The following is a 144,179-nucleotide window of genomic DNA, read 5'->3' as shown; positions in this document are numbered from 1 at the left end:
CAGGCCACATGATCAGAGTGGACCGACCGCTAGGCATCACTCCCCTTAAAGGGACAGACTAGGTAATCCCACACTCACTTGATAGTGGTTCCTGGGTGGCTCTCCACAGTGGGGGCAGGTCCAGGAAAAAAAAACCTCTTCCAGTGGGATCAGGTTCCTCAGTGGTTCTTGTTCCCTCCCTGCATGGTGGTTCCCCTGTATCCAGGATACTCTGTCTGGCAGTTCTGGGTTCAGGGGAGGTGAAGAAAGCAACTAAGCATTTTCAAGCATCCTGACTAGAGCTGCACACAAGGGAGAAAAGCCAGTAGCAGCATGTGGCTGCCCCGCTCTCCTCAGCTCACCAGGAAGGGCTTTCCAGACCACACAGTTTTGGAACGTCTCTTTTAAACTACGGTTCTCTCTGCCAAGAGCTACTTCACCCTCAGCCATGGATACTTTAAAGGCAGGAGACTTATAGCTTGGCCTGATCCTCATGGCTCCAGATCTTATTAATTAGTTTGGCATTGATCTGGACAGCTTGCTATATGGCCACTAATGAGTTCTGACCGGTCCTGACCTGTGAGTCTCGTGTTCTTTTGTTACCAATTCGGGTGGCTCCTTACCCCTTAATAGACAGTGTTATCAAAGGGCTTCTGAATTCTGAGTCTGGATACAACTGAAACTGCCAGTGATGTCATTCCCAAAGTCCATAATGGTGCCCATTGTTGAGCATTTCTTAGTTTTCTGAATTTCATTGTGTAGTATTGATAAGATATGACACTGAGTGCACTTGAAGGTGACGACTGTGCTTCTCACATGGTTAAAAATCCTTCTGCCCCAGGCATGTTATAATCGCTGAGAAATGCACTGGCTGTCATGTGTTATTGCTTAATTCAAACCGATTAAAAGCAATAAAACAAGCATCCATTTAGAGCACATAATGCTTGTTTTGTATTAAAGATAACTGTGTATATGTGAGCTGACAGTTTTTAAAGCTCAGGCATCAAGGATTATAAGTTAATAAAACAGGCCATGAATAAACACAACAATAATTTTTTATCTAAATGAAGGAGGGAGAAAAAGAATAAAGCCTGAAATAATACCTTCAAGCCTCATTAGGTTTGGTATGTGTGTTACTGTCAAGTTAACAATCTCCTAGCAGGGTTGATGTGTCCATCAAAGAATTCTTCCTGAAAACCCAAGGAAAAATTATGTATCAGTAAACTAAAATCCATTTTCCCCTATGATACACAGGACCCAATTCTGACCTCTTTACACTGCCGTAAATGTAGAGTAACTGCTATAATATCAGAATCTGGCTGGTAATATTGATTGATTATATATATATGTGTGTATCAGAGGAAGAAATGGCTTTCTATTTAATTTTTCCCTTGGTTTTTGGACAGAATTTTGTTGATGGACACATCAAAATGCTTAGTGATCTCTTTAATCAGGCCAGTGTGTGATTCAGCAGTGGCTGACTCTTTCTCCCACACAAATACAAGCAGTTTTAGAAACCCTGCTGATGAGCTGAGCACAGGGGGGAAAAAAGTCTTGTTTTGTTAATGTAATACTTTGCAATCAGGTCAGCAACACTTCTGAGGCTGTTCTACCTGCAGCTCCCTGATGGGATCATGGCTTTACAAAGCCTGTCTGGAAGCATGCATAATTTCTAGCAGGTAATGGAGGGATTGGTTTTTTGGGGTTTTTTTTTACATGTATAAATCAGGTACCTACCAATTCAGCACCCACCCACGTTGTATGGCCCCAAGAGATAAGTGGTACCTTAATACTTTGGAACCTGCAGTTCTCAGTGAAGGGGCGGAGAACTAAGCGGGTGAATTCATGCTGCAGTGCAGCTCAGAGCAGTGCACTAGGGATTTATTAGTGAGTGCTGCAGAATGGATCTAGTACGTATAATTGTTCTCTTTCCATCCTTCTTTCATTTACCTCTTTTCAAATTTCACATTTTACTTCTTTTAACCTTTTCATTTCGAATTAAAAAAGAACAACCTCAGTCACCGTTTTTGTCACACTGAATCAACCCTGAGACGAAACCAAGCCAAGAAGTTCAGAGCCAGATCTACTTCCATAACCTCCCATAACGTACGCAGCTGGGATACCTTCACTGTGCATACTGCAACTTTAAATTCTAAGAATTCTGGTGTCAGGCAGTGGGCACTTTGTTCTCAATGATGCTGCACCCAACACAGGGAAGATTGAGCTCAGTGTGTTTGTGTGTCTCATGGCACAGATGCCAAGTTTTTCAGGCGTTTCATATGAACTCTTTCTCCAGTTTCGTTGTACCCTTCAGTTCAGTTTAGTATGGTTGCAGGACTAATTAAAGCCAATACATCATCACAGCTTTGCTCAAACTGAAGGTTCACCTTGGCAACCTTTACGCCATTTTCCAGTTTGTACCCGGACCTGAAAACAGGCAAATTTTTCCTGGGATAGGGTTTCATTGTGACATTGTGACATTTTTGCACATCTGTATTAAGGTACCACTGAGCTCTCTGACCTACCAGCCTGGGCTCCCTATCTCACTGTGCTGCTGTATCAAGCTGCAGACACGCTCCCAGTCCTACACCTTCACCAGCATTCACACAGGTAGGGACACACCCAGCTGCGGTTACATGCAGGCTCTATGACTAGCCACTGCACGAACCAACAGTAGAAAGGCTAAAGCCAAGGTAACTATCAGCTCCCCAGGCATGCTCTGGAGCATAAACCTAAAATTATACCATCTTGTGCTGCACAGGGAACTGTACAGCGTTCGTTCATAGAGTTCGCCCTCCCGTCAATGTGGAGAGGACTATGCAACAGCCTTTGATCTTTGAGCTTCAATGTCCCATGAACTTCACTCCAACTTGCTGGTTTAGATAAAGAAAAAACAAGTTTATTAACTACAAAAGATACATTTTAAGTGATAGCAAACAGATCCCACAGGAAGGTTAAGCTATTCCACAATGTATTGTCTTTGCTTATGGGCCATCAGGCCAATCTGGCTTCTTCGTTGTTCTTCCTGAATGGCTGGCTGTGGGTGTTTTCCAGAGTAAGCCCATTTGAAATACAGATCCCTAGTCAATATTCATAACTTAAGATACAAAAATGATACATGCATATAAATAGGATAATCATATTCAGCAAATCATAACTTTTCCAATGACACCTTACATGCCCCATCTTGTACAAAATTCATCATAATTATGTCCTAATTATATTATAATCATACAGCTGTGACATTGCACTCCATATGATTTTATGAAAATATGCTAATGAGTGTGAATATAATATAATTGGATTATGCTTCAAGCAAATGGTTTCTTGTAAGGTATTATTACAAAGCTTATAATCTACTGAGTGGGTCATTCTACTTGAATAAATGTATCATTCTTGTATCTGAAACTAGAAATATGAAATATAACTCTGAGGTCCTATTGTAATTATGCAAAGTGTGGGCCATTAATAGTGGTTTGGAACCTTGATGGCTCCCAGCTAGGACAATTGGTTGTAAAATAGCTCTGTTTACTTGCAAGCCTTCCCCCAGGAATAATGAAGGCTTGGGTCTCAGAGGATATGTGACAATGTCACCTGGTACTGGAATCCATCTTAAAACTGGTGCTTTTCCATTTAGAAGGCAGGGTGGGAACCCAGAGAGACAAAAGATTTCCGCCTTGTGCCAAAGCTATATAAGGGGGTGGAAGTAAACAAAGGAGGTTACAGTCATGAGAAATCCCCTAGTTACCACCTGAGCTGGAGCTAACAAGGTCCAGGGGAAAGGATTGGGCCCAAACTAGGGAGGAGTCCAGTCTGTGAAAGAAGCTTATTGTAACATTTCTGAGGGTGAGATTTTATCTGTAATCAGTTTCTTAATGTATTAGGCTTAGACTTTTGTTTTGTTTGATTTTGCTTGGTAACTTACTTTGTTCTGTCTGTTATCACTTGGAACCACTTAAATCCTACTTTTTATATTTAATAAAATCACTTTTGCTTATTAATTAACCCAGAGTAAGTAATTAATACCTGGGGGAGCAAACAGCTGTGCATCTCTCTCTATCAGTGTTATAGAGGGTGAACAATTTATGTTTTTACCCTGTATAAGCTTTATGTAGAGTAAAACAGATTTATTTGGGGTTTGGATCCCATTGGGAACTGGGCATCTGGGTGCTAGAGACAGGAGCACTTTCTAAGCTGTTTTCAGTTAGTCTGCAGTTTTGGGTGGATGTGGTTCAGACCTGGGTCTGTGTTTGCAGCAGGCTAGCATGTCTGGCTCAACAAGACAGGGTTCTGAAGTCCCAAGTTGTCAGGGAAAATGGGCTCAGAGGTAGTCTCAGCACATCAGGTGACAGTCCCAAGGGGGTCTCTGTGACTGAACCCATCACAACAACTATGAAAAATATGGGTTGCAATGTCACAGAGAGTGTTGGGAGCCTGTGGGATGAGGAGTTGTGGGTAAGAGGGAAATGTTGGGGGTGAGTTGTGGGGCTGTGAAGGGAATGGAGGAAGTTGGGATCCAGTGGGGTAGGTTGGGGACCAGGATGTTAAGGGCGAGAGGAGGATGTTGGGGGCTGTGGTAGGTGGGCTTGAGGCATTAGAGGCTGCCATGAACAGGACACATGTGGGGGCTGTCAACAGAAGTGGCAGCTGGTGGATGGTTGTTGGGGTATATGTGGGGTGCAAGGGCCATTTAGGGGTCTGTTTGTGGGATGGGGTAGGTGTGGAGAGGGATATGTATGGGGTGAGGACATTTGGCTCATTAGCCCCTGGTGAGAATGAATCTCTTTACTCTGTTAAACTGTGTTTCCCCTAACTAGGCTAGATGTACTGGCACACTCTGGTTCCTATGCTATGTTTTGACAATGGAAAGTCATTGTCAACCAGCGCTTATCAGCCAGTTAAACTGGATTTATGAAGTGGCTAAGAAGTAGCTGGAGCATACCAGTCAGTCTTGCCCCATATGGGGTAGCATCAAAACTTATCCAAATAGTTTGTGTATTTTAGAGGTACTTAGAAGATATTACAGATGACGGTGAGGCCTGGCCCTTTATCTGTGTCAGGGTTCCCTCCCCACTCTGAACTCTGGGGTACAGATGTGGGGACCTGCATGAAAGACCCCTAAGCTTATTTCAACCAGCTTAGGTTAAAAACTTCCCCAAGGCACAAATCCTTTCCTTGTCCCTGGATGGTATTGCTGCCACCACCAAGTGATTTAGACAAAAATTCAGGAAAAGGGTCACTTGGAGTCCCTATTTCTCCAAAATATCCCCCCAAGCCGCTTCACCCCCTTTCCTGGGGAGGCTTGAGAATAATATATTAAAGGCAATTGGTTGGTATAAGTATAGACCAGACCCTTTAGGACACTAAAATCAATCAGGTTATTAAAAGAAGAACTTTACAATAAAGAAAAAAGTAAAAGAAGCACCTCTGTAAAATCAGGAAGGAAGGTAACGTTACAGGGTGATAAAAAGATTTAAAACACAGAGGACTCCCCTCTGGATTTAGCTTCACAGTTTTAAAAACAGGAATAAACTACCTCTTAGCATAGGGAAAATTCACAAGCTAAAACAAAAGATAATCTAATGCATTTCCTTGTCTTTACTTACAATTTCTGTAATTTTAGATGCATCATTTCAGGTATGTTTTTAGAAGATGTTTTAACTGCTTGGTTTCTCTCTCCGTCCAGAGAGGGAACAAACCAAGAGAGCACAAACAAAACCTCCCCACCTCCCCAGATTTGAAAGTATCTTCTTTCCCCATTGGTCCTTCTGGTCAGGTGCCAACTAGGTTAATTGAACTGATTAACCCCTTACAGATAAGGCAATTCAGTGCAGCTGCCCTGTGTATATTTATGACAATCTAGATCAGGCAAAAATTCTCTGATATGGAAGCAGACATACCTGACTTAGTAATGTAAAATAGACGAAGTATTGTGATCTTTGAAAAGTGCTGAGAATGTAGTTGCTTTAAAAGGTTTGTTTACTTGTTTCTATTGCATAGCAGTATGGATTTTTTTGACAGCGACCACATTTTCAAGAATGCTCTGTATAATTTTGTCAACACTTGTTTGCATTTGGTGCATGCAGTTTGATTGGTGAATGCAAAACAAATGCTATTTGTGCTCAAATTGCAAGGTGTTCCCATGGGCAAAATTGTGAGTTCAGCTGTAAAGATTTGGGGCTTTGCATTACCCATTACATTACACCCTTTTACAGCAGTGCAACTCCATTCATTTAGTTCCAGTAGAGTTATGCCAACTTGAAACTGGAGTAACCCTTGGGCTTTTTGACTAACTACATGTGTGCTTTGGATGTGCCTTGCTGTTAAGTTTAAAGTTACGCATATAAAAGCCACATTGTGTGTGTTTCAAGTCAATATGATAGGTGTATTTATTACTTCTGTGTGAAGTCTTGTAAATGTTGTTGCACAGATTTTCAGTTAGAAAAAATTTACTGGTAAATTGTTAGTTGATTTTGAGTATGGGTGCTCTGTCTTATGGTGATATCACACACAAGATTGATTTTTTTTTTTAGACTATCAGAATTAACAACTTGTGACAGAATTAGCACTTGATATAATTTCTGCAGGGCTCTTGCACTATAAAATTAAGCACTACATTATTGCTATTGAGAAATGTATTTGTTTGTATTGGTAGAAATGTATGTACTGTTTTAAAACATTGAAGCCAGAGCTGCTAAACATGGAAACAAAAGGAGACTAGTGAGAAAATTGCCAAGTTGCCAAAAATTGATTAAAAAAAAACACCTGTCACAACATTGATGTGCCCACAACACTGTCAGTCACCAATGACAAAATCATCAAATATTTTGGCAGTGTCTGTGTTGAAAATTATTTTAATCCTGATAGCCCCAAGACATTCAAATTCGATAGTGCTCAAAGAGTGATGCATGAAAATATTAATGTTCAGCATGAAAATATTAATAACCCCATAGCAACCAGTGATATATTTAATGACTGATTCCAGTGAAGTTCAAACTGAGTTATTTAGAGAAAATTCCACTGACAAGTCAAAATTTAGTGCAGAAACTTTAAGTTCAGAACAGAAATGTTTTATTGTAAAACACGGCCCATGTCAGGCTAAGGAGCATTCCCTTGTCACTCTAAGACAAATTGATGCTTTTCAGCATCTTTTTATGAAACTATGTCAAAGGCTGAAATCAAACTTCAACTAACCTGGTTATGCTATTCCCCCATGCTAGACAAAAGTAACCGCCAATGCTATTGGCTTTTTGGGGGGTTGGAAAAAAAAAATCATATGACTCAGCATGGGTAAGTGGAACGAGATACTGGCAGCATTTATCTCAAAATAGAGCAATAAACAAAACATCTGATTGTCATGTCAGTGCTTGCTTAGTACTTAATTAGTTGTACTTGCATAGTAGCATTGACAAAGATCTCAAATTAAAAATAAGGAAACAGGCCATTTACTGACGGCAGGTCCTTGATCCTATCGTTAATATCAGCCTTACTTTAGCTATGTCTAATCTTCCATTTGCAGGTTATAGAGAGATTATTGGTGAAGGAAACAGTAGCAGCTTCTTGTCTATTGTAGAACTATTGGCCAAACACAATCCCGTTCTTGAAGAACTCAAAAGGAAGCCAAAGGCTTGCCAATGTATCTCAGCCAGGAAATTCAAAATTAGGTCATATAGTTACTGTCAGACCAAATTATATTGTTAGTGACACCCATGAATGTTCTGTTTTACTCAGGGATAATAGACAGAACCCAGGACTTATCTAAAATTGAGCAGCTAAGTCAGTTTTTCAGTATGTTACTATAGAAAATATGAAAATGCAATCCTGCCAAAATAAATATGAATGAGAGTTTTCTAGGAAGTGAGGTTTTTAACCACGAAAGCTTATGCCCAAATAAATCTGTTAGTCTTTAAGGTGCCACCAGACTCCTTGTTGTTTTTGTAGATACAGACTAACACGGCTACGCCCTGATACATGAAGTAAGTGGTCAATCAGGTGCTAATCTTGAAAGTGATATCATCAAGCATATTGAAGACAACAAGTCTAGATCTATCGAAGCTACAAGGACAGGGATGTGATGGTGCTGCAAATATGAGTGGAATTATTCTGGTGCATAAGAATTGCTGCAAAAGAACCAAATACAAGGTATGTGCACTGTGCTGCACACAATTTGAATCTGGTGTTAAACCATCCAGTATGGACAATCACAGAACTTCAAACTTTTATGATTTAGTTGTGCCATTAGATACATTTTTGATTCTAGTTTTAACCAAGGGGCTTTGCTCTCTTCTTTTGTAAGCAAATCTGACCTAACTCTGAACAGAATTTGGCCTACACGTTGGCCTTCTCATTATGATTTTTGGTTTCTTTGTGATATTGATACAGAGATATACTTAAAGTCCCCGTATCTCAAGTTATTGTTAAGACACTTATCACTGTTTTTCAGACTGAAGTTCTGGAAGCAATAAATGTTGTGTGCAAGATGTTGCAGTTGGAAACTCAGGAACTGGGCAAAGCTGCAGAAATGCTATCAAATGCATATAATGTAATGGAAGGTCTCAGAAATAGTTTTTCTTATATCAGACAATCAGCCATCAAACTTGCACATACATGGGGAGTACAAAGTAAGTTCAAATCTAAGCAAGCACCAAAAGCTAAGCATCATTTTGATGAACTATCAGCTAACTGGAGATTAACAGATCCAGAAAGTCAGTTCAAAGTAAATGTTTTTTTTACTAAAGTATACACATAGTAATAGCACAGCTCAACCATTAGTTCCAAAGCCTGAAATTAATTGTGCAGGTCTTTCCCTCTAGTCAGCCCCAGTTTCTTGTTTCAAATCTTCTGAAGACAATGTCCATGCAGCTGAAGTGGCTTTGGCTTTGAGAGGGCCTGCAGAACTGCCTCCACATTTCACAGATCAGGTTATCACTTAGATTGTCCTTGAAATTAAAAAAAAAAAAAGAAAGAAAAGAAAAAAAAGAAAAGAAAGAAATTGCCAGAAGTGAAAGAGCCAACACCAATGCTGAGAGTCACAAAAACAAACAAACCAAAAACCTTCTGATCCAGTTTTCCTGATGCTTGCACGGCATGCCTGCTGTTTCTAACCATTCCTGTTATTCTCGCCACTAGTGAATGATCTTTTCTGTTTTTAAAGCTAAAATTGATTTAAAACTTTATTCATTCTACGAGGAAACAAGAACAGCTAGAGCTAACGGTTCTCGCAGTAGAAAATAAATGAGCAAGAAAAGTGAAATTTTGTCTAAATGTGTACATAGCTTTTCTGTGTGTAGGTAGCCTGTCTATCGTGTTTGTGTATTTATGGATAAGATGGATATGTTCTGATTTTCCAAGAGGATAAAGCTAAGCAAAAATTTAGATTTCTCTGAAGTGGGACAGGGGCCCTTAGCTTATTCTTGCACCAGGGCCCTCTGGTGACTTGTTATGCCACTGGACTTCAGTTCAAGTACTCATCATGGGGGCTACCTTATAACCCCGTCATGCTAGAGTACTTATGTAATTCATAGTGATGACACAAGAAAAAGGACAATTCTGAAGCATCAGAGATATGACACCACCGCAAGAGCTCAAGAGAAATGAAAGCCATGGAAAAGTACTTTTCTAACAGAGATCCTTGAAGGGGTTGGTGGAACAATGAAAAGTACGTCAAATGCTCGGACAGTCAAGGCATATTATGCTGTTTAAGCAAGTCTGACTGACTTTGCCTACTTTAAGTGATGCCCTAGCCTAGAACTGTCAGGTGTTGTTATTTCCAGCAGTCTGAGTCCCTTGGTTATCCATTTAGGGTTCACACATGTCTTTGCTTCCTTAACAGGCAGATCTATTTGCAGGCAGACCAATTATAGTTAAATATGTAACCTGGAAAGGAAACATATATTCATAGTTTACACATCCCTGAGGAGATAATTGTAAACACTTAAGCATTCAGAGTTAACTTTTGGCTTGACTTTTGTTACATGACGGTAAAATTGTTAGAACAAATTAGACTGAAATTCACCTTTGTTTTGCAATACCTTCTCTGTCTGACAGCATTAAAGAATGTGTTGCCCATGCAGCAGCTCACTGTAGCAAATTGACTTGCTAATGCCTTTAGCAATAAGGGGCTAAAAAGGGACCACTTATGACACACTTAAAGAATATGCACTGTCAAAATGTGGATGCCTATTGCCCACTCAATAGATAACATCTCTCTCTAGTCTGCAATGACTACAGCTACCACAATGAGTTTTTCATACACCAGATAGATGTCAACAAGTGCATTCGCAAACAAGACTTTCTGTTCTGACAGTCAAATAAAGTTGAATGTTCATTATCTGAAGCTCTCTATTACTGAAAACAGGGTCATGTCCCTCAATGTACATCATATTGAAAATTCCCTTGACTCATTCACCTTTGTCCCCCATGCTATTGTGATCATGGTGGCATTGTAGTTTAAAATAAGGAGGAGAGCTCCCAATTCCCCCACAATCACCAAAGTATCCAGGGACACATCCTTCTCCTCCCACATCCTACTTTCCTGTGTCGACTTGGCAACTAAATCACTCTGTTTCTCTGCTGCCCTCCTGCATCATGCTTATTGGAAGCTAATGTTAGACTTACTGTTGCTAAGTCCCTTTGTGGCTCTAGCCCATAGTAATTTTCCCATATGGCTACTCAACTCATGTCCCTTCCTGACAAACCAACAAAGCCTTGCAAATACGCAGTGTGTGAACCTGAATCTTGCCTAAATTTTGCAATGATATCTGACTATGGGATTCATTCAATCTGGAGCCTAATTTGAAACTGAGGGCCTGCACTTCCACTCCAATTGATTCTGATACAGAAAAAAAAATGAATCGAACACAGAATACATTCAACTCTAAGACCTTGTCTAGACAAATAGCTCTGGATTAATTAAACCACTTTTTTTAAACTGGTACAAGTGATTGCATAGACACTCTTGTTTCCATGGTTTATTCCAGTGGATTAAGCATAATTATTTCATTTTTCTTAAAATTTTTCCTAATTGACTTAAATGAAACTGAAATAAGTTTGGGTTAAGCCAAAATAATGGAAGTAAATTGGTTTGACTAAATCAGTTTAAAATTATATCATAATTTAAATCAGTTTAACACCTAGTGTAGACAAGATTAAAGTCTGGGACTACCCTGGGACTCTGCTCCCTTAGAATATTTATAACAGCCGAGAGAAAGTGATTCAATAACCGTAAGGCCCAGATTGTCAAAAGGTATTTAGGCACCTAAATACCTTTTGAGGATCTGGGCCCTACTGACAAGAGTTGAGCTTGTCTACATAGGAAAACTACACTAGTTCAACTAAAGGTGTTATTTTAAATCAATTTAATTAAACCACTGCAAACCCTTGTGTCTCCACTCTTATTTCAGCTTAAGAGTGGCTTCTTTCTGTTTACTTTAAGTTGATTAGAAATTGACTTGAGCTGAAATGAGAGAGTAGTGTACACTGGTTTAACTAACAGGCTTTTAAAGAAGTGAAACCTGTGCAACTTGTGTGTTTAGACAAGGCCTATGATAATGCTGGTGTGTTAGAGATGCGTTCTGGTCCATGACTAGGCCTTCTTGGTGCTAGGGTAATACAAATAATAAATAGAGATCAATCACATTCATTCTGCTGCTGGCACATTAAGAGCACAATGACAAAGGAGTACAAAAAAACAAACAAAAACCTTGGGGCTGGGACTTCCAGGCTAATAAAGACACTTTCCTAAATTGGTTACCTATTCACCACAGCTTTATTAATAAAACACACTTACGTAACAACACGCAACTGTCTAGACACATGCACACAAAGCTTTTGCCAGAATTGATACATTCATATCAAACTGGAAAAGGAATAGAAAAACAAATGGGAAAAGAGAATCTGCTTCCATAGTACAGAAAAACGATCAATAAAAATCGGTGCAAAAGTTATTAAAGAAGAAAACATACATGATGGAGAGATGAATATAATAGTTGCTGATTTGGGGTATTTACACATCTAATTTGGTAGGTGAGGACATTTTGTTTATATTTTTCAGTCTTCTGTGGGTGTAAATCAAATATTTCAAGGAAATATTCCTGGATTGAGAGAATGAAGGATTATGATATCTATCCCTATGAAACCAAGATGAGTCAGTAGAAGGGAATAGCTAATTGGTGTAAGCATCAAGTGTGTAATGCCTAGTAGGCCCAGTTCTGTGGCCTTTTGTTACACACGAGATCAGAATCACAATAGTCCCTTCTGGCCTTATAATCTGTGAAATCCTGGCATTGACACAAATATAAAGTGCGGTGTAAATTTAGAAATTGAATACCTTCCTGAATCAGGGCTTTAAACATGTGAGTTGTCCTAAGGAGTGATTTATGTCCTGATGTTTTGGGAATCATTAGGGGCAGAAGCAGAGAGGTTCATCTCATTTGGCAGCTGTAAGTGTAAGCATTCCAGTGATGATCACCGTTCACTTCCAGCCCTCAATAGACCAGGGGTGGCCAAATTTACCGACCCTCCGAGCCGCATATGACAATCTTCAGAAATTCGAGAGCCGGGGTGCTCCTGCTGGGGCTCGGGGCTTCAGTTGCGCAGGGCGTGCCTGCCGGGGCTCGGGGATGGGGGGTGTCATGTGCCCTCCAAATGTTTGACAGGGTTTGCTGGCTCCGCTCAGTCACATGGTGTGGCCGGGCGCCCTTCCCTGCACAGCAACTGCTGGAGCCGGATGTGGCTGTGGGGAGAGGCAGCAGCAAACATCTGGGAGCTGCAGGGAGGGGCCGCTGAGGGTAATCAGCAGCTCTATCTTACACTGGCATTGGGTGGTGCAGAATCAGGAGGACACAACTAGTTTCTCCCTAATGTATCCCTCTCTAGCGCCTCCCCCCACTCACAAAAAAACCCACCAACTATGTCTGAGCAGATGAGAATTTAGCTCCCAGTCTTTGGGCCTCATTTTAATTTGGACCTCAAGACTTTCAAGTCAGGAAATGTATTTCCTCATTTTCCTATCCAAGTTTTACGGTTTGTGTAACCATTTTATTCATTGTCAGGTTCTCTAATTTGTCAGTACAACAACCTTTTCAGCTTCCATCCCCTCCCTAGGAATTCCACATGGATATTGCTGCTTCCAGTTAGTTAGAAGGGACCCTTTGGAAGTGGAACTCATGTTAGCTATGGTATGTATGGAAGAGAATATCTAGGCACCACAGTCTCCTTGGATGAGCAGTGCAGGTAGCAGTGGAGGAATGTGTATCAAGTTGGTACTGGAGAATTCTCTCTATCTACTGCTGCTTTGGAAATAAATAGAGGTGTGTGACATTACACCCCATATTCTTCATAGAAATATGGTTATGATCTGAATATGGCCTAACTAACATATATTTTATGCAAGATGGGTCTTGTAAGGTATCATTGGAAAGGTTATGATTTACTGAATGTGATTGTCCAATTTGTATGCATGTATCATATCTGTATCTGAAGTTAGGAATATTGACTATGTAACAATTACAATTGTGGTTACACTTGGGGACACCCACCAGACAATAAGCAATCAGCCTTGATGGGTCATTAGAAAAAGACGATGAGTCTTTGAAGATGTGGATCTCCCATCTTCCTGGAGTTCCTTCCTGTGGACATTGCAAATAAACCTGGTTTCATGGTTGCATCAACACTGCAAGGTCAGATGATAATATCACCTGATGCAAAGTGCCATCTTGGACACTGCTGGTACTTTTCCACTGGAAACAAAGGGTTCCCACCTTATGTAAATTCTATTTAAGGCTGGAGAGTAAGGCAAACAGGACTCTTCTCCATTGTCTTCCTGCCCAAGAAGAAAGACTGCTGAATGTACCTGAAGAGACAAAAGAACTGAGCTGTGGGAAAGGCAAGGGCTGAGTCCCAACTAAGACAGAGGTGTCTAGTCTGTAAACAGATATAACTGGAACGCTAAGCCACAGAAACTCTGCAACTTGCCTAAAAATAACGTTTAGGGTGAGAAATTACATTTTGTAACCTGTTTCTTTAGTGAATCAAGCTTAGTTTGCGTGTTTTGTTTCATTTGCTTAGTGATCTGCTTTGTTTTATTTACTATCCCTTATGATCACTTAAAATTTATCTTTATACTTAATAAATTTATTTCTTGTTTATAGCATAACCCAGATTGTTCAATTTATAACTGGAGGGTCAAGAAGCTGTGCATATCTATCTTCACATTGAGGGAGAGGGTGATTTTTTATGAGTTTGTACTGTGCAGGTCTTTCTATACAGCACAAGACAATATTATCTGGGGTTTATCCCTCCACAGTGGGTGTGCACCTGAGTGCTGGGTGAATCCTCTCACACAGATCTGACTGTAGTCTGTGTCTGCACCTGGGTGTGGTCTTGCCTGGTTGCATGCTGGAAAGAGGCTTGAGAGCCTGGCACAGAAACCCAGTATAATGGAAACCCAGGCTGGCTGGGTCAGAGGGCTGAGTGGCACCTCAGCACATCAGATGGCATCCCAGAAGGGGGGTCCAGCCCGTCACAAGGCGATTACAGAGATTAAGGGGGGGGGGAATCCATCAAAACCAAAAGAAATGGAATTGGAACAGCACAGTTTAGGTTATGTTTTCTTTGCTTTTTTCTTTGCTTGTTTACCTCTTGCTTGTCTTGTGTTGCTTCCACTTACATACAGCATTCTTTCCCAAGGTAGCATTTCCCTTAATAACCCAATCTGAACAAACTGCAGCCTCACAAACTGCAGATCCATCAGAGTGGCAGGTGCAGAATACAACTAGGTATATTCCCCTTGTAATCCTTTACCTACAAACAAGTCAGTAAGTAGAAAATCTTCATTTCTATGAGACACCCTATGGCAAGGTAGATCAAGCTGCTCTGTTCTTCAGTTATCACTGTTGTCCCCTCTCTGCAAGATTAATAAGCATTACTGTGACTTGAGATTTCTGTCCAAGTGGGAGATCGCCATGCTCCTACGCTTCTTTCTGTATGGTTAGCAACAGCTGCAAGCAATTATTATTATTATTATTATTATGGTAAAGTTACAGCAATGATCTGTGTTTCTCAATCACCATTAAGAACATCAGTATTTGGTCACGAATGGGATTGTGTCAATGCACATAGCCTGATTTGTGCATGCATTCTTCCCCACTTCCAGGGAACAACTTTTTCCCCTTCAGGGCAGGCAAGATTATGTGCTGAGATAAAAGGAGAGTTTACAAGACAACATTGATTTAATGATGTTAATAAACCATAGTTATTAGTTCAATTATATAAAAGCAGGTTACGCTGCCAAACTTGATAGCAGGGGATGATTAATACAAATGAAACTCATGCTCTTTAACTTATTCAGTTCTCCAGGCAGGGAGCAAAATATCTGAGTTTATCTTCTTGTAAATGGCTCTGAAGGATTGGTTCTGACTTGTAAATGGCCTTCTGGTCAACAATGGAAGTCTCTCTGTCTGCTTGTAAATTGGAAGGCAATTGCCCTGAACCTGTTGTTACTGTATGCCTGGCTGAGGGGTGAGAGCACTTACATTTTTGTATTGAAAAGCTTGACCAGAAGATGAAAAGGGGGAAAAGAGTGCTTAAATTTAGACTGTTTTAAAATATATATATATATATATTGGCAAATCATAATGCTCCAAAATGTAGGGGTGAGCCTGGATACCCCAAGTGGCCTTTTATTGTCATGCCATGTTAGTATGTAAGAATGTCAAGGCAGGCAGATTGCTCAATTGGCAGAAAAATTCCATGTTTCTTTCTAGGAAAAAAAGCAAAAACCCTGCCAATTCAAGGTCCACTTTTTTCTATTATTATTTACTTGTAGTGCTGCAGGGTCAGAGCCCCCCATTGTGCTGAGTGCTATATAAACACACAGTTAATAGCTTCCAACCTACATTAAGATGGGAACAATAGGAGTCACAACATAGCTGAAGTCTGTCTGCTTTCTACTTAGTATTTTATTGAATTTGATTCAGTCGTGCGAGTCTGTCTGAGCAGATCTGAGCTGCTTTTGAATATGGGTCCGACACCTAGATGCTTGCACTGAAGGTTTTTCTTTTTATGTCCACATCTAATTACGGTTGGATCCCACACATGGAATAACTAGCTCTTTTAGTGTACAAATATCCAAACCAGCTTTTAAAAAACTGTTTTAAAAGTCTCACTCCTAGTCCTAGATCTTTCTTACCAAGTTTTACATCAAAGTGAGTTTTTACAGTTGAAAAAAATAGAAATAAACTGTTAATTATCTTGGTAGTAATGGGCACCTCTATAATTAGTCTGATGTGTTTGACAGTACATTTTTCACACAAAAACTGACCACAAAAATACTTCTTGGCTGACCTAACAACCTTTCTGTTTGACAGCCCATATGTGAATGAGCGAAAGAGAGAGACCATCTTTTCTCTAGTGGCTGGATATGATTTGGCAAGACGTAGTTTGAAATTAATTTATTGGTAGTATAGATCAAAGAGCTGATTAAAAGATTTTAGATCCTGAACTGGGGTAAGAAAGTTAGCCCCACAAGTTCTGCTTGTACATCATTTTCAAAACAGGATTCCAGGCTCTTTCTTCCTTCATCTGCCCAGTATCAATCTTCCCATTGTGACTTGCTCTGCTCTGGTATGTCAGATCCAGCGGCGGCTCCACGCACCAGCACTCCAAGCACATGCCTGGGGCAGCAAGCCTTGGGGAGCAGCGTGCCGGTCCCTGTGAGGGCGGCAGTCAGGCAGTCTTTGGTGGCATGCCTGTGGGAGGTCCCCGGTCCTGCGGATTCGGTGGCAATTCGACGGTGGGTACGCCGAAGCCGCGAGACCGGCGGACCTCCCGCAGGCATGCCGCCGAAGGAAGCCTGCCTGCCGTGCTTGGGGTGGCAAAAAAGCTAGAGCCGCCCCTGGTCAGATCTCAGATTCTCTCTCAGCAGCTAGCTCAGTACTCAGCAAACCTCTGATTCTTAACATCCAGAGCACCTGCCATTGCAGCTTTTGGATCTCTTTCAGTTAGCCGTACTTGAGTCTCTCCATTAGAGCACGATCAATTGCAAATACTTTTACCTGTATCTGTGGCATGCTTACTGGGGAAAACAAAGGTCCTGACCCAAAAGGAACTTCTGTTGCCTGCATTGTATAGCAGGTCAGAACAGATGACCACATGTTTTCTTCCCAGCTGTTTGTCCCATTCCCCCCACTCCCACCTCCTTGTTCTCCCTCACAGGATATGTCTACACTATATACTAAGCCCAGGGTCTGACTCGGGTTTTAGCCCAAGCCCCCCATTATCCACACACAAATCAGTCTGACTTAGGTCAGCAAGCCCTCAGGACCCATGACCCTGCTAGAGCAGTGGGTCAAAGCCCAATTCCCACTGAGTCTTTATTTAAATGACGTTGAACCCTGAGATTTAGGGATCAGTTCAACAGTTGAGGAACAGCCCCTACATTAGGTGTGATGCAAAGCTACACTGCCTTAGGTGGAGCTCCAGTAGCCTATGTGACGGGGTCCCCAGGATGTAACATGGACTGTGGGACCACTGAGCCCTGGAAATATACCTATCTCATAGAATTGGAAGGGACCTTGAAAGGTCATCGAGTCCAGTCCCCTGCCTTCACAGCAGGACCAAGTACCATCCCTGACAGATTTTTGCCTCAGATCCCTAAATGGCCCCCTCAAGGATTGAGCTCACAACTGTGGGTTTAGCAAGCTAATGCTCAAATCACTGAGCTATCCCTCCCTAACCTGATCTGCCTCTCACATCATGATGCTGATGTCACACTCCAAGCCTCTGACAGGCACTGCACTCACACAGCCATCCTCAGGCAGCGACACACCTAACTGAGTTACATGAATGATTTCCCAGCCACTCATGAACCCTCAGTAGGGAGGCTCCAGCCAATTCCCCACAGCTCCCCAGTCTTGCATCCCAGAACTGTACCAGTGTAAGCTCATTACCTAGTTTGCCATTTCTTCATAGGAAAGTGGACACGCACCAACCTTTGTCATTTAAACTGAGATTTCCCAAGCATTTTCGCCAAAACATACCATTTTAGGTAAAATATAAAACAGCTATATTAATTACAGAAAGATAGATTTTAAAGTGATTATAAGTGGTAAACATAAAGGTCAGAGCTAGTTATCTTTTCTCCCCATGACAGATGTTACAAGCAGGATACAGTTCCTCAATACATAGACTGGACCTTTTCCAGCCTGGGACCAAGTTCCCCATTTCAAAGTCTTTGTCTTCCACACCTTCTTCCAGGTATTGAGATGGGGAGGGGAGCATGTGGGAGAGGCCAAATGGTGATGTCAGTCTCTCTTTTATACTTACTTCCAGCTTGCTGGAAAGATCTTTGCTGTGATATGGGTTAGTTTGCCCCCATGATGTATGTGCCTTCTCCGAGAAGTCTCTGGGACAGTGGATTGGGCGTTGATGAGCCATTAATGACATCTGGCTATTGATGGATATTCCTTTGTTGTAACTGAAAGGTTGGTTGTGTGGGTTCTCAACCTCACAACATATTTCAGTAACACATAGAAAAACTTTTCATAACTTTCCATACCATGATAACACATACAATCCAACAGGATATTAGCGTTCAGCATATCAAGACTTTTAAAATGATACTTCACAAGGCATACTTTGTACAAAACATACCTTAATTATATGGTAGTGGTGAATATGGGGGTTCCAGGGTGCTGCTTTGAGGTACAGAGCGTCACACGCTACTACACCCTTTTGTGGAGTACAGAATATCCCCCACTGTGCACTGGTCTCATTCTGTGGGACAATGTGGCAGTGTAGCAGAACAGACCATGGTCCCCACCCTTTTGGGGTTTTTTGTATCCCAGCGAGAGCTAGGAGGAAGCAATTGCTTCCCTTTCCTAAGCCCAAAAACTGCAATTGTGGCTGGCATTTATGCAGGCCATACACAGTAGGGGAACAGTACCTGTAATCTCCCCTATATATACTGTCATGTAAGACCAGGAGCAACCTGGCTTTCAATGTGACAATGTTTGTGGAACGTTATTAAGCGCCTTCGATTTCTACTATGCCATTCAGCCAAGTCCTCTCACTCTCCTTTTTAGGAGACTTTGTTGCAGATCCTGTTATGTGACCTCAGGTCCAGAAAAGCACGTAAGCACATGGGTTGCTTTAAACCCCTGAGTAATCCCATGACTTCAAAGGGTCTACCTATGGTTACACTGTGCATATCCTTAAGTACATTGCTGGATTTGGGCTCTAGTCTGGCTAACCTGTTACAGTTGACCAAAGTCCTGAGAGCCATTAAACAAGAATATACAGTTCAGGACTATATAGGAAAGGCAAAGAGAAAACAGAGATATGGGCTAACAAAGGAGAATTATTCCAGCGACTGTTTTAATTTTAATATCATTAGAAAATAGAACAAACTAAAGAAATCTAAGAAATCAAGGAAAACTTGGTGATAAGTCGCAGTTTACTAAATGATGGGTAAAATTGAGACAGCAAGCCTAGGAGCTGGAGAAAGGGAAAACATAAAGGGTGCAGCCTGTTTCATGAACAAGACTTCTTTATATACTCGGGTTGTACCCTACCTATGCTGAAAGAGTAGAGAAGATTCGAACAATAGGAATCAGTTAAAAAAAAAAAAGACAGCCTTTTCTCCCCCTTTACTGAAGACAGAGTGAAGCTCAACTGCTATTCATTAAAGCATTGATTGTTGACAGATTACATAATATTTTCTTTTGGATTTAATTTTCTATTACTCAGATCTTGGTCAATAAGGTTACTGCTTGAAAGACCTCCATGGCAGTGCCTATTATTGTTGAGGCGACCCCTACACCTGAAATATAGTAAATATGAATTCCTTGGCCAGATTCTGAACTGATATAAATTGATGGCTCTCCATTGAAGTCACTAGAACTTTGCTTATTTACACCAGCTGAGGGTCTGGACACTGATGCTCAATGCCTTAGAGGTAAATTTGTTCAATTCCCTTCCCAACTGGCAAACCAAAATACTGTGCCAACACAGAAGGAAGAAAGGGTTGAGTCATTCATTGCAACTGAATGTTCCCATGACCTGGAAGGCTCAGAAGCGTCACCTGCAAACCAGCTGTGGTGTCAGTAGACTGGAAGGACTGTTTCACTGCGTCATCATAAAAAAATGGCTTTCAGAGCTTTCCCGAGTGGCAATATTCTATGTGACCAGTTCAGTCGATGAGTTGTGAATGATTAAAACACTACCTAGACCCAGCTGCTCAACAGCTAACACTCATTTCATTTTTGGAGATTTGTAGGCAGATGGTTACAGGAAGGATTTTGCAACAAAACAGTCTCCCAATTCCCCAAATTAAAAACAAAAAACACCAAACAAACAGTATTTATCTGGAACACTGTTTAGCAAAGAGGTGTCAGATACAATGAGCCTAGTAGGAGCTATAAGACCTTTATTGGCAAGTTGGACTGTTATTGTGTATTTGTTCTAGTGGGGCGAGAGAAAATGTTCAAATGCTACAAATTACAAAAGCAGTATCACCACAAGGACCACCAACCTCAGCCATATACTGGGTTAGAGCATTAGATCGAATATAAACAGATCTGTGCATCCTTGCCCCCACCGAAACTAAACTATAGAAATGCTGTGGGAGGGATATTTTACTATCTGATAATTCTATGTGAAATAGCTTAGCTTAGGAAATAGTAAACAAGAGGCCCAGTCCAATGAGGCACTAGGTACCCCCCCCCCCCCCCGGTGCTGAGCACGCGCAGCTCTCATTGCTTGTAGAGTGCGAGGGGCGCTCGGCACCTCACCAGCTCTCGCCCAGATTATATACACACACACCGACAAAAGCCACTTAACTCAAAACCACATATTTGACAGGTTTTCAGGGAATTAGCATTATTTGCTGAAATGCTCACCAGCTAGGGTTTGCCATCCAATTACAGCCTGAAGTATTTGAAATTAAAATGAACACTGGAGGCCAAGCTTAGACCTGGCATAAAAGCATAACATACCGTTTAAGTCAAAGGAGTTGTACTGTGTTCCACCTGGTCCAAGTTTAGCCCAGAGTAGGCCTCTTCCCTTAGGCCCCAATTCAGCAGAGCACTTAAGCGCAGAAGTAACATTAGACACATGTCTAAATCCATCCCTGCTTTCAGTGCCTGTGTAGTCTCATCAATGTGAAGGACCATTTCATATAGGGATGTTTAAATAGAGGGTATATTTTAGAGTACTACAATATAAAAAGATAGTATATGACATAAGGTATTTTTGTTGGAAAGATCTAATAGCTTTTATTTTCTGCAAGATTATATCCACTCTAACCCTGACATTACACGAGGGGCAGACTAGGTGACCTCTTGAGGTCCCTTGCAGCCCTGTCTTTCTATGATTAGAGTTACTATACATGAAAAATCCTACAAATATTTTAAAAACATGAAAATAAGAATAAACTAAATCATTGACATGCAAAAAATGCTTTAGAATCATGCTCTGACTCCACAAGCCCTTGCGTTCAGAAGTTTGCCATCTGGGCTGAGGTTCCCTAGCCCTGTCTGATGGCAATTTTTTATTTTATTTTTTAAAAATTAGGACAAATTCTGCAATCCTTCCTCAGACTGTAATGTCCTGCCCACAGTAGTTCCACAGTGTCCAGCATGAGTAAGTTTTGCTGAATTATGTGCGGATTCATTTGAAATGCATTAGCTCAAAAAAATGTAATACATTCTAATTCGTATAGCATCTTTCATCTCGGGATCTGAATATGCAACATAAACATTCATGTCTTTGCTTCAGTAGGGAGATAATACTACTCTCCAGTTTACAGACAGGGAAACTAAGCAGAACAATCACTGTAAATGACTTGGCTAAGGAATTAGCACATATTAGAAGATGTGGCAGAGCCAGGAATAGAACCTAGGTCTCCTGACACCCAGTCATGTTTCTTCACACGGGGGAGGAGGGATAGCTTAGTGGTTTGAGCATTGGCCTCTTAAACCCAGGGTTGTGAGCTCAATCCTTGAGGGGGCCATATAGGGATCTGGGCCAAAAATCTGTCTGGGGATTGGTCCTGCTTTGAGCAGGGGGCTGGATTAGATGACCTCCTGAGGTCTCTTCCAACCTTGATATTCTATGATTCACCACATCATCTTTCCCCCATACAAATAACTTACATTCCTTGTGCACTGAAGAGAAATGGGAACTTTTGATAAAGCAGCTCTTATGAAGCGCCAGTGTTCCAGTTAATGATCCAACTCTTAGACATGCCAGTAACGTTTTCAAGAAGTGAATAGGGCAGGGGAGACAGTAGTTCATTTTGGAAACAATGTTGCTTTAGTCTAAATGGTTCTCAGATTGTGGAGTTGAAATGGGTGTCAGTTGTGAATGAATACTCTGACATGGGCATTAAAAGTCTGAATGTGGCAGAGGTCTTCGGCCTCCATATTTGTATGTGCACTTTTTGACCACTAACAGCCCTGTGTACAGCTAACAGTCAGAGGCCAACCTTATTTATCCAAATTGGTTTTGCATATGAAAATCAACTCTCCTGTAGAAGTGACAGAATTCTTGAAAAGTATGCAGGTATTTACATTCACAAAATTGTCTATTTCCCAGGTGAGGCATCTGTTTGAAAATCTGACTTTTTGTTCATTTAGATACATTTCTTTTATAAAATCTTAAAGAAAAAAGTGTGTGAAAGTAACATGCTGGTGTTACTTATCTGTGTATCTCCTATTTTCCTAAAGTTCAGAGGCACATACATACTCACTTGCTCTCCTCCGTCTGATAAGGTCAAGGTAATGAAATCCGAATCTGCTGTACACATCATTGCTATTCACTGTTAACATTGGCATTTGAACTTCCATCTATCTGTTTTATATATTAGGACAGCAGAGCTGAGAGAAGAAAGCTTACAAGCTAGGATGAAAAAAGCATTCTTCACCATTAATAAGTTGATCCAAGTAATTTTTCTTGAGGTGGAAAAACAGAATGGACTGTGCTCCCAGTCCTAGAAAACAGCCCTCATAGAATCAGTCTTTGAGCCCGATGGAGCCAGGGGTTCTGAGCCTTCCTCATTTGGGGGAACTACACACTTGAAGGGCAGTCTCACTTTCCCTGTTTAACACACAAAAGGGCCAGACTCTGGGCTTGTCTTCACTACTGGGGTAAGTCAACCTACACTACGTCGACTCCAACTATGTTATTCATGTAGCTTGAGTCAACATAGGCTAGGTCGACTTACCCCGGTGTCTTCACTGCGCTGTGTAAATGGGAGATCCTCTCCTGTTGACTTACCTTACTCTTCTTGGGGAGCTGGAGTACTGGAGTTGACTGGAGAGCACTCTGCTGTTGATTTAGTGGGTCTTCATTAGACCCGCTAAATCGACACCTGCTGCATTGATTGCAGCAGCGTCAATCTCCCTGGTAGTGAAGACAAGCCCTCTGTCTCCTTCATTCACATTGTGTAGTATCTTACTCCATGTGTAGTGTCACCGAGAGGGATGGAACTTCTCAAGGCATCAGGTACTACTCAGTGTGAGCACAGATGGCAGCATCCAGTCCTAATTTTCTAGCCCTTTACATTGCAAAAATAACCTTGAAATATAAACCAATATAAACTCATATTAACAGGTAACTAGGGCTTAACCAGCTGGGAACCAATTCTGCCACAGGAGGACCTCAAGATTCACCCCCCCACCCACCAATTACACTGGTCTACAATTTTTAAGAAGTCGTCTGCTTCAGAGATAAAATGTGCTATTTATTATGTATTTTGATGTGCTGAATTCAAATATGACAATTAAAACAACTGATTGGCTACTGTTTCTAAGATATTTACGTTTTTACATTTTATGTCTGTGTAGATAGTAGAGTTTTAATCATAAATTGCAAACCTAGGTATTTTCATGTGTTTATGGTTGTTTTACATGATAATATTTCATCTGTCCTGTTTATGTAACACTTTAAAAATCAGCAAAAGGGTTATATAAATAAAATGTATTATGAAACAAAAGGCAAAACTATTATATATATATAGTTTAGTCCTATTCAGTGTCTACTCGGCGCTTCTTGGCTTGTCTCTTGTATTCATTAAATGGAGCATCTCTTGTCACTGTCCAGCAATAGTCTGCAAGCATTGATGGGCTCCATTTGCCCTGATAGCGTTTCTCCATTGTTGCAATGTCCTGGTGAAATCACTCGCCGTGCTCGTCGCTCACTGCTCCGCAGTTCGGTGGAAAAAAATCTAGATGAGAGTGCAAAAAATGTATCTTTAGTGACATGTATCATTTTTCTTTCTATCTCTTCATCTGTAATGCCAGCCTATTTTAGTATTACGAATCCAGCTGCACAGGACTCAGAGGGAGAAGAAAAACAACTATTGCATTTAAATATGTCTGAAAGGTGACATAAAATGGCTTTTCCATACACAATATCATATTTTAAACATCTGATATCTCATGATCTATTTTGGTTAGTAAAAAATGCTAAAGAAGAGGGGAACTCCTGGCTTTCTAATGCTAGAGAGCTTTCAGTGGGTCCTGAGATATCACAATTTAAACTTGTCATTTGCACTGGACTAAATATTGCCAATCCTGAGCCTTGAAGCAGTCAGTGCAAGTTTAGTGGAGAATAGCCAAGCTTTGAGGAGAAAGAAGAGAACATTTTTTTCTGCCAGGTTGTTTAAATGTCTCTGAGAAGCTGCTTAGAAGTTGGACATGCTAGAAGTTGTCTCCACAAGAATGAATTGGAAGGTAGCAAGCATGTGACGGAGTTAAAGATGCACTGTAAATTCTCATGATGCCCCTGCAGTTTATTACATGGATACCACCACCAAATATGGGATATGTAGCAATATAACATCATTTAAAAATGTCAGAGATGCTTTAATCTTACCTGCATGTATTCACTGCTAGTTATACACTGCTCTCAGTTACACTAGCACAAGTCTGAATTAATTTTATTGATTCCTGAGGAATTATGCTGGGTTACACTAGCATAACCAACACCAGAGTTTGGCACTGTATGCCAGTTCTGGCTGGTGTTGGCTTTATATTTTTTCTTTAGCATAACTAAATGTGATAATCTTCACTAAAAAAAATTACAGAAACAATGTAGGAATTCAGATGACCTCAAAAATACAAGAGTTTAATGATCTCTGTTTGGAGGTATCCCAAAAGATTTGGATAGACGGTTTACACTACAACTTTCATTGCACTGCAGAATTAGTTCAATTAAGATCAATATCAGTACTAGCAATTATCTATGTAATTTCAGTACATTTCATTGCAGGCATTTCAGCGTGGCAATGTTTTGGTGCAACTGCACTTCATCCTCATTATCATCTGTGAGATACAGTTTGGAGATAAGAGAAACTAAATCATTCAAAGGGCTGTTTTGGGGCCCAATCCTAAACTATTAAAGTCAATGAGAATATTTACCATTAGCTACCATGGGAGCAAGATCAGAGCTTTAGTTGCTTTTATACTTGAAAATGTTCAGATGAAATAGAACTTTAAAGCAGTCTGTAGTGAGGCAGAGTGGCCTCCCTCTGGACTGGAGAGTGAGGGAGCACTACACTCCCCTTGGTGGGTGGAGCCAAACCCGCCTGCCCAAAGTATTAAAGGAAGGCTCTGCAGCTCAGTTGTGCCGGAGCCAGCGGAGGAGATGGATGCCTCTGCCTTGCAGCGGCATCCAGGAGCAGACAAAACTTTGCTGATGAAATGTCACTTGATAATTCAGACAGTACAAAATTATGTGATCTGCGTACTAGCACACTGGGCCAATGGCAAACACTATTGGTCTGTAAAAAGGATAGGTCCTCTTACTCAGGCAGATGCTGCTTATGTATCATACATGATATATCAAATGTAGAACTATTGGAAGATTAGACTCAGAGGTTAAGGCCAGAAGGGACCACTCTAGATCATCTAGTCTGACCTGTATGCCACAGGCCAACCGCACCACCCAGCACCTGCACACAAAAAGCAGCAACCAAAATTAGGCCAAAGTATTACAGCCCACAGGAGACTAGACTATTGTATGTCACAGGCACAGACTAGGAGGGACCGAGTTGTACCATTGCTTGAGACCCCTGTTATGGCAGGGAAGTTAAACAGGATATGCCCAGATAACCCTGGCAAGCGACCCAGAGCCAATGCTAAAGAGGAAGGTGAAAAAACTCCAAGGTCACTGCCAATCTGCCCGGGGGGGTCATTGGATAATCAGTTAGACCCTGAGCATGTGAGCAAGAACCAGCCAGCTAAGCACCTGAGAGAGAGAGAGAGAAAGTTCAATGCCACCTCAGATCTCTGGCCTAACCCACCTAGTGCCCCATTTCCAGACGTGGCCATCTGTGCTGCAGGAAGGGCAGCCAGCACATCCCTCGGCCCGCGCCACTTCCCGCAGCCCCCATTGGCCTGGAGCGATGAACTGGGAGCCGCAATCGGCCGAACCTGAGGACGTGGCAGGTAAACAAACCGGCCCGGCCCACCAGGGGCTTTCCCTGGACAAGCAGCGGACCAGCTTTGAGAACCACTGCTTCAGAGGACAGAAATTAAAAAAATAAACATCCCAGAATACACTAGGAAGAAAAAAACATCCCTTCTTGACCCCTGCAGGTGGGCAGCTGAAACCCTGAAGCTTGAGTTTTAGGACCACAAGACAAACCATGAGTGTTTGTTGAGTCCTGCCCTCCACCATCACAAGCAACCCTGTCATACAACTGCACTCATAAGTTTGTTCAGCTCTCTCTTAAAACTAATTACATTGTTTGCCCCCACAACTCCTATTAGGAGGTTGTTAGAAACCTTCTTTTAATGGCCATGTTATTGGTCTGATACTAGACAAATATGGTTCTTCTTAGCGTATGTGCAACATGCCTCAGGTGGCATGTGACCAGGATTCATCACCGAATTTGGTCCACTGGTTGGATCATTAGCTTCTCTAGCCTGGGCCAGGTATTGATGGGGAGTGTGACATGAACACGGATCCATGCCACCCACAAGAATGGTGAAGTTATCAATCATGATGCAGAAAAGGCAGAAATATATTCAATAGATATATTTGTTCTGCATTTTGAAAGCAACAAGATGTATTCATATCTCACAGTTATAATGAAATACTTTCTATTTCATCAGTAGCTAGAGAGGAAGCTAAACATTTTTAAGCCTGCAGGAGCAGATAACTTACAGTCAAGAGTATTAAAAGAAGTGGCCAAGGAGCATTCTGAACCATTCATGTTGATTTGTAATAAATGTTGAAACATTGAGGAAGTTTAGGACTACAAAAAAAGCTAGTGTGCTAATGTTGTGCCAGTATTTAAAGAGTGCATCTATGGGATGCCTTGGGAAGATATAAGCGAGTTGGCCTGACATCAATCCTGGGCAAGATAATGGAAAAAGCTGATATGGTGATGCAATCAGTAAAGATTAAAAAGATAGTGGCATAATTAATGCCAATCAACATGGTTTACAGACAATAGGTCTGGTCAAATAATTTTTTTTTTGTGCTAACCCAGGTTTGGTTGTCTGGCATTTGACCTAGTTTGCATGACATTCTGATAAAAAAACGTTAGTAATTACATTATAGAAAAATCAATGTAGCTCAAATTAAATGGATTAAAAACTGGTTAACTGGTAGATTGGAAAAAGTAATTGTAAATGGGGACTCATCCTCCAATGGGGCCCAACGTTATTAAATATCCTTTTCAATGGTCAAGAATTAAATATAAAGCCATCACTAGACTTTATATAGACTCATTTGAATCACTTGATAAACTGGGCTAATTTGAACATGTGTTTTAATAAAACCAAATGCAAGGTCATACATATAGGGATAAAGAATGTCACACTTATAAGATGGCTGGTTATATTACGGAAAGCAGTGACTCTAAAAAAAAGAATTAGGGATCATGGCAGATAAACAATTGAGTTTCCAATGCAATGCTGCAGCTAAAAAGAGTGAACATAATTTTTGTCCTGCATTTTGATCTTCCTTCAAAGGACAATCCAGCATGCTTCACATGAACTCACTTATTCCACTGAGGAATCTGATTCCAACACCACAGTCAGGCCAAGTCTACACTACAGACTATATCAGTATAACTACGTTGCTGGCAATTTTTAAAGCGAAATTGGATTTTTTTTAAAAAAAGACATGTTTTATTTTTATTTTGGGGAAGTCCTATGGCCTGTGTTATACAGACCAGATGGTCCCAATGGTCCCTTCTGGCCTTGGAATCTATGAATCTTCCCACATGTGACACTTTTTAATGTTGACACTTTAGCTATGGTGGAGCCATCCAAGTTCTTCTACAATACACATACCTCCAAGTCAATGCCTAATGTAACAAGTCCTAACAACAACCTGGAAAGCCTACAGAGCCCAGTGCTTGGATCACCTGCAATGCTTGCCTCCAAGCTCATGATGCACAAAGCACAATATCAGGTATCTAAAGGAGACAGCAATATCTTGCAGCAGGATCACCCATGTTTTTTGTCTGACACTGGAAGTCAGTTATTTTCATATTTGGCTGGGACATGGTTTGGGCTAAAAGAAGAATGGAAGGGAAAAAACAGGGCTTTATATACTTTACAGACTTTAAGGAGTACCTCAGCATTGACTCTTATTTGTCAGAGGAGAAGGTGTCAGAAGCCAGGCTACCTCTTTCCAGGAGTTTGGGGCCCAAAGAATGACAGAGATGAAGTGGTCAAAGGGTAGCAGCTGGTGTCTGGAAAAACTCCAGCCTATTGTTCTCTATAGAGCTCAAGATCAGGAGCCTTGTAGTGTAAATTGGGGCAGGGTTCCCCTCTCTGTCAGCCAGCTAGTGGTGGTGCGGAGAAGAAGGGCAGCTAATAATCTGCCTTTTTCCCATTGGTCTTGACTTCAGCTCAGGGTGGAAGGGGAGGGGGCCTGGAGTGTGATCTTTACTAGCGTTAACTAACTTGAGTTACAATCGTAATAAAGACAAGGCAGTTTGGGTTGCAGACTGGGCTTCCCCACGGGCTTTAACTCACACCGATAGCTCATGAAAACTACAAACTGCCTTGTCTTCTAGGATTGGAACTCAAGTTATTAGGGAATTCAAGTGAAGAGCACACCTTTTTTCCTAGTGAAGACAAGCCATAAAGGGCAAGACGATTGTAGGAAGAGGACTGGTTGGTTTTCCTCTTCCAGGGAAAGAGAGAATGAGATTGGACTTCTTTGGATGCTACCTCCCTGCCACAAAGGAGAGTCAAAATACACCCAGCAGGGGAAGGGGTTCCAGCAACATTTGAGTTTATTCAGTTTTAGCGCAAGTTTTGTTTCTATTAGACTTCACCACTAGCCTGGGATGCAGCTGGGTGAAGATGCTTTAAAGGGCCTGCTGGGTCGGGCCAGCTCTCAGCTGCAGCCTGTTACAAACCAGAAAATGGGTATTTGCATAAAAGCATATATCGTATTGCTTTACACATTGTGATTATGCAATAAGAGACTTTACAGTATATCTCAATAAGAAAATCAAGGTTGCCATGGAAGCCTGATGCCCTGGCTTGGGTAGGTTTACAGTCTCTCAACTCTAATGTTGCACTTAACAGTATGACCTTCTCTCCACAAAAGTGTGGAACTCTTATAGACATTAATAGGAGTTCTGCATGCATGTCGCGAGGAGATTAGACCCTTTAGTCCTGAAATTATTTCTTTCTACAGAAACCTTCAGTGTTCTGTGTAAATTAGATCAATATGGCTCATTTGTCATTTTAATACATTCCTTATACAAATATTTGCTTTTTACATAATTGTTTATTCATGTATGCTAGTGACAGATTTTAAAAAAACCTGTCAGTCTGATCATTGGGCATGTGCCATGTGGAATTAGAGATTCTGTAGATCTCCATTATAGCTAGTTTAAAAATGCTAACTCAATCTTTTTTCCCCCCTTGAACTTTCATTGTGTGAGAAGCTGCAGTCAATCTTTTATAAACCTTTACTGCCCTCTGGTGGAATTTATTGTATGCACATCTGAAAAGCATGCATTAATAATTAATTTCACAATGTATAAATAGGTTGCTGTAGACAAGCTTATATTTACGTTGTACTGTTGTCTATCTTTACCAAAGAGCAACAGCCTAACATACACTACACTTACTGAACAAAATATTAAGGGCTAGTGCTTGAAGATTTGGTGTAATCTTGCTCCCTTCCTTTTTATGCACTTATTCATATATTTACAAGCATATTTGTATGCACCTCCCCTGACCTGGAATGTTAGAACCACTGTTACAGCAGATTAAAAAGTCTGTCAGACACAAACAGTGTACAGGTGGTTTTTTTTTTTTTGTTTTTTTTCATTTAGTTTGCCATAAAGTTTAATTAAAGGCCTGCATGAACAAACACCTTTTCCATTGTCACCAAATGGTTATCAGGCACAGGCTGCGTGAAACTGAGTGAGAGGGAGGTCCACATATGGGAGCATTCCAATGAGAAGGCTTTGCTACTTCAAGAAGCATCAGCAAGAGCAACCCAACAAATTTTAGCTGTCATGATAGACTGAGGTGATCTCTCTGGTGACTCAGCCCTAGAGGAAGGACAGTCCAATGGTAAGGGGACTTGTCTGGAACTTGGAAGACCTGGATGCATTCTTTGCTCTGCCACAGACTTTTTATATGACCCTGAGCAAGTCAATCTATTTGTGCATTCCTCAGTTGCCCATCTGTAAAATGGGAATAGCAGCACTTCCCCACCTCCCGGGGACATTGCATTATGTTAAAGATTGTGAGGTATTCAGATACCATGTAATGGGGGCTATATAGATGTTAACGACAGATAGATCTTTAAAGGCCACATACAGCACTTTCAATTGAATCCAGAAACAAATACATAGCCTGTGGAGAGCCGTGATGGTACTCACAATTATTCATCTCATCTGGGAGCAGTAATTCACTGCTTTCAGCACTAGCTGTAACTTAAGGGTCTTCTTCACAGCCCCTTTCAATACTACAACTTTGATTTGACTATGTGACTTCCCAGGAGCACCCAGGGTTATGAAGCATCTCATTGCCATCTGCCTTAGCATGAGGAAGCCTTGTCTTTGCCTGTAGTGTATGAGCTCCCTGACTCCACCAGCCACAGGCAACACAAGCATTCCCCCTCCTAGCCTACACAGGCTCTGCTGTCCCTTTGCAGCTTAGCAAAAGGCATGCTCCAACCCTTGAACATCCCCCTGGAGTGTCCAGTCCCTGGTCCATTGGACACTTAGAATTCTCAGATTCGCTGCTCCCGAAGGAACAGTACCTCCCAGCTTACTAGTTATACCTTAGATCACAGCTGCGCTTAAACAGAACTTAGATATTTTACAGTAAAAATAAGTAAAACCCTAACTAAGAGAACAGAATCAAGAAGTAGCAAAGACTGCTTAAATTAGCCTCTGTACCAGATAGATGACTGAGGGTAGCTAATGTAATGCCGATTTTTTAAAAAGGCTCCAGAGGTGATCCTGGCCAGTAAGCCTACCGTCAGTATCAGGCAAATTGGTTGAAACTATAGTAAAAAATAGAATTATCACACATATAGATGAACAAAACTTTTGTTATGGGAAATCATGCCTCAGAAATCTACTAGAATTCTTCAAGTGTGATCCAGTTAATATAGTAAATTTTGACTCTCAGAAGGCCTTTGACAAGGTCCCACACTAAAGGCTCTTAAGCAAAGTAAGCAGTCATGGGATAAGAGGGAATATCTTCTCATGTTTCCGTAACTGGTTAAAAGACAAGAAACAAAAGGTAGGAACAAAAGGTCAGCTTTCACAGGGGAAAGAGGTAAACAACAGGGTCCCCCAAGGATCTATACTGGGACCTATGCTGTTCAACATATTCATAAGTCATCTGGAAAAGGGGATGAACAGTGAGATGGCAAAGAGTTACAAAGGGATCTCATAAAACTGCGTGACTGGACAGATAAAATAGCAGATAAAATTTGATGTTGATAAATGCAAAGTAATGCACATTGGAAAACATGATCCCAACAACATATACAAAATTATGGGGTCTAAATTAGCTCTTAACACTTGTGATAGGCTGTACTTACCCCACACTGGCCCTGCATGGGTTAACATCCCGTGGGCCAAAGAGGCCACGCCCCTTGTCCTTGTTGGGAATACTCCAACTGGAGGCAGATTATAAAAAAGAGGGTAGCCCAGCTCACTCTGTCTGACTCTGGAGGAGAGTGGATGTGAGTTGCAGGCGCCTGCCCAGAAGCTGCCAAAGCCCCAGGCCACAGAGACCTGCCATACCAAGACCCCGGTGGGTACCTGGATGTCCAGTGAGTCCCACATGGGGAAGGAGTCCCTGGAAACCTTGCCTGACGGGCAACCCAAGGAGATGGAGGACCTGCAGACTACAGAACGGGGAGACAGGGTAGGAAGTAGCCGTGGGAAACTAGACATTGATCCGGTTGTGGTACTGAAAACAGAGTCAGCGTGCCACTGATAGGGCTTTGGGCTGGGACCCAGTGAAATAAGGAGGGCCCCACCACTGGGTGGCAGCCTGATCCCCTCTGGACACAAGGCCCAAGCTTATTGCTGACTCATCCAGGAAGCTGAGGGACCCTAGACAATGAGGGCTTCCTGCCCCATCCTATTGACTCTGGCCACCAGGCTTCATGGCCCGGGCACCGAATGGCCACCCTCTTGGCTCTGGACACTAGACAATGTTACCCTGTATCAGAGGGTAGCCACCTTGATGTCATCTTGACACCCTGTGATGGAGTGTATTTACCCCATGACAGCACTCTTGAAAGAGATTGTGAAGTCACTGGGGATAGTTCTCTCAAAATATTTCAATGTGCAGGGGCAGTCAAAAAAAGGAAACAGAATGTTAGGAACCATTAGGAAAGGAATAGATAAGACAGGAAATATCTTGATGCCACTATAGTAAATTCATGGTATGACTACACCTTGAATACTGAGTGCAGTTCTGGTCAGCCCATCTCAAAACAGATATATTTGAATTAGAAAAAGTACATAGAAGAGCAACAAAAGTGACTGGGGGTATGAAACAGCTTCCATTTGAGGAGAGATTAAAAACACTGGGACTGTTCAGCTTAGAAAAGAGAAGACTAAGCGGGGATACGAGAGAGGTCTATAAAATCATGAATGGTGTGGAGAAAGTGGACAGGGAAGTGTTATTTACCCCTTCATATAGCACAAGAAAATGGGATCATGCAATGAAATTAACAGGCAGCTGGTTTAAAACTAAAACAAGCAAGTACTTCTTCACATAATGCGTAGTCAACCTGTGGAACTTGTTGCCGGGGGATGTTGTGAAGGCCAAAAGTGTAGCTGGGTTCAAAAAAGAATTAGATAAGTTCCTGGAGGATAGGTCCATCAATGGCTATTAGCCAAGATAGTCAGGAATGCAACCCCATGCCGTAGGTGTCCATAAGCCTGTGACTGCCAGAAGCTGGGGCTGGATGACAGGGGATGGATCACTTGATAATTGCCCTGTTCTGTTCATTCTATCAGAAGCATCTGGCGCCGGCCACTCTCGGAAGACAGGATACTGGGCTAGACAGACCACTGGCCTGACCCAGTATGGCCATTCTTAAGTAATAGCATTGGAAACAAATGGTTACATGTAAAATAAAATCATAGCACACATACTAGACCCTAGACTTAACTAACAAGATATTTTCTTATCTAATGAAGTTTAGATCACCCAACGTTTTTGCAGCATTTTCCAAACAGGTTGTCTGTGACCCTTGTTTCATAAGGCAGAACAAGCTAACAGTTCAGCTCCTTGGTGAAGGATCCAGGCAGAGCCGGCTTTAGGAAGTGCGGGGCCCGATTCGAACAGTTTTGACGGGGCCCCGGCAAGGATGACTGAAAAAAGAAAAAACACGTAAAAAAACATCTGGGGCTTGTACTCACCGGGCGGCACTAGTAGTCTTCGGCAGTTTGTCCTTCACTCGCTCCGGGTCTTTGGTGGCACTGAAGGACCTGCTGCCGAAGACCCAGAGCAAGTGAAGGACCCGCCGCTGAAGTGTCGCCGAAGACCCGGAGCGCTGCCGGGTGAGTAAAAATTAAAAAGGAGCCTCTAGCCAGGGAAGGGATTCTTGGCCACTTGCCCCCACCCCGGCAGCCCTGCCACTGGGCGCGGGGCCCTCTTAGGCGCGGGGCCCGATTCGGGGGAATTGGTGGAATTGGCCTAAAGCCGGCCCTGGATCCAGGGTGTACTTCAGTCCACCAGTAATACCCCCAAAATCTGCATCTTTACTTGTAAACAGGATCCTCTCCCTCCTCACTGTTTGTTTTTTCCTGCAGCGCTCCTTTCCTGTGATTTTTGCAATCTGTCAATCAGCATCAGGCTCAGTAACGCAAACAGGCCTCCACTGTGATACATACAATACACACATGACCAGACAGAAGGAGGGAAATGTCTGATACCCTCTGCCTGGACAAAACCTGTCCAAAGCATGTCACCTCCTGGTGACCTGCCTTTAACTGCAAGGCTTTAAGAACAATTTCAGTATAGATATACAACTCTTAAATATTACCTTTACATACACTTCACAATGATTATGATGACCAGTGGGTTACTGGTTCTTGTAGAGATCTCACCTTGCCACCCTTTGGTGAATTATCCTGAATATACCTGACCCAGGGGATCCCTGTAAAACTCCATGCATCCACTCTGTCAGTTTGCATCAAAAGGCATAGATCACTGTGGCCAGGTCTACCTCAGAGTGTGTGTGTGTGTGTGTGTATGTGGGGGGAGGGGGGGTGTTTACATTTTCCTGGTCAGCCTTAAATGAACTGTGACACAAGAACCATTATCACTGTCTGGGATTGCAGACTGAGTATGATATCCTGGACCACTTACTATTTTGGCATGGGATGGACATAAATTCCCCCCCACAAAAATCTTACAGCAGACCCAGCTTCTGCCCTATCCTTCCTGTGCTTCCAACTTACCCCCTTTCTCAGCCACTTCACTTCCATTTATATCCTCAGCTGATAGACACTAGGAAAGCAATATGAGCATTGACAAGAAATACATGAACATGTAGAATCAGCTCCATGTTTGTGAAACACCTTGGGCAGCAATATTGCTCTCTCTCTCTTAATAGCCATTTCAGTCCCATCCTGTGGTCACATCTAAGGAAAGTGTGCACAATCATATAGGCTGAGCCAATGATCCCAAAACTACCAGCTTATAAAAGTTATTTCCTGCTGCTCCCCAACCCATCCCTATGAATATCATCTTTTAGACTTGCCCAAGAGGCACATTGTGTAAGTCTTGGACTCCAAGAAAACACAAGCACCTGATTTTCTACTCACCCTGGTATAACGCAGGAGTAAGTCCATTGGAGTCAACAGAGCAACACTGATGTCAAACTGGTTTAAATAAGTAGAGAATTGGACCCATTGTGAGGAAGTTAGAGCTTCTTAAAAGCCACATAGGCTCCCTCCAGCATACAGGTCACATTTAATAAAGTCTCATACCATGGCATGGCCAGCCACATCTATACTATTACGGTAAAGAGATTTAATTATACATTGATAGAGGAATAGACTCACCACTGGCTTTCATGGCTGTGCATGGCATAGAAAGCTCTCCTCATGTAGAGCCCTCTACCAACCACCAAACCAGCCTTGTGGTGGTCTGTTTCGCTCATGACTCAGCCCTCTGGCTAGGTCACTTTAAAGTCAAACCCCTTCCAGGGTAACCAAAAGGCCAACAAACAATCAGCCTATGGCCTCAAGCCAAGACTTTGACCCAATCCTGACTCACTAGTCCTTCCACCCCTACTCTCCAGGATCTTTGCACCATTTTTTCCAGTGGCTGGCAGAGGAACCCAGGCCCTCCTTCTTCTCTGGGTTCCAGCACAGGAACTATGTAGTAAGCAGACCAAGTCTGTCTATTCGGGGCTCCCTGCTACCTCAGCCTGTCCACAGGTCTTTCATACAGCCCATTTCTGAGTTCAGTGTGTACCTGTATTCCTCTCAGGGTCTCCAGGACCTGTATTCCTTCAGCGTCATCATGGCTTGCAGAATTACCTCTGCAGTTCTCCAACAAATCCCAAACCAAAAGTACAAATTTAAACCCCTTCTACCCTTTTGAGGCTTGAACTTTAGTGCTTCATAAGTGCACCCCAATATTTGTTCCTCAGCTGAATATTGACCACGCAGGGCTGCCTCTCTGGAGTCTTGTCCTGTTTCAAGACCCATTACAGGAGCTAACTCTCCTTCTGTGGTTTTTCCCAACTCTCTCTTAAGATTTCTATCAGAACATTCTCAGAGAGCAAAAGCTCCCAGTCTCCTCTCTCCTGGGCCTCTAAGCTTTCTCAGTCCTTGTAAGGAAACCTGACTCCTTTCCAGGTGGACCTGCTAATTGACCTACCTAATACCCCTCCAGATGCTACCAGGTGGGTTAACTGAGCTCTCGGGTTCCTGTCAGCACCAGTCTGGGGTTTGCTCCCCATCACAACTTTCTAACGGTTCTATTCTTTTCTTCTTTGTAGGGCTGATCCTATGATTGCTCAGGGCATTCTTGGCCAGCAGGTAGGTTGACCAGACAGCAAGTGTGAAAAATCGGGATGGGGGTGGGGGGTAATAGGAGCCTATATAAGAAAAAGACCCAAAAATCAAGACTGTCCCTATAAAAACGGGGCATCTGGTCACTCTACCAGCAGGTTCACCCCAGCATATCTTCACACCCTCAGCCAGCTTCCTCCCTACTGCAGCTACTTCTCTATACAGATCCTCCACTGGAGAGGCCAGCATGCTTTTAGTATCTGGGCCCGGACAGAATAAAATTGCAACATTTCTCTGTAAATTAAATTTGTGAATTTTTGCCACGATGCATTTAAAGCTACATTCTATAGTCTGCAGGAGGCTCCAAAGACAGTGCTACTAGAGTGGCTCAGCCGTGAGATGGGTTCTCCCACTACACCATGGAGCACAGGTTTGCAGTGGCTCACTCACTACTGCCAAGCAGAGGAGTTGGCAACAGTTCTGCCTCTACCTGAATCCAAAACCTTTGTGGCGGAGGAGTGTAGGAACTACAGATGCTCATGTTCCATCTTGAGATCCCTATGACAAACCCCATTTATTTCCTCATCATTCACCTTTCCACTATCATATGCTCAAAGCTCCCCGGAACAATGGCACCCGGTTTCCTGTCTGATCCCCAATCTGCCTGCATGGCTTGCCTGAGCTCTGCACAAAGGTCAGGGTTTAGCCAATCAATGGTGTAGTTTTTCAAAGCTACAGAAAGAAGTGTGGGCTCTTCTTGATAGGAGGGGCTCTTTGGGTACCATGGGAGAAAGAAGATGATAACTTGGAGCAATAGACTGGGGCTCTCAGGAAAGAGAGGAAGGAACTTGAGTAAAGAGCCAAGGAACTGCACGGGTGTTGTTTTTTGTGCTCAAGTTGCACTGTGCTGTTTTTTCCCCTTTGAGTTAATTTGGCACAGGCAAAAGGCTAAGAAAAGGCAGCTGTAGCAACTCCAGTACAAACAAGCTCACTTGCTAGTGCTGAAAACTCCCTACAAATATCAATGTTTGACAGGGAGGTTGAAGCTTAATGCTTTTTCTAGTCTTTATATAACCAGCCCCCACTGAAGAATGAATCATCATACTGCTATACACTGTGCATTTCCATAAATAGATCATTTACAGTGTTGAAGTTTAGCAGTGTTTTCATGTGGCTTCCCCGACAGCTCTGCCAGGGCCTAGAAATGTTGCTTCTCAAATTCTAAGATCCTTGACAACATCAGTAATTTAACTTTTTCATCTTTATGAATCTTTATACCTTTATTTTGCTCAGTTCAACAAATGCCACAGGGAACTAAAAACACATAAGGTGGGATCCACAAAGGTACTTAGGTTTTGCAATGCTGAGCATCACACTGCCTAACTTTTGAGTGCCTAGAAAATCATAGGAAGTATACTGAGATCCACAAAGCTGACTTAGGCCCCAGGCTTCCTGTACAATGAATGGGCAGAGATGGGCACCTCAGAAAAGCAAGCATGGTAGGCACATAAGGTGGGTACCACAACCTCCTCTGGCTGCATTTTGAATGGGACCCAGTCTGGTAGGTGTGCTCAGGGGTTACTTACCACGCCAGGCCCCTCCCACAATTTAGGAGGTCGAATGCCTACCTTCACCCAGTTTGTGAATTGCTCTGAGGCTTATGTGGGAGACAGGCATCTGGATCCCTAGAGTAGGGCAGCAGTGCACATGCCCCTAAGGCCGTGCTAGCCCTTTGGGGGCCCTACGCAGGAATATTTGGGGGGCCCCCACATACAACACATAATAAAAAGTGAATAGGGCCCCCTTAAGCTGCTTGGGTCCTTAAGCAATTGCTTAGTCTGCTTATGCCTAGCACTGGCTCTGCCCCAAGGTCTAAAACTTAGGTGTCCAGGGAAACTTTACAACAGAAAGTTAGGTGCTGAGTGAGTTTAGGCAATGACAAGGTTAGGTGGCAGCCAAGCAGGGCTTTTGTGAATCACAGATGTGCTGAGGATGAGGACTTAGACACCTAACTCTGGAGTTTAGGTGCCTAAATTGCTTTGTGGATTGCTCCCTTAGGGTACATCTACACTACAGCGGGGAGTCGATTTAAGATACGCAAATTCAGCTACGTGAATAGCGTAGCTGAATTCGACGTATTGCAGCCGACTTACCCCGTTGTGAGGACAGCGGCAAAATCGACTTCTGCGGCTTTTTGTCGGCGGCGCTTACTACCACCTCCGCTGGTGGAGTTAGAGCGCCAATTCGGGGATCGATTGTCGCGTACCGACGGGACGCGATAAATCGATCCCTGAGAGGTCGATTTCTACCCGCCGATTCAGGCGGGTAGTATAGACCTAGCCTTAGTGATGTTTGTTCTGCTTAAGAGCAATATCCATTTTTTGAAAGAGGGTCTGAACCAAGCTGAAGAGGACACATTTTGGAAGAGATCTAAAACCAATCTTCTAGATGTTTGTGGCCATTAAATAACCCATGGCCGTTTTATTTTTACAAGTGTAGGCATATTAGCTCTAGTGTCCTAAGCAATATTCAATGTGGGTAAGTCTGCAAACCTATTCTACATTTCCCCTGTAGCTTCATTGCTGTGTGTATTTACACAATTCCCGCATTTCACCCCACAGGCAGCCACAATTTGTAATGGGTGAAATGATTCCTGTGTATGCTAGTTTGTCAAGCACTTTGATATATGTGGGGGATGAAAAGCAGGATCTAATAATTATTCACAGCTTTTTTATTTTCTGGATGACTGAGGAAGCAGCAGGCTACTAACTAACAATTTCTTATTTGAATCCTTATATTCTGCTTGCTCTGTGTCAGCCCCTTCTGATATGTACTTTCTTTCCCTTTCTGCTGTTGCTCGAAATACTGAATAAGCACTAAACACTCTTGCTGGCCCCAGTTCAGCAAATCCCTTTAACACAGTGTAACTTTAAGCACATCAGTAGTTCAGTTGACTTCAACATCATCAAGAAGATATTCCAGAGGCTAATGGAAGATATGATGAAGATAAAGAAGTTCCCAGAGAATGACTGTTTCCTAACTGAATTCTACCAATTTTGCTCTGAATACCTGCCCACATTTCTATTGCAAATGTCTAGTGAGGCCCTTGACCCTCCTTCTCACTCTTGAACTGGCCCTTTGATCTAGCTGAACCCAAAAGAAGGCATCTTTGATTAACACCGAGTGAAAGGACCTTGCAAAGATTTTAGCTCAGAGGATAGTAGAACAGATTCAAGGTGATGAAATTCCTTCAGTCATGAGCTCTTTGGTGGCAGGGACTGACTTTTTAAATGTATTATTTGTTTGTACAGCACCTACGATAGTACAGTAGGACCATGTTAGGTTCTACTGCAATACAATCAATAAATAATATTTGACCATAGACACTGTTGCTATGCAAATCATCAACACCACTAATATCATTCCAACCAATTGGTTTTATTAAGCAATGGTATAAATCAACGCTTGTCAGCTATTAGATCTGATAATCCTTGTGCAGGATTTTAATGATCCCTGGCCAGTCTGTCCTTGGATGGAGGACTAAACATGTGACAGACGCCTCATATTAAGTAATGTGACTTTGATCTTAGATTTTGTTCCTGGATGAACAATTACATGGCAGTCACAACCTTCATTTCCACAAAAGAATTTATATCTAACATGTGTACTTTAGGTAGGGGAAATTACCAGGTCCTTACTAGAACCATCTCAGGGTATAAACCCGTATATATACATTTCACTCATTTATCCAGTTTTATGGTGAATTGGTCTAAGCCAGAGATTCCAAGGCCAGAAGGGACCACTGGGATTATCTAGTCTGACCTCCTGCATAACAGAGCCTATAGAACTTTCCCAAAATAATTCCTAGAGCACATCTTTTAGAAAAACATCCAATCTTGATTTAAAAATTGTCAGTGGTGGAAAATCTACCACGACCCTTGGTAAACTGTTCTAATGGTTAATTATTCTCACTGTTAAAAAAATGTATGCCTTATTTCCATTCTGAATTTGTCTAGCTTCAGATTCCAGCCTTTGGATCTCATTATACTTTTCTCTGCCTATTATTAAATATTTGTTCCCTGTATAGATACTTATAGGCTGTAATCAAGTCACCCCTTAAGCTTCTCTTTGTTAAGATAAATAAACTGAGCCCTCTAAGTCTATCACTATAAGACACACTAAGGCATGTTCTCTAATCCTTTAATCATTCTTGTGGCTCTTCTCTGCACTCTCTCTAAATTTATCAACATCCTTCTTGAATTGTGGGCACCAGAACTGAACACAGTATTCCATCAGCAGTCACAGCAGTGCCAAAGACAGAAGTAAAAGAGCTGTAGCCAACGATTTTAGTTCACTTTTCATTTATTGTGTGATGTTACCATTAACTAATATATTATATCATATATATATATATACACCTCTACCCCGATATAACGTGACCCGATATAACACGAATTCGGATATAACGCGGTAAAGCAGTGCTCCGGGGGGGCGGGGCTGCGCACTCCAGCAGATCAAAGCAAGTTCGATATAATGCGGTTTCACCTATAATGTGGTAAGATTTTTTGGCTCCTGAGGAGAGCGTTATATCGGGGTAGAGGTGTGTATGTTCATTGTATGTTAAATAGAGTTAAGTTGTAGGATTGAAGAAGTATAAGATTGCTCTGTATGTAGAGGGAATAATCATGAATTAGGTAACTAAGTAAGTAGGGTTGAAATGCAAGGCCTACAGGCTGAGGCCTGCAAGATTTGCCCTAATCCAGTGCCCTAAGATTACAGGAAAAGATGTACCAAAAATCAATATTGTGAAAGATTAAGAGTAAAAGAAATTTTTGGCTTACAAGATACCTGGTAATCACATTTTTCTAACACATGCCCTAACCACAGGGTGCACGATGTGCAGAAATGCTGAGGTATAGTCAGAATCACCTTATAAAAGAGGGTGCCTAGATTAGGAAAATTGAGCTCCCTATGGGAAATTCCAGCAGGAACCACCCCTATATTCATGATCAATACATGGGAGACCCATCAAACTCTAATATTATTGTTAAGGATGTAAGTATAACTATATCTGTTACTTGTGCTTGGGTGTGACAAGGTTGATCACTTGCCACCCAGCGCCTCCTGCTGGTTGTCTCCGGGAATTAGCTCAGTCCAGTGGAGCGCCCTCTCCTGGTGGTGTCCCACCCGTTGCCTCACCCTTGGTTGGTGTCTGAGCCCGCGTCGCTCACCAGCTCGAGGCATCCTCTGTGCCCTCAGTCCATCCACACCCCCTTCCGGGGAACAGGGGGTTGATCAGCAGTCTCTCTATGCCCCAGCCACCATGTCCAACCACACACCCCAAAGTCTAATCCCTCTTGTCAGGGATCTAGCATAGTCTATGATGGCCGCTCCCTACGGCCGATGGCTGGGTGTACTGCAAAGGGGGGAAGGGAGGAACCCAGGCCCACCCTTTACTCTGGGTCCTGGCCCAAGTACCCTCTGGCGGCAGCCTCGCTGTCCTCCTTCTCTCCCCTCATATGTCCGCTTCCCTGGGCCGCTTCCCCTACGGCCCCTTGCACCCGCTAGGCCCTTCCCTTCAGGGCCTGCAGCCTGGCAGGCTACAGGCTAGAGCTCCCTTTTGCTCCCCGAGCCTGGCCAGCACTGCGCTGTCCGCGGTTCTAGTCTCCCACCTCTGGAGACTGACCTGGGACAGATTGCCTGCTCCCTCACTGAGCAGCCTTTTTATACGGCTGAGCACGGCCCCGATTCGCTGTCTCCAATCTGGGCCCTGATTGGCTCCCAATAAGCCCTTTTCCTACTGGCTGGCTGGCTGCACAGGCCCCTGGCCTGCTGCAGCTTAAATTCTCAGGGAGTGGGACAGCCACCCCACTACATTGGGTAATCATAACTTTAATTGTAACTTTAATAAAATGTGTAAAATAGACTAGACCTTGTCCGTGTGAATGTATGCGTGGTCACTACCCTGGGTCTTTATGTGTTCCTAGAGACTCTAAATCTGAAGCAAGTAGCAGAGGTGACTTTCACTCAGTTAAGCCTGAAATTGTAGCAACCAGAGCCAAACCCACGGTGATGTAATACCACATTACAAAATTCACTTTCAATAAAATAAAAAGCTACAGAACCTCTCTATTCCTACTTGTGATTCCCCTGTTTATGCATCCCAGGATCACATTAGCTCTTTTGGACACAGCACCACAGTGGGAGCTCATGTTCAACGGATTATCCACCATGTCCCCCGAATCTTTTTCAGAGAGACTGCTTCCCAGGATACAGTCCCCATCCTCTATGCATGGCCTAAATTCTTTGGTCCTAGATTAATACATTTACATTTAGCTGATTTTACCAACAGTTAGTTTAGGAAATATAAATATCAGTTTAACTCATGCAAGTTTCACTGAACAGCACTGGATGAATGCCTACCTTAGAGATGTGTAGGTATTCATAGCAACATTTCAAAGGATGGCAGACAGAACTTGGGAGACCTTACCTGACCCAATAATGGTCTCTATGGAAGATCTTTGCTGCTTCCATGAGCTCCAATGTAAGCTGCAAAAGGTGGGTTAAAACGGAAAAACAAAGCCTTTACCTGTTTATCAAAGGACTTCACTAGGATATATCTGCTCCTTAAATATTTTGTCAGGACAGCAATGGAATGTTAAAAAGTCCATTCTTCACTTGACACAGTGGTTTTATCTACTTCAAAGAGGGTAGATTACGCTCAGAAGGACAGGGACTGGGCCATGTTTTGTGCTTGTACAGTGCCTAGCCCATTGTGAGCACCGTCACAGCTCAGGGCAGTTGCACTTGTATTTCCCCTTAGTGATTCAGCCAGGACACCCACTCTCAGGCATCTACCCCCCCTAGCTATTGCCTTTCTTGGGCGCAGAGCCACATCTCTCTCCCTCCCGACCGCGATATTTCCAGGCTGTACTGTTCCCTGCCTTCACTGTTATTCCCAGCAAAAGGCAGTCTGCCCAAACAGGCCTGCTTGCTTTCTCTTCAGAGACTAATGACAGTGTGATTGCCAACAGCTATAAGTTACCATACAGCACATCCTATACAAGCCTATTTCATTCTTAAAATAAAAAGCCCTACAGAAAAAACATATAATAATAATAAAAGAACCTACACCAATGATAATAAGCTTACCAGAGATCTCCTCCCCCCTCACCTCCCAACTGTGTCTAACATGGGCTTTGGCAGGTAAGTCCTCAAAGGAGTCTCTTTTGTGGTCACAAATTCACAAAAGCCTCAGTTCAGAATTAGCACACTCATGTAAAGTTTAGTCTCTCCTTTATGCAGTTTGGGGGTTTTTGAACTGGAGTTTTCAGAAACAAGTACACCTCTACCCCAATATAACACTGTCCTCGGGAGTCAAAAAAATCTTACCACGTTATAGGTGAAACCGCGTTATATTGAACTTGCTTTGATCCACCAGAGTGCGCAGACCCGTCCCCTGGGAGCACTGCTTCACCGCATTATATTCGAATTGGTGTTATATCGGGTCGCATTATATCAGGGTAGAGGTGTAATCAGTAAACACTCGGTTTCCTCTCCCCAAGGTGTAGCTTCAAGAGGATGGATTCGAAGTGGGTCATTTGCATTCCCCTCATATCCCCCCACCCCACAGTATTCCCTAGGAAATCCATTTCACACGTATTGTCCCCAAAATTCCTCTGAAGTTCCTAATATCTCCCAGAAATTTCATTAATCCGGTCTTCCTGCTCAAGAAGTTCCATACAATCCCACAATCGCCCACAAACATTTGCATTTTCAATACAATGGACCCCAAAGGTATTAAATGTAATTCAATAAGGTTTAACTTAATTCCATAAAGTTTGCCCAGGATATTGCAGGACACGGTCACATCTGCCACAAGCACTATCAGAAGCAAATAAATAAAATTCTGATGAATAATTAAAAACCTCCTAAAGACTTCCTACTTCAGAAGGCAAGGGCTGGCAAATTCAGGGCCTGATTCTCAGCTGGTGTCAATTAGCATAGAGCCATTGAAGCCAATGAAGCTATGCAACATTACACCAGTTGAGGATCTACCCCAGTGGCTCTACTATGACAGCTACCCCTCATTCCTGCTCTTTTTTGATCCATACAAAAAGCCAATACATTATTTTAAAACAAAAGCGTTAATTGAGACAGGGTTGTGTGGGAGTGGGATGTAAGGTGTTCTTCAATCCCTGCTGAGTATCTATACTCCTTCAATTCAGGTCATGAAGGCAAACTTAAATAAGGACCATTAAGGTAAAAACTATTATCTGGGTTTGGAAACCTCATTGATCTCTGCATTAATTTATCACAAGGATTCTTGAGCTTTTTGCTGAGAGATGGTGCCCACTCTTCACTACTCCCTTTTTGTGCAGTCAAAGACATTAATGAGAAATAACGGTTAGCAGTGCAATTTCATGCCTAATCAAGCTTCCAATCATCAACAATGTCCACTGATGAATTAATAGTTCCATTGAGCCAATTTGTGGACTTAAACCTTTTTTAGTTCTGCAGTTCGTTAGCCGCAGTTAGGATACAGCACAAGGTACATTAGGTATTCTTCATTAAAGCAATCAGTTAACTTCTTGTGGAGGTGGTAAAATGAATTCTGTCAGGGTTTTATTCTGCAGCACAGGTGTGGTGGGTTTCATATATAAGCACTAAGTAAAAGTGCTGAGGAGGGCAAAAAGTGCAAGACGAACCTGATCCTGCATTAATAAGAACATTATTCAGCCAGTGTTATGTTACTCCTTGATGCAGATTGTATTTAATCCAGGTCTTCTTAGACATGCTCAGACTCCGCCTTCTCTACACCGTGGACTTTTAAGTAAAAAAAATCAGAGACTTACTGTATTGCTGCTCACTGCAAAGGACTGAGTGCACTACACTCTCCTTCCCCAAGGGACTGTACACACGCTTACAGTTAGACACATTGTTTTATGCACCGCTTGCTGGGTAATAACATGAGAACTCCGTTCTTATTTAAACTGGTTCTTTATTAAAAGAACTATTTTATAGAGCTGCTCCAACTGCCCCTAGCATTCCAGCTATGTGTACACAGACTAATTTCCGCGCCTTCAGCAAACACTTCCTTCTGCAACCTGTGCTTCTCCCTCCAAGCAGGTCGCTACACACATGCTTTGGTACCTCTCTCAATCAAAGCCCTAGCATCGAACTTTACTTCTCTTCCATTACCAATTGTACTGAAGAACAATAACCTGGCATGCCCTGCTGATCACCATGTAATGCAAAGATGGCAGGGTCAGGAGTACCCACAGAGATAGTCACACTTCTGTTTCATTCAGCTGCTTCACAGTTATGTGAAATAAGAACTTGCAAGATTGGAAGAGCAAGCATTTCCAATGCTTCCTATAAATTAAAACAGGAGGCTCCTATTCCCTTAAAACCCTTTTCATTAAATCTAATCTTCACTGAATACAAGGCCATACCGCCTCCCTAAATATAGGAACCTGGAAAAAATATTTCTGTCCTCCCTCCTGGAGTAGCCATTAATATCCCACAATACCCAGGTGCAGATAGGTATCTGGAAACAATGGTAAAGCCAACTGATTGCCTTTTATTGAGTCTCCTCTGCTACACCAGCAGCTCTTGGAAAAACAATGCAGTTTGATTGGAGTGTATATTCTGAGTGCATAGATACAGAGGACAGTTTTCAGACCAGTGTTAAACATGCTCTGACTGTATATTCTTAATACACATCAAAATAACACTATGCACACATCCAAAATAATGTCCAGTGTACAAAAACATTTCTTCTACTGAAAATAATTTTTTGATTAGTATGAAGTAGAGTTGAGTCAGTGAATTAAGGGGCTACAGAAGTTGATTCTTTGCAGCCAAATTATTACTAGTGATGCTGCAGGTTAAACCACAATCCAAGTGGGAAACTATACTACCCCATGCTAGTAGCTAATGTCTTTTGCAGTCTTGACTATCTTGAAGTGGCACTATATTATCTAGGTGCTACACACTGCAGGTTCCTGGAGACTTGTGCCATGAGGAAGTCTTTCAGTCTTTGGATGTTAGTGTTGTTTTCCAAAGATCTGTTGATCTTTTGTGTTTCTCTTTGTGTCTCTGGTGTGGTGGATGGGAGAGCCTCTGTAGGCAGTGAAGATGTTTCAGTGAATTAACAGAGGATATCATTTAAAAAATGACCCAAGGAAGAAATTAAAAGAATTGCTTTTATTTTATGTTTGCTAATGATATAAATATCACGCAGAGAATCAAGATCATCACTATCGTTAAAGATACTGAACAGTTGTAAAGTTCTGCTTTTCTGGCCGTCATTCAACCACAAAAAGACACGATAACACTCTTATGAACCACATCAGAAGCTTTTGGCGAATCATAGTTTATCTCCTGGAAACTTGAGGTAAAAGACTATGTAGCTAAGAGTGTGCTGGCAACCGTGAGCGACAGGCTCCTTAAATGTCTTACTATGAAGACTTTTTCTTTATCCATCAACCAAGGTGCTGTGTGCTCTAATGCCAGAACGAACCTTTTACAGCTGAGAAGTGAATCATCTGGAAAGCAAACATCTCCATTCTTCCCCTTGGCTAGTAGCGTTAGTCAATAGTAGAACTGAGCTTAGTAGCATTCTGCTCTATAGAAGCTAGTTAAAATGCTGAATCTTTACTTTTTCTGCAAAAAGGCCACTCCATTCCACATGTAGTCAGAACCTACAGAACATCGTGGAAGCTGCCTTCCTCTTTAAGGAACAGTCTGTGCCATCTTTGCTCACATGAGTGGTACCTTACTCCTCTAATAATCCCATTGAATTCAAAGGGGCTACTTGCAGAGTAAACTACTATTCAGCCTAAGTAGGGGAGGCACAGTCTGGCCCCAATGTATCAGCCACAAGGAGCAAACTTAAGAAGTCTTTGAGGATATTATATATCTGTATTTGTATAAAGGGAACAACAGATGGACATGCTTCTACCAGGATGCAGATGCTCCCCTTTGTAAAAATTTTTGGCCTATTTTTTTCTTTTTGTCCTTGAGGACTCCCCCGTGTCACCTTGAATTTAAAAAAAAATGATTTTACTGGTAGGTTCAGTAGGTTTATTAAAAAATTCCCTTAAAATCTGTTGAATGCATTATTGCCAGTACCTGTTGGTTTGTACATATTCAATTTTGCCTCAGCTATCCCTTTACCTGCTTTTAGCTACTGACTATTATTGAGGTTTTCACTATTTCCTAGGGGCATAGAAAGTAACAAATATTTACTTAGTCTATCATGAAAATGGTATTTTTATTAGTTTGTGAGAAATAAGTATAACCCACTGATGGGAGTGTGCTACATGTCCCCCCACTGTGCCAATCCACAGAAGACATAAGTTGTTATGGCTCCCAGCTGTCACTGACACATAAACACATGTTCCTTTGTCTCTCTTTATGTTCTGTGTTTGTGTCATTTAGGCTGTCAGTTCTTCAGAGCAATGACTGTGTCTTCTTTAAATCTCCGTAATGACAATCCCGTTCCAGCATATTTGAGTGCCCAGTGTGCCATATTCTTGTTCATCCCCCTGTTTTCAAAAAGTTTCAATTATACTCCATTGAGCAGGAGTAGATTAAGAATGTCATTCTGATTAAGGAGTCATAGGAATGGCCCAGTAGCTGCAGTAAGCGGTGGTAAAGAACGAATTCCAAAAGCTCAGAAATTGTGTTGCTCAGGTTTCACCTTCATGATCTAGGGCATCGTGGCAACTTCAAGCATCCCATCTCTTGGCCTTCTTTCCCAAAGGCATTTCTCCTGTTTCCCCTCCCCTGGCCCACCTCCAAAATACAAGAGCACAATGATAAAGGGAACCCCACTGCTGTGAGAGTCTGTCCCTGAGTTCTAAGCAGGACTGATGAGGCTATGGCACAGGGACCCTGAGAGCGAGGGGCTGCTGCAACCCCTTGTAATATTGTTTTAACATAGTAGTTCACATCAGACATTACATTGTAACATTTAGGGTATCCCTAAATCTTGGCCCCAGAGACCACTATTCCCATAGGGACAAATCCTGCCTCAGCATCCACAGCTGTGGAGGAAGGGCTACTGGTAGTGGAAAAGATCTGATTCCAGGGGGCTATGCTCTAATGTTCTAGGGTGAGCAAGATTTGGGGGAACCACACGCATGGTCTATCTTCCTAGCACTGTGCAAGGGGCAAGACAGGAGAACAGAGGGCCAGGAGTCATTGCCATACAGGTGCCCAGCCCTACTACTCACACCAGTCACTGGCATAAGGACTTGGCCCTTACTTTGACCACAGTATTTTGTCTGTTTATTTCAGCAATTTGGATGTGCCTTTCTCTTGGCGACAAAGCATATATTATAGTATCCTGCTCATAATGTCAATACAGAACATTACATAATATGGGTCTTATAAAATGTATTTGCAAATGTTTTGTGTGTAACTCTGTGTTTGCTGTTTGGAAAGAAAGAAAGAATGAAAGCATTTATTAGGGATGACTATTATGACTCTGAGCTCTGTATACTTGTGCTGATGAAGATCCATTTTGAAAATCATTCTAAAATGTTATGTCTTATGAAAACTGTTCCTTGAGGGGCTGTGCATTTTTATTTAAACAATTATTCATGGGGGTGTATGTGAGGGAACCATTATTGCAGCAACAAAGAAATGGAATTTCTGCACATTCTGTCTCAGTTTATATTCCAACCACAGTGAAAATCAGAGTCATTAAGTAGCAATGAGAGAAGCCTCAGAAAGTTCAGAGGTTCCTGTCCAATAAGCATGCAAATGTTTGAGTGCTTTTTTGAAAGTTATTGGAACTATTTATCTGAATCTCCAGAGCGGCATAAAGCTGAGCTAGAAAGCCAGTATTGCCAACTCTCATGATTTTATCATGAGTCGTGTGATAGTCAGGGGCATTTTAAAGCTCTAGATCCCAGATACATTATGATTATGTGAAAAATCTCAGCTGTTTCATTTTTAAAAGTAAGTTTCTAGTCCTCGTGATTGCGGAGAAAAGGTTGAAAATGTCACATTCTAAAGGCTCAAAACCCGGGAAGATAAATAAAAATACCCCAAATTCTTCATCATAAATAAATATTGATTTTTAAGCCAATTTCAGGATTTTGGGGGGAGCCTGAGTCATGATTTTTGAATATTTGTGTTTGGAATACTATAGACCTCATAAAAATAAACCTCAAGAGAACTCCTGTACTTCCTGATTTTGGGACAAATATTGTCCATGTACCTTCACTCCCTCCCCTATACAAAGCTCAAGTAAATTGTGATTTACAAGTAAATGGTCGTTGTGGTAGGGATCTTTTAAGGGTTTTCAGGGGAGAGAATCCTTGCCCTCGCCCTAATGGATAGGATCGAAGGTCAGTGCATAGCATTTGGAGGCTATTTCTGTTGGTCCCTGAGTTTAGCAGAGGCTGGAGCCCCTGTGCACACATTCCATGGCAAGGGGTGTCTGCATAGTCAGATTTACGGCAGTTCTGCTTCCCCACCTCAAACCCACTCTCTAGACCCCATCCTTGCTACCACAAAAAGAGATATAGAATCCCTCTCTGTGGTCTCCTCAGAGGCTATTCCCAGCAGCATGGGTCTGTGGTTCCATGAAGCATCTAAGCCTGCGGAGGTAGGGACAGCGTACTGTGAGAACAGCCTTTCTTGTGGTATTCCAGGACTTTATGTCCTGTCTTAAACAGAAGTGGCGTGGGCAGTTTGACTGGGTGAACATTCAAAGTGATTCCTATTTTATCAGAACTGTTTCACACAAGCTTATTACTTAAATTCCTGACTCCAGCATAGTATCTGTTAGCACGGATCCTTATTACTCCATACAGCTACAATGTGGCATAAGGAGCTAGAAGATCCCACTTCAGGATCCGGGCCTTGGTCTATGTTTATACTGTAAATAGAACCCCATAATGTGCACTGAGTATTGTAAGTTGCATGAGAAAATGTCAAGATACCATGAGAAGAAAGTCTGTTTTTGTAATATTTTCAGCAAAATTTCCTGATCTTACTGTCCTTACTCAGGAAACATTTCCATTGAACCCAATACTAGTTTTGCCCGAGAAAGGACTACAGGATCAGAGTCTAGTTTTGCAGACCTGAGGGATTTGGATGGTTCAGATAACCATCTAGTCTTTTGGATACATACCTGACCTTCACTTTCACACTGTCACTCATCACATGATGTATAGCTGCCTCAGCACAGCTGCCTTTCAGATAAGGTATCAGTCCTATAAGACTCTTAACAGTGATGTCTGCTCCTAAACCTCTTCAGAGCAATCTTGTTACTTCCCAGGCTGCTACATGCACATAAAATGCCTTGCAGTGGGCTACACACACATGTACCTACACACACAAGTTTTCAATCCCACATTAAAAAAAACAACTGTACAGATTCCATAGAATCTATTTAACCAAAATCCACATGCCAAGAATTCATTTGCCATGCCCCAAACCTGAACCTTGGATGCCTTTCCCAGTGGATACATTCTAATGGGAAAGGAGGAGAAAATCTATTAAAAATGAACTAGTGCATCAAGAGGAAAATATTCACCCAATTAACAAGTGTATTTTCTTGGTATCTAGCGGAGATATATAGTATAAAGCAGCAGAATCCTTGAGGTACCTGTAATATATATATATAAAGATTTTTTTCTCTTGTCTGAGATTGCAGCAATGGTGGTGTTAAAAAAATAAAAAGTACAAGACATAGAAATACTTGAGCAACTGCTCAGCATTCCATTAAAAGGTGATTTTATTTTTCAAAAGTCACTGAATTCTGAATGTTTATTAACATATATGGCACCTCTTAATACAGAAACCTGTAGCAGTTAGCTGTGACAGAGACTTCAGAAGAAATGTTCCCATACCTGAAATTCTTCCTCATTTCCATGAATATGTGCCTGATTCATTAAAACACTTATTGTAAATGCAGGCAAGTAACAAAAAATGGGTCTTTCCTAATCATTTTGAATTTCCAAAGCAAACACAAATAGCTTAATCACTTGGAGCCTGAGAAGTAGGTAGGGGCAAATCTGGTCATTAAATTGAGGCTGAAAATCTTTCTTTGAAATGGTGCACTTTTGCCATCCAGCACAGTACATTTCCCCTTCTAATTTCAACCATAACTAGGAAGCACAGAAGTACACAAAAAATAAAAAATAAGAACAAAGGGTCTAATGCTGGATCATCATAACTGGCTGCATTTTACCACCCCACCTGCCAAAAGTCGCCCTAAACCTGGCAGATCTATCCCCCAAAGATCACCCCTGGGTAGGAGATCATCAGCTGGCATAAAGCCATCCTAGCATCTCCCATGCCATACCCCTCCACACTGCTGATATGAGGATGTGACTGGATGAAGAAGGAGTGGCCAGGGCTCTCCTCTTCCCTAAGGATTCCCAGCTACTGTAACAGCTCCTCAGGCTGCTCTGACCTTCATTAGCCCAGCCCAGTGCAAAGCAGCCCCAGTGTGACAGTGTACCCCATAAGGCTTTATGGGGAGGGGGTGCTTATAAATGTATGTATGACATAACTGGAATATGTTTTGTGCTGCCTGTGCCATGTAACATATCTCCGTAAGGGTTATGATCTACTATATCTATTCATCCTATTTGTACATATATATCATTTTCTACTCGAGGTTAAGAATATGGGCTGTATGCTTGCCTGATTTCTAAGTAAGCTTTGTGAGGCATTTGGTCAGCTGCTTTAGGAAGGAATTCGCCAGGTTAAGTACCTGATCAGGAGACACTTAGGGAACAATGCATCTTGGAATGCTCCAATCCACATGAGAAGTCTTCCTGGAGACATGCAAGATGCCATGTGGACAATGGCGTCGGCCTGCAAAGACTGAGTCATGCAGGGGCATGTGACTTGCCCAGGTGACTCCAAAACTCCATCTTGGAGCTGGGCTTTGCATAGGAGGGAGGTCTCCACCCACAAGAGAGAGTCTACTTAAACCTGTGGGAGACCCCTCCATTTTGTCTTCAGCTGGCTAAAGAAGGAGCCTCTCCACCCCCCCCCGGAATACTTGAAGGAGACTGAAACAAAGGACAGTAACTACAGGGGGTGTGAGTGATTGCTGGACCCAGGCTAAAAGGAGATTAGCCTGTAAAAGGGAGCACTCTGGAACTGGTGAGGAAATTATCTGTATTCAGTTTGATTAGGCATAGATTTGCGCATTTTATTTTATTTTGCTTGGTGACTTACTTTGTTCTGTCTGTTACTACTTTGAACCACTTAAATCCTACTGTCTGTATTTAATAAAATCACTTTTTATTTAGTAATTTACTCAGAGTATGTATTAATACCTGGGGGAGCAAACAACTGTGCATATCTCTCTATCAGTGTTATAGAGGGCGAACAATTTATGAGTTTGCCCTGCATAAGCTTTATGCAGGGTAAAACGGATTTATCTGGGTTTAGACCCCATTGGGAGTTGGGCATCTGAGTGCTAAAGACAAGCACACTACTGTGAGCTGTTTTCAGGTAAACTTGCAGCTTTGGGACAAGTGATTCAGACCCTGGGTCTGTGTCTGGAGCCAGACGGGAGTGTCTGGCTCAGCAAGACAGGGTGCTGGAGTCCTGAGCTGGCAGGGAAAACAGAAGCAGGGGTAGTCTTTGCACATCGGGTGGCAGCTCCCAAGGGGGTTTCTGTGATCCAACCCGTCACACCCAGCATCAAGGAAGATCAAGGACAGCTTTGCTTACCCACCTATCCCCTCTTCATCTGCATCAGACAATACTCAGAGGCTGGTGGGGCTCTAGCCTGATACATTTAGTTTTGGTTTGGTCTGAGTTTTCAACTAAGGCTCCAGCAGATTCTTACTTTATACAAATGAAGTCACCCTCCTCTAGTTAGAACAGGACAATAAACTACAATACACATTTATTTGGCTTGGATTGTGGATGTCCTACTTATAAACAAACAGCATCTGTTTGTATATAGGATCTATTGTTCTTGGAACTCCATCTGTTTAATCCGTAGCTGTGATTATATGACCCCCTTAACTGTAGTGATGGCAGGAGGCCTGTTTTCATTTTTGTACTGATGTCAGATTGACTAGTCAGTTAACACACCCTGAGGTCAGCAGTTTATCTGTGAGTCAGTATCTTCATTTTACTTGTCTGGAGCATATTTTGGTTGTCCTTGGCTACTGGACAACTGCATTTTCCCCAACTTCATTAGAAGTAATATGCTAGTCTTGAGTTAGAGGGTCAATAGGATTACTTGCAGAGTAAACAAGGTGAGTAAACAAGGCATAATCTAGCACTAAAATGGGATGAAGTCCACAGGGAGGTGCTAGTGACACAGGAAACTAGATTCTCATCTCAGTTACTACAGATTTACTGCAGTGTATCCTTAATGCCTTTTGTCATTGGAGTTATTCCAGATTTACAGCAATGTAACTGAGATCAGAATCTAGCCCAGAGACTTTGTTGTCAATTGCCTTTTCTCCCTGGAACTATAAACATTAGTTTGAGCACCTCTCTCTTATATTATATCATGAAGATCCAGTGAATGATAGAACAAAAATATAAGGCAAACTAAATACTTGTGTGTACATGTATACATTTATTACCATTTCTCAGTGTATTATGGATTTGTACAACAGTTTTGGAGACAGGATGCTTCTTTTTAAGAAGTAGGATACCTAATTCATATATCATTTGTATTTTGGACTACTGCAGTGCACTAAAATGTTCCTCAAAGCCACAGCCACTCAATCCTCATTACTGTACATTCTGGGGTTTGATTATTCTGTCATCTATGTATGTGCAGTGACCACTGATTTCAACTGTTAGGATAGACACGCACTTTGTGTCTGGAAAGATTATCTAGTTTATAATATATGTGAGTGTGTAGGTAGAGGAAGAAACACACACAGTATGTACATTTAAACTCAGTGTATATATGAAATTACCTTCACATCAGGGAAGAGCACATGGGTTTTAAGCCTCCAGAGTCTGAACAAAGCCCAGGCACTGACCCAGTCTGGGGATCTCTAAGCACACACACTCTCAAGGTGCTGACACTCTATCTAGCAACCTTGTCCTGAGAGCTTAGACCATGCTGCTCCTTTGCTCAGACTCTGGAACCAGTGCTGACTCCACAGAGCCCCCCGGCTTAAACACATCCTTTCGTAGAACTCTACCCATAGGTCATCTGGTCTACCAATTTAAGGGGCCATGTAGTACATGTAGGATATAACAGAGAGACACTTAGAATTTCTTGCAAACACATTATTGCCCTTTACTTAATCACATGAGAAATATACAGATCTATGCAAAATAATAAACCCTACATGCATTTCCCTACATGTAGATGGCATTCTCAGAAAAGAGCAAGCTGGTTTTCGGAAAGGGCGTGGATGCACAGACCAGATCTTCACTCTACCAAACATAATAGAACAATATTTAGAATGGCAACGGCAACTCTACATAAACTTCATAGACTTTGAGAAGGCTTTTAACAGCATTCACAGGACCAGCCTATGGAGCATTTTGTGGGCATATGGAGTCCCTCTCTGCATAATCAACATCAAAAGCTTCTATTCCAACTTTACATGCAGTGTTGAGCCCAGACAGCTCAGTTTTGAAATCAAAACAGGAGTATGTCAGGAGTGTGTCATATCTGCAATCCTCTTCAACATTGCCATCGGGTAATGCAGCGTACAACAGAACACATGCCAAGAGGCATTAGATGGACACTCTTCTCATCCCTTAAAGACCTGGACTTCGCAGATAATGTCGCTCTCCTACCACATGCCCAACACCATATGCAAGAAAAAAATTACCTGACTCAACACATTCAGCCAGAAAAACAGCCACAATAAGACAGATGTTATGACTTTTAATATTGCCTCACCATCACCAGTATGGATAGAGGATCATGTTCTCACCAATGTAAAAACATTCACATACTTGGGCAGCACCATCAGCCGGGATGGTGGAACAAGCCAGGACATCCGGAACAGAATCAATAAAGCCAGGACCACCTTCAGGAGCTTAAATACAGTCTGGAAATCACACCAAAATATAACACCAAAACCAAACTCAAGATTTATCAAAGTTGCATACTTTCAACACTATTTTAGAGTACAGAATGCTGGGGAATGACAAAGTATGACATGTCCAAACTGTCTATTCCATTCAACCTGCCTCAGAAAAATCCCAGAACAATCTCAAACCAAGACTTATTTGCACAGTGCAGCCAAGAAAATATGAGCATCATTGCCAGGAGGCATTGGAGATGGATTGGCCATGTGGTTTGGACGGAAACTGATTCCATCACCAGAGTGGCAATAAGATGGACACCTGAAGGCAAGTGAAAATGAAGCCGCCTGAAAACAACATGGCGAGGAGCTGTGGAAATTGAGCTGATAAATCGGGGCACAACTGGGGAACCATTGAAAGACTTGCCAGAAACAAACAGGAGTGGAAGAGGTTCATCGCTGCCCTAAATGCCAGAGGCATAATGGGTACTAACTAAGCTAACTAACTAACTAACAAGCATTTCCCTGCCTCAGTTTCTTCACCACTCCACAGCATTCTTTGGGCTTGCATCAGCATGCTCTGTGGGATCCATGATACTTCCCGCACAGCTGCATAACTTTTCTCTCTTCCAAAACCTCTCCTTCCAAAACTCCTTGTGTGTATCTCTATGCATCTTCCAATGTGAGTCCTTTTATAACTTTTTACTTTGGACACCTGTCACTTTATCTTGCTTGGTAACTTTCTACCTCTCTCCACTTCCCCCTCCCTTCAGCCAGGAGGAGAAGTATCTTCTCTCAGCTCAAGCAAACCCATTAGCTCCTGGCCTTTACCTTGAAACAGTGGTAATTGAGTTCTAAGGACCAGCCCTTGTCCCTAGTCTGGCAGAGACAGGACACAGCCCTGCCCGCTCATGGTGAATATATATAGAGAGAGGTATTCAAAATAAAGCAATTTTCATAGTAACAGCTCCTTAATAACAATCAAAATTCATAAATTGTACATAAACTCCCCAATTCACCACAATAATTAATTGAAATACAGAAAATTGAAATTTTTTGTTTAAAAAAAATTATTCCTTAGGAAGGTGGATGGGAGAAAGGGGAAAGAGTATTGCTAGGATAGTTCTGCTGGAAGGATATACAGTAGATGGGATTATTTCTAATCAGATTACTCACTAAGGGATCAGAATATGAACTACAAACCCCAGAGAGACAAAAGGTCTCTGGAGACACAAACATGAGCTAGAGAAGAATGTTTACTAAGGTGAAAACAAACTTGCTTCCATAACAACGTTGCAGTTGGCATAAAAACATTCAGGCAAGGTGGGATAGTGATGACTAAATATTCTGAGAAAGGTACATGGAAAAGCCCATAGCTCTGACTGTGAGTACTCAAAAACAAAGGTATTAACCATAAAAGCAAGTTAGAAGTACTGTATCTGCCTTTATCTTTAGTGCTTTCATGTAATCCGATTTATTTCCTCTCTTCTGCAGGACAGACAGCTGCCTCCATCAGAGAAATGTATTCCCAGGAATCATTTTATAACTGGAGACTAACTTCATACAGACCTTTGCACACCTGTTCCTTTGTATTTTAGAGAAAATTCTCCTTTTAGAACAGAATGGATGATTTAATGCTGCCTGTCTTGTAACCTCTACGAGCACAAGAACTAGTTTTTTTGGTAAAAGAGCCCTAGTTAAGTGTAATCACTCACATTCATGGGGGTTCCCAGGGTTCTGAGAACAGAACGTACATATTAAACCACACACACGGTTATTTATTGTGACAAACTCCTGTTTATATCCATGCTATACACTCTACTTTAATAAGGTATTTTAGACAATAAGAGTAAAAAAGTACAATCAACATGATGATTTGTAACACCTAAAGGCCCCAGCTGAGATTAGGGTACCATTGTACTAAGCACTCTATCAACTCGTGGTTAGAAGCAGGGTAAAGAGGGAAAAGGCACAGAGAAATGAAATGATTGTCCAAATGGCAGAGCAAGAAATAGAGACCAGAGCTTTAGACACCCAGTACAGCGTCCTATCCATACTGGCTCTCACAGTAACAGTTTTTTATTTAGTTTTATGGGCAGAGAATTTTACCTGTAAGAAACAATATACATAGCCCTTTCCTCCCGAACTACAGCCAGCTGCTATAGCCAGTCAAACCAGTCCTATTGCTGTCCCAAAGGCTAGATTTATGACTTTTTGTTTGCAGTTGCAAGCAAAAGTGAATTTGCGTTGCCATGGTAGTTTTCTTCTAATCCTCCTTACATATGCATAGGATTTCATTAGGGTCATTAAGGGTTTGATGTCATAATACAGAGTGTGAGTGCTGAAATAATTTTTAAGAATAATTTCAAAATCACAGTATACAAACTGAGATTGTCCCATTTCTTGCATGCTGCATAAAGCAGAAGAAACTGTGTACAATGCTCTCTTTTAGGGACAAACAGGTACAAGTTAACCTGCAAAACCCTGTGCTGCTATGCTTCTCATTTCCAAGGCAGAAGGGCATTGTTGCACACCAACTGCATGCTTTGGTCGTGCAGAAATGCCAAAGCTGGCATAGCCCCACTGAAAAAGCCAATGCCAGACCACATAGCCACACTGAAAGGGCACATGGCCAGACTACATTCCTTTGTGCTCAAAAGGCTCAAGAAAACTGCCTCTTCCTGCTGTACATTATGTTTAGTTCTGGGCATGGCACTGTGGCTATAGGTTAAACAGCACCAAAGAGAGACAAACAGAATTTCACATTTTACAGCAATGTTCCAGGCCTTACCCTCTGTTCCCTGATGCTGTGGATTGAATTTACCGTAATTATCTTGATCTGCACCCCAATCCCTGCACCTCCTTCCTGCACCCCTAACTGTGCACTGTGCTTTCTTCACCCCAACACCTGCCCCCTCCTGTGCCCCACCCCTGCTCCCTTCCTGCACCCCAAACTTGCACTGTGCCCCCTTTGCCCCTAACCCCTGCACCCCCTACTCCCCCTCCTGTGCCCATATGGGGAAACTGACCTGGATGCACATTGGCATTGCTGCCCCTCTCCCCGGGAGGCTGTGAGGGAGAGAGCAAAGAGCAACCTCAGGGCTCCCTGCATCCAGGTCACTTTCCCCACCTGGGCTGTGTAAGGGGAGGGTGGAGAGCAGCAGCTCCTGATGCTCCCCCACAGCACAGCACAGGTGGGGAAAATGACCTGGCTGCACAGAGCACTTCATGTTGCTCCTCACTCTCCCTCACACTCGCAGCTCCCTAGGTGGGTGTGGAGGAACATTGATGGGGATGTGAGCAGTATCTGTGTGTCACTGGTTCACCACCACCCCCATGTTCCTCTGCCGGGAGGAAGCAAGGAGAAATCTGGGCACCTGCCCACACAGTGCTCCCTAGGGAGCAGATTCTGACACTACATGGGCAGCACGCACTTCTGCGCTGCCACATAGTACCCCCTGGACTACAGGGTACCCTGAGCGGCCACCCAGGTGGCCCACCTCTAAAGCCAGCCCTGACAGTATTCCCACAGCAGTCGCACCAATCTAGAGGTAAAATAAACTCTCTGTTCCAGCTAGGGTGACCAGATGTCCCGATTTTATAGGGACAGTCCCGATATTTGGGACTTTATCTTATATAGTCGTCTATTACTCCCCAGCCCGTGTCTCGATTTTTCACACTTGCTGTCTGGTCACTCTAGTTCCAGCTTGAGAGTCCCCTGATTATGCATCCCAGGATCACATTATCTCTTTAGGCCATAGTGTTCCACTGGGAGTTTGTGTTCAGCGGGTTATCCATCCCCAACCCCAAATCTTTTTCAGAGTCACTGCTTTCCAGGATAGAGTCCATCTTCCCACAAACCTGTAAGTATGGCCTACATTCTTTGTAAAATCAATAGCAATAGAAAAGTCCCCGTTAAGTCCTTTTCCTATGCACTTACATCACTAGAAAGGTCAGGCTAACCAACTGGTTTATATAAAATGTTACAGAAAACAAAAGTTAGCTAAATAAAAAGACTAATAAAACTTGGTCTGTAATTTTACTATCATGGAGACCATGATGCAGAAAGTTACTATGCAACAGTGCAAACGTCAACACAATTAACTTTTTTTTTTCAAATTAAGGCATAAATCCTTTTTCTGCCCTGCATCTGCATTATCTGTATTTCAAAAACAAACTAACAAAAACAACCAGTTATTTTTAACAAAAACATGCTGAATCATAAGAAAATAAAACCAAAGGTCCATCAAGCCCAGTATCCCGTCTTCCGACAGTGGCCAATGCCAGGTGCCACAGAGGGAGTGAACAAAACAGGTAATCATCAAGTTATCCAGCCCGTCGCTCACTCCCAGCTTCTGGCAAACAGAGGCTATGGACAACAGCCCTGCCCATCCTGGCTAATAGCCATTGATGGACCAATCCTCCATGAACTTACCTAATTCCTTTTTGAGCCCTGTTGTAGTCTTGGCCTTCACAACATTCTCTGGCAAGGAGTTCCACAGGTTGACTGTGCGTTGTGTGAAAAAATACAGCTAATTTAGACCCCATCATTTTATAGGTATAGTTGGGATTATGTTTTCCAATGTCCATCAACACTGAATTTCATCTGCCATTTTGTTGCCCAGTCACTCCATTTTGTGAGATCCTTTTGTAGCTGTTTGCAATCTGCCTGGGACTTAACTATCTTGAGTAGTTTTGTATCATCTGCAGATTTTGCCACTTTGCTGTTTACCCATTTTTCCAGATCATTTATGAATATGCTGATTAGGACTGGTCCTAGTACAGAGCCCTAGGGGAAACCACTATTTACCTCTCTCCATTCTGAAAACTGACCATTTATTCCTACACTTTGTTTCCTATCTTTTAACCAGTTACCAATCTATGAGAGGACTTTCTCTCTTATACCATGAGATAATCAGGGCCGGCTCCAGGCACCAGCCCACCAAGCTTGTGCTTGGGACGGCACCTGGAGTGGGGCAGTGTGATGCGGCACTCCGGCTCCGGCCGCCGGGGAGAGCGGAGCCGCAGTGGGCTCGCCGCTGGGGAGAGCGGGGCCGTGACCGGGCTCGCTGCCCTCCCCGCGGCGCTCTGACCACCAAGGAGAGCGGAGCCCCGGCCGGGCTCTGCCCTCCTCCTGGCGCTCTGGCCGCCGGGGCGAGCGGAGCCCCAGCCGGGCTCTCCACCCTCCTCCCGGGGCTCCGGCCACCAGCAGAGCTGCGGCGGGCTCGCCGCCCTCCCCCCTGCGCTCCGGCTGGTTGGGGAGAGTGGCCCGCGGCCGGGCTCAGCCCCCTCCCCTGCCGCGCTGGGAGGGGGAGGGGGGCGGCGGGAGGCTTTTTTGCCTACGGCGGCAAAAAAGCCAGGGCCGGCCCTGGAGATAATCCAGGTTTTTCTGGTGCTTTTGAACTGGAATCTTGATTTTTTGTTTCTATTGTGAAATTCAGAGTAGCCGTATTGGTTTTCCCTTTAGACAGTGGAATTTGGAGGATCAGAGCCAAAATCTGGATATGGGTAGGTTCCCAGTACTGGAGCCAGATTTCTGTGAGGACATGTCAGGGACTAATTTTTTTTTTAAACTGGACTATTTTGATAGGCCATTCAAATCACAAAGATTTTTTTAGAGTTGGGGGAGGGAGGGGGAAGGCATGGGAAGGAAAGAGTGAGCAGGATCCAGGTACAGCCATCTTTACCCCCAAACTGTAGATTATTACAGCAGGATCCCAGTTACCTATCAGCATGGGCAGCGAGTTCTATGCTCCTGTGGTGCCTGGGCACCAGGAATATTCCTGGTGCCCAGGCACCATGGGCCAGGCTCCAGAACTGGTCTCTCCCTCAGCCCTGCCTTCCGCCCCAGGCACCCCCGTATCCCCCAGGCCATTTAAAACAGCCTGGGGCCCCCACTCATCACCGGCAGTGCAGCGGAGCTGAGCGGCTTCCTGCTTGCTCACTCCACATAGCTGCCAGCCCCTCTCTGTGGCCCCTGGGTGGGGTGGGTCTGTGTCCCGCCCCAAGTGTTCCTGCGGACAATGGGAAGCTGCAGGGGCAGTGCCTGGGGGTAGCAGCACACAGAGGCCCCCCAGCCCAAACTCCCGCCCAGATCCTGCACCCCTCTTCCCCTCCTGCACCCTTACCCCCTGCCCCAGCCCAGAGCCTACACCCAGCACCCAAACTCCATCCCAGAGCCGGCACCCCAGACCCCCTCCCCCACCCCAATTCCCTCCCAGAGCCCAACCTCTCACCCGTCCTGCACCCAAATGCCTTGCCCCAGCCCAGGGGCCTGCACCCCATACCTCCTCCCCAACCCAAACTCCCTCCCAGAGCCTTAGGCGGGGGTGGGGGCGGAGTTTGAGGGGGGGTGGGCTCTGGGTGTTCTGGGCACCACCAAAATTTCTACAAACCTGCCACCCCCGCCTATCCGGGAAAAGACATCAAAGTATCTGTCTCTCTTAGTCTAGGTCAGTGAGGCCAAACTGTAGCATGTGAACCTGTCATAACTATAAAGGGAAGGGTAACAACCCTCCTGTATACAATACTGTAAAATCCCTCCTGGCCAGAGGCACCAAAATCCTTTTACCTGTCAAGGGTTAAGAAGCTGAGGTAACTTGGCTGACACCTGACCCAAAGGATCAATAAGGGGACAAGATACTTTCAAATCTTGGGGCGGGGAGAGGACTTTTGTTTGTGCTCATTGTTTTGGTGTTGTTCGCTCTTGGGACTAAGGGCTTGTCTATAATTACGCGCTGGTTCGGCGGCAGGCAATCGAACTTCTGGGTTCGATTTATCGCGTCTTGTCTGGACGCGATAAATCGAACCCAGAAGTGCTCCCCGTCGACTCCGGTAATCCTGCTCGGCGTGAGAAGTACATGGAGTCGACGGTGGAGCCTGCCTGCCACGTCTGGACCACGGTAAGTTCGAACTAAGGTACGTCGACTTCAGCTACGTTATTCACGTAGCTGAAGTTGCGTACCTTAGTTTGAATTGGGGGGTTAGTGTAGACCAGGCCTAAGAGGGACCGGACATCAATCCATGTTCTCCAAATCTTTCTGCACAAGTCTCTCATATTTCAAACTTGTAAGTAACAGCCAGGCAAGGCATGTTAGTTTTATCCTTGTTTTCTCAACTTGTAAATGTTCCTTTTGCTAGGGGGTATACCTCTGTTTGCTGTAACTTTGAACCTAAGGCTAGAGGGGGTTCCTCTGGGCTCTTTGAATCTGATTACCCTGTACAGTTATTTTCCATCCTGATTTTACAGAGATGAAGTTTACCTTTTCTTTTAATAAAATTCTTCTTTTAAGAACCTGATTGATTTTTCATTGGTTTAAGATCCAAGGGTTTGGATCTGTGTTCACCAGGACTAATTGGTGAGGGGATTACCAAGCCTCCCCAGGGAAAGTGGTATAGGGGCTTGGGGAGATATTTCTCAAGCCTACCCAGGAAAAGGGGTGTAAGCGCTTGGGAGAAGAGGAACTCCAAGTGGTCCTTTCCCTGTTTCTTGTTAAAGCACTTGGTGGTGGCAGAGTATTAAAATTTAACCTAAGCTGGTAGAAATAAACTTCATGTGAGTCCCCACATCTGTACCCTAAAGTTCAGAGTGGGGAAGGAACCCTTGACAGAGCCACACATGGCTCTTGTACAGTTAAAGTGTGGCTTGCAGAACACCTCCCCTTTTAAATTGGGGGATAGAGCGGAAGCTTGGGGCTTCTGCCAGATACAACTGGTATCTGCTATGGGGGGGGGTACAAAATGTAAAGGTTTGCTGCCCCCCCCAACAACTTCCATCACACCCCCTAGGCAGGTCCCCTTTACCCTCAGCAGCCCCTCCCTCCAGCTCCCAGGTGTTAGCACTGCATGGAGAGGCAAGGAGGTGCTGCTGCATTAGCTCCCTAGGGAGAGGCAGCAGCAAAAGCAGGGGCTCTCCCTGCAGCTCCCAGCTGTTTGCCACTGCCCCTCCCCATGGCCGCAGCTCCCAGCTTGCCGGCTCCAGTAGCTGCCGTGCGGGGAGGGGGCTCGGGGACACCAGGTAACCAAGAGGGCCAGCAAACCCTGGCAAAAATCTGGGGCGGGGGCACGTGAGCCCTGGCAGGTGCTGCCCGGCTCTGGAACTTCTGAAGATTGTCACATGTGGTGGGGAGGGTCAGTAAGTTTGGCCACCCCGTCTAGTCCTTAAGCTGTGCAGTGTCTGGGGATCACCCGAGGATCTGCTCAGTTCACCGGCACTGCTGCTCGGAGGGCATTGGCCTGGCTCTCCTGGGCGCGCGCTCCCCTGGCACATGCAGCAAGGAACTTTTCATCCCCAGGAGACCCGAGCCGCGCCCCGCAAACAGAGAAACCCGCAGGGAGGAAGAGGAAGCGAGACTGGGCGCCGGGGTGGCGCTTCAGAGGGCGGGGGAGGCTCGCCCCGCTTTTCCCAGGACCTGATTGACACGCAGAGCTGCGCGCTCCTTCCCCGCACCCCTCCGGCTGGCTCCCCCTCCAGCGGGCGGAACTCCGCGGCGCCCGGCTCCCCGGAGCCGTGATTGGCGCGGCGGCGGGCGGAGCCGGGAGCGCCGCTGTCAGACTCCGGCGGGCAGCGAGGGAGACGCGAGCGGCAGCTGCTCCGGGAGCCCCAGCCGCGCAGAGCCCGGGAGCGGGAGCCGAGGCAGCGCCATGAGCCAGAAATGCGACGTGATCGTGGTTGGGGGCGGCATCTCAGGTCAGTGCAGCCCCTGGCGTGTCACGGCTGGGGGCTCGCTGCCTTTGTAGCTCTTCGGTTACAGAGGTTGGGGCTGGTATTTACACCCCCCCCCCCGCCCGCCGCCTCTCTGTTCCACGGCGTGGGAGGGCGGGGCGGGTAACGGGTTGTGTACCTAATGGGTGCCCTTGGCTAGCACCCGAGAAAGTGCAAGCCCGACGCAGACTCATAGGCCCCTTGACCCTGATTCAGACCTGGCCCAGCGGAGGAGCAAAGGTGCAGCTGCACTGTGGGTGGTCTTGAGTTTTGTGTGCAAACTGAAATGTGATGTCCCCCAAGGCAGTGGGTGAAAGCCTTGCCCCATTGCAGTCCGGTGGGTCGGGTAGCAAGGAAACTGTAACTGCCTCTATCATGATGCAACTTGCACGCTGTCTCACTTTAGCTATTACGGTTGCAATGTCCGGAGTTATGTTTTCCTGACCGAACTCTATTGATACTGATCTATAGAATCGGTGTCTGTTCTTGCAATAATCAGCCCAGATTAGGTTTCTCTTTACTTAACTGATCTTATAAGGAGCGTTGGGTAAAGCACCCTTGGGACCTATTTTAATAAGTATCTCAGATAATAGATTGTCTGAGCAGGATGCTTTCTACGTTTTCTCTCCACTTCTCATTTGGGGCTCATATTTCCTTCTTTACAGTCTCAACCATTTCCTTCTCACCAGCAATAATCCTGTTGTCCCCTGTCATCGGAAACGGAACAATCTCTATTGGCACTATCACGCTGCTGTTTGGAAGATTGCCACAGTGTGTGTGGAAATCTTTGGTACTAGTTTGAGGAAAGAGGTCATTTTCAGTGCAGCAACTCAGTGAGCCAATGATCAAATGTCCCAACAGGCTGACCACAGCCATCGGTTGATTTTAAGTGGGGAATCTTTTTCATAGAACTGTAAAGTTACAGCAGTGTCAATATTAGTAAACAATGTAGCACCCTAGTTAGGTACAATGTAATGAAATGGAGTGTAAACCCCATTGTACAGTGAAACTGAATGGGGCCAGGAGATAAAAGTTTTGGCTTGGTTTTCTTGTTTTTGAAACAGACTAGAATCGTAGGCATGGGGAGAGTTTGTCTTTCACATCTGAGAAGTTAGAAGAGAAGTAGAAGATGCCCTTATTGTCATTTCAGGTGTTTCTTAATGCATATCTCACTCTTGCACTTTGTTACTCAGTAAGAAAACGGTGTATGTGTGAACTAGATGGCTCTTGTTTAATGTTATTGTTTTCACATGTGTAGGCCAAGGTTTAGGATGGGGTTCAATTCAATCTGTCATTCAACCATGACACAAACACTATTTTTAAATGGTTGTGGCACAGATGTAGTTTATATTTTCTTGATTAACATTGATCTTTCTGAAGAAGTGGGCTGTAGTCCACGAAAGCTTATGCTCTAATAAATTTGTTAGTCTCTAAGGTGCCACAAGTACTCCTGTTCTTTTTCCAAATTACAGGGTGACAGTTAAAACAGGGTTTTTTTCCTTTGAGAAAAGATGTCCTTGCTAGAAGCCTGGGTCCCTCAGAATTCTGGGCTTTTCACATTTCACCTGCTACAATATTCTGAACATATATTTTTATACGATAAAGCAAATTCTTGCTCCATGTACCTTTGCATGACTCCCATTTACTTTAGTGAGAGCTGCACAGGATCATAATTAAACTCTGTTTTAGAATGTTTGGGTTTGCTTTGTATAAATCGTTTAAGCCTGACTTATATGCCGAATAAAGTACCTTGAGTTTTCAGATATCTGTTATGAAAATATTTGAGAATTCTGGAAATTATGTGAAGGAGTGACAGCAGTATTCATACAAATACAGTAACAATTTCAACCAGAATTGAGAAACGTTCATGAAAATTAAATTTTTGTTTGTAGTAAAATAATCCTGCTTCCTTCAAGTACCCCAGATATGGTGTGTTACTACACAGACACAGGAATATTCAGTTGTTGTTATATGAAATTACATACAGTGTCCTCCAATAGGAAAAAAGTGTTTGTGTATTTCTTAAACAAAAATACTAAAGATTTCAAAAAAACAAGGGCTGACCTGCCTGATTGTTGTTCTGGTAACATGGGCCATTCAAGTATCATTCTCAAGGTTTAGCTCATCTCCAGAATTCTTTGATGGAACTAAAAACCTTATTATGTACAGTTGGAGGTATGACATTCTTTATAAAGTTGATATAGTTCTAAGCACTAGTTCCCTATAGGAAATGGGTCTCAACTTGTACATGGTTGTTCTGATTTCTCCATTTATAAAGATGTTTTGAAATGTGTGGTGAACGTTTTTAATTATTCCTTGTCATTTTAACTACAACAAGCAATCATAAATTGCTTTAAGATGCTTATTCATAGGATTAAAGCCTAACAGAACCAATCAGGAAACATCAAGATGTTAATAGTCTCTGAAAACATATCAGTGAAATGAAAAAAAATTATGAATAAACATAAGACTATGACACTCTGTGGGTACAAGAACACTTTCATTGACCATGAAAACTGTTCTTCAGGCAGTGCCAATTTCATAAGAATTGGTGTTTACTTTCTCATTGACTTTCTTATTACTTTCATTTTGAACCAACATCAAAATAAGAAAGTGGTGTTAGAAGAGCTAATAATGTCCCATTCATTGAAACTGTACATTAATTGCAAGACCATTCACAGCTGTGCTCCACCTTTCTTATCAGCTCTTGAGGTTTTTTGCTTGACCACCCTCTCTTCACCCCCGTGCTCCATTATTGGTTCTATACCCTGTGTTATGCAGGAGGTCAGACTAGATGATCGTAATGATCCATTGTGTCTTTCGAGCCTCTGAGTGACTTCAGTGGGGTCAGGATTTCAGTGGCAAAACTCCCACTGACTTCAATAGGGTTAGGATTTCACTATGAATCTGATGCAAGCCTTGACTGCCTGTTTGTCTGGCCCCAACCTGGGCCCTTCACAGACCACAGGCAGGTCACACCCTGAGTGTCTGTGTACAGCTGCAGCCTGCCAGCAACACTCCAGTCAACACTCTGGCTTCCACCAGCCTTGGTTACCTCTTGCAAGGTGACTCCAACACTCTCCCAGTCCCGGATTTTCACAAAAGTGCCTCCTGGACAATTCAGATACTAGAGGTCGGTTGCCCCTGTAAGGGATCAATATACAAAAGTTTGCTACTTTAATTGGAGTTACCAAACAATTCAGTTTAAACACCAGGCTGGATTCGTTATGATTAAAGAACAAAACAAGCTTATTTAACTACACGCTTCAGTCAAAATTTCAGCTTATGTCATACCTTTACATATAGTGTTGCTATGTACATTTCACCATGATATTAGCAATCAGCAAGTTACTGGTTTTCAAATGATAACTCACAAGGCATATTTTGTACAAAGATTATTATAGTGGTGAGTAGGGTGTGAATATATAGGTGCATTTGGTCACAAGGCAACAGCCTTTATATTCTTGAGAGTCTTTTGAAGTAAAGGTAATACTGTGCTTGTTTGTATGCCAAGCAGGTAAGCAACTCTGACAGACTCATTGCTGACACCATACATAAGATTATTGTGGCCCTCTTATTGTGGAATAATACTATTTTCAATAAATTTTGAACATAGAGTAAGTATCTGATGTCCTGGACAAACAGACTTAACCCTGCCTCCTATTATTTCAAAAGGATCTTTGAACTTGTGAAGGTGCCCTCTAATCATTCACAGCCTTTGCTAGCCTACCTACATCAGACTAAAGATAGTTTGCATAGTTATGATCCTTTTCTCTAGGAGTCTATGCTTTCCCTTGCTTAAGGGTTAGACCATAAGTTAGTTTCTCTCTTGATCATTACTTTAAAAGTATCACACTTCAGTAATTTCATATTTCTCCAGAAATTCAAATATATCTAACTTATGAATCCCAGTCTATCACAAGAACGTATGCAGAATTATGAAAAGGCTGATTTTCATGCTGCACAGAGGACATGGATCAGAGATGGACAAATACAGACAGAAGTTGTAGAAGGAATATGAAAAATCAGAGAGATGAACCCACATGCAAGGATATTTTAGGTTAATATTCAACACAATATGCTACAGAAAAGAAGAAACTTAACTGTGCTTCCACTCCAATATATATGATCACCAGACTTTCCAATGGAACCACATATTCAAGAACTTTGATCTCTGTGTGAAATATTGAATAGTTGGGAATTGTATGTGTATCCCTGCATGCTATCATGACAGCACAACTAATGCTGTATATGTGTCTGTCTGTTTTAACAGATCTTTGTATGCAGACCTGCCTGTGGGTGGGAATTTTAGGTCAATGCTAATGTCAAATGCACAGTTACTGGTTGAAATTCTTCTCTTGGTTACACCTGCGCAAATGTGGATTAACTTCACTGACTTCTTTGGAGTTACTTCTGGATTTACACAGAATTTAGCCCATAATTTTTAACTCATATTACCGCATGCATGCAACTTCTGTGTGTTTTTTTCCATCTAACATGTGCTTTGCTGTAGCTATTCAATTCAGCTCATGCTCCTAGATCATTCTTTACTAAACATAATATAGATCCTTATAGTTATTGGTGAAAATTTTCAAATTTAGGTACCTAAAGTTAGGCACTTAAATCTGTGTTTAGATACCCAAATAAGTGACCATAGTTCAGAGGTGATAATCACTCTAAATTAGTTCTGATGGTGTTCAGTTAGCAATATGATTATCATTATGGAAAAAATAAAAACAGTGCAGAAACTGCAGAATCAAATGGCTCTATCCAACATATTGCACATGTTCAGTATGGGCAGAAGCGCTAATAATATTTGATTCCATTTTTCATATCTTATTCAGAACTGCTGTAGTCACAAATTACGCAAAGCCCAGTAATAATATTTAATTAGTGTAAATTGGTTATAGCATTTTGTGACATGTGGCATGCTTCTCAGTTAAGAAAAATACACTCCTTGGTGAAAATGTCATTGATATGGTTTTCCCTACAAGAGACAAAGAAATGTTCCAAATGTTCTTCATACAGCAGTTTTCATGCAATTGCGTTCTCTAACATGTGGTGTTCTAAAACAGTGGTTCTCAACTAGGGGTATGTATATCCATGGGGTATGCAGAGGTCTTCCACGTGGTACTCAACTCATCTAGATCAGTGTTTCACAACTTGGGGGTTGTAGCCTCCAGGGTGGTCATGGGATGGGCTTGAGGGGGGTCGCAAGTGCAGGGCCAGCATTTGGGGGTGGAAACAGGACAATTGCTTGGGGCCATAAACAGGTGGCCTCACGAAGCTAAGTTAAATGCTTCAGCCCCACCAGCTGGGGCTCGGGCTTCAGACAAGTGAAAAACAAGTTCAAGTAGCATACTGAAATGTAAGTACAATATTTATATTCCAATCAATTTATTTTATAATGATATGGTAAAAATATGAAAGTAAGCAATTTTTCAGTAATAGTGTGCTGTGACACTTGTATTTTTTATGTCTGATTTTGTAAGCAAGTAGTTTTTAAGTGAGGTGAAACTTGGGGGTACTCAAGACAAATCAGCCTCCTGAAAGGTTGAGAATCACTGTTCTAAAATAATTACATAAAAGGGAGAATACATCTGACCTGCATTTGTAACTTGAAATATCTTGGATTACTTATAAATGAAGATTGCACCCATTAAATCTGTCATATGATTGATTAAAGTTATGCATATGGGTGAGTTGGATTTATTAGTTAATGGACTCAAAGTCCCTAACAGAATTTCACAAACCTATGTTATGTCCCTGAGTTCTGGATTTTGGACTGTACCTTTGTATTAGCTGAAAGTTATTTAAATTTCCGCATAGGAATATATATTCCTGTTAACTATCTGAGGAATCCTCTGTGTATTATTTATCCCAGCCAGTACATTAAGTATCCAGTGCTTATGAAATATTCCACAAATACCATAGAATAATCCAGGGGTAGACAACCTATGGCACGCGTGCTGAAGGCAGCATGCAAGCTGATTTTCAGTGGCACTCACACTGCCTGGGTCCTGGCCACTGGTCCGGGGAGCTTTGCATTTTAATTTAATTTTAAATGAAGCTTCTTAAACATTTTAAAAACCTTATTTACTTTACATACAACAATAGTTTAGTTATATATTATAGACTTCTAGAAAGAGACCTTCTAAAAATGTTAAAATGTATTAGTGGCATGCAAAATCTTAAATTAGAGTGAATAAATGAAGGCTCGGACACCACTTCTGAAAGGTTGCCGACCCCTGGAATAATCCATACAGTCAAAGGCACATTATTTTGGGTGTTTGGATTCTGACTTACGTGATTTTTTTGCAACTAAGATCTCAATCATTAATGTTGCAATAGAAGTTTTTTGGATAAATACTCATCTGAAGGGTATCATTTAATATGCAGGATTGACTCTGTATGTTCAGTAAGACATTTAGCAAGTGTCTGTAGAAAATCCACAAAATACCCTGGAAAATCCCACAAGCCACATTGTGTTAGATCCAATATCTTTTTTGGCTGATAACACTTATTTTAACTCCATGTTGCCATACTAAGTTTCATATCAGTTTATTCATTTCTGTTTGTTTTTGTGCTGAGGGGAACATACTGTATTTAGTGTAGGGTGATTTGGACTTTAAATGTCAGTGGATGACCATGTGAGAAAGAAGGCATTGTAGGAATAGAATTCTCCTTTTCCTTTATCCATTGAGATTTTTCTAATGATGCCCATAGGGAAACTGTCTTTGCCCAACTCAAAGTAGGGTCTTCCTCTATTTAAATGGTTTAGACAGTAGTGCTATTGAAACTTATTGGAGTAGAGTGCCTCCAGTTAAAGTGCATCCTGAAATGGAGATCGCTTATTCTGCATTGTTCTGAAAAGTATGCCTTGAACCAATTAGAGAGTGGGGTTTTTTAATTGAGAGAAATGAGTTGATCAAGAAAACTAACACTGGCAAACATAGAAACCAGTGATCTTAAAATTACAAAATAACTGAATGAACCCTCGTCCTTAATATTAAAGACTGTCACTGCATCTAAGGAAGAACAAGTAAAGTTTTAGACAAATAGAAAGCTAGTAGCATTCTGTGTGAAGGGAGATTGAAAAGAGGAAATGAATTTAGCCTAGTTATAGTAGTTAGCATTATTTTCTTTTGCTACTAAATTTCTTTGCTGTCTTGTGAAAAAGGTTAGTGATTGGATAAATACATTCATTTCATTCTTGTTTCAGTTATTTTTCTCCAGTGACCTCAAATGGATCCTTTTACAGTCTGAAAAGAAAAATGGGCCTGATTCTCCTCTCATTTCCAATCCTTTATACCTCTGTAACCAGGGCCGGCTCCAGGGTTTTGGCCGCCCCAAGCAGACAAACAAACAAACAAACAAAGCAGCCGCGATCGCGATCTGCGGCGGCAATTCGGCGGGAGGTCCTTCACTCCGAGTGGGAGTGAGGGACCTCCCACCGAATTGCCGCCGAACAGCTGGATGTGCCGCCCCTCTCCGAAGTGGCCGCCCCAAGCACCTGCTTGGTAAGCTGGTGCCTGGAGCCGGCCCTGCATGTAACCTGACTGGTGTGAAGTAGCTCTCAAATTACAGCAGTGTAACTGAGAAGAGCATCAGGCCCAACACACTTAAACTCAGTGGCAGATTTAGAGTTAGTGGGGCCCTGTGCTCAGCTTCATTTTTGGGGCCCCTCCTTGGGACGCAGACAAGAAAAAGAACATTCTCTCTTATCCCCCGCACACCCCTGTTTTTCATTCTTTTTTTTCTTCATCCTCCTTCTATAAGTAATAGGAAGTAAATGAAAATAAAGTGAGGTACCTTGATTGTTTTTGTAGTCTAATTTATTTTTCGACAGACCACTTGAAAATCACTGAGGGTCTTGGCAGGCCACTTAATGATCTTTCCAAATAGTGTTTGTACCGTTAGCTAACTGTTGTAAAGTGCTTTGGATAAGAGCGCTTTATTTAAAAAAAAAAGTAAAAAAACATTGGGGTGCGGGGTCTGGCCAAGACTCAGGGTGCGGGAGGGGGATCAAGGCTGTGGACACATGGTCTGGGAGGAAATTAGGGTGCAGGAGCAGGCTGGGGGTTGTGGAGGGGTGCAGGAGTCAGGGCATGGTTGGGGGGGCTGGGTATGTGTGGGGGGTGCAGGAGGCAGGAAGGGCAGGGGGATGGGTGTGTGTGAGGGGGTGCAGGAGTCAGGGCTGGGAGTGTGTGAGGGGGTGCAGGAGTCAGGGAAGGCAGGGGGCTAGGGGTGTGTGAGAGGGGTGCAGGAGTCAGGGCTGGGGGTACAGAGTCTGGGAAGGAGTTTGGGTGCAGGAGGGGGTTGGGGGTGCAGGGACTGGCCAGGAGTTAGGGTGCAGGAGGGGGTTCAAGGCTGGGGCAGGGGGTTGGGGTGTGGAGTGCTTACCTGGGGCAGCTCCTGTTGGTGCGAGGGGTACAGGTGGGGATGCGGGGAGGGGTGCAGGAGCTCCCATTTGGTGCGCAGGGTGGGGGTGGGGATGTGGAGGGGTGCAGGAGTCAGGGAGGGCGGGGGTTGGGAATGTGTGAGAGGGTGAAGGAGTCAGGGAGGGCTGGGGGCGTTTGAGGGGGGTGCAGGAGTAAGGGCTCAGGGTGTACAGGGTCTGGGAGGGAGTTAGGGTGCAGGAGCTGGCTGGGGGTTGGGGTGCAGGGTCTGGCCAGGAGTTAGGATGCGGGAGAAGGCTCAGGGTTGGGGCAGGAGGTTGGACTGTGGAGCGTTTACTTGGGATGGCTCCCATTTGCTGTGAGGGGTGCAGGTGGGTATGTGGGGGGGTGCAGGAATCAGGGAGGGCAGTGGGTTGGAGGGAGTGTGAGGGGGTGCAGGAGTCAGGACTGAGGTCATCAGGGTGCTCCCAGCCCCCTGCCCTGAGCAGCTTATGGCAGGGGGTTGGGGAGGGGTATGTGTAAGGGGAGTGCAAGGGCCCCACCTTTGCTCCGCCCTGCCCCGATTCCATCCCCTTCCCCAAGGCCCTGCCCCCACCTCTTCTCCGCCTCCTCCCCTGAGCGCGCTGTGGCGGGGCAGGCTCGGGGCGGGGGGAGGAAGGGCGGGAACGCCACACGCTCTGAGGAGGAGGCCGGGGAGGGGGGAATCTTGGCTGCCGGTGGGGGCGGAGTCTGCAGCAGGAGCCCTCAGGACCAAGCTTCTGCCCCCACAGCTGCCCGGCCCTGGGCACCCTGTGTTTTACCGTAAATCCGCCTCTGCTTAAACTTTATATTTGTGGTACCTAACAAATCTCCATTAAAAGGGAAATGAGGGTGGGGAGAGTGGAAGAAAGAGTTTCTCCCTGAGGCTATGGTGGAAATGTGTTTCAGCTCATATTGGCACATCCACGTTTACTTGGCAAAGATTCCTGTTAGACTAATGAGAGCTGAGTTTAAGGTGACCATTGCCAGATTTAATTTCTCAATTGTGTGTGGAAATAATTAGATTTCCCATCATTGAAGCAGTAAAAGTAATCACAGCAATAGCATATTGTTATAGTAGAACTTTAATGTAATAAAGATTTATTGATAATTGCCTTACTTTACTACTAACTGATGTGTCTTAGAAGAATAAAAAAAAGAAAAATATGCACACCTTAAGGTCAGGAAAAATTGCAGAGACAGCCCCCTAAAGAATTTGTTTAATAAAAGAAAAATTCATTCAGATTCAGCCAGGCTACTGCTATAATGGGTTAGTTGCTAATTTTAAGTAGAATTTGTGAATTGCGATAGTACTTTAAGAAGTACTATCCTGCAGTGTTTGTTTTTAGCTGGTCTCTTTGTTGCCTATAGTAAACAAATGAACAGACAAATAGGTTGACAGGTGAAAGAATTTATCTTGGTGTATTTAAAAAACAAAAACATAGCCTTAATTTTCAAAAGTGACTATTGATTTTGGGTGTCTTAATTTTTAGGTGCCCAGTTTGGAAAACCTTAAAGGGGCCTGATTTGGGAGGGTGGGTGCTCAGCATTTTCTGAAAACCTCACTTGTTTAAAGTTCCTCAAGTTTGGCACCTAAAATCATTAGTACTCTTTGAAAATTTCCATCCATAACCATATGCCCCTTCCCACCCAAATACAGTAGTTTAATTTCTTGCCTTGCCTTAACATTTAAAAAAAGATTTCCAATGATGTAAGCTCACAGTAACAGTGGTTGCAGAGAAGCTAGGCTGAAAATAGTCTGACATGGGGGCGTACAGCAATAGGCTATTGCACTGCCATTGGAAAGAAAGAGATTCATGACTGAGATTCATGCTTCTCAGCCTATTACAGGGGTGGGCAAACTGTGGCTCGTGAGCCACATGTGGCTCTTTTACCATTAAAGTGCAGCTTGCAAGCCCCCCAAGTGCTCACCCTTCTCGACCTACCAGACTGGGTGGGGAAGGGCTCAGGACCTCTACCTGGTTGTGGGGTAGGGGCTTCTTTCCAGCAGGAGGGAGACTCGGGACTTCAGCCCTGCAGGGCTCACTTGCTGGGGCTCAAGGCTCCAGCAGGAGTGGGGCTGAAGCCCCAAGACCTGGCTCCTGGCAGGTCTGCCCGAGCTCTCTAACTTCTGAAGATTGTCCTGTGTGGCTCGGAAGGCCAGTACATTTGGCCACTCCTGGCGTATTAGCAATGAGGCAAGGCACTTGCAATGCCTGCTGTTTCAGGTTAAGGGTCTTTAACTTCAGATAGCTGGTCACCAGGCTTACAGTTGTTCCTGATGTAAGTAACCTTGAAAACACTGGGTGAAATTCTGGCCCCATTCATGTCAATGGCAAAACTCCTATTGATTTCAGTGGGGTCAGGATGTCCTCCAATAATTCTGGATCTGATAGTATGGTTTCAGATATATACTTTGCCTGGTGCTGTGATATCAGAGCTAGAAATATAGTTACCTCTGCCCCTCACTGTTCCTCAAACTTTTGCAGTGTGCTGTGTGCTAATAGTCCACCAGGATGCTGCTGTCTGTTCTTGCTGTGGCTGCATTCTTGTGGTCCTCTGTGTATATCACTTGGGATGTGCTTTGGGTCTCTCGGGGCAAAAAGTGCTGTCTGTATGTAAAATAATAATTATTCCTTCTGGTTAACTCTTGATGCTTTGATGCACCAGCAACTCTGAAGGTATTAAAGGAATGTCCACAACATATACTGATTTCGACAGTCTAATACAAATTTCAGATCAAATGAATACTTCCGTATAGAGCTACATTGAATAGTCTACTTACATGGACCTCATCACAATAGCAGCTGAGCACTTTGCAGTCATTAATGAATTTTTATCATCACAACAGTCCTGTGAGGTAGGAAAGTATTACCTCCATTTTACAGACAGGGAGCGGAAGCACAAAGGGCACTAAGCAATTTGCCCAAACTCACACAGGGAGTCTGTGACTAAGCCAGGATTGAACTCAGATCTCTTGAGTCTGAGTCTTATGCCCTATCTACTAGATCATTCTTCCTATGAGCTAAGAGGCCTGGTTAATTTTATTGTGCTTGCAAATAGCTTTTTCTGGACTTCTATCTGCAAACCAAATACAGTGTTACTTGACAGCTGTATACTTTCTAAGCAGCTGTATTTTTTGGCAATTAGACTTGGTTTGTATTCTGCAGTCTGATGTTAATTTCTCTTCCTCTTATCTAGTTTTACTGTTTAGTGCACAACGTACTCACTGTACATCTTGTGTTTTACATATGATGACTGCTTTGGCTGATATTATTGCTATTTCTTCTGAAATGAAGGCAATAACAGGAGTCATTTAGGACCTCCGGTAGCACTACAAAAATCAACTGGAATACAGTTGTCTTGTAGTGTCTTCAAATGGATGGAGCTTGATTTCAGGTTGCCATAGAAACCCCTGTGGAGGCTGTACAAATTGTCTTGCCTTGTTTATCCTGATTTAATAACAAGTGGACTTCTACAGCTTGAGACAATAAACAAGGCATGTTCTTGGCAGGCTCATTAGACCAGCTAATGCACCGCTAATTTCTAAACTTGGCACCCCCCAAAAAGTGGCATATAGAAAAATATGGTCCAAATTATGGTCTCTGTGGTGGCTTTTATACTCTCAGCTGTGTTTAGTGGGGGTAGAGGATGCAGTGGTGCACTGCTCCAGCACCAGCTGCTGGAGGCGTACTGTTTGTGGCGGAGAGAAGTAGAGAGAATCCCTGCAAGGGTGATGGGGGAACACACTGATGCAGCAGCTACTATTCTCCTGGAAAAGGTGCAGCATGTGCTCCTCACTGTGCTGGCCACCAGCCACTACAGGGCGCAAAAGGAAGCAAGACTAGTACCTTAGTCACAGGAGTGCTTCCACTGAAGTCTATGAGGCTGTTTGTGTGCAAGGAAGGTGCTACTCAGCATGAGTAAGGCTTGGAGAATCAGACTCGGAAACAGTGTGTTCCATTTCCCTATTCTGCACCCAGTCTTGTTGGATTTTCATTATGGGCCAGATTACACACAATTTATATATAGGGCCAAGCACAGCACCCCAAAGGTGTCTAGTGCAGAGTGTGCTATGCCAGGTTAAGGAGTATTAGCAGTAGGCATACTCCAGGCTGATCAAGGAGACATCTGTATCTCTGAGATCCCTTTCTTAGTGCTCCCTGTCAGTGTCTCTGTGCTGCCTCCATTGCAGAGCTGTGCATTAAAGGCACATTTTAGCTCTATGATACCTTTTATTCAGCTAAAACAACAACAGTATTGGGGACTAATTTCCTCCTACTGTTACTCACACCTTCTTGTCAACTGTCTGAAATGGGCCACTCTCATTACCACTACAAAAGTTATTTTTCCTCCCTTGGTATCCTGCTGTCAATTGAATTGTCTCGTTAGACTGACCTCACACTTGGTAAGGCAACTCACATCTTTTCATGTATTTATACCTGCTCCTATATTTTCCATTCCATGCATCTGATGAAGTGGGTTCTAGCCCATGAAAGCTTATGCCCAAATAAATTTGTTAGTCTCTAAGGTGTCACAAGGACTCCTCGTTGTTTTTGCTGATACAGACTAACACGGCTACCACTTGGAAACCTTTTATTCAGCTGCCACCTATGTAGGGTCTCCCCTTTTTCTTTCCCTTTATACCGAGCTAAACCGGCATAATTCTGACACTGACCAGGGGAGCGAGGAACAACATGTGTCAATGAACCTCACAGCTGATATTTAGAGACAATACATTGGAAGCACCAGAAGGGAATATTCTTTCTCCTCCTTAACTCAGATATCACCACTTTCCTTATGCAATAAATGTTGTTGTTGCTCAAATGTATCCTCTTTAATGGGCTAGCATTTCTCATCATTTTCTCAAATGAGCCAAATTATGAGCAGTAATGAGAAACTGTGTGGTGACAATGGGAAGTGGAATATAAAAGGAAAAACTGGAGACACCCAAGTGAGCCTCCAAAACAGTTAGACACTTTTGCAAGCTTCTCACTAACAATTTTTTTTCTATATAGTATTTCAAGTCTTCTACCAGCACAGCTGCACAACTCTAACACAATGTGTGTGATGCTGCACCACTCAAAGCTATATCCCTGGCAAGCTCAGGGAAGCATTTGAGACATAAGGCTAAAAAAAGTACACAGGGCCAATTTCAGAGTTTTCTCTAAAATGGGCTCTCTGGAGTGTGAACCACACAGTTAAGTGGGGAGTTGGAGGCAAGGCACAAAAGTTGCTCCCCATCCCTCAAGTGGTTTCTAAGGCATGCACCTATGCACAGCCCCTAGCTTGAATCTGGCCCTTGAGAAATAGATGAGTGAAGGTGAGACGCTCAGTGAATGGTTTGAGAAATAGAACAATTTAAGATAAAGTGAGAAACACTGGAAGAAAAAAGATCTCATTTTATGACACCTCTCTCTCATTCTCAGTATGCAGAGTAATAAAATTGAAATAAATGCGCTCTCCAATTTTCAATGCAGGATATTAGAAAAAAATGAGAAATTCAAGTTACAGAAAAGATAGTGGGAAATTTTTCAATCCCTTTTGATTATTATACCCATAAATAAAAAAAAGTGCGCTTCCAAATATTGCAGAATATTTAAGGCAGAATTACATAACGCTCTTGTCTAATGCACCCCAGATTTGCACCAGGATCTGACCTAAGGAGCTGGGTTTAGTATTTTGCTGTCTTCTCCCTGACTTATATTTTAAAGGGGGATTGTTTTTCTTTTCCTTTCTTTACAGGTCCATTGCATATTGTGAAAAGAAACCATGTCTCTTTAAACTGTCTGAAATTAACACTGAGGCTGTATTCATTTTTGCTGCTTTCCCCTGCATGTTGGGAAAAAGCTAGAGAAGCCCAATTGATTTCTAACTGTACTGTGCGTGGTGGGGCTGCAATAGAGTAGAGTGTGGGAAGAGAGGGGCAGGCTGCAGAGGGAGAATTCATTTCCCCTCCATGCACAGACATGGCGCCCTAAGCTGAGAACGTATAGCCCTATAGTATATGTCAAGGGACGGGGGAAGAGAAAGAAATGGGCGGAAGAGGAGAAGAAGTGCAAATGGGGGGGGGGTCTATTTTTGACCTATTCAGGAAGGCAATCATCCACCAATCTGCTGCTTGAAGTTGTAGGATATTCCTCTTTATTTCCCATGCTGTGGTTATATGCAAAGGCACAATGAAGGGGGAGGGGAAGGCAGAGTGCCCAGACCCCCCCACCCTTGGCCATAGACACTATGTATTCCTGTGCACTTTGCGCCCTGACCTCTGCAGCTGGGGGTCCCCTTTGCTCCCTGAGCTTCTGAGGCACAAGCCCAGAGTGGGGCAAACATGGGACTATAAAGGGATGGGGCCAAGGCAACCTCCTCCCCAATAGGCTGCTGTCTGGGGGTCCCAGTGCCCAGTACTAGTGTTAGGCCTGAACAGGAGGGGCTTCCTCTGAGTTGGCAAGTGCCAGACCTGGGTGGGAGTGCTCGACGGTGGATCAGTGCAGTTGAGAGGTCAGGGCTTGGAGCCACCAGGAGCCAGGGCAGAGCCAGAGTCAGGTGATGCTGGGAGCTAGACAGCAGAGACTCCTGAATAGCGGTGCCTCCCATGGGTAGCAGGAACTGGGCACAAGTTGTGGGGAGATGAGACTGGCACAGCCTCTGGGGGGAGTCACCTCCTGCTCCCCTAGGACGCCTCACACTGCCCCTATTGTCTCCCAGTTTTCCCCCACTGCACCCCAGCACCCTACCCCTCACCCCTGCCTCCTCATGTCTCTCTCCACCCCCAGCCTTCTCTTTCTTCTGGGACTCAGCTCCCCTGGGCCACTGTCCACCTCCTGCACACCTTTTTGCGGTGACTTCTGCTACTTGGCAGGTAACCTGAATTCCCTCCTTAGGAAACCTCGGGTTGCACCCCTGTTTACATGACATGAAGGCTCTTCACCCAAACTTCAAGAGGGAGCTTAAATCGGTAATCTCTGCTCACTCTCTCATCAGGTGTTAAATATTTGTAAACTTGAAATTCTTGGCATTGTCTCTGTTCCACCGGTGGGCTCTCTGCCCATTGCCAGTGAGCCAGCCCTGACCAAGAGGGTCTCTGACCCTTGCCCAGTTTCTGCCAGCTGTCTGACTGAGGCATGCTGCAGGACTGGGGAGTGGAAGGAGAAGGTGGGATGGGATTGTCTCTGACTAACTTGAAAAAGAGAAAAAGGAAGCAGTATGGAACTCCTTAGAGGTGTTTCGCTCACCTCTAGGTGACAACGGCAGGGCTCCCCAAACCCAAAAGGAAAGGATGCAACCTAGTAGTCCAGCACCAATAATATAAATCCCTCGTTTGTGAATCTCAGTAACCGAAGATGGGCATAGACCCATGCAGTCATGTCTGCTACCGGGGTGCCACCCGAATTTTCTTAAGGAGGAGGCCCAAAGCTCTCTATCCTCTGTCCTGCACTCAGCCAGAAGCTCTCTCCCCTGCATTCTCCACATGCTCCCAGCCTCACACTACCTCCGCTGCTTTCCCCACACTCAGCCCTGAGCTTTCCACCTACTGCTCCCCATATCCAGTCCTGAGCGCTCACACTACCTTTGCACCCAGACCCACACTCTCCTCTGCACCCAGCTGCACACACACTTCCCCCCCCGCACTCCCACTGCCACCCGCCCAGCTCCAAGCTTTCCCCATTGCGCACAGCCCCACGATCTCCCCATCCCACACCCAACCCCATGCTCTTCCCCTGCACCAGGTCTGAGCTCTCCTTTCTGTCCCTACTCCACAACTAGTCCGGAGCTGTTACCCAGAGAGGTGGTCAGGCTGAAGAGCACTATCCCCACCACCAAGATTGGATGTTTTTCATCCAATAATTCCTAAGATCTGCCCTAGGAATTATTTTGGTGACATTCTGTGGCCTGTGATATACAGGAGATAAAGCTAGATGATCCAAATGGTACCTTCTGGCCTTTGAAACTAGGAATCAGCAGGGGCCAGGCAGTTCTGGGAGCCCCAGACCCCATCCTATTTCTGCTTCCCCATGAAGCACCAAAAGCCCATATCTAGTCACCCCACCCTCCTGTGACTGGGGGTTCCCAGTGTCCCCTGCTCTGCTTGTCCCTGGGGACTGGGGATGCCCAGTGACCCATGGGCTCCGAAGAACTGCAAAGATTTTTTGGGGGGAGGAGGGAAGCAGGTGCATGGGGTCACAGTGTCACCCAAATTTGGCCCAGCTACTCCCCTTACCCCATCCTGCTGGAGGGGCAGCCAGGTCAAATCTGAATGAGTGGTGTTGAAGTCTTTAAATCACAGAATTTGGGGACTTCAACAGCAGAGTCAAAGGAAAGGGGTTGGGTCAGCTTTTGTGGCCTGCATCATGCGGGGGTCAGACTAGATGATCATAATGGTCCCTTCTAACCTTGAAGTCTATGAGTCTATGAGACCTTGTACACGGGGTTGTAGCGCCGTCTGGCTACAGCTCTGTCATGATGAAGGGGCAGCCAGGCCAAATCCCCAGCTCTGGTCAGGGCCAAGCGGGGGCCTCCTCCACTCTTGGGGAACCCCTGGCTGCTGCTATAAACTCTGCTGTTTATCCAACTTCTTCCCATGCCATATCGGCAGTGCCTTGGCTTTATCTGAATTTTGTCTCAGCCAGTTAGCTCTCATCTATGTCACTGTTTCCATGAAACATGGATGCAGGGTAGTCCATACCGCCTCATGAAACCATCTAATGGACTCAAATATACATAGACACATGCTTTAAAAATAGTGAAACTTATATATAAGACTGTCGCGCAAAGGCGTAACATTAAACAAGATTAAATGAGTTACAGTTCCTCAACCACACTTACCCATCTTCCCTGCTGAACAGAGGGTTAATATTTGTACTCCTTATTGATTTGTACCTGTCACGCAATTAGCCCACAAAATTACAGCAGCCAACCCACTCTATAATTCTTCCTAACTAGCAATTGCTTTTATCCTGTACATACCATGTAACCACATAGAAAGTCCTAATATTTCAAGTCTTTGTAGGCATAAATGTGTAACTATTACAACTTCTAGGTACATGATGGGTGCACAATACTTCGAATACCAAGTGTTTGAGTACTATTATGTCATAGAGTAACATAAGAACACAGCACACATTTTTTTTTTCTTCTCAGAACTATGACTACAGGATAAATCTCCAAAAAAGAATTATTGATACTTTTTTGATTCTTTAATGTCATCGTGTATAGGTTAATTCCCTCTTCTCTTTCATGAATGTAAAAAATCCACTTCTGATAACCCAGAAGCCATTATCTATTTAACTGAACAGCTTTCTCCCTTGATACAAAAAATATTTACACAGAGGAAGATTCAGTTTGTTTCCAACACTACACTGTGTTTTCTGTATCTCTGTTGGGGAGGAAGAAAGCCTTTGGCACTTAAAATATGGAGCTCCTAATAAAAATGAAAATGTTCTTTGGAATCTCTGACATGCAGAAAAGCTGTATGTGGTTTATAAAAAAAAATCAAATGTTGAGAGAAATGAAGTAGGTCTGGAAGATGTTTGTTCCTCTAGCATACGTCTTACATTCAAAAACTTTAAGTATTGAATAGAAAGAGAATGAAAGAATTAACTGCACCCTATGATCTGCTAGTAATCCAACAATTCTTATGAAAGAAAGAAATTGTAGTAATCCCGTATTTCATATATGCAACAACAGGGCATTTTAACTTTCTCAGTTTCTGAGAATGATCGATGTTTTTTTTCTTATGAATGTTTTTCCTACCTATGTAATAAAGGATCATCTGCACAAGGGCTATAGGGATTATTCCATTTTGTCTTCAGAATAAATGCAAACACACAGTTACACTGTCCACGGCCTTAGAATGATGTATGATCTGGCCTTTTGGAGAGAGAGAGAGAGAGAGATCTGGCCTTTTGAGGTAGGTAGGTGTGTGTGTGTGTGTGTGTGTGTGTGTGTGTGTATAAAAGCAGTGGTTTTTTAAATCACATCTCTAAGGAGTATGATCAGCATGAATATTAAATTACTGTTCCTTACTGCAGGGTATCTTTTTGGAAAGCTAAGACTGTCTTTCCGATTTTTTCAAAAAAAAGAAGCTCTATGCCAAATTGGCCTAAGGAACAATGGGATAATCTAGTTTGACAAACTTGTGATTGTTTTTTACAATCTTGGTTCACATTCATAAAAGTAAAGAGGATTGCTGTCCTATTGGTTTTTTCTGTGTCTCTGATCTCCATCATGTGCTCTCGTAATTAGATCACCTGGAAGAGAAAATAATTTATCTTGCAAAGTATCCACATTCATCCAATTTGATTGTCAGGGCCAAAACCTGCTGCATTAAAATAAATCCCTACATCAAATATACTGTTTACTTCTGACTATGGATGGGAGGTAGTGGCCGGAAGTGAGACAGAGAGTTGATGGGAGAGAGAAGAAATAGGAAAGGCTGTTTTCCTGAGATGTCATTCTATATATCATTATTGTATATTATTTGTAGCACCTAGTGGCTACAACCAACACTGGGGGCCTATCTCTTTAGGCACTGTACAAACACATAGAAGGAAACAGTACCTGCACTGAATAGCTGATATCTTGTTGTCTAAAATCTTAAGTTTTTAAAACCTTGGAGAATGAAGCTTAAGTCTTTGGGATTTTATCTCTCCCAGTGTTTTTTACACAGAGCACTCAAAGTTAATGTTAACCAGATGATTCCGTAGTAAAAATGCATTTCACATTTAATAGGGTGCTAAAGCTTGCAGGCCTTTTCAAGGCTTCTGGAGACCGAATGGAAAGTTCTGACCACACAGTTTTGTTATTTTTAAAAAGCTCTTCTTGCTCTGTATAGGTCTTATACTTTAAAATGATGATGTCTCTTTTTCCTGTAGGTATGTCAGCAGCCAAGCTGCTGGCTGAATCTGGGGTTAGTGTTTTGGTTCTAGAGGCCCGTAACAGAGTTGGAGGACGGACTTTCACGGTTAGGGTAAGTGCTTTTTGACAGCAGTAATACTTGAATTTGTGGGCACATAGTGCCACTTCTGCCATTGCCAAGAAATGGGTTAAGGATGGGAAGAGGTTCTGAATAATGTGGATCTTCAAAATGGGTATAAATGTAAAGGTTGCTTATTAAACACTACATCTCATTTGGATTACATGGCATGTACAGTGGTTGCCAATGTGCTTAACATATATCAGACACTGAATTTGAAAATATTCCCTTCCTCCTTCACATACAAGTTAGACTTCTGTCCATTGCAGAGGAGAGTCAAATCATTATCACTTTATATACATGTGCCGGTGGAAGGAAGTTGCCAGGCCAATACAATAATAGCTAGTTCTCATTGGGTATTGTTATGATGTCAGAAAATACAGAGTTGCTATAGATGCCGTACGCAGCCAGGATCATATTGTAGAAAGATGTATGTTTGGAAGAACCAAAGGTGGTGTTTTAGGGCAAATGGGCACTCTTTCTACATGCTTGGGTCTCCACTGCTTTGCACCTTGTCTACTCATTGACATTTGAGCACGACTGTGTTAAGGCGTGGAGAATTCTAATTTAGCAGTGTTTGACACTCACTTTGCACCAGCTTTGCACAAGTGTAAATAACTACATAATGTAGACCGCAGTGGAGAATCAGGCGCTAACTTTCTTTTGCTCTGGCAGGAAATGAACAGTGAGACAATAGGGCCTCTTGAATTCTGTTGTTGACTCGATCCTGTACCTGTTTGAGTCAATGGAGTTTTGTCATTGACCACAGTGGGTGCAGGACAGAGGTCATTGAGGAGATTTTGCAATATCTAAGACCACCTTCCAGTTCCAAGAGTTTTCTGTTGCAGGCCATCCTCTAGCCTTTCTAATTCTTGCCATTTTTCTTTTGACAGAACAAGCAAGTTAACTATGTAGACGTTGGTGGAGCGTATATAGGACCTACACAAAACCGGATCCTCCGATTGGCCAAGGAACTGGGTATAGAGACGTATAAAGTCAATGTAGCAGAGCGTCTTATCCATTATGTGAAGGTAAGATTTAAAGCTTCTTTTCTGCACACAGCTAATGAGAATGTTGAACTTTGAAAAGTACTGGCATTTGTAAAAAAAAGTCCTGTCTAAAGTGCCTCTTTGGTAGTTATTGCTTTTCCATTTTGATTTATTGGCAATTGAAACAAAGATTTTCTTTTTTAAGTGTAAAAATGTAATAAGAAAAGCTAAAAAGGAGTTTGAAAAACAGCTAGCCAAAAACTCAGAAGGTAATAACAAAAGTACATCGGAAGCAGGAAGCCTGCTAAGCACCCAGTGGGGCCCCTGGACGATCGAGATACAAAAGGAGCACTTAAAGATGATAAATTCATTGTGGAGAATCTAAATGAATTATTTGCTTCAGTCTTCACGGCTGAGGATGTTAGGAAGATTCCCAAACCTGAGCCGTCCTTTGTAGGTGACAAATCTGAGGAATTGTCACAGATTGAGGTGTCTCTAGAGGAGGTTTTGGAATTAATTGAAAAACTTAACAGTAACAAGTCACCGGGACCAGATGGCATTCACCCAAGAGTTCTGAAAGAACTCAAATGTGAAATTGCGGAACTACTAACTATGGTTTGTAACCTGTCCTTTAAAATCAGCCTCGGTACCCAATGACTGGAAGATAGCTAATGTAACGCCAATATTTTAAAAGGGCTCTAGAGGTGATCCCGGCAATTACAGACAGGTAAGTCTAACATCAGTACCAGGCAAATTCGTTGAAATAATAGTATAGAATAAAATTGTCAGACACACAGAAGAAAATAAATTGTTGGGCAAAAGTCAACATGGTTTCTATAAAGGGAAACCATATCTTACTAATCTATTAGAGTTCTTTGAAGGGGTCAACAAACATGTGAACAAGGGGGATCCAGTGGACATAGTGTACTTAGATTTCCAGAAAGCCTTTAATAAGGTCCCTCACCAAAGGCTTTTACGTAAATTAAGTTGTCATGGGATAAGAGGGAAGATCCTTTCATGGATTGAGAACTGGTTAAAAGCCAGGGAACAAAGGGTAGGAATAAATGGTAAATTTTCAGAATGGAGAGGGGTAACTAGTGGTTTCCCTAAGGGTCAGTACTAGGAACAATCCTATTCAACATATTCATAAATGATCTGGAGAAAGGGGTAAACAGTGAGGTGGCAAAGTTTGCAGACAATACTAAACTGTTCAAGATAGTTAACAGCAAAGCAGACTCTGAAGAACTTCAAAAAGAACTCACAAAACTAAGTAATTGAGCAACAAAATGGCAAATTAAATTTAATGTGGATAAATGTAAAGAAATGCACATTGGAAAAAATAACCCCAACTATACATACAATATGATGGGGGCTAATTTAGCTACAACTAATCAGGAAAGAGATCTTGAAGTCATCGTGGATAGTTCTCTAAAGATGTCCACGCAGTGTGCGGCGACAGTCAAAAAAGCAACCAGGATGTTAGGAATCATTAAAAAAGGGATAGAGAATAAGACAGAGAATATCTTATTGTCCTTATATAAATCCATGGTACGCCCACATCTTAAATACTGCATACAGATGTGGTCTCCTCATCTCAAAAAAGCTATACTGGCATTAGAAAAGGTTCAGAGAAGGACAACTAAAATGATTACGGGTTTGGAATGGGTCCCATATGAGGAGAGATTAAAGAGGCTAGGACTTTTCAGCTTAAAAAACAGGAGACTAAGGGGGGATATGATAAAGGTATATAAAATCATGAGTGGTGTGGAGAAAGTGAATAAGGAAAAGTTATTTACTTGTTCCCATAATATAAGAACTAGGGGCCACCAAATGAAATTAACGGGCAACAGGTTTAAAACAAATAAAAGGAAGTTCTTCTTCACGCAGCGCATAGTCAACATGTGGAATTCCTTGCCTGAGGAGGTTGTGAAGGCTAGGACTATAACAGGGTTTAAAAGAGAACTAGATAAATTCATGGAGGTTAAGTCCATTAATGGCTATTAGCCAGGATGGGTAAGGAATGGTGTCCCTAGTCTCTGTTTGTCAGAGGGTGGAGCTGGATGGCAGGAGAGAGATCAATTATGTTCTTAATATGTGTAAAATATATTCAGTCCACAGGTGCTGGGGGGGAGCAAATGGCCATTGCCACCCTCCCCCCTTTAAACAAGGGGAACCATGCCTCCCACACACACTTTTGAGAACCTGACCTAAGCAAGGGCTCAGGGGCTCCACCAACCCCTTTTGGCTCCTGACTGGAGATGGGTGTAGTAATGGCGGCACCCCTCCTCTATTGTCATGATAGAGGGATGGCCATGCCAAATTTGAGTGGCATTTCTACCCCATGTTGCCTCCCCACTTTTGACGTCCTTCCAGCACCCATGATTCAGTCAGACTGTTGCAATTTTAAGACAGGACACATTTGGTACTTAATTATTTTTGAAAATATGCTTTGTAGAGCTTCAATATTTCTGGATGGCTGTCCAATCTTTTGCATCGTGCTTTCAGAAACTCTTGTGAATCTAATCAGAAGCATTTATAGCATCTGTAAGCAGCATTATGTGAAAGTTCTTTGCTCTTTAATTTTTTTATCTTCTGATATAACCTTGTAAAGTGTGTGGGGGGGGGAAATGCTCATATAGGTTTTGAGCCCCAAAGAGCCCTACAAAGAGTAAATGCCAAACAAAGAGCTACTTCTCTGACAACAATTTACATTTTTAGCTATGTCCACATCTAAACAAAATGACAGTTCCCATGCCTACTTGGCCACACTACCTACTTTTTTTATTTCCTTGAACTTCTGCATAAATTCTTCCCTTTAAATGAAGTGACACCAAGATAATGGCTGATCTGTTCTGCAAGTTGCCTGCTGCTTGGGCATGTGGCCATTTTCATTGAACAAACAGCAGTTTTATGGAATGTTATTTCTTCCCTGCTGAAGAAAAACACATAACAGCTGAAAATTGGAAGTGGGCCTTGAGAAACAGAGTTTCTGATATGAAATGCCTGGAAGACCCAGTCATGGAAGCACAAAAACAGTTTTGTGTGTTAAATTATTTTTAAAACACATTTTATTTTTCTAATGGCACTCAAAATATGCTATTTATGAAAATACTTACATGTAAATGATTTGCCTAACATTGTTATATAAATAAAATCCTATAAAGAACATGTAGGATAATACCAGATATAACATACTTGTCACAATAACAAGGTGTCAAGGCTCCTTCCCCACTCTGAACTTTAGGGTACAGATGTGGGGGCCTGCATGAAAACTTCTAAGTTTAACTACCAGCTTAGATCTGGTCCGCTGCCACCACTCCCAAATGGGCTAACTCCCTTCCCTGGGTAGCCTTGAGAGACTCTTCCACCAACTCCCTGGTGAACACAGATCCAGCCCCTTGGATCTTAAAACAAGGAGAAATTAACCATTCCCCCTCCTTTCTCCCACCAACTCCTGGTGGATCCAGATCAAACCCCCTTGGATCTAAAAACAAGGAAAAATCAATCAGGTTCTTAAAAAGACGGCTTTTAATTAAAGAAAAAGTTAAAAATCATCTCTGTAAAATCAGGATGGAAAATAACTTTACAGGGTAATCAAACTTAAAGAGCCCAGAGGAACCCCCTCTAGCCTTAGGTTCAAAGTTACAGCAAACAGAGGTAAACACCCTAGCAAAAAGTACATTTACAAGTTGAGAAAACAAAGATAAAACTAACACGCCTTGCCTGGCTGTACTTACAAGTTTGAAATATGAGAGACTTGTTCAGAAAGATTTGGAGAGCATGGATTGATGTCTGGTCCCTCTTAGTCCCAAGAGCGAACTCCCCCCAAAACAAAGAGCACAAACAAAAGCCTTCCCCCCACCAAGATTTGAAAGTATCTTGTCCCCTTATTGGTCCTTTGGGTCATGTGTCAGCCAGGTTACCTGAGCTTCTTAACCCTTTACAGGTAAAAGGATTTTGGAGTCTCTGGCCAGGAGGGATTTTATAGTATTGTTCACAGGAGGGCTGTTACCCTTCCCTTTATAGTTATGATACAAGGCTAACTGCATTTCTGACCCCTTCTGATCTCTTTGAGCTCCCCTCTGCTCAGGTCTCAAGCCTCTAGCCATCACCTCTCTCTTGGGGTGGAATCACGTGATTCCTTCATTCTCATATCAGGCCTTAGCTGCAGTCCCCAGTGATCCACCATGATTAATTCAGCAGGCCTGACTTAGGCTCACACCCTGCAGTTCTGTTCCCTCTGGGAGCAGTGACAGTAGTAAACAATGACCAGGCAGCTTCCTTAAAGCAAAATATTACCTATTTAGAACCAAAGCATTTAAGAAAAAACAGATCTTAAAAACTATAAAACATACTACGTATATGTCTAGCCTACCAGGCATTTACCATCTTTCACAAGGGGATGCTGGTGTTTCTAAGCTTTCTAAAGGTCTCCTGAGACTTCTAGGGTTTGCATAATTTGTTCCCTTAACTCTCAATCCATTTCTTTCCCCCTGCTTCATAGAGAGTCTCCTTTAAAAGCTGCTTAGTCTTTGTGATCACCCCAAGTCCCAGAGACCAAGTCATCTGTTAACTGTTTGTAGCTCTTTGATCTATTAATTCCTAGTCTTGGCAGAAAAAGGCTTGCAACTTTGTTGGAGAAGGATTCAAAGTCCTTGAAGTAGATAGCTTTGCCCATTGCCTTGCAAGTGTGTGCTGGAGTGTCCATATCTGGGCCATTGTCTTCTTCCTATTTATTTTTCTCCCCAGTCCCCACTTAAGTTAGCTCAGTACATTCATACAGGAAAGTCTTAACCCAATTGCACAATAACTTCCCCTCACTGAGCAGCTCACATACAGTCTTCCTAAAATTGTCATCTCAATATTCTTAGATTATTCCATATCAGTTCCTACAGTATTTATAGCATTATTACATCTCAATATTCTTAGGTTATTACATAGCAGCTCCACTTCTGTTACAGTGCTTACAAAATAAATTGGACCAGATTTTCAGCCTCTGTAAATTGGTGTAGCTCCACTGACTTCAATCAAGCTATGCTGATGGCACTATTTGACCATCTAGCCTACTGTGTTTAATTTAAACTCAAATATGGGCCCCTTTGCTTCTTAAATGGCTCTGCCTGTCCTCTGTGTGCTAAGAGCCTCTAATAGGATACATGAATTCATATCTTAAATCCATTTTGACACTGTAGATCCAGATTTCTTTGTCCCAGGTTTCATTATGCGTGCTTTAGCTAATGGCCATGCTTCTCCCATAAGCTTTCTTTGTTGTAGAAGTGTGTTCCTGAATAAGAAGCAGAATTACAAGTTTGTCAACTACCCTACATGCTGAGGGCTAGTCCTGGATTTGGCCTTGCAATCCTGCTGAGCTACCTTTCTTCTATATGTGAGGCTCCTGAAATCTCAGAACAGAGCAACAGAAAGCAGATTAAGTTCTTAACATGCCAACTGCCTTAGGTGCTAAATAAATAAAGCCTCCTTTTCTCCAGTAGGATTGCTATTCCAGGGGCTGGAAAGAGAAAACAATCAGAAGCTGCTTCCTTTCTCTATCAGTGGTTCCCCTTCCTCCTCGTCCTCCTTCAGTGTATCATCATTCAGTGTTGCACTGTAGCACAAAGATCCCACCCATAACTGGTTGTCTCATGTAACCTTGGGTTCATCTACACTTGGAGCTGGGAATGTGATTCCCAGCTCAAGGAGACATATTTGTGCTAGCTCTCATCGAGCTAGCGTGCTAACAATAGAATGTAGCTGTGGCTGTGAGAGTGGCAAGATGGGCTAGTTACCCCAAGTACATACCATGAGTCTCTGACAGGCACATAATCAGGGTGGCTAGCCCCTCCTGCCACTTGCACTGCGGTGGTTGCATTCTATTTTTAGTGCACTAGCTCAATGACTGCTAGTGCAAGTATGTCTCCTCAAGCTGGGAATCATACCCCAAGCTCCAACAGTAGAAATATCAATCTCAGATATCCCCATTGTCTTTGTGGGAGGCACATAAACACTAGGACAGAACCTGACAGCTTGATCTATTTCTCTCTCCCTCCCCGCAATTCCAGCCCTCAACTGCTTGCTTTTTTCCCCTGGGATATCCATTACTCTCTTTCTTTATTCCCTTGGTATTTTGTGTTATATCACATTCTCAGATGACACCTACACTATCTCCCTTTGAATCCATTCTCAAAATCCATTTCTCCTGTGATGCGTACAAGAAGTTAGCTACCTAATATTGACTAGGTTGAGGGGCATTCAAGGCAATATATATTAGGGTGACCAGATGTCCCGGTTTTATAGGGACAGTCCCGATTTGGGGGTCTTTTTCTTATATAGGCTCCTATTACCCCTACCCCCATGCCCTGTCCCGTTTTTTCACACTTGCTGTCTGGTCACCCTAATATATATATTGCTTGTATGTTTTCTCCCTCTCCCTCCCATTCATATGTTTCTTGGCTTCTTAAATTATGAGCTCTTCAGGGTAGGGGCTGTGTCTTCATGGGTGTGGACAGCACCTAGCACATTGTAGGTACTACTGGAATCTAAATTCCAGAAAATGTAGAGTTGGTCAGTGGACTATTTGATACATAGAATTATGGGCATGAAATTCCTTTATTCATCTGGAAAATATTTGCTATGTAAATTACCAGGTTAATTAATTGTCAGTTGTGGGTTTGCTACCAAGTTCCACATTTGAACGGAAAGCACTCAGAGGAAAGATTGAAAACATTTCTCTTTAACTATAATATAGGTTCTCTATCAGCTAAGGGTTGTCACACTGTTTGTTTAGTTGTGGTTAAACAGGGAGCTCCATTCCCAAGTGCTTGTCTCTGAAGTTCACATTCCAACTGTGCTGAGATCAGAGAGGGGAATGGACAGATTGTTCAAGAAACCCAAGCCAGCTTTAGACTTTGCTGTGACAGTTTCAACCATTCATGCCCCACCACAGATTCAGAGATTTTTTTTTTTTTTTTATTCGGCAATTTCCCACATGAGTCAGGAGGCTTTGCTCTAGGATATCGCTTGGAATCATTTAATTTAGAAGCAAGGGAATTTAGCTAGGAAGCAACTAAAGGGATTTAAAGTACTCCAAGACATTCTGTGAACTTCTTTCTGGGGGAGGAATTTTTAAAGTGTATTATACTAATTGCACTTTTAAAGAACCATGAGCTTTCACTGGTAGATGGATTTCCTTTGCAGCCACGGTGTACCTGAAAAATCCAAACCCAAACCTGCTGTCTGTCTGTCTTTTCCCATTTTTTTGTTCTCCCTTTTTCTATAGAAAGAACGCCACTTGTTACCATGTCAACCAACATGAGTCAAAAGCCAGTTCATATCCTGAAACACTAAATATATTTGGTTTTGGTATGTAGATTTTGCTTAGCTACTAGGCTATCTTTCCAGCAAGACTGTTCTTTATTTATTGTCCCCCCATCGCCATTAAGAGTGTTTTAGGAATGAGGGGGAATAGGGGGGACTTCATCCTTCACAGATTTGGTTCACAGTGGTTATTTTTTTATTTTTTTTTTTTTGGTCTGATATCTGTTACTTTCCTTGAAAGTCCTATTATCCTCTATTTTCACTTTCATGTCAGTAGAACAGGAGCCTCTAGAAATCGTAACAGTTGGTGCCTTGCTGTGGTGTTAAATGAAGCTCCTCTTACAAAATGTGCAACCTATTTGTGTCTGTCTGCAGCATTCACACTGATATACAAAACCAGGTTTTTTTTTGTTTTTTTTTAATTTGGTTGTGCTGCATTTACTCAGCATTTTCAAGGCATATGAACTTCTGGCAAATGGCAATCGATTGTATGTAAAGCATGGTATCTTATATAGAGCTGCTTCCTCCACACTAAGGATACGTCTATACTGCAGTGGGAGCATGCTTCCCAACTCGGATACGCAGACACACACTAGCTCTGGTCAAGCTAGCACATTAAAAATAGCGGTGTAGCTGGGGGTAGCATGGGTGGCAGCTCAGGCTCGCTGCCTGAATACAAACCCTCCCAGACCTTTTGGGTACATCCTTTGGTAGCTAGCCCAAATCGCGGCCCAAACTGCCCCTAGCTACTTTTTAGTGCACTAGCTCAAGCAGAACCAGCATGTCTGTTTTCATACACGGGGAAGCATGCTACCAGTGTGGATGTATCCTAATAAAAGATGAAAGTGCAGCCGGTGAGGGTGTGAGCAAGTCTGTGTAGAGATCTGTGAACTGCAGAATCAGATCCAATAAGGGGAACGACAGACATTCTAAATCTGAATGTCCTTGTCCCTTATGCATGAGCACTTGGGAAGAAGGGCATGATGGCGTAAGGAGCCACCCCTCCAGCCCCACCTGTGTGCATTGCGCAAGGCCCAAGGACAGTCTCAGTCCCTGCATTCAAGGGAGCACAGGGGCTGCTCCTTTTAGGTACCACCGGGGTGCACATTTCCCCAAAGGAGGCGTGGGGGAGGTTTCAAAACACACACACACACCTCTGCCCACCGCCCCTCCCCGCCCCAGCATACAGGAGGAGTAGGCCGTGCCATCCTCAAGGTGGGTGCAGCTATGCACTTCCCTTGCACATCTTGAAGCTCAGGATGGGATTGCATTTCCTTGAACTTTGCTTGGGGTGAGATGGCTCCAAAGTGCATTCTACCCAGGGCTAAATGCCACCGTTTAGTCCTGTATGTGCACAGTGCAGCTCTAACAGAGACCTTCTCTCCAAATTGCTTTTGTTAAGCACTGAGCTGTGGAGCATCTGATTGTTTTCTTTTGTTTGGTGTGAGGTAACTAAGTCAAGCAGGCAGCGGGATTAAAAGTCAGTAGGAAAGTGCTCAACACCCTAGGGAAAGAAAAATTAAATAAACTCTGTGGGTTAGTCAGGCAGCCAGACTGTTAGCACGGGAGCCAAGCCAGTAGGTTATTTGCTTTTCAGTTAAGGAAACAGTAGTTCAAGGTAATCCACCCAGAACATTATAACTAGTATAAAAATGAGAATTTCAGCCCTTGCTCACTGCAATGAACATTTCTGTAAAGAAAAAAGACTCCACTGATGCCTTGCTTGGGATGTGGCAAATTTTAAAAGCAGTTATGTAAACTCTTGGGTCAATAACCACTTAGCCTGGATTCCCCCCTTCCCCTGGAAATACCCATGCAAGAAGGTGGCATGGGGATGGAAGATGTTCAGAAACTACAGTGATGGGCACCAGGATAAGCATCTGCATAGATAGATCAGTGATTTCCCCCTTGGAGATTTCCTAGCATCGGTCCTTTGGGTTGAAGTAGCAGCTTCCCTCCCCCCGGTTGCGCATGCTCCACAGATCTCCTGAGGTCTCCAGTAGGCCCAGGCCATTTGCATGGAGGTCCTGTGTCTACATGCCAGATTTAGGGACCTCTAATCCCAGCCCCACCATCTCCCTGACAGTGTGGCTCCATTGGAGCCATGTAGTCAAGGACTTCCCCAGCTGCTGCTTCCTCCAGGATCTAACTCCTCCTGAACTTGCTTTCCCTGGCACAGAAGAACGCAGCCTCACGCTGTATTAATTGTCCACTGTTCTAATTCATTGGTTTGAGGGGAGTAATAGGTGCATCCCGCTTGACTCTTTCCTCCTCCCCCCCGGAACACAGCACATCATTTCGCCATCTACAGATCCCAGACTTCCCTGATGTCTCTCCATAGGGTCCAGGCCGGCCAGGAAGGTTATTGATGTAGAAGTCACCAGCAACACACCTACCCAGCCACACCTCTATCTTTCTTTGTGGGGAACAATGGAGTAATTCTGAGGGAAAGATCCAGCCCCTGTGATTAGAATCGCTAGAGTTTAGCAGGTGAAAGGAAGTAAATAAAGAACCCCAGTGATCCTTTCTGCTACTTTCTTTAGAGAGCCAGTTTGTCACATCCGGGGTAGGGCATGGAAGCATTCCTTCTGTGCCAGAGCTCTGTCTGGATTCAAAGGCAAGTCACACACACCATAGGTGTTAGTTGTGCTGGTGTAGCTGGTCCTCCCTGCTCAGGCTCTCAGTGCTGTAGGTCAGCAGAAGAAGTTAGTCTTCAGAGCTGCTGATCAAACACCTCACCCAAAGTCTAATCCTCAGCCCACCAATGTCAATAGAAATGTTGTCATTGACTTTGTAGGGCCCAGGATTTGGCCCCCCAAATACCATTAAAATTCCAATCAGTTACCAAAAGCTGTTCAATATCAAGCCAGTGCTATTGCCTTAGTTTAGCAACAGAAAATAAATAAAAGCACAATAATTTCAGTGTTTGGATCGTAAGCTCTGTGAGGCAGGGACTACTATCCTTTTGTTCTGTGTTTGTACAGCACCTAGCACAATGGGGTCCTGGTCTGAGACTGCGGCTCCTAGGCACTATCCTGCAATACCAATAATAGTAGATAATAAAAGAAGAAATGAGTGTCAGAAATAACGCTAAACATTTCTAGACTTGCTCTGAGCAGGCTTACATTATATGGTGGTTAAAATACTGGCAGCCGGTCAGCACTAGCTCTAGCACCAGTGTGCTTACCAGTGGAGCTGAACCGGGGCTAGTGCAGCCGTGGGAAATGTGCAGGAGAACACTAGTGTAGACGCAGCCGGTATGGCTAGAGAGCGTGCAGATTCTCTCTGTCATGTTCAGAGTTAACTGCAGTAAATCAGAGCAGAGGTTTTTGGAGTATCTGAGCATTTTGCTGCCTAATTCAATTGAATCAACAGCTAACACTGGCAGAGCTGCTTTGGGAAAAGGCCTATACTAGAGTTACTGTGAGCTAGTATTATCTGGCTCTTGCAGTGGACACTGATAAAGGGGTGCCTTGGTTTAAATAAGTGGTGGGAGGGATTTATTTTGAAACTACTTTCACAAAAGTGACTCTACCACTTAAACAAACAAACAAACACTTTCTGGGATTGAGTAAAATAGGCTTAAAATGTGAGGTGTTGTATGTTAGCTAGTCCATTCCCAATGGAAGTTCAGTACCCATGTTGCCAGGTTGTGTGAAAAGGGGTCTTTATTACACAGTAAACAGAAACTTAGCTTCTTTCAAAGAGAAAGTACCTCCTTCTTGTCTCTATCTTGGCTTTCTGTAGCTAAGAGTTGGGTAAGGTTTGTTCCACCTTCTATTCGTGCAGCAGATAGAGCTGTGGGAAGTTTTCATATTGTCATTCATTCTGAAGGGAGAGTTTATTTCTGCCCGTTCCCTCGCTGTGACCTCTGCGTTGCAATACCTGGCTTTGTAGCCTCAGTAATAATTAATCTTTAAGGCAGTGAGATAGTGAACTTAGACCCTGCCCTTTGCCTTTCAGTTGCAATAACTTTGTTTTATGGTGAGAGTATGTGTGTGAGAGGCATCTAGAGTCCTGATTAATGATAGTTAAGCTCCACAAATGCAGAGTATGATAATTTTTTTTTTTAAACAAAGCAGTAAGAAAGATTTTAAAAAAATCAAATAACTGTGGTTATACTTCCTATCGCATTTATCCATTATGAATAGTATAAGTTTACCAAGCTAGGACTTCTGCTGTACTAGCCAGTACATCATGATTCAGCTTCCATCCATTTGTATCTGCTCCATCCTACAGCCCAGCTTGTTCTCTTCCAAATTCCACTTTAGAGCTGCTGCCCAAAGAGAAGGAGGAAGCAGTTTGTCTTGATCTGAATAACTACCTTGCAGCTGGTTCATGGGAGCATTCATTCTATTCTAGTAGCAGCAAGTGCACATACTGCAGCCACATTGGAGGGATGTGGAGAAGAGATTATGGGCAGCAATTCCCACCCCACTCGCTCCTAAAAAAGATGGGGGAGAAATTGTGGCCCAGATGGTTGAGAATGTGTACAAAAGAACTCTGAGCTAAACCAGTTTCATATCAGTACCCAGAGGGAGTGAGCCCTGTTTCAATTGCTCAACATAATTTGGAAAAAAAATCAAAACCTTAAGGACTTTTGGAGCCTGAGCAGCACTGAGAGTGGGAGGAGGTGACAGTGGCTCCAGGCATTATACCTAGCTGGGCCAGGAGCTGGCACTGTACCTCCTAGATTTGCTGTGAGAGCACGTTCACTAACCAGCTCTTGCTACAATTGGGGCAAAGGTATAGCCCACATTCCCCATCCCATCCCAGAGCAGCCATTTGGCCTCAAGTCACTGTGTGGAGATAGAAGGATCATGGCTACACCTTACTGAGGGATAAAATGCTACTGGCTATGCCAGGAGAGCTCACTCCACCCTCCCTGTGCAGTACTATAGCTGCCTCCTGTACCCTCCCATCTCAGTACATCTACACTAGGACAGCCATAATTTGACCCTAAATCTTGAGGTTTGGCTTCTTTACTAGTCTCACCAACTCGGATGGTGAAATGGCCTTTTGTACGGTTTTGGTGTTAGGAGGGGGCACACCCATACAACACAAAGTCAGTGGGAATTTTGCCATTGATTTCAATAGGAGCAGGAGCAGGTTCAAAATGATTTGGTGAGGAAAAAATGTTGGCTGTTGATCCAGCTCCAGATAAGAGCTGTCAAGAGAACCAGCTGTTCAAATGTATGTCATTTCTTGTATGTACTTTCATTTTAATTATTTCCCGGGGTCATCTGAAGTAGCCTGTATAGCTGCAGCAGTTTCCTGGCATATCCATTTTTGTATGTATTCATAAACAAGAATTATTTTCTGAAGCCAAAAACATCTGAAGGTGGTTTTTTTGTGTTTTTTTTTTTTATTGGTTTGTTATTAGTATAGAATTTTTTTGATGCTAGTTGTCTCAGGATGCATCATATCACAAAAGAATATAGCCAAGTTTCTAAGCCTAGTGACTGATGATTGGTGACTGCAGTCAAAGATATTCAGATAGTTCTGAAGCTTCGTTAGAGTTTATCCAAACTTTTGGTTGCTTGCTCAGTGTGAACCACCAAATTGTCTCAGTTTCAACCATCAGTAACAGGCTTAGCAGCAAGGAATACTTAACATTTAGGACTTGTCTTCCTGAGGAGTTATTCCAGAATAGCTATTTCCGGTGTATGGCTATTTTGTGCATTAAGACAGTCTTATTCTGGAGTAAGAGCATCCATACATGGAGTTAATCAGGAATCGCTAATCTATTTTAAAGTCACACCCTACCTTATTCCAGATTATTTTTATGTGTAGACAAGCCCTCAGGCATGGCTGAAATCTGCTCTATTATCTGAAACCAGATGCTACAAAAACTGAATTTTGGGATCCAATTAAGACAACTTGGTTTTCTTGTTTGTCACCTGGCCTACTTGTTGATCAGCATTTCTCACAGCAGAAATTTGCCCAGGATTCATTTACAAAGAATTTTTGGGTTGAATGTTAATTATAATATTGCTTTGGTAATTGCAATTTCTGTTTAATTTGTGCTGCCGCGAAGCCTTGATCCATTTTCTGTGTTGTACCTCAGTTGGTTACCTTTATTTGTGCATTTCAGGGGAAGTCCTACCCATTCCGGGGTGCATTCCCTCCAGTATGGAATCCCATAATTTACCTGGATTATAACAATCTGTGGAGGACAATGAATGAAATGGGGAAAGAGGTATGCTATAAATGCGGACTGCATATATATCTATGAGATTACACCATCGGTCTTGGTGTCATAGGGAATAGGTTCAGAAAAACCCTTTCAGAATTCCCATATGGCATGTCAGACAACAACCACAAACACTGAACAATATCAGGGCACGTACACTGAAAGGGTAGAAGTGATTTTATGGCTAAAGATTGGAGGCTGAAATGTGCTATTTTACTAAAGGACTTTTTAAAATGTCAAACCCTGGACCATGGAGGACTAGACTGTGTTTAGACAGTCTACCCTTTATAAAGGGTATAGCTGCAGGGCAACAGGAAAAGCACTGTACATCACAGAGGTAAGATTCCTGCCTGGCTTGGGGAGAATAGCAATATGTTACTAATCCAGACCAGTAGGGGAGTACTACCTCCTGTGGTGGCGCAGCTGTGTTATCCAATGTATTGGGAAAGAGGCAAAGTCAAGACTCTGCCCACGTGCTCAAGGATAGGGCAAAGCAGCGGATGTGCTTAGCACTTGCTCACCCCTACGGAAGGTCCAGGAAGGCCATGCCAGGAGTTGGGGGCGGGGAGGAAGGGGTGGGGAGGCTTACTATCTCTCCCTAGAAATACCTGTTATGATTATATTGATGTTCATGGGCAGCTGCGTAAGAAGGCTAGTTCAGAGTGGTGATATTTTTAAAATCAAAATTTGTAAATGCTTCAGAAATGGAACTTTTAAAATTCTTGACCATCCACTGTGCAAAAAAATCCCTGCAGAGGATTCCAAACTTTCAAATATCTGTCAACTGTTCCATAACCCTACTACTGAACGGGGGGCCAATCTGGCAAAGACTTACACACATCTATAACTTTCCTAACACAAGGACAAGTTACTCACATGTGTAAGGTTTTGCACGATCAGGTACATGCATTATGATGTACCCATACTGCATGCTTTCTCCCAGAAATCTCGAATACCTTTCTTTTGACAAGATTCAAATAAACAGTAGTGCATTCCTGTGTTGAGACTTGTAAGCAGCAGATCATCATTAAATGTGTTGTTCAGTTTTACAGTGTTCATAAAAGGCCACATTCTGCCCTCAGGTATACTCTGGGTTTGCAAGAGTGTATCTATTGAGGAAGTCCAGATTTACACCAGTGTACCAGGAGGTGGGAGCAAATTTGACCCACTATATTAGCAGGCCTGGGGCTGCAAACTAAATATGACTAGGTAGTAATCTACTATGCACTAAGTTTAATATTTTGACTTCATTTGTAGATCCCTGCTGATGCACCCTGGACGGCCCCACATGCTGCAGAATGGGACAAAATGACAATGAAAGAGCTGGCTGACAAAATTTGCTGGACCAAGTAGATAACATTTTACTTTAAAATCCTCTAGCTTCCTTGGCACATTCTATGATGGGGTGTAAAGGGCACTTACGGAGGTCTTGATCATGCTCCTATTGACTTCAAGTGGGTCAGGTCAGACTGCAGTTTTTCAGATGACACAAAGGGAAAATGGATTGTAATCACTTCAGAGGAGAGAGTTAAAAATATAGAATGAGCCTGACAAATTAGAAGTTTCTGAAATCACTGAAATGAGATTCAGTAAGGGCAAAGGCCAGGTGGCTAATCTATGAAGAAATAATTGAATGCTCAAGCAAAGAATAGAGGATAATTGGGTAGACAGTAGGAAGAGGGAAGGTTGTAAAGGTATAGTGGATGATAAATTGAATGCATTAACAGTGCTGTGCTGTCACAAAGGCAGAAAATGTGATACTGGATTGTCTCAACAGAAGTCCCCATGTAAAACAAGTTAAATGATTGTTTCTCTTTGTTCAGCATTAGTGAGGCCACAACTAGGGTAGTTTTTGGTGGTGTGGTATATAAAAAAATTGACAAATTAGAGCACCCCAAACATCATAAATAAAAATGATATATGGGTTTTACAGCAGATGGTCTATGAGGGCAGGTTAAGAGAGTTGAACATGCAAGGAGCTGAGCATCTCCTGTGAGAACTGATGTTCAGCACCTGGCAGCACCATCTTAGACTGTAAGCTTTTGTGGAAATGGGCATTGTCTTTTCCTTGTCTATAAAATGCTATGCACATTCCAGGTGCTATGTGAATAAAAACACCACTGCATGGATGTGGAGTCAACACCTCCAGTTGTGGTCTGCTCTTCCTTCCCCATTTCATAGAATCCTCACTATAATAAAGCAAACAGAACCAGGTAGACTGTATTAAACATATCCCACCTTGTTGTGCCATTCCCTTACACTATACTAGAATAGCTTCCTCCTCTGTATTTAGTACAGTACCTTTTATTTAGGCAGCTCAGCACTGTTTGCCTTTTCTTTCTTACTACTTTTTAGTACTATATCAAGGATTTCAGACTACTTTCTCCCTCAAGGTATTGTGCTTCTCCAAATCCTTCTCCTGCTCTAAGTCTTACAGAATATGGCCACTTGGTTTCTGTCCTGATCATTATTGCATGATATTTTCCATACAGTTAATTTTATAAGCCACTTGTCTGCCCATGCATGTCGTCCAGTGGTTCTCAACCCGCAGCCCAATCAGCACACAGCTGCGGCCCATGTGATATCCCCAGGGCCATACAGGTTGTGTGTGTGTGTATATATATATATACATACACACACACACACATGTGTGGATGTGGCCCACATAACCCACAGAGAGCTGCTTATGCAGCCCATAATGGGTTGAGAACCACTGTTATAGTCTATACAAGTAATTCTGAGCAACCCTTTCTACACCAAATGGACTTGCTTCTAAGTCAATAACTCACAGATGTATAAGCAGTACTAGATTTATAATAATCTGTATGCTACGGTGCTTCTGTGCAATGTGAACAAAACGGATTCTATTGCTGATTCTTGTAATCTTAATAGGAATGTTGAGCTGAGATATGTTCAAAAACTCAAAACTTTCTCTGCTTTATTCCCTTCAAACCAATCAAAGTTTCCTAGCTGCTGTTCAGAATGGTAGTATTATAAGTAGGAAACTGATCTTTCTGCATGCTGGGTGCTTTCAGATCCACACCAATAACTTGTAAAGGCAAGTAAAGTGCATGCCTAAGAAAATAAATCTACCCTCAGAACCAAAGGAAGAAAAGGCTGTAAAAGTTCAAAAGTTACATATTCGATCAGAGATAGCTTGCTAAGTTGGTTACCTCAGCAAATCAATAGAGATTCTCTCTGTTAGTCAAAGTGCTTCCAGATAAAGTTTCGTTATCTTTCATAAATGATCTAACTTAGTATATACTAAGTAACAAATCACAAGTGAAATACAGGTGAATGTTGTGTTCAGTGGTGTTATACCAGCAGGGAATTTGTCCCTGTGTTTATATATTTACTATGATTGCTGCCGTTGCTGTACATTGCCGAACTTAAATTTGACTAGGCAATAAAATTTATTGCAGTGACATGTGGGAAAGTAAGGAGTGGCCTTGGAAATGTACTCCTTAAACTACCAGGGACGTATCAAACCATGGGAGTGGTGTACTTGATGAGCTCCCCCTGGAGGAGAAAGGCAGAAGACCTCCACTAACTGGCTATCAAATGCATCTCCTGTTGAGAAAAATATTTGTTTTGTGGCAATAGTGGCAACTGGGAAACCAGTTAAGAAGCAGGGTAAATAAGAATGGGTAAATGGTAGGGAGGTTCATATAAACGTATTCAAATAGTCCTTTCTACAGGCCAAAAATTGAATTGAGCAAAAATGATCTGTGCGCTTTTGGGTAATAACCTTGTTTAAAGATAATAATGAAAAACTAATAGCCAACAGCAAAGTAAGATGTATTAGAGTTTAGTGAATAATTGAATTTAAGTTCAATGGCTAACAACAACAACAAAACCTGTTTTGAACCAAAATAGAATTGTTATGGTTTTTCTCACCAAAACAAAAAAAAAAACGCAGACATTTTGTTCAGGTGCAATTAAATATTTTAAATATTGTTTTGAAATCAGATTTCATTTTGAAAGTGTAGTTCCAAAACAAAACGTCAAAACCAAAACATTTTGACATTTGCAAAAAAAAAAAAAAAATTTTTTTTTTTTTCAGCTGAAACTATTAAGTTCAACCTGAATTTGTGATTTGGTTCAGGGTCCTGAAAAATGCATTTTTGGTGAATGTACTAATTATCCAAAAACTTTTACCCAGCTCTAATATCTACTTCCTAACCCTGTTGTCTTTGCTTTTATTTTGCATACAGAACTGCCAGAGAGTTTGCTACTCTCTTTGTGAACATCAATGTTACCTCTGAGCCACATGAGGTCTCTGCTCTCTGGTTCCTGTGGTACTTGAAGCTGTGTGGGGGGACAACTAGGATATTTTCCGTAACCAATGGGGGGCAGGTACAGAATGTCATACATGTTTCCTTTCTTGAGACCATAATGAACAAGTGTGGTGTTCCCTTTCCATTGCACAAACTTAACACATTCTCTGCAGTTAATGAAAAGATGAATAATCAGTTTACACGGTGCAATAGTTCAATATGTGTTTGAAGGTGTCAAATTATCATCTATGGGAGCTCTGTACAATGTGGCATCTAATCAATCTAGGCCTCAAGTTAAATCAGGACAATTTATTTAACTTCCCTCCCCACATCTTTTCAACATAGTTCTTTTTTTTTGCTGCTGTTGTAATATCTGCCATTTTGGTTTCCATGGTCATTTATCATTGAATGTATGAGCGTCTTTCAAGCATACAAAGCAAGTGTACTTCAAATTAAATATAAGTGTAGTAAAAAGTGTACTTGGATAACTTGATTAGTTAACTCAAAACAACTCTTGAAAATCTGGCCTTTTTTGTGGGCTCTGTGCACTTGAAAATCTGACCCTGATCTTCTCATGTGTTAACAGAATTTATTATAGACTCTACTCTAATGATGATTCCTTGGTGGGGTTTTTTGTTTCCAGGAGCGGAAGTTTGTTGGGGGTTCCGGTCAGATTACAGAAAGGATAAAGGACATCCTCGAAGGCAGAGTTAAACTGGAGAGTCCTGTAGTTCGCATTGATCAGTCAGGTGATAATGTCATCGTGGAGACTCTAAACCATGAGATATATGAGGTAATTCAATAAAAATAATAGTAGTTTGCATTTAGTGTGGGGGGGGCGGAAATGTCCAATGCAGCTCTTAGCCAAATGTAATCAGCAACACACATTTGTGTGTCTGTGCTTCTCCAATTCCCCTGAAAGTCTTTGAATCTACTTTACTGATTTATTTATGACTGGGTCTCATGTTAGTATATTGTTAATTGGCTCCTGACATTAGTCTACCTTCTCTCTGCTTTGTTTTATTGTGTTATTTTATATTATAGCACCCACAAAGGTCATCTTAAATAAAGGAAAATAATATTTCTGTTCATACCTAAGATAGCAGTTGTGTGTGTGTGTGTGTGTGTGTGTTATATATCAGTGCCTTATGTTTCAGGGCAGTTATGTGATTAGTGCCATCCCCCCAGGCCTGACTACAAAGATCCATTTCAACCCAGAACTACCATCAGAGAGAAACCAGTTAATTCATCGTCTTCCTATGGGTTCTGTCATTAAATGTATGATGTACTATAAAGAGGCCTTCTGGAAGAAGATGGGTATGTGGGTATCAACTACGGGGGGGAAATGAAGAACTTGGGAGTTTAGTGCTACACTAACTTCAAAGTCGTGGGTTTATCATCTTTAAGTGTTGGAGAACGGGCAAAAAAAATTGTTTCCTAAACTTTGTGTGTGAGGATGCTTCATTTCCAACATCAGAACAGCCACTGTTGCATTAAACAGGTGGATTTTTTTAATATTATGAGGATTTATATCTCTTCAACTAGCCACTAAGTCATTCCACCATTGTCCACCACAGGGTTTCTTGCACCTACCTCTGAAGCATCTGATCACTGTCAGAGGCAAGATACTAGACTGGGGTGGACCAGGGGTCCAATCCACTATGGCAATTCCTATGTTATGTCCTACCCTTCTGTTTCTACCCTACTTCTGTGTAATCCCCATTGAGAATTCTACAAGGAGTACAAGATTGAGTCTCCACTGAGTAGACTTGCCAAGAATAGGGTTCTGGTGTTGTTTTGGGCAAGCTACTTTTTTATTAGAGCCTGAATTTTTTTTTTTTTTTTGCCGTTTCTGTTATTTGATAAGAGTAAGTCTCCATAACTTTCTGTAAGTCACAAATAAATTCATACAAAGCAACAAAGTCCCCATTTAAAAACAAATTAGGATGTGTGTCTATACGCAGTTTGGGAAACTGTACTGACAGGGAGAGAGAGAATGCTAGAAGAAGGTTCCAGATTTCTAGGTATTATCAGTGAATGAAGAACAGCTATGCATTTACTTTTTATCGAAGTTTTTTCATTACTACTAGTAAATAGCACTCAGCAGTTGTTATATCCGTTTCCTTTCTCCTGGCAGATTACTGTGCCTGCATGCTTATTGAGGACGAAGAAGCTCCAATTTCAATAACCTTAGATGATTCCAAACCTGGTGGATCTGTGCCTGCCATTATAGGGTAAGGCACCCCTAGTCCATGTTCCTAGATTTATAGATACTTGTGAAAGGACTTGCAGAGGGGATTGGGAAGCATGCAAAGGGGATTGGGAAGCATGCAAATAGGTGATATTCACCCATTATGAGGATGCATGCAAGGCACTCTGGGCCAGCTGCAGTCTTTGGGCATCCTCTTGTGTGGGATAAAGTAGTTATGCAGCCCCTTCAAGCCTCTGCATTCCTTGGAGCAAGGCTTTGCACCAGCTGTAAGTAGGCCAGTGCCAAGGAGGCTGGTGGGAAGGGAGATACATTGTCCAATGTGCCTATTTCCATGGTTGAAGTTAAGCACACATTTAAGGGTTTTGCAGAATTGGGCCCATAGAAATTAAACCTCTCTTACTCAGATTTACCAACCATCTTATTCCAGCTATACTGGGCCTTCTCTTTTGGCCATGCTGAATACTGAAAATGCAGTTGACAAGCCATTGTTTGTTTTGAATCTGCAATGCATCGAAGAGATGAACTGTTCCTCACAGCATCTTGTAATTCGGTCAAAGCACAGCTGTTCAGTGACAGATTTAGAATTCTGGAGAAACTGCCAAATATTTAGCATTTCATTTTGGAAGGAGAGCTGGAAAATGTGTAACAGCATTTAGTGGCTTTTGAAAAGAGTGAATTAAGTGAATATAAATTAAAAAAAAACTTTACAAAATGTTTCCATTTTAAATCCAAGGCGAACCTTCCAAACAAGCTGAAAAAACACTTGTGTATATATACACCAAATAATTGTTTGTACAGTACCATACAGGGAGAGCCTAACACTCCTCTTGAATTGTGTAACATTATGGACACAAAGTTTTAAAATGTCCTTGTTCTGGACACCATGAAACTCCCTAACATTCCTCTCAAGTTACTGCCAACAACAGGAATGTAAATATTTTTTCTTACTACTAAAATCAATGTTGGGATCATCTCTTTGCTAGTATGCACAACTATATAAAGGATTCCAGGAGCCTTTCCATGGAAGTCAATGGAATTATTCCAGGAATCAATTTTGACTCTAGCTGAAAACATCTTAGAGCAATTACTGATAGGAATGTGACTGTAGCCTTCTAAACTGCTTGTCATAAAATATATGTTGTGTATACTGTAGCCTCACTCCCCTGCAATTGCCCTGTAGCTGACCTAATCATGGATCTTTTAATAAAATAAATTCTATTGGCTTTGTGTGAGGGGCAGCTACCTGGGAATTTAGAGGGACAAGAAAACTAAAGCCCAGTTCAAGGAAACTCAGGTCTCGATCTTAGCCAATTTAGATCTCGATATGGAAAGAGAGGTTGCACGTGTTGTGTTGGTTGATTCTCTCCTCACACTGGATGAAGATCAGGGTGTTGCCTAATTCCGTTCCCACTGAAGTCAATGGGCATTGTCCTGCTCACTGCAATGGGAGGAGAATTCGGCCAATGCAAAGCAATTGTGAAAATTCCACCACAGGGGTGTCTATTGATTCTTCTAGAACTGTGAGCGCTCTTTGATACCAGTTCCTAACAGGGGTAGATGAAGTTGCTTTTAAAGGGCTCGGCCCCTTTCTGAGATCTCCCCCAGACTTTCCCTTGGCAGTAGTCCATGCCTCCATCACCTTAAGATTGAGTTGTTGTACTGTGCTGTACCTGGGGTTACACCTACAACTCATTAGGAAGCTTCAGCTAGCACAGCACGTGGTAATCAGTTTTGTTAGCTTCCTGCAAGGAGCACTTTACTCCTGTGCTCTTTGTACAAGCTGATCATTTCCGGATATAATGCAAGAAGCTATTGAATATGGATAAATGTATTCTGTGATAATTACGCTTTTTATATGATAAAAGAATTAGACTTACCAGTAGTATGTTTGTCTCACTCATTGTAAAGTCTTTTTAAGCAAAGACTTTATGCCCATGCTTTGTAAATCAGTCTGTGTATTGACACTGCACAATATTTATGCCCTCTTTTTCTTTAGTTTTATCCTTACAAGAAAGGCCTATAGACTTGCAAAGGTCAGCAAAGAAGAGAGGTAAGAACTTACAAATTTCAAAGAGTTGTTCTTTAGGATGCTTCACCGAATAATTTTATATACACATAGAGTAACTACAGATAATAGTATTCCCCAAACTCCGAGGTCCAAACTCAGCTTGCGTAAGCAGGCACAGCCCCCAGTGAATCCAGTTTAAGGATATTTTAAAGTGTCCACATGCTATCTGTTTTTTCATGTTATCACTAGCTCATTATCTTTCATAGATAGTCTTGGGGCACTGTTTTTGTCTGTGACAACGGCTGGTTATTGCAAAGATTCCAAAATGCTTCCTTCCATCCTGACCATTTTCACATAGCTGGTCCATTAGTGAAATGAAGGGAATGCTGAGGTACATAACCTTTGGTGTCCTTCCCCTACACGCCAGACAGAAATATTCTAACATTTATTATTATTTACATACATGTATAAACATCTGTGTCTACAACAGTACTGTTTCCACAACCATATATGAAAGAAGAGTCCAGTTTGAAGCCTATTTTGTTATTCATAATAAATAAAATACCATTGAGTATTTTACAGGTCAAAATCTGCTCTCAGCTACCCTGTTGTAAATCTGGAGTGATTCCATCGACTTCATTGGAGCTATTCCAGACTTATACCGGTGAACCTGAGTATAATTTGACTCTGCATCCTCAGATAACTGTACAAACATTCATTTAATGGCATGCAGTCCAGCATGAGCCTCCCAAATGTGATATCAGGATTTAACACTTAGGCATCAGTGTTTGAAAATTTGGCCTAAGAGTATGAACTTGGAATCTGTTGCACATACAAAAATAACTTTAACATGTATTGAAACAGATTTTAATGTTAAAAACAGCAGCAAAGAATGAGGTTCTTTCACTTGTTTTCTGATCACTGTTTATATTTGTGTTTAGGAAGAGAAAAATCTGTGAACTGTATGCCAAAGTGATGGGCTCAGAAGAGGCTTTACATGTGAGAAACCACTGCCTGTTCTTTTATTTACATGGTGGTAGCACTACTTGTTTCTTCTGAATGGTGAAGCAAGGACAACATTTACATTTTAGTTCTCAAAAGCAATGCAGGTTATGCCATATGATACCCACTTCCCCAGCTGCTGGTGAACCCCAAACACTAGAGAGAGACAAGAACTCTTTCTCTATACCAGAAAAGAGGATAAGAATTGTCAAAGTTGTCTATATTATATGGGAGAGCAATGCTCCAGAGAAGTAAAAACCTGCTCATTTTGTGCTGTTGGATAGTATTAACAGAATGCGGTGTCAGTCCTGTATCAGTATTGTAAAAAAATAATAATTCTAGTTTTGTTTCCTAAATGCCAAATATTTACTTATTTTATTTCCAATATCCTAGCCAAGGGCTTGTTCTTTCTTTCATGTCTTGTTAACTATTACAGCCAGTGCATTATGAAGAAAAGAACTGGAGTGAAGAACAGTATTCAGGGGGATGTTATACAGCCTACTTCCCACCAGGCATCATGTCTCAATATGGAAGGTAAACCAGATAACATTGTGCTTTTTGTTTGTTTGTTTGTTTTTGTTTTGGTAACTTCTTTGTAATTGTTACAATATTCTTTCCATACAAAACACATTGAACATACAGCATATGGGTGAAATCCTGGCCCCACTGAAGTCAATGTGAATTTTGCTGTTGACAACAGTGGAAGCAGGATTTCACCCACAATCTTCAGTGAAACAGAACACACAGGCTAATGGACCTATGTCAGCAATACAAGAGCTCTTCTCACTAGGTCACTGCCCAGTTTTTGCTGCTTAAAATGTTTAATATGTTCCTTCAGTTCTTTCTAAAAGAGTGATTCTGTGACCACTGAAATCAATGGGAAAGTTGCCATTAACTCAATACCTGCAAGGTCAGGCTCAGGCAGAGCTAATTCAGTTAGTCACAGGGAAGAAATAAATAGGGATATAAGTAAAATTCTTATATATAACCCCACAAACGACGACATACAGTTCTTACACCTAACTAGGAGCACAGGAAAATTGCTTTGTTCCATATGGTCCACTTCAGCTACTAGTGATTAAAAGTCTAGTTCTATTACTGAAGTACTTGCTGCGAACATGATACTCCTTCCTGCACATAATGGGAACAACCCAACCCATACATCCTTGGCAGGGGCACTCTGTGGCCCTTTTAAGATTTTTCTCAAACGGGCTGCCAGTCGTCTGGGGAATACCCTGTTCATGTTTCAGGGTGCTGGGGATCCCGTGAGCATGTGGGTGCTATATTTTATTAGTCTGAGTGCCGTGGAGTGATGGGGGAGGTTTACGGCTTTGCCCACAGTCTGAGGCTACATCTACACTACAGGGGGGGGGGGTCGATTTAAGATACGCAAATTCAGCTACGCGAATAGCGTAGCTGAATTCGACGTATCGCAGCCGACTTACCCCGCTGTGAGGACGGTGGCAAAATCGACCTCGGCGGCTTCCTGTCGACGGCGCTTACTCCCCCCTCCGCTGGTGGAGTAAGAGCGTCGATTCGGGGATCGATTGTCGCGTCCCAACGGGACGCGATAAATCGATTCCCCGAGAGGTCGATTTCTACCCGCCGATTCAGGCGGGTAGTGTAGACCCAGCCTGAGCTAGTCTCCGGCAGCTGTTTAAAGTCTAACCCAGTGTTTTCTCTGTGACCACTAGAGACTTTCCCTCTACGAAAAGGGAGTGCAATTCCTGTGGCTGTGTTGCCCAAAAAGCTTATGGAGTTTGTGCAGCTAGCATCTGAACTATAGCAGCGCAGGGTCCTGAAGGGGGAGATGCAGCTTTCCCTTCTACATACAGAGGCATCTCTCTCTCTTCCCCCCCCCCCCACCCGCCTTTAGCATGCAGCCCTACAAATGGGAAAGTTCTGCTGAATCTCAAAATGTAAGAGCAACCCATCCCTGCAAAGGCATCATTCATACCCAGTTGTTACGGAAGAACAAAAGCAAAGCAGCCATATAGGGGAAATAAATCCATTTAACCACAGTGCATTTCTGGAGCCTCTTAGGATTGTTCCCTATTCAAGCACTAAAAAGAGACATCTTCTGAGAGATCAGTTTATGTCTTGGATTTGCTCTATCTTGACTAATGGTAACATGTTGTACATAGCAGCAGGTAAGATGCTATTCTAAGGGAAAACCTAATGTATTTCTTTCCCTCTCCATACCAGCCCTTTAGGAATTCTTGAGAAACTTGACAAGCTCTAGTGTCAAGAGCAATAATTGCTTTTAGAATGATTGTCAGCCTTCTGTTAGTGGCCTTTGACATTTTACATTTGTTTTAAAGGACCATTCGCCAGCCCCTCGGCAGGATCTACTTTGCTGGCACGGAGACCGCTACTCAATGGAGCGGGTACATGGAGGGGGCTGTGCAGGCGGGAGAGAGAGCAGCAAGAGAGGTACGGATAGCCACTTTTCCTTGATCGTGGCTATTGAAGACCAAAAGAGGCCAGATGTTTCATGGAAGTTTCAATCTTAATATCGGACTTGGAGTATGTCTGCATTTGGAGCTGGGGCTGAGATTCCCAGCTGGAGGAGACATATCCACGCTAGCCATCATGAGGCTAATGCACTAAAAATAGAGTGTAACTGTCCTGGCGTGAGTGACAGGGCCGCCCCAAGTACATGCCTGTCAGAGACCTTAGGTACGTACTCAGGGCTAGCAGCCCCTCCCACGCTACTGCAGCTACTTTTGGTTTTTAGCCTACTCCCTCACTGAGAGCTAGCACAAGTGGGTCTCCTTGAGTTGGGAATCATATGCCCAGCTCAAAGTGTAGAGCATACCCTGGGAGCGTTAGCTACGGTAACTGTACTAATGAAAGAGAGCTCCTAGAATGAACAGTGGCAAGATTCCAAAACACCATGAGCCAAAGCTTAACTATATTCTGTATATTATGAAATCCTTTGAGGCATTACAAGTTGAAGTCTCAGACAAATCAGAATGTTACCAAATTCATCACTGAAGTATTAAATCCAAGCCTGTGCAATCTGTCTTCTGCCTAAAAATAAATACCTCAAGCCCAACTCTGCCCTCAGATATACCCATGCAACTTCCAGCAGAGTCCATTATTTGGTTTAGCTCATTATGTATTTGTTGCACTAGCTATTATTTCCAGGTATAGACCCTTAAAATCTGACCTTTTTTAGTACAAGTGATCACTCCCTTCTGCTTCTCTCTGACAGGGAATACTTAGCTAAGTTCTGTTGATCCATCAAGGGGGGAGGGATAGCTCAGTGGTTTGAGCATTGGTCTGCTAAACCCACGGTTGTGAGTTCAATCCTTGAGGGGGCCACTTAGGGATCGGGGCAAAATCAGTACTTGGTCCTGCTAGTGAAGGCAGGGGGCTGGACTCGATGACCTTTCAAGGTCCCTTCCAGTTCTAGGAGATAGGATATCTCCATTAATTTAATTTAATCCTGGGCAACGAACAGTCTGTTTAAAAAAAAAAAAAAAAAAAAAACCACAAGCAAACAAATAGCACATCCGGGGCTTGCTTCTCAGTCAGACCGGGTATGTCTGCACGGCAGCTGGGAGCAAGCCTCCCAGCCCAGATAGACGGACTCCCGCTAACTCTGCTTGAGCTAACACACTAACAATAACAGTGTGGACCCTGCAGCATGGGTGGCAGCATGGACTAGCCACTCGAGTCCCCAGTCCGCCTGACCCCCTGGGTCTGGGCTCAGCTAGCGAGCCCAGGCCACCATCCTTGTCGCAACATCCTCACTGCTATTTTTAGTGTGATAGCTAGAGCAGAGTTAGCATGAGTCTGTCTCCCCAGACTGGAAGGCTGGCTTACACAGCGGTGTGGACATACCCAGGATAAAAGGACCTGAAAGTGGGCACAGATTATATTTTATCCACACTGTTCCTTTACTCTGGCAGAGCAGTGTAAAGGAGGCGTAGTGGGACTGAGAATCGGGTCCATGGCTTCCATTTGATGTGTTAATATATTATTTTAATAATCATAAGTGTTTCAGATCACCCCTCCTTCTCTTTCCCGCTACACACCTTAACAGTGGTGGCTACAAAGACATTTACCTATTGTGCTGCAGACACTTTATGCCCTTGCAAACCTCTGCCCTTGTTACAGCACTTTGGTTTTTTGTTTGTTTTAAAAACACTGATTTTTATATTCCCCAAAAAGCCAAGGGATAACTCCACTATCGAGAACCTTCAGAGGTACAAATTTACACCCCTGTCCCTGTGATCGGCAATCCAGCCAGCATCACTGCCAATAGATTTTCAGTCTCATGAGTGACGCAAGATTAAACTTACTTTGATATTCCTCAGGCTGGGTAATAGATTGTCAGGGACCTTTTCGCCTGTGCCTGGTGGGATGAAACCTATGACAACTCTCTCAAGTGGGAAAGCTGCACAAGTCTCTCTGACCTTTCATTTTCTTCATGTTATTTAATGTTACCAGCCTGTGCTTATTAAGCAAAACATGAATGTTCATGTGGTCTCATTTTTCTTCCAGATATTGTTCAAGATGGGAAAGATCTCAAAGGATGAAATCTGGATGCCTGAACCAGAGTCCGAGGCAAGCTTTATCGCCTATGTATTTGTAGAGCAATAGCTAAACACAGTATTCTGGTTGCTAGCCCTAGCTAAGTTCTTATAGCCATATGAGTGCTTCGGATCACCTAACACTATGAATGAATTCATCTTCCTAATACCCCTGTGAGGGAGGAAAATATTGTTCGCTATTTTGCACATGGATAACTAAGGCCCACAGAGAATGATTTAATTGCCCAGGGTACTACTGGGAGTCTTGGAATAGCCAGGAAATGAACCTGATTCTGCTGACTCCCAGTCCAGGTCCTTAACCACAAGACCACCCTTCTTGCCTAGCCTGTTGTCTGATTTACATCAGTGGTTCTCAGCCTTTTCCATATTGTGACCAAATTACAACAGAAGGTATATTGGGACCCCCCATTTGGTTAGAAAGAAAGAGAAGCCTATGCTGTATATAATACATCAGTGAGCTCTGTACTCCCCTCTCATGGCAGAGGTGACCCTACACTAATACTGAATGTTTGCTCCTCTAGGATGTCCCAGCCCAGCCAATCACTACTACCTTTTGGGAGAGAAACTTGCCATCTGTACCAGGACTGCTGAAGCTCGTTGGATTTTCCACTTTCTTCTCTTCAGTGGCTGCCGTCTGGCTGTTTGCCTACAAAAAGGGGCTGCTAGCTCAAAACTAAAGAGTGTCCATGGGAAATTGCACACTTGCTGCTTTCCCCTTCCCAGTCCAAGGGTTATCTTTGGAGAGGAGTCACATGGAAGGCTGGAAAGGGCAAGAGACCTTTTAGATGTTCTTTTGAACACCTGCATTAACACACCAAAACCATTCAAACCAGGGTCAGTTCAACAACAAAAAGATCAATTGTGGTGAAAGAAGTGGCATTTCTAGTTTCCTTCTACATTAATTTGTCTTGATTGACAGCATAAAATCAATTGCATATATTTCCTAACATCTGGAGGGGACAATCCAGAGCAGAAACTTTGCAAAGGGCAAGATGCCTTTGGATAATATATTTTCTTCCATTTGATGGGTTTTTTTTTAAGTGAAATTAATATGTATCTTTGTTTTAAATCCATCTCTGTGCAGAGGCTGAGTAGGTTAGAGGGCTTTTCTGTAAAATCCCTGCTGTGCATAAGACTGACCAGCAAATCTGATTTACAATAGCAAAAAATTAAAAACCATATTTGATTATTAGCTAGAGATACAGAACTTAGCCATGAGCTGAATGAATAAAGATAATTAGCATCCCGGCCCCACTAGTTCAATATAGCCAGAAAAAAGGAATGCAGGTGAACTTTTTGACTGTATGTTATTGAACAAATGGCCACACTTGTCTAACAGTGGAAATCTGTATCTCAGTTGTCCATTTGCAATGGATAATGTGGACACATTATGGATCTGTCACCTTCTGTCCCGTACACATGTAATGCTGCTTGGCCTACTATTAAAATTGACAGACGTGAATTAGCGAAGTTATAGACCAACTGACCTAGGATGCTAAAGACATTATTTCCAGAATGTTGGCAGTTTCCTGTCTCCCTATTAATTTTCTGTTTCCCTTCACATATAATCTGTACTGCCTTCTTACTTTCAGGGGAAATACATGTGGGGCTGGAATTACTGCCTTGTAAATGCCATTAATTGGATGCTTCTGCCTGTCCCTCTGTTGTACAGGAGGCATTTATTGCTACATTCCAAGAATGCTTCTTGCACTTGGAACTTTAGAGTGTTTGTTTGCCAAATAAACACTTTTCAGCGTGTTCATTTAGAGTACAAACAGAATGATTTAATAGTGCTTAAAGCCTGATCCTGACATCACGGAAGCCATTGATATCCAGGGGAGCAGATGCAGGCCCTGAATGAACATGAATCTGCACCTCTCGGCAAAACTGAATCAAGGCTCTCTTCTAGCCTGGGATGCATAAAACCACTCAGCTGCTTTCTGCAGTTCTCTCATGCTAAATGATGAGCTCAGAGAAGCCGGAGTGCGTCCACTGATTAAATTAATTCTGTGTTTACAACTTGTTTTCTGCAGGTGCTGGGCTATAGTTGGTGTGGTGTATTCTCCAAAAGTATTAACCAAATAATCACTGTTATTAACTGAAATGGAATATATGCATTTCAAAATGTGCCATTGTTATGAACTGCTTTTAAGAATATGGATATTGCATGTATATCCAGGAATTCCATTGTAATTCAACAGTAGTGAAATGTGCCTTTCAATATTCCTCAAATCTTGATAAAAGGATCCATTTTGTAAAGCTTTCTTCAGATTCTTTCACTTGCATCATTTTTGTGAGTTTGCCCAGTGTTCTACTTATTTTAGACTTTGCCATCTGCGCCTATGTTAAAGCTCTCGGTACATAAAGCCAAAATACATCCAATTGATCTTAATCATCAGACACAGAAAGAGAAGTCTTCTCAACCCATGTGGCCTCTCTCCCAACCCTCATAGAACACATGAATGTAGTTCATCCTGGAGTAAACTCAGTGTAGGCTCTGGTGAACTAAGGCAGGAAGCTACTTCCAAAGAGACAGCTTGTTACCTGTCCCCTTCCAATAAAAAGTGGGCACTGTTAGTGCCAGCACTCAGATGATCACAACTACCACAGTCAGAAAGGTACTCTCTCCAGCAGAGAGCACCAAACTGTTGACCTCTTCACTCAAACCCATTGCATGAGAATCATCCAAGCTGCACCATTTTCTCAGAAGCCAGCCAACTATTTATAAGATGATCCGGAGAGTTTTCATCTTCAACTTCCCTATCCATTTGGCGCGTGCACACATTCTCTGTCTTGAATTTAGTTGTTTGGGAAGGACACAATAATACCAGCAAGAAAGCCCCTTGGAAATGTTAGATTTTTAATACACTCAAAGAAAGAACTAGATAAGTTCATGGAGGATAGGTCCATCAATGGCTATTAGCCAGGGTGGGCAGGGGTGGTGTCCCTAGCCTCTGTTTGCCAGAAGCTGGGAATGGGCGGCAGGGAATAGATCACTTGATGATTACCTGTTCTGTTCATTCCCTCTGGGGCACTTGACATTGGCCACTGTCGGAAGACAGGATACTGGGCTAGATGGACCTCTGGTCTGACCCAGTATGGCTGTTCTTATGTTCTCAGTGGCAGTGCCAAACTCTTATTCAAACGGAGTTTGTGGCGGTCTCCTTGCAGAAAGTATTTTAAAATGGAGCATTTGGGAATTCAGTTCTGCTTAGTTCAGTGAAGGAAGAACAGCAGCTACCCATGTTATTTGCCAGACATGGGTAAGTCTTCTTTACACCACTCCAGCAGTGGCCAGCCGAGGATTCCCATGCACTGGGGAATCCTCCAGCAATGCAGAGGTAGTACAGAAGCAGCAGAGAAATCCTATGCCACCACGCCTCACAGGGGCAATATGTCAAGGGCATGGCCAGGGGAAGGGAATAGGGCCTGAGTGGTGCCCCACTCTGGCAATCCCTGGCTGCAGGAATGACCCTGTGGGCTGCTGCAGACAGGCATAACTTAAAGCACCCTTGATCTGCTCTAAGTTGCACCAGGGGTTGAATATTTCACTGACTTAATACATTATATATCTATCCACTCAAATACATTCACTGGTTTGTGTATATAGGGCATCTGTCTGTGTTGATTTGAAATCGATTTCTACATTTTGCTTTTAAGACAACTTTTATGCACATACTGGAAGTGAAGGGAAATAACCCAACGATACCCATAGCTAAAGTGGGACTAAAGCAAAGAGACACCAGTATTGTTAGGGGTGGACATTTTTCTTTTCTAGTTTTTCCAGCTAAACACAGGCAATGCTTGCAACATACTTCAGTGATGGAATAATTCAGTGGAACCTGTCCTGAATAATTTAACATCACCCAGTGAGTGCTCCAAAACAGCACAGTGAAAAGTGCTCTTCACTCCCCTGGAGACTGTAAATGGTATTTGAAATAAAAGTGTTTGATTAAAATTGGCATTTTAGAATCTCCTGCTGCCTTGAGGCACCATGCTGCTGCTGAAAAAGGACAGCAGTTGTGGTTGGAGCAGAGATTATGAAGCAGAAGGGAAACTGGTAAAATACCCTTTTGATGATCAGAACAACGTTACTATTTAAACATTTGGTTTTTAATATTATATTCTGAAACCAGTTTTAAGATAAACTCCATCCTATTCTATCATCTCTGCCTGGGCTCAAATTGAGCCATTCCCATCGTTACAAGCACTACTGTTAAAACAAAAGTGGAAGCACTTCCTTCCACTGAGAGCCTTTTATCAGAAGTTGGCCGTGCATATTCTGTTATTTCTTGTTGCTATTTTGACACATGACTTTGGCGCTCATGAAAGATCTGTCAAAAGAGGCCCTCACTCTCCAGGGCTGTCAGTTTGCCAAGAGGAGTAGATAAGCACAGGCAAGCAGCAGTAACACACGCTTCCTTGCACTGGCCCACCTGTGCAACTATCCCCACACCAGGGCGCTCTCGCTGAGCATCCTGGCCCATTTCAGTAACATACCTAAGCACATGCTTGACTTTAAGGCTATGAAGTCAATGGATGCTTAAAGTTAAGCATGTGCTTAAGGTCTGCACTGGATTTAGCTGGAGTGCTCAGCATCTTGCAGGCCCAAACCCGTGGACAGATTGAGCCAGATTCATCCCTGCTCTAATGCAAGCATCAGTACTACAACAGAAGGGAAATGGATTGTGCATCCTCTATCAAAGACTGCCAGGTGCTAATGTGGTCCCCCAGCACAGACTACAGCAGCCTCAGAGCTGCCCTACGTTGCACCCCGTTGCTAGTGCAGAGCCTCAGAACAGCCACGCTCCCTCTAATGCCTTTCCCTCAGGCCACCCCAGAACACTCCCTGGCCCCGGAAATGCTGCAATAAGGAGGGAGTGGAATGAGGTGGTTATTGTACTGAATTGAGGAATGCATGGGTAACAGGAGTGACCTGTAGTTCTCCAGGGACATAATCTCCTGATTAAAAGAAAGGAGACAATGTTCTAACCCGCTGGGAAAGCCCAAGGAAACACTCAACAGTTATCCTCACAGATGGTTCCACGGTGTGCTGTCTGTAAGAACAAGTACAGTATCAAGTTACCAGTATGGAGTGACTGCACTAAGCCTGACGCTAGGCCCCTCAGAATGGCCCGCGTGAGGTTTGTCTTTGTAGAAGACTGAGCTGACTCAGTCGGCAAGGCTAGGGTTACCATATTTCAACAATCAAAAAAGAGGACGGGAGGAGCCCCGCCCTAGCCCTGCCCCTGCCCTAGCCCCGCCCCTGTCCTGTCCTAGCCCCGCCCCTGCCCCTTCCACTCCCTCCCACTTCCTGCCCCCTCAGAACCCCCAACCCTCCCCCCCACTCCTTGTCCCCTGACTGCCCCCTCCTGGGACCCCTGCTCCTAACTGCCCTCCAGAACCCCATCCCCTACCTAAGCCTCCCTGTGCCTTGTCCCCTAACTGCCCCTTCCTAAGACCCCCCCCAACTGCCCCCAGGACCCTACCTCCTACCTGTACCCTGACTGCCCAAAACCTTATCCACCCTCCCCCAGAAAGCCCGCCCCGAACTCCCGATCCCCCCCCCGCTCCTTGTCCCCTGACTGCCCCCTCCTGGGACCCCTGCTCCTAACTGCCCTCCAGAACCCCACCCCCTACCTAAGCCTCCCTGTTTCTTGTCCCCTAACTGCCCCCTCCTGAGACCCCCCCCACACCTGTACCCTGACTGCCCAAAACCTTACACCCCCAACCCTCAGACAGCCCTCCCCAGAACTCCCAAACACCCCCCCGCTCCTTGTCCCCTAACTGCCCCCTCCTGAGACCCCCCCACCTGTACCCTGACTGCCCAAAACCTTACACCCCCAACCCCCAGACAGCCCCCCCCCGAACTCCCTGACCCATCCAACCCTCCCCCCTGCTCTCTGTCTCTTGATTACCCCCTCCCCCAGAACCTCCCTGCCGCTTCTCTGACCCCCGGCCCCCTTACTGTGCTGCAGAGCAGCACGCTCGGCAGCGGGGGAGGGCAGCAGGGTCGGAGCTCCAGACGAACAGCCGGCGATCTGTGAGTGCAGGGAGGGGAAGGGAGGGAGAGGAGGGGAGTGGTGTCAAGTTTCAGGAGAGAGTGCAGGAAGGGCTCTGGCTCTGGCTGTCGGAGCCCCGGCTGGTCTGTAAGCCGCGCGCACGCTCTGCATGGGGGGGGGGGGGGGAAGTCCGGACATTGACAAATTCCCCCCGGACGCTATTTTTAACCCGAAAAAGCCGGACATGTCCGGGGGAATCCGGACGAATGGTAACCCTAGGCAAGGCCAAGTGTCTCTGCATCAACACTTAGCTCGGACTACATACCACATGGTCTAGCCCCCTGTGGAAGATGATGGAACAAGCCCCCAGACTCTTGTAAAGGCAGGGAATGCTATGCGCTCACCACAGGAAAATAAGGGCTAGTGAAGGAGAGACTAAGAGAAAAGCGGGAAATAAAATCTCCAAAGAGGGAACAGTTAAGGTTAAAATCCCATTTAAAAGTATGGGGGAGGGAAATCAAGGAGAAAGACTGATATTTGATGTGTTGAAGTAAAACAGAGATCAGTGCAAGCACGGGTTGAGGGAACAAATGCGAAAAGAAAAAGCTACACATTATCAATGAACTAAAATAACAAAGAAAAGTAGCCAAAGTGTCCAGATCCCTAACATCTCTTCTATTGTCTATCTCAGATACCATAACTACCAGCCCCCTTGTCATCTGACTCCCTGATCAGCCTCATCAGGTCATCAAAATCCCCTACCAGGGGACCTGTTGCTTAGTCACCACCCCTAGAGTTAACTTGAGACTTGAAAAATTGCTTTTCCATGCATGGCAGCCAGCTCTTTTTGTCCAAAGGTACTCCATTTAATGGATGATCAGCAAAGTTGAATGACCTTCCATTGTTAGCCCTGTGCCACCAACCCTTGGCATTTTAGTCCAATATGAAGGTAAAGGATGCAGGAAAGCGAAGACCAGCCTTACAATCAAATTGGAGTTTGCAGCTTCATAAAGACATATACAGAGCATTCATAATCTCAAACAGAAGTCATAAACTGAACATAGATCCCACAAATCATCACATCCATCTTATATTGTTTAATTTCCATTGGACAATAAAGACATATGGCCAAGTTCACCCCAAATACTATAGACTGATAAACAAACTTATTGAATTACTTGTTAGCATCTTGTTAACTACTTCTTTAAATATTTGTATTTATTATTCTTTCTAAACTTTATTAATGTTTTCCAGGCTGTGCTCTCTAACTTTTGATTTCACTTTACTAGTCACTTCCCAAAGAGTCTGTGATGGGTTGGATCACAGAAACCCCCTTTGGGACTGCCACCTGATGTGCTTAGACTACCTCTGAGCCTGTTTCACCTGCCAGCTTGGGACTTCAGTGCCCTGCCTGGTTTGAGCCAGACATGCTTGCCTGCTACAAACACAGACCCAGATCAGAACTACGTCCCCCAAAAGCTGCAGGCTTAACTGAAAACAGTTTAAGGAGTGTTCCTGTCTCCAACACCCAGATTCCCAGTTCCCAATGGGATCCAAACCCCAAATAAATACAGAGTAAAGTTTTATTCTGTATAAAACTTACACTGATAGAGAGATATGCACAGCTTTTTCCGCCCCCTCCCCCAGGTATTAATACATATTCTGGGTTAATTAATAAGTAAAAAGTGATTTTATTTAATACAAAAAGAAGGATTTAAGTGGTTCGAAGTAATAGACAGAACAAAGTGAATTACAACCAAAATAAAACAAAACACACAAGTCTACACCTAATACGATAAGAAGCTGAATACAGATAAAATCTCACCCTCAGAGATGTTCCAATAAGCCTCTTTTACAGACTAACCTCCTTCTAGTCTGGGTCCAGCAATCACTCACACCCCTGTAGTCACTGTCCTGTGTTCCAGTTTCTTTCAGGTGGAGAGCCAGCTGAAGACAAAACAGAGGGGTCGCCCAGGACTTTATATAGTTCCTCACTTGTGGGTGGACACCCCTTCCCCTGTGTAGAAACCCAGCTACAAGATGGAGTTTTGGAGTCACATGAGCAAGTCACATGTCCATGCATGACTCAGAACTTTACAGGTAGCAGCCATTGCTCACATGCTACCTTGAACATCCCCAGGTAGACTCCTTATGTGGATTGGAGTCTTCCAAGGTTCCCTTGTCTGTTAAAAGAACAGGAGTACTTGTGGCACCTTAGAGACTAACAAATTTATTAGAGCATAAGCTTTCGAGGGCTACAGCCCACTTCTTTGGATGCAAGAAGTGGGCNACCCTGTGACGTTGCACCCCATAATGCTTTATTTAAATATTCTTATGAATGTATATATGACATAACTGGAATATGCTATATCCTACATATGCCATGTAACATATCTCTGCAAAGATTATGATCTACTGAATATATTCATCCTATTTGTATGCATGTATCATTTTTATATTCGAAGTTATGAATATTGGCTGTGTACTTGTTTGATTTTAAGTAGCCTTAGTAAGGCATTTGGTCAGCTTCTTAAGAAAGGAATTTGCAAGTTAACTGCCCACTCAAGAAACACTTAACAGACAAGTTTCAGAGTAGCAGCCATGTTAGTCTGTATCCGCAAAAAGAACAGGAGTACTTGTGGCACCTTAGAGACTAACAAATTTATTAGAGCATAAGCTTTCGTGGGCTACAGCCCACTTCTTGCATCCAAAGAAGTGGGCTGTAGCCCTCGAAAGCTTATGCTCTAATAAATTTGTTAGTCTCTAAGGTGCCACAAGTACTCCTGTTCTTTTTGCGGATACAGACTAACATGGCTGCTACTCTGAAACTTGTCTGTTAAGTGTTTCTTGAGTGGGCAGTTAACTTGCAAATTCCTTTCTTAAGAAGCTGACCAAATGCCTTACTAAGGCTACTTAAAATCAAACAAGTACACAGCCAATATTCATAACTTCGAATATAAAAATGATACATGCATACAAATAGGATGAATATATTCAGTAGATCATAATCTTTGCAGAGATATGTTACATGGCATATGTAGGATATAGCATATTCCAGTTATGTCATATATACATTCATAAGAATATTTAAATAAAGCATTATGGGGTGCAACGTCACAGGGTCAAATTCATCCTTCTTATAAACCCATTGACTTCAGAGCCCCATTGACCTCAGCACTGTATGAACACATTGTGAGAAACAGTCCCTGCCCTGGAGAGCTTTCAATTTAAATAGGCAAGACAGACAATGGGTAGGTCTGTACTTCAGAGGTGTGATTGCAACACATGCAGACACACCTGAACTAGGTTTAATCTAGGTAGCATGAGTACCAATAGCAGAGAAGCTACTTCGGCATGGGCTTCAGTGCGGATCATACAAACCCACCCATGACCCTGGATACTTATGCAGGTGGTTATCCCACATCGAAGTCCATGCTACTCCAGCTTCACTGCTATTGGTACTTGTGCTAGCTAGATCACCGCTAGCTCACATACGGCCACACGTGCTGCAATCACCCCTCTGCCTGCAGTGTAGACAGACCCAAATTTAGAAAGAAGAAACAAAGGTCAGAGAGAGATGGAGTGACTTGAGCTAAATCACCCAGCCGGTCCGTGGCAGACCAAAGGTCAGCGCTCAAGGCTCCTGATTCCTATGCTCGAGCCACTACCATGTAAGTGTTGTTCTGTAGCCAGGAAACCACACCAAAAATGAAGTGTGTGTGGGTTGGAGTATTTCTGTTGCTGCTGTCATTTTCCATTACCTGGATCCTGGAGGAGAGGACAAAGTAAATAAAGCTGTATAACAGCAGCCAAAATATACAAGTGAGGGAAACAGGAATCAACTTTGGTTTTGTGGTGGCATTTCTTCCCCCCCCCCCCCTCTCCCCCCCCCCCCCCCGTTTCTCCTCTGTACAGAATGACTAGCTTTGGCTTTGTAAATACCTGATGCAAAAATTATTGTCTTCTGCCTGCAAAAGCCAAGTTTCAATTTAATGGAAAATAGGAAGGGCACATAAATGTGACCCCTGTAATTTTTTTTTTTTCACACAGTTCCTCAACTTTACACTATGTATCTTGGTTTTCCTGCCTTTGGTTGTATTCGCCATTCTGCTGTTATTCATAGCACTTCGCTCTTTTAGTTTCTGTTCTACTTCATGTTTTCCCACTCCCATCTAACACAGGCACAGTAAGAGAAAAAGGTCATCAAAAGCTGGAGTTTTTTATTAATGAGTAAGAGAACATGACGATACTGACAGGTAGTTTCAAGCAGGGTACACCTGCAATTTACTGAGTCATTGAAAAAGTCATCCATGTCTTAAAATGACTGCCCATCCTCTGTTTTAATAGGATTCCCTTACTTGGTGCTATGGGATGCACTCCGTCTAGTATTCCAGCAGTAAGCATGCAAACGACACTACACTGGCACGCAGATGTATAATTTTGCATTTTATATTATTTTTATCAAGCATAAAGCATGTGGAATGCTCTCCCTTAAATATAAGCTTTGGCCTGTAATTTTCACGCAGGTGTCCTTTATTTTCTTAAAATACAGACTGTCACCCCAGCTGATTCACTCATAATGTGTTATAGTGGCTTCCATTCAAAATAGTATTGAAAGTGAAGCAATGGATTTAATTATTGCTGTTGCTAGGGCTTGGACCTGGACGGTCAGACCCTCATCTTGGGACCGATTTCCTTGGATTATAGCTCAGGCATAATCAGCTTGGTCAAAAATGTTGACTAAACCTCTGCTGTCCAGCGGAATAATAAAAGGCAGCATCTAGAATTCAAAAGAGCCTGTTCTTTATATGCTAGTCGCAGCGACAGCAGTTCTTGCAGACCCACTTCTGTATAAAAACGCAGCACAGCGGAGTCTAACACGGAAATAAAAGTACCATGTCCTGGCTAATTGACAATATCATCTCACCAGCTCACTCACAAAACCCCAGCAAGGCTGAGAGCTCAGATGACCAGAACAGTGACCCCGCTCCCTGCTGACTCTTGGGGAGCTAGTTCTCACAGCCTTCCTGCGTATCCAAAATATCTACCTATAAAATTAGAACAAACAGAAACTGTAGGTGCGAAGCAGCAAATTGTGGGAAGCAGGAGAGCTAGACTGGCATCTCAGGCCCTAAATCAGAGCTGGGTCCAAGGTAGGGTGACCAGATGTCCCGATTTTATAGGGACAGTCCCGATTTTTGGTTTTTTTTCTTATATAGGCTCCTATCACCCCCCACCCCATGTCCCAGTTTTTCACATTTGCTGTCTGGTCACCCTAGTCCAAGGTGCACTCAGTACCGCCTGGGTAAATCGAGGAGGGAAATGGGAGCTGTCCACTACTTTTGCAACCTTGGAGTTCTGGGACAAGCTGATCTCTGGTGCAAGCTAGAGCAACTCAAAAGCTGCTCTGCCATCTCTATGCCATTCAAGGATTCCCCTTACATCAGAGGAATCCACCTGTATACAATTAAGCCACCTTTCTAGCTGCTTTACGCCACTGGAGCAATGTAAAACAGCCAAAATGGAAGAGAGCATCAAGCCCTTCATGTGTATTAAGTGCATCCTCCTGGAGGGGGAGGAGTTCTTCTGATGTCATGTTTGAGTTACAGGAACAGAAAGTCATTTCTGCTTGAGTACACCACCTCTTACAAAACTGGGATTCGCCCAGCTTCCGCTCTGTGCTACTTATTAAAGAAATGTGTAGGAAATAACATGCTTTCTATTTTAGTTTAATATTTTCATTATCCTCTGGACTGAACTGGGAAGCATAAGCTAGAATAGCTGTCACACTTGATTTTGTTTAAGCATGATCATGCATTTCAAGTGTTTAGAATAACGACTGTAAAATCCATTGGGACATTTGAATGCTTCAGCTCTGCAATGTTAACTTCCACATCTAAAATTATAATGTCATTTCTGCTAAGTGCACCACTGCTGTGAAAAGTGTTTTCTTACAACTTAGAGCCATGCAAATTGAAAGCCAACAGCATGACAGCTGACAGGACTGCCTTAGTGCATTATGAATATGCTTAGATTTCCCACCCCCCTCTTACCATTAAACTACATCCAAGGTGCAGCGACTAATGGTATCAGAACACAGGACTTGCAGATCCACTTGACAAATCTAATCACCTGAAAGTTGTGTATCCTGCTGCATAGCCACTCCCTGGCTCCATTATTTCTTTAACAGCTTTTCATTTGCTGTGTGGAAATTGTGTTTACCAGCCCACACACAGAGTTAATATTAAAGTTCAATGAAATAAAGTTTCTAAGCAAATGAAGTTGACATTTATTCACTCAAACTCTTTCTTGGCATAGGTCAGACAAATGCGTCACTCTTTGTAAAAACAAGGGTCTACTCATCTAAAATGAAATGACATTGATGACCAAAGGGATTTAGAGCCTAAATCTCAGTGAAATTCAATGGGAATTGGGTAGCTATCTTCCTCAGGTCCCTTTGAAAATCCCAGTTGTTATTATTAAAATATTTGAGGACAAGAAGTTAATAAAACACAGTGTGTGAAAATCTTCCCAGGGTCTTTACAAAATAATGAAAGAAAGAATGGAAGATTTTAAGAGTGGCTAAAGCTTCCAGCATGACAGCTCTGGAGACTGAAGGGCTCAGAGACAGCTACATATCCTCACAGCAGGTGTACTAAATAGCCGGGTGTCCAGCCAGCAGCAGCGCAGAAGTAAGGGTAGCAATACCATACCAGGCCATCCTTACTTCTGTGCTGCTGGCAGTGGTTCTGCCTTCAGAACTGGGCTCCGGATCAGTAGCCACCGCTCTCCAGCTGCCCAGCTCTGAAGAAAGCATCACCATCAGCAGCAGCGCAGAAGTAAGCGTAGCAGTACCACAACCTCCCCTATAATAACCTTGCGACCCCCCCCCCCACAATTCCTAAAATTACAACACTGTGAAATTTCATATTTAAACAGCTGAAATCATGAAAGTTATGATTTTTAAAATCCTATGACCATGAAATTGACCAAAATGGACCGTGAATTTGGTAGGGCCCTATGTATAGCACAGAAATGTCTTCCATCAGAGAAGGTACACTGTACAACACCAGCATATCCTCACGGAAGGCACACTACATAACACAACTGAAAGGTCAATTATTGGAATTATTCTACTCTTAATTTTGTGGCACTTATAGAAGCATTTGGAGGTATTTTTTTAAAGGGCCACTATCAAGTAAAAAATCATAAATTTAAAATAAGCCACTGCCACCTTAAATCAACTGTTCACAAACCAAGGTCTGCTGAGTACTTGTTAGTGGTCCACAGGAGCCTAGTTCTCCTCCTTGTCCCAGTTCGAAACTGGACTTCTCATATAATTAACATTAAGCAAACGAATAAGGGTTTCTAGGATTGGGTGCCAGGTTCTTACAGGCTCTCTCTCTAAGTGGTTGAATCAAAGGCAATTGAAATGCATGGAAAGTCATCCATTGATTTCAGTGGACTTTTACTTATGCCTTTGTTCTGTCTCTGGCCAATGTTTTAGTTTACTCTGCTTTCTCTAAAACTATGGGCCAGTTTCTCTTCTCATTTACCCAGCTTTTATACTGGTCTAACTCCACTTGCTTCAGGGGAATTAATCCTAAGAACAGAATCAGCCCCCTACATGTTTTAGGAATTTGTTTTAAAGGTGTAACTTTGGCAGCTTGGGATAATTATGACCAACAAGGTGGAGAATGGCCTTCATTCTCACTCTCCGGCTAGGTTTACAGGTGTCTTTACTAGCATAATTTACAAAACATGTTCCAGCTTCCCCATAACCTTGAGAAGGCTCGTTAATTGGTTTCTCAGGAATGGATTGTTATTAATTAGTTAGCCTTCTACTGATGCGATACAAAATAGAGTTCTCCTGTACAGCCCTGCAGCAGGACTGGGATCCCAGGGAACCCGCAGGACCCACTGCCATGAGCGCGAGAGCTGGTAAAATGTATTTTGTTGCAGGTGGGATAGGGCAAAAAACACCAAACTGTGAGAATTTGCGGGAAAACACTAAAGCTCTCATCAGTTTCTCTTAAATAGAATTTCAGCAAGATAAAGCAAATGTTTCTTTTTTATAAATAAAGTTTTTAATACTTAAATTTAAGCAGGGGATAGAAAGAGAACTGATGTCTATTATGTTGAGTTAATGTATTTTTACATGGCTAAAGCAAGATTTGTTTTATTCTTTAAGTGGTAAAAATTGTGTCTGAATTCATTCATATATATATATACTTACTGACTGTTTGGGGTTTTTTTTTAAGTAACATGGAGGCATCAGTCTCTCTTGTAGGATTTGCAGGATCTAAGGTTTTGCATGTGGGAGCGGGATAAAAATGCAAGAAACAACGTGGGAGCGGGTGGGAATTGCGGGGCGGGTAGGAAGCGCGATTAACAAAATAGTCCCGTGCAGGCCTCTATTCTACTGTATTTTAGCATCTAGGGCAATTTTTCCTACACTTCAATGGAAAGAGCTGATGAAAACAATGAAGACTATTCAGTGACATCCCCACTGACAGTGTCTCCTTGACTTACATGTTGATGTTTAAATAAAAATGAAATATTTAAGTAACACTTTGGTAGTGGGACAGGCTGCCTCTGGGGTTTGATACTGGGTTAAAGAGCTGGCTGTAATCCAACCCAAGGGTATAATGCTTGAAAGTCAGAACCATTTCTTAACTATTTGGGGGCCTGTGTGAAAAGTGTTGATGATCTCAGGTCTGTTCTTGGTGGACATACATTTTTATGGCATTCATTGGCTCAGTTGAGCACAGGGCTGGCCTTACCGTGAGGCGAACTGAGGTGGCCGCCTCAGGTGCCAGACTGGGGGGAGGAAAGCACTAGGACCCAGAGTTTAGAAAATTGTGTCTGCTGCTAGTGCATATGTATTCTCTCTGCTCTAGATGCACAGAGATGGTGGAGTGCTGTGCTGGAGGAAGAAGGGCACAAGAGACATAAAAGGCAGGCAGGAGAAAAGGTGAGAGGGAATAACAGAAAGCAGCAGGAGCTGCAGGGAGAGAGAGGAGGAGGAGCCTCTTATGTACCTCTCTAGCACCCCCAGGAGCCAGGACTGATTAACACCAACATCTCAGGAAGCTTCCTGTTTCCTGCTGCTTCCCTGAGCCCACTTGAGGAGAACAGGCAGTCAACTGAAGTAGTAGGAGCCAATTAGGCCCTTAAAACGCTGAGATCTTCCCTCACTCAGGCCCTGCTACCAGCCTGCTTATTTGTCCCCTTCAATTGAGTGTTGAGAGCCACTATAGCTGGCACAGAACAGCAGTCATGAGTGAAAGAAGAAAACGTCCCTCTAGGACAGCTTTCAGAAAAAGAAAGAAAGCAAGGGAAGCTTTTCTATCTAAGCAGGAAGGAGCTCTCCTGAGATACATAGACGCAAATGTTCACGGTGAGCCTTCCGGCTCCAGTGACGATGTGAGTGGTGAGGAGATGCCTGATCTTCCAGTTAGTCAGAGTGCAGGTGACCTGGCAGCTACTGCAGCATCCATATCTCCATCTCAAATGGATGTAACCATGCACATTCCTGAAGAAAGGTGTAGATCAGAGAAGAGTGTGGTGGAGGCACAAGAAACAGCTGCTGCTGAGTTTAGTTCCTTAAGTCTAGATGATCCAGGCCTGTGGACCCACTTGAGCAGTAGCCTGAGGGACTTCCTTGTACTGCATGGGCCACAGCACGTGAAAAACGTCATGTTCCCCAAAGACAATGAAAATAGAAGTTTCCATCCAACACATTACTGGCGTGAAATCCCAATGGTGACAAAGTGGAGAGGCCATGGCTTATGTACCAAAAACCCAGAATGCTGCATACTGTTTTTGTTGCAAACTCTTCCAGTCTAATGTTCCAGCCACATTGGGTTCTTCAGGAACAAAGGACTGGAAAAATCTGGCTAGAAATCTGGCCTGCCATGAGAAGGCAGCAAATCACCAGAGAGCATTCCATAGGTGGAAAGAGCTTGAGATGAGACTAAGGTTAAACGCCACCATAGATGATCAGCATCAAGAGAAGATTGCATCAGAGTCTCTTTACTGGCAAAATGTTCTGAAAAGGCTCATTGTCATTGTGAGAATGCTTGCTACCCAAAACCTAGCACTGTGTGGCACTTCAGATGAATTGTATGTGCCAAATAATGGAAACTTCCTTAAAACTGTGGAGCTGATGGCTGAGTTTGATGCTGTACTCCAGGAGCATCTAAGAAGAGTCACCACCCAAGAAATGTACACACATCACTACCTTGGAAAAACAATTCAAAATGAGATCATACAGTTACTGGCAACGAAAGTCAAACAGAAGATTGTGGCAGATCTGAAGTCAGCAAGATATTACTCTGTTATTCTGGACTGCACACCTGACATCAGCCATATGGAACAAATGACTTTAATGGGTCGTTTTGTAACAACAACAGAACCTAGTGAAAATGTCCCCACAATGGTGACTGTCAGAAAGCATTTTCTAGAATTTATTGACACTGATAATACTACAGGAGCTGGTCTGACAAATGTGCTTCTTAAAAAGCTGGACGATATGGGAATTGCGATAGCTGACATGAGAGGTCGGGGCTACGATAATGGTGCCAACATGGGAGGAAAGAACAGAGGAGTGCAGACACGGATCCAAGAGTTAAACCCTCGAGCTTTTTTTGTCCCATGCAGTTCTCATTCATTGAACTTGGTGGTCAGTGATGCAGAATCAGCTTCTAGTGAGGCTGCTGAATTTTTTAATGTAATTCAAAGCATCTATGTATTTTTCTCTGCATCAACTCATCAATGGCAAATTTTGAAGCAACATCTGGGAACATCCTCTCTGATACTGAAACATCTGAGTGCCACACGATGGGAAAGTCGAGTGGAGGCGATAAAGCCTATCAAACACCAAATTGGGAAGATAGATGATGCCATAGTTGCTATTATGGAGGATAATGCTATGACAGGAACTGTTTGTGGGAGAACAGTGGCAGAGGGAAATGGAATCACCAGAAACATAAATAACTTGAAATTTCTGTGTGGCTTAGTGTTATGGCATGACATACTGTTTGAAATAAATTTTGTAAGCAAGAGACTCCAAGGCGTTCGCCTTGATATATCTGGAGCAATGGAATAACTGGACAAAGCAAAGTCAGACCTACAGTCTTACCGATCAGATGAGGGATTTCAAAACATTCTGAAGAGTGCACAGAAGTTGGTGGAGGAACTTCACACTGAAGCTATTTTCCCACCCATTCAAGAATACAAGAGTCACCGAAGAAGAAGACATTTTGATTACGAGGCCTGGGATAATCCCACAAGAGACCCCAAACAACAATTCAAAGTTGAATTCTTTAACCAGGTGCTAGATTGTGCAATACAGTCAGCTGAAGAACGTTTCATGCAGCTCAAGGAATACAGCAGTATATTTGGGATGTTGTATGATATTCCAAAACTCCTCACTATACCTGAAGAAGACTTACACCAGCAATGCAGGGCACTAGAGACAGTGTTGACACATGATGACATGCGTGATATTGATGTGAGTGATTTAGGTGATGAACTGAAAACCCTTTCAAAATACATTTCAGCAGGATCAACTCCAAAGGCTGTTCTGGAATATATGTGCACAAATAAGATGACCACCCTCTTTCCAAATGCTTTTGTTGCTCTGCGCATACTTCTAACACTTCCTGTAACAGTTGCCAGTGGAGAACGCAGCTTCTTCAAGCTGAAGTTAATAAAAACATATCTATACTCCACAATGACACAGGAGAGGCTGTGCATTCATCTCAATAGAGCATGAGCTGGCCCAGACTGTGGACCTTCAGGAAGCAGTTCAAATCTTTGCAACCAAGAAGGCACAGAAAGCACCACTTTGATTATTCAAACAGATAAAAATGCCAGTGTTTACTATGGAGACAAGAAAAGTTACATTTACTGTTCAGGCGTTTGAAAGTTAAGTGTTACTAAAATTTTTTGAACAAGGCATTTAAAGTTGTTAGTTCTCCTTTATTGGGGTAGGTAGCAGAGCAGTATAATGAGAGGAGTAGAACAGGAAGAAGGCAGAACTGAGACCCTTTCAAAGTTTTGGCCCAAGTGAGGGGGCATGGAGGCATCATTTGAGCTCCCCGCCTCAGGTGCCAAAATGTTGTGGGCCGGCCCTGGTTGAGCATATCATCCGCATTCATGGCACATGTCTTTCTTTTCAAACTATATGAAACACTGAACTACTGAATGTTATGTATGTAAAACCAGTATTGTATCCATGTGGTGCATTTCTGTCCGCAGCTTTATAACAACTCAAATGTTAATAGGTTGTATTTACGTGAAACAAATGTTCCTTCTGACCCCATTCTGCCTTCACTCGTACCCAGGCAGCTCCATTGCTTCTGACTATGTAAGAGAAGAAAATAATTTGGTCCGTTAATCATAGTCTGGTAAATCCAACATGATGGAGACTCATGAGACCTTCTCCAGCTTTACCACCGACCTGCTCTGTGTGACCTTGTGCAAGTCATTTCACCTCTCTGTGCCTCGCTTTCTCCTGAGCCCCTTGTGTGTCTTGTCTATTTATACTGCAAGCATTTTGGGGCAAGAAATCTCTCTTACTGCATGCAAAATAGAGCCCTGATATCAGTAGGACCCTCTAAACACAGCCATAATAAAAATAAATACATATTCATAAATAATAAAAATATAATAAAATAATGAATATAAATAGTTGAAATATTCCTAGGAATTTTTGACCATTTCTTACATTTTAAACAATAGCTCACCTCCTTTTTCAGAGCAAGTCTTCCCCACATGCTATTTTCTGCTCTACACAGCTGCATTCTGTTAGAAATCATAGAATCATAGAACTGGAAGGGACCTCGAGAGGTCATCTAGTCCAGTCCCCTGCACTCAAGACATGACTAAGTATTATCTTCTAGGATGAGTTGAGATCTCCTAAACTGTCCTTGCTGTAATTTAAGCCCATTGCTTCTTGTCCTATCCTCAGAGGTTAAGAAGAACAATTTTTCTCCCTCCTCCTTGTAACAACCTTTTATGTACTTGAAAACTGTTATGTCCCCTCTCAGTCTTCTCTTCTCCAGACTAAACAACCCCAATTTTTTCAATCTTCCCTCATAGGTCATGTTTTCTAGACCTTTAATAATTTGTCTTGCTCTTCTCTGGACCACCTCCAATTTGTCCACATCTTTCCTGAAATGTGGCGCCCAGAACTGGACACAACACTCCAGCTGAGGCCTAATCAGTGTGGAGTAGAGTGCAAGAATTACTTTTCGTGTCTTGCTTACAATACTCCTGCTAATACATCCCAGAATGTTTGCTTTTTTTGCAACAGCGTTACAAAGTTCTCAAATGTCAAAGTTCTCACAAATGTTAGTATGAAACATTGTGTCACCACAAAACAATAATCAAGATCACACAGAGATCAAAAGCACATTTCTGGATTCACAAAAGAAATGCACACACACACACGTTTGACATGAACAATATTTATTGATTCTAGATTATGTTTAAAAAAAAGGTTCACATCTTATAGATAAAAATATCTGAAGAGCCTATTGAAAAGGGAACATAAGAAGGGAACCAAGTGAGACAGCCAACACAGAGGCACTTTAGAAAATGCTACCATTAGTTAAGGCACAAATGAATCACGCGCACAGAATCCATATTCCTGTAAAGGGAAGTCATTTTTATTTTCAAACTACAGAGACAGACACGACTGACACTGTCCTGAATATGACCACAGGAGACAAACTATAAGCTGTGAAAACTATTTGACTGTGGGGATACTCTGAAAACAAAATTACTTTGGCTATTTTACTTTTAGCTTCATTAGAGAGAGGGTTGCAGAATCAAGATGGTCTCGAGGTGGAGATGCTAGAGGGAATGCTACTCTGTTTAACCACAGGCCTAGTCTATTTTGTGGGCACTGTAATCTACATTTGAACTGCACTGTTGGTTGTTGCCTAGAGGTACTGGCACTTCTGCTGTGATTTCTTTCCAATTTCCTTTTGAGCATAAATGTTCGGTGGAGGTATACAGTACTTTCTTCCTCAGATGTAAAGATTTGCTTTCATCTGAGAAAATAAAATGGTAAGAATTTTGGACCGCTATAATTTCTGCCTTAATTAACATCACTGTCCCATTTAGTAAATACCATGATTCGTGTAATAAAAGTCACTAGCTTGTCTTCCAGCTTTTAGGCCCTAAATCAGGAAAACACTTGCTTAACCTTAAGTACTTGCTTAAGTGCTATCCTGAATAAGCTTTCTTGAATCTGGGTCTGTGTTGAGAAGGAATGAACCAGCACATCTTGTGCTTTCTCTCATTGTTCACTTTACTGTACTGTTGAGTAACATGTATAAGTGGCTTTTAATTTGATCACTACCAAATACTATGGTTGTCATGATTTACATATCATGCTTTGAAACCAGTCACATTAATACATAGTTATAGATACAATATACAAACAAGTACACTGCCTTTAAAAACACACCCTAAGATCATCAAAAATATATGTGAGAATACAAATTATGACCATCACAGTTTATACAATACATTTGATTAGATCGGTACAGTGAAGGATTTTTCATGGGGGCATATTTCCCATTAGACATCGATCAGGTAAGAATACTACACTGATAATCACATTTCAAACCTGATTTTCAAATTTCTTTCCTTTAACAGTCTGTTAGAATGAGTGTAAAGAGGTAAATTAGTGCTAAGTTCCTTCCATGTGTGCAAAGGGGCATGGATTTTGTAACCACATCTGATCAATTTATTGATGACATCATGATGTACATACAGACACAGTCACTTTTAATTTTATTCATAAAATATTTAATAAACAAAAGGACAACTGACTTCACTTCTCTTTAATCACACAGTGTTCTTAGGATGCACAACTTAATTGTAACAACAATAATTTGTAGCGGCAATTAGGATATTTCAAAAGCTTGAGAGGTTTGAGAATGAAAAAAAAAAAACACTCAACAACTTCAAGTGTTTATACAAACATTTCATTCTAAACACCGTAAGTCTGCAAAATGGGGCCGGAAATCTCATGGAATCCAGTTTTATCATGAGCTATCAAGTGCTTCCTACTTCTGATTGGGCCAGAAGGATCAGGAGAGTTGCCTTTCTTTTAGTATTTCAATTTCCACTCTCCATGGAAACCAAGAATTTAAGAGCAGTGAAAAATAATTCTTTATAAAAAGTTAATCATGCTCATGAAAAGTCAGAGCTGGGTTGAAGTGTTGGTGATGGTTCAGACCAGTTCTAATTTTATCCAAATCAGTTCTCCCTCACTTGACTGCTCTGTTTCTATGAGACACAACACATGCTGGTTTGACTGGGAAATTTCTAGCCAGCGCGTGAGAAAAAGCTGGATAACTTTTGGACATGAAGAAAAGCTATTTGCCTTTAGGAGCCTCACTAGTAGTTCCCCTATCCAGTCCTTCCAAATGTTTCTAGGATAGCACCAATACTCATACCCCAAACACCTTTGGCAGCAAAATCATTCAGCCCTACTGAGACTGACCTTTGTAAAGCACTTTGAGATCTACTGATGGAAAGAATGAGGCACTGTTATTATTATTCCACAAATGTAGCAGTACACTGTGTGTTAAGTATGTTTTCACTGTCAAACTTTTAAGTATCAGGCCAAGATTTTTAAAAATGGGTGCCTAAAGTAAAGCTTGTCTGTCTGTATTTAGGCCCCTACATAAGAGGTCTGATTTTCACAAATGCTGAGCATCCCACTTCTCCTTTTGAAAAAAAAAATCTAAGCCATCAGTTACTAACAAAGTACAACTGGGTTTAGCCTCATTCAGATTGTATAACACTGAAGAGAAGCTATTTACATCAAACTGCTCTCATTGATGTAATTTTCTCTTCTGCTTGCTGTGTCTGCATGGCTCACATTGCTCAGCTCCTCTTACAGTCCTGTCCTTTTTAGGGAAAAAAATCTTCCAGTGAGCTGCCTGTGAGCCTGAGAGGACTGCCAACTTTAGAGTGGGGAGAAAGAGAGAGACGGCGATATAAGTAAATGCGTAAGAGATACTGAAAGGTCACTGGGTGCCAGGATGGACTTGTGAATAGATAGCTGTTAAAAGCCAAGAAGAAAAACCAAACTTGTTCTCTGCTGTGCTTTCCAGTGAGTCTGACTGTCAAGAATGAAAAACCAGGCCAGTGTGCCCAGGTAAAGCCGATTAGAATCTAAAGCAGGAGGAGCCAACAAAAGCTATCAAGCCAAAGGCCAATCAACATAATTTCATTTTGGTAGACGACACCCCCATCAATTCCCGGAGACATGAATTGGTCTAAGAAGGGGAGTCATGGGATAGATTACAAATCAATCTACAAGAATAGGTCTCAGAAGTACCCTGTCCAACTGCTTCTCTATGTGACACAGTGAGAAAGGTCACATCTACTACACTGTCCCCTGTTCCTCTGACTTCAAGAACTTGATATCTGAAGAAGTCTCCTATTTAGTTCAAAGGCTGATGTGAGAACACACACTTGTAGCAGCAGCTTGGATTTTATCACAATTCAAAGACACAGAATGAAATCTAAGAGCCAGATTCTGATACCCTTATCCACAATGACAACTCCTCCATGAGTAGTTCAATGGGACCATGAGCAGAATAAAGTACTACTAAGCATGAGTCCAGGGCATCAGACTCTGGCCTTGAAGATCTACATGAAGCTGACTATACAATTTCTCTGCCTTATGTATGCCCCAGCTGCTGACTGAGATCATTGTTTTCCTGCCTCACTCCATGTTTTACTGCAGTGCAATTGCAGTTAGTTTAAATCAACATCAACTGGAGCAAAAAGTTCAAACAGGCTCAAAATAGTTCCAGCTGGCTGACCAGTTTAGATCTCTTAGAATTCTATGTGCACTGGACTAAATTGTGCTCTCAATTACACCTATGACTTTCCATTGGAAGGAGAAGGAGAGAAGAATTTGGTGCAATGTGTCTGTGTGACACTTATGGCAATGTCCTAGACAAACTTAACTGAATCAAGCTAAACCCTACTGAAGTAAGTTCAACACTTCTGGAGTTCATTCTATTAAAAATGCAAATGTTTGTGTACTATTGTGGGTTGTATGGACCTCCTTTAGCAGGAAAACAGGATTAAGGTAATCTCTTAGCTATATCAGGAACTTCAAAGGATTTTGGGGACAATACATGTTAAGTGGATTTCCTAGGAAATACCTGGGGGGCGAGGGGAATGCAAATGACCCACCTCAAATCCATCCTTTTGAAACTAGGCATTGGGGAGAGAAACCAATTGTATACTGATTACCTGCTTCTGAAAACTCCAGTTCAAAGACCTCCAACCACATGAGTGTGCTAGTTCTGAGCTGAGGCTGTTGTGAACTTGTGCCCACAAAAGAGACTCCTTTGAGGGGTTCGAAGGACTCACTTGCTAGAAATCATGCTGGAGACAATTGGAGGAGGGGATCTCTGGTAAGATCATACAGTATACATGGAGATTTGTATTGTTTTAATGTGTTTTTTCTGAAGTGCTTTTACCTTAAGAGTAAGGGCACGTCTTCACTACCTGCCGGATCAGCGGGTAGCAATCGTTCTATTGGGGATCGACTTATCGCATCTAGTGAAGATGCCATAAAATCGATCCCTGATCACTCTGCCGTCGACTCTGGAAATCCACCATGGCAAGAGGCGGAAGCGGAGTCAACGGCGGAGCGGCAGCGGTCGACTTGCCGCCGTCCTCACAGCCAGGTAAGTCGACCTAAAATACGCAACTTCAGCTACGCTATTCACGTAGCTGAAGTTGCGTATCTTAGGTCGACCCCCCCCATAGTGTAAACCTAGCCTAAAAGAGCCTTGCATAGGACATGCTGTGTAGTAACTTTTAGCTGTTGGCAATCACTGTATTATTAGTCTCTGAAGAGACAGCAAGCAGGCCTGTCTGGGCAGACTGCTGTTTGCTGGGAATATCACAGTGAAGGCAGGGAACTATTCAGCATGGAAATACCCCAGTCAGGAGGGAGGGAGACACAGCTATCCACCCAAGAAAGGGAATGGCTATGGGGAAGAAAGCCTAAGAGTGGGTACACTTGCTGAACTGGTAAGAGGAAACAGAGGTGCAGTTGACCCGAACTGTGACACTCTGCGTATAGCAAACCGCACATTTTTTAATTCTTGTGTACATTGTTTCAAAGGCCCCAAAACAGGGAGGACAGAAGCACCGGTACATGCTTAAGCTTTCCAGGGCTCCAATTAATCTCTTTGTGATTCAACCCTCTGAATAGTTACTAAAATTTTGGGAATGTCAGTTGGACTTGTACTGCATTTCTAACTCCTGATGTGGAAGTGCTTATTGCATTTTGCATAGTTTAGCAATTGACCCTTTTACAGTTAACACCCTGCTGATGAGCTGTCCTCCTAATCTTGATTTCAGGGAGGTTGTTTTAAAGATCCTACAAAATCTTGACTAGCTAGATCATGAAGTCTCCCACCAGACCTATGGATTTGGAGCTGATAGCACAGGACTTGGTTGTTGCTTAGCAGTCTACCATGTGCAAGGAGCAGTCAGTGTGTAGCTGCATTGCCCCGGGGCAGACATTGAAAGTCACAATTCAGTCCCCTGCTCCTCCCTTACTCCAGTGGGAAGTAATCTGCCCCAGTCCTTTACCACACAGAGATTACTTCCATCTCTTCATGTTGCTTCAGCTATGCTGACTGGTTTGCTGTGGGGCTTAATCAAGGCTCCACCTTTCCCATCCCTATTCTGCACACCTGAGCGGGACGAGGAGTAGTGACTCCTCAGAGGCCGCTCTCCTTTCTGCACTGAGAGCTGCGATGCAGGTAGCCTGCGCAAGACATTTGATGCCCCCTCATTTCCTTGTGCAAGCATGTAGGGCAAGCAACGATCTTGTGCTTAATCATTCACACCTTCTCCTCATAAAACTGCGAGCCAAGCAGTGTGAAATGTCACCAAGAGAAGATTTTATGGAGCACAGTTAGAATGGCATTCAATGTAGCATGGAATAATAGCTTTGTATTAATTATTGTAATGCCAGAAAGCCTTTGACTGAAGGTTGAACAGAAAAGGACAACTGAAAATATTGTAGTGTTGGTAGCTCAGTGTTTCACTTATGTCAGTAGTGCTGTGTCCGTTTACACCAGCAGAGAATTTGCTCATAGGACTCCAAAACTCCCACTACAGGATTGTACATTTCTTAATAATATAGTTTTCAAAGGTACACAGAAGGTGAAAACTAGATCTGACTAGAGATGTGGTAGAAAAAAAATTGTACTCTATTTTGCTAGCAGGCTGAAACTCAGGGAGTCACAGACCTGAAAGCTTAAGACAAGATCTCGTCAAAGAATGGCTAACTAAAAAGCACAGTTTGGCTGCTCTCACTCTGAGGAAGTAGAAACTACTTCTCCTTGGAAGCAATTACAGTCCAGAAAAGAACTGAGGGACAACAAGATGATTATACAGCCCTGGAAACCATGCTGCTGTCACTCACACTGAATTCCATTGTCCTGGGCCTTTGGTACATACAAGGATTGGATACTTTTCACTAACACAGAGCTTTATAGATTATCCGCAAAAAGAACAGGAGTACTTGTGGCACCTTAAAGACTAACAAATTTATTTGAGCATAAGCTTTCGTGGGCTATGCCCACTTCATCGGATGCATAGTGATTTGGAAGGATTTTCAAGCTCTTCTCTTGCCTTGTCTTGCTTTTTTACAAAAAATAATGAAGTCTGATCGTGCTAAGGTAAAGTAGTAAGATTCCTTTCTTCTGGAAATTATATTAGAAAGAGCAGAACTGCAATAACTTTCCTCCTAGGTGAAATACAGAGGACTGAGAGGCAGGTCACATCTTGGATGACTATAGGTGTGATGGAGAAAACTCTATTAACTGTGCATATAAAAGAGTCCAATTTAGAGTGATGTGAATCAAGAAGCAAAGCTGAGCAGGGGCTTTTTTTTATTTTTGTAGAGCAGAACATAAGAGAAATCACCCTTGCAATTCCAGCTGCACCCCTCAACACAACATCAATCCCAAGGAATACATATTGAAATGTTATTTAGAGATTTCCATTTATATTTTAAGGACTAATTGTTGGGGAAATGTGTAGACATTAGCTTAGATTCTCTGGCCTAGATAAGCTGTTTTCAACACTGTTGAAAGTTATTACTTATTATAGTAGTGCCTGTAGGGTCCAACTGAGATCTAGGGCCCACTGTACCCTACAAACACAAGGTGAGAGAGAGCCCCTACCCCAAAAAGCTTAGACAAGGGTGCAGAAAAGTTACTTCATGGCTCCCTGGGGTCAACAGGGGGGTTAATTTGATCCCTGGCACTACCTATAGCAGCCTCATGGAACCCACATAGGATAAGTGTGCTGTAGACTGGGGGAATCCTCAAGAGGCCACTTAAGATACCTTTATAGCCTCTTTTGTGCCACTGGGTCCATAGTCCATAACATGCGATTGGAAATGGAAAGTGGGGAATTATACTCTTGACAAACTCATGAGCACTTACATAGTTTGAAACAACAATTTCAAAATTTAGCCTTACATTTTTTTGTAAGTGCTGTTAAAGACCCTCACCTGCAATTCACATTTATTCAAAAGTTATTTTAAGCTACAACTGAAGTCTTTTAGATCTCCAGAACATGAGTGTGGCAATATTCCACTTATAACTCGGGACGGGCGTGCCTTTAAATGTTCAGAGTTCAGGTTAGGTTAGATACAAGTGTACAAAAGGCTGAAAATATCATAAGAACAGCTTTCTCACAGTATTTTGGCATTTTCATTTGCAGACCTGGATAGAAACTCAAAGTGAAGTAACACATAGTGGAACATCTCAGAACAGTGGTGGGCAACCTGTGGTCCATCCAGGTAATCCGCTGATGGGCCGCCAGACAGTTTGTTTAAATTTGCACAGCTTCCTGCAGTTCCCAGGGACTGCGGTTTGCCCTTCCCAGCCAATGGCAGCTGTGGGAAGCAGTGGCTAGCACGTCTGTGCGGCCGCGGCCACTGGGAGCTGCGGGAAGCTGTGCAAATGTAAACAAACTGTCTGGCAGTACGGTAGTGGATTACCCTGATGGGCCGTGTGCGGCCCGCAGGCTGCAGGTTGCCCGCCACTGTCTCAGAACCTCAAATGATGAAGCTAAAAATAGGTCAATGTTCAGGGGGTCCTTACCTTATCTGAACCCCTTCACTTATCCTCACTCTAAAATTGCATCTCTACTTTCCCTCACCCCCATTACCAGTCCTGATCTGCTTTTGAAGACAGAGAAGTGCATGTCAAAACAAACTTTGGAAAAAGGACACAACAAGTACACAGCTTTGTGCTGGCACCTTTCTCAGTTTTGAACTAGCAGCCCCTTTTTGTAGGCAAATAGCCCAACAGCAGCCACTGAAGTGAAGAAAGTGGAAAATCCAACCAGCCTCAGTAGTCCTGGTATAGATGGCAAGTTTCTCTCCCAAAAGGTAGTAGTGATTGGCCGGGCTGGGACATCCTGGAAGGGAGAACATTCAGTATTAGTGCAGGATCACCTCCACTATGAAAGGGAGAATATAAATATCAACAAAAACAACAAGGAGTCCGGTGGCACCTTAAAGACTAACAGATTTATTTGGGCATTAGCTTTCGTGGGTAAAAAACCCACTTCTTCAGATGCATATTTTCTCTTTTAAACAGAAGTATATTATATTCAGGCAAGGTCTGGCACTCTGTTGCTATTAATGCCCTGTTGATGAATCAGGAAACAACCAGAACAGAGTAGATAGCTTCTACTTGAGAAAACGAATTAAACAGGACATGTTTGTTGAGGGTCCCTAAAGCCTGAAATTAGCATATTTTAAAGAAAGAGACCAAGACTGGCCATTTGCATTCCCTTGTACTCACTTCAATAAAAAGAAGAGCTGTTTAAAAGGCAGGAAACATTTTTTGCCAAAATTTTATCAAATTGTTCCTTATTTTTCTCAGCAAAATTTTTTATCCAAATTAAAAAAAAAAATTCAACCAGCTCAATTAAAGGTGGCTGTGAGCAATGAATATACCTGAGCTTGAAAAGCTTCCGAAACTACAATAGGTTGTGAAAAAATACGAGGCCCAAAGTGTTCTCATCAATTTAAGGTAAGTATGGTAAAAGATACCTGTATGGATTTTTAGCCTTATTAAAAGTTGAATACTCTTTCCTGTGCCATGTTTACAGAGTATTTAGACAGCCTCAACCCTCTCTGGGTACCTGTCATGTTCCCAGGTATCCATGGACAGTTTTGGCAGGCAGTAGAATAGTAATTGTAGCTGTCATTTATGAACGTAAAGGCAACACATATTTTATCTCATCATTAATATCAAAGGAAAGTTCACAGGAACTGAAGGAAAACTTACAACTGATTCTGGTTCTGACTTCCAAATTTCACCTTCTGAGATTTTCCCCATGGAACACAGTATCTGAAAATAAAGAACTGATCAGTTCCATTCATTCTTTTAAAGGGCAAAACATTTGGCTTTCAGTTTTTGGTCTAAGCTGATGCTGCAATAATCAAGATAAGGTCTTAGCAAATAAGATTGTGTGTATTCAGATTTAACAGAAAATCTGATATTTGCACATCAGTTTGCTGGGAGGGGCTGTTATTTACTGACATACTCCCAGAGAAGCACCTCTTTCCTAGCTGTGTAATCACTCCAGTGTGAGTGATGGTGGTTTTTCTATGAAAGAAAAATAATGGTTCAGGATGAAGGAGTGGAAGGAGCCTCCTTAACTTATTCAGACCCTAACTCAGCAAGGTACTTCAGCACATCCCTAATTTCATATGTGAGTAGTCCTGCTGAAGTCAGTCAGGCTGAAAATTAAGCACAGGCTCAAAGATCTTGTTGAACTAGGGCCTGATATTAACCACAAATCTGTGGGCCATATCCTATAAAATTGGCATTAAAGTAGTGCACACAAGATGTGTAGATGTAAAACAGGTACATGCAAAATGTATCGGAAGCTAATTTTGAAAAACGTTGCCCCAACACAGGAATTGGATTGAGGTCATGTGAGGGAGGGAGAGACTAGGGTTCAGTGCCAGAAATGCAAAATTTATTTTTAAAAAACTAGTTGGTGTCTATTGGTGGCCATGAGAAAGTTCTAGGGTTACATGAACCAAGGAGGAGAGTGTGACAGTAAGGTGAACATTACTTTTTTAATGCACATGTTTCCAATATATAATGTGGATATCTTAATTTCTTGTTATTCTATCCCAGTCCTTTGCGGAATTAACAACATCTGATGTCTCCTGAGATGTGGTCCCATTTCAGACAGATCTAAGATGATTAGCAGGTCTATCTATGAGTTAGCACAATTAACAGTGTTATGGGGATTGATTCTTAAGTATACATCACTCCCAGGATACAGCTCTTTCCTGTTGCCCAACGTCTAAGCTCTTCAGTTTTGTCCTGAGCAGAGGTCTTTAGAGGTTCTGCTTTAATGCTTGCATCACTTGACACATGACGATACTTTATTGATTACTGCCCTCATACGAGATCCCAAAGCTGACCCCTTAACCTCTTATGAAACAAATCTGAGATTTCTTTTGTTGAAGTGTATCTGCCCATAAACCACAATGCTTACAAAAATAGCTAGGAAAATAGCATTTTTACAGACAATGAAGGGTGTATGTTCCTATGAATCATCATTATTCAGAATCAACCGAGCACGGGGCCTAACTTGTTCTCCAGGCCCGCAGCACAACTATCATTCTTGAAAATAAACTTTGGGGCTGAGCTTTTCAAAGCTGCCTATGGGATTTGGACACCATTGTTGCCAATTCCTGTCCTTTTATTGCAAGTCTGACAGTATTTGATGTTTAGCTTGCAGCTCCAGTTCCTAGAGACACATGATTAGGTAAAAATCTCAGCTTTAAAAAATTAAATGTCTAGCCCTCACGGTTGCAGAGGAAAGCTTGAAAGCATGACCTGGGTGCTCCGAAAGGCTCAAAAATGGAATTGCAAATAAAAAGAACCCAATTTTAATTTTTTTTCAAATCTAATTTTTAATCCAATCTAATGATTTTTAAATGCTTGAGATTGGCAATACTAAATTATCCTTAAAATTAATTCCCACTGGGCAGCTAGATCCCTTACATGGCTTTGAAAATCTCAGCCTTGATTTTGCAAAACACACTTAAATGTTCTCCCCATGCAGCATGCCATAAGTGTGGGGCTGTACCTCTCTAGCTGCTCTCTCTCCAGCCTGCACAGCCCCCTCCATGTACCCGCTCCATTCTGTAGCTGTCTCTGTTCCAGCAAAGTAGATCCTATCAACTGGCTGGCGAATGATCCTTTAAAATGGACAAAAATAGGTCGTATCAGCCAGATCAGGAAAGCATGACAAAATTCCTTGGGTAAAAAACAGGAGAAGGGTGCTTTAAATATCAATCAACACTTAAGAGTTAGCAATGCAGCAGGCTATTAGGATAGTCAGCCTTTCATTACATTTCTTATGTTAGACACTTCCTGGTGCTCCTTATGTTTTCTAAAGGCTCAGAAAGTATTACTGCAATCCTGCTAATGCTATTTTTGAGTGTGATTCTGGGGCTCATGGAAGTCTAAATGAGAACTAGACTGAGACAAGGCTTGTTCTCATTGTTATCATAGCCAAGACTCTAGAGATGAAAGATGGAGTCACTAGCACTCTGAATGGCATGCTGTACCATCATGACACTTTCCTGGATCATATAGCTTTGCTAGGATCTGCAATCATCTACTTTAAAGTAAGTTCTGTCTACTTTAAAAACTGAACGCACTATATGGTCATAAATCAGGATTTCTTTAGTGCTCTTAGCTAGTTTAGAATTGCAGAAATTTACATTTCACAAGGGATCCAGAGCACTTAACTGCACGTAAATGAACGGCAACAGGCAGGTCGGCCACTGCTGCTTTTTGGGGTCACTCTTGTTTTCATTCAAAAACCTGAATCGGGGAGGACAATACATGGTGGCACAGTAGTTACTGCATTAGGGCCTGTCTGCTAATAGGAACAGTCCACTGAAGTTACTCATGTTCATAAATATTTACAGGATCAGGCTTTTTTACTTTATTTTTAAAAATACCAATAAAATATATTAAAACACACAAAGGAAATGGTAATGCCAATCCCAAATCTGAAAAGCAAAATGTCATGAAAATTTACCAGTTTGGGCACACAAAATAAAACAACCACCCCTCCCCCCACCCCAAACAATCAAGCAATCTACTCACCTACTCTTCCCTGTAGTCAATGATGAAAGTGAAAATACTAATAATGAGACTCATCCATCAAAAATACCTAATCCAGGCAAGTGGGGAAGTAAAATTTTACAAGGCTGTTTGAAGTATTCCCTAAGCAATACTCCAGGTATAAAGAAAATTTGTTCACAGAGGACTTACAACCCTTACAAAGGATATTTATCTGATCATTCTTATCTTTCTGTTGTTGAGTCCCTTAGTGAGACACTGTACCTTCCAAACTGTGTCATTATCCCCGGTGGGAAGTAAGCTGTGTAGCACCCGCCAGAATACTGCTCCTCACACCAGTTCTTCTCTTCATAATGCACTGGCTGTAAAACAGAGTTAATGAAACCTCAGAAGGAGGAAAACCCCCTAAGGATGAAGCTATTACAAGAACTGAGAAAACAGCAGTGAAGAATAGCTTATGATTTGTTGTCTCGCTTTACAATGCCTGACTAGAGATGAGCACATTTAACAAGTCTCTTAATGCAACGTGGATGAGACATAAGCCTTAACTTCAGACACTGCTGGCTTTTTTTATTGGTTAATTTGGACACCGTAGAACTGGATCCTCCTAATTCTCTTGTTTATGTAGACTTGTGCTTCAGGCAGCAGAGACAACATGGAGTCAAATTCAGCCCTGGTGTAAGCAGGTGTAATTCCCATTGTATTCAGTATAACTGCACCTGCTTACTCCCAGGCTGCCTAAGGCCCCAAAATCAGAACTGGAAAGGACCCCCATAACCCATCCTTACTTATATACATTACTCAATAATTGCTCTGTTCTGTTCATTCCCGCTGGAGCAC

At 42.8% G+C, this 144,179-nt stretch overlaps 2 protein-coding genes across 4 annotated transcripts in view; one reads left to right on the top strand and one right to left on the bottom strand.

The window, feature by feature from the left end:
• Positions 1-63,901: 63,901 nt before the first annotated feature.
• On the top strand, positions 63,902-114,387 carry LOC117868259 (amine oxidase [flavin-containing] A-like). The gene is made up of 15 exons (XM_034754081.1): positions 63,902-64,159; positions 83,466-83,560; positions 84,460-84,597; positions 97,964-98,068; positions 99,320-99,411; positions 102,277-102,418; positions 102,983-103,132; positions 103,497-103,656; positions 104,477-104,573; positions 106,548-106,601; positions 107,501-107,558; positions 107,998-108,095; positions 109,883-109,994; positions 112,074-112,136; positions 112,645-114,387. Exons 1-15 carry the CDS (start codon positions 64,114-64,116, stop codon positions 112,798-112,800), a joined length of 1,566 nt encoding a protein of 521 aa, XP_034609972.1. The 5' UTR covers positions 63,902-64,113; the 3' UTR covers positions 112,801-114,387.
• A 24,123-nt stretch (positions 114,388-138,510) lies between these two features.
• Positions 138,511-144,179, bottom strand: part of LOC117868248 (amine oxidase [flavin-containing] B-like) — an 81,060-nt gene continuing 75,391 nt past the window's right edge. For 2 of the 3 annotated variants that reach the window (XM_034754056.1, XM_034754069.1), the window contains 4 exons: positions 143,604-143,701; positions 142,333-142,444; positions 140,508-140,570; positions 139,200-139,629 (listed from right to left, as the gene is read on the bottom strand). In XM_034754056.1, the coding sequence (XP_034609947.1) occupies positions 139,474-139,629; positions 140,508-140,570; positions 142,333-142,444; positions 143,604-143,701 (429 nt within the window). In that variant the 3' untranslated portion in view covers positions 139,200-139,473. Of the gene's footprint in view, positions 138,992-139,199; positions 139,630-140,507; positions 140,571-142,332; positions 142,445-143,603; positions 143,702-144,179 lie in introns of those variants that run through there. The other variant, XR_004643595.1, reaches the window with a different exon arrangement.

This window comes from Trachemys scripta, chromosome 1 (assembly GCF_013100865.1).
Source record: "Trachemys scripta elegans isolate TJP31775 chromosome 1, CAS_Tse_1.0, whole genome shotgun sequence".
Lineage (NCBI taxonomy): Eukaryota > Metazoa > Chordata > Testudines > Emydidae > Trachemys > Trachemys scripta.
Note: the sequence above shows the minus strand (reverse complement) of the source record. Positions and strands in the feature narration are given on the sequence as shown.

Coding starts and splice junctions, on each gene's coding strand:
- LOC117868259 (XM_034754081.1), top strand. CDS start 64,114: ATGAGCCAGAAATGCGACGTGATCGTGGTTGGGGGCGGCATCTCAG. Junction 99,412..102,276: donor GACAAAATTTGCTGGACCAA/GTAGATAACATT, acceptor TTTTGCATACAG/AACTGCCAGAGAGTTTGCTA. Junction 104,574..106,547: donor TCTGTGCCTGCCATTATAGG/GTAAGGCACCCC, acceptor CTTTTTCTTTAG/TTTTATCCTTACAAGAAAGG.